General features: G+C 44.2%; 2 protein-coding genes across 3 annotated transcripts in view; both read right to left on the bottom strand.

The window, feature by feature from the left end:
* Nucleotides 1-33572: 33572 nt before the first annotated feature.
* Tgfbr1 (transforming growth factor beta receptor 1) lies at nt 33573-88081 on the bottom strand. 2 transcript variants are annotated; one of them, XM_032904226.1, is made up of 9 exons: nt 87899-88081; nt 57477-57716; nt 54971-55213; nt 53168-53398; nt 45143-45310; nt 44608-44764; nt 42795-42919; nt 41448-41578; nt 33573-37829 (listed from the first exon to the last, which is right to left on the bottom strand). In XM_032904226.1, the coding sequence occupies exons 1-9, from the start codon at nt 87981-87983 to the stop codon at nt 37704-37706; spliced, it is 1506 nt and encodes a 501-aa protein (XP_032760117.1). In that variant the 5' UTR covers nt 87984-88081; the 3' UTR covers nt 33573-37703. The 2 variants fall into 2 exon arrangements, with proteins under 2 accessions (XP_032760117.1, XP_032760125.1); XM_032904234.1 differs by having other exon boundaries at nt 54971-55201.
* Nucleotides 88082-127821: 39740 nt separating this feature from the next.
* Nucleotides 127822-137776, bottom strand: part of Col15a1 (collagen type XV alpha 1 chain) — a 69891-nt gene continuing 59936 nt past the window's right edge. The window contains exons 33-39 of the mRNA XM_032900364.1: nt 137276-137340; nt 134560-134688; nt 134363-134422; nt 133532-133591; nt 130586-130771; nt 130243-130358; nt 127822-128900 (exon numbers count right to left, since the gene is read on the bottom strand). Of these exons, the coding sequence (XP_032756255.1) occupies nt 128687-128900; nt 130243-130358; nt 130586-130771; nt 133532-133591; nt 134363-134422; nt 134560-134688; nt 137276-137340 (830 nt within the window). The 3' untranslated portion in view covers nt 127822-128686. The remainder of the gene's footprint in view (nt 128901-130242; nt 130359-130585; nt 130772-133531; nt 133592-134362; nt 134423-134559; nt 134689-137275; nt 137341-137776) is intronic.

Genomic DNA, 137776 nt, shown 5'->3' with positions numbered 1-137776 from the left:
CCCACCCTGAATGTCCCTACCTCCTCACCCCAAAACTATAGAACCCTTGATTCACCCCAAGTAAAGCCGGTCTGTCTCCCTGAAGCTGGTCCCGGTGTGTCATTATTAGGATTGGCACTCACAAGCTCTCCGAAATCCTGTTCATTGACTTTGCTCCCTTTGTCCTCAGGGGTCAGTGACCAACAACCCTAGAGAGAAGGGAGACCCACAGTTCATCATGAAAGGACGTCAGAGGAGGAACTCACAATGCTAACAGAAGCAGAAGCTGATGCAGAGGCCATAGAGGGGTGCTGCTTATTGGCTTGCTCCTCATGGTTTGCTCAGCCTGCTTTCTTAAAGTACCTGGGACCACCACTCCGGGGTGGCAAGCCCCACAGTGAGCTGAGCCTACACACATTGATCATTAGGCAAAGAAAAGTATCACAGGTTTGCTCAGAGGCCTCCAATGTAGTGGAGGCATCTTCTCAGTTGAGGTTCCCTCTTCCCAAATCACTCTAGCTTATGTCAAGTTGACATAAAACTGTTCAGCACAGACCCCAGTTTCTAGCATTTCTTCTTATCCTACTAAAGAAGACCAGATGGCCTAGGAGCTTAGAGTTGAGAGGAGCATGATTTTCTCACAAAACATGATGTGTTACTTATTTTTATAGTTGCTGTAATGGAAAAAACAAACAAACAAACAAACAAAAGACAAAACAAAACAACCAAAAACCTGACGGGGCAACTTCAGGTAGGAAGGATTGATTTTGGCTCACTGTTTGAGGTACAGGCCACTGTGTAACAGATGAGGTGCAGCTATAGTTGTAGCACCGGGGGGTGTAAAGCAACTGGTCACACTGCATCTGCAGCCAGGAAACAGAGAGAGAAATGAGCAAAGGTGCTAAGCTGACTTTCTTCCTGCCCTCCTTGCCCTACCTCAGGAGAGAGGGCCACCCTGTCCAGAGAGGAGATCAAGTCTTTATCCCTTGGGCTCAGAAGTGGGATGTGCGGTATCCAGGGGAGCAAGCCTCACTTGAGGAACTGCCTCCCTCACAGTGGCCTGTAGGTGAGTCTATGGAGCATTTTCTTGACTAGGGATGGATGTGGGAAGGCCCAGTCCACAGTAGGTAGTGCCATCACTCACAGATGATCCTAGGGTATAAAAGAAAGCAGGCAGAGAGCAAGTCAGTAAGCAGCTGCTCTCCATGCCATAGACCACAGTCTATGGTCTCTGCTTTAGTTCCCGCCTCCATGGTCCTGCTTGGAGTTCCTGCCCTGACTTCCTGTCATAACGGACTGTAACAACAGTAAGCTATTTCAAGACCCTTTCCTCCCTGTGCTGCTTTTGGTCATGGCCTGTTATCATAGCAATAGAAATCAAATTAGGACAACTCCTTATTCGCAACTATTTTGTGGAGCAGCAGGAATGGACCTGCACCTTGCTGACACACTGTTCCCTGAGGGCAGTGTGGGAAAGAGCAGGTGCTACAAATGACTGAAAAGCAAAGCCAACCATGAAGTAACTAAGAGGACTGGAAACCTTGTGCCCTGAGTCCCTTTTTCCCGTTACCTTTTGAGGTCAGATTCACGCTACTTAAATATGAAGGTCATGTGTGGCAGCAGACGGACCAGGGGAGAGCCGGGGTGCTGATGCTGGAGTACCTCTTCTCTCTGGAAGAAAGTGAAAAACTGAGGGGTGTGTGGTGCCCCGGAGAGACCTGGGACTGAGTGGAGGAAAACAGTGGGCAATGGGGTGCTTAGTTTCCAGATTAGTCGGCATCAAGGAAGGCAAAAGGTTGTCCATGGTAGGTGATCTTTAGGTAGAAAGGCCTCAGGGTGAGCTAGATGATACCTCCCAGAGACATCCATAGTCCATTACCCGACACCTGTGAATATGCTAGTTCCCTGGGGAAGAGGCTTTGCACATGTAACTAAGCCGCTCATCATGAGAAGGGAAGGTTCTCTCAGGCTGTCTGGGTGGACCCCGGATGGTCACAGAGTCTCTGTAAGGAAGAAAGACGAGCGGAGAGATGAGAGAATGACCGTAGGAATCACGGGTCCACACGTGTTGGTGTCCTCTATTGCGAATTCACCGCTTGGTGCTAGGTGGAGGACAGCTAAGGTCTGCCCTCAAGTCATTGCCACCATAAACAAGGCTGTCTCCAATTTACCGACACTTCATGTTTACACAGAGGGAGCCCCTGCTGAGTGAGGCTTTGTGTGTCTTTGTGAGTCAGTAACGTTGTGAGTCTCTTATGAAACTCAGGAAGCCCATCTCTTCTGGGAGAATGGAGCTCAGAAGTGGGGAGAAGGAAGGATTAGATGCTCAACTGCTGACCTGTCCCATTTTGATTTTAGCCCCAGGAGACTCATTTTAGACTCACAACATCCACAGCTGTGGGAGAATAGGTCTGTTGTTTTAGGCCACAAAGCCATGCTAACATTGTTATAACAGAGGTGGAAGACAACACCTGTTAGTCCAATAGGGGGCTGTGGTACAGCCACTTGTAAAGGTAGGGGGCGAGGTGAGCCGTGGTGAAGAGCTTGGACTTGTGAGGTGGGGTCTAATTTGGATCCTACCTTTGACCTTGGGAAAATCAAATGCTTTCTCAAATCCTCAGTTTCACCAACTGTAGAATGGGTTTTTCCTTTATACCCAGAATCATAAGAACTTGACTATTCCAGGGACTCAGAAACCACTCACTAAGAATAGCTATACCATTTTTATTTTTCATAGAAAGCACTCTGAAATGACGTACAACCATGTGTCAGTCCTTCACGGTAAGGATGGCTTTACTATTCTGTCCTCGTTCTCTAAACTGTCCTGAGCATTCAAATCATTAAAGAATTCAAAGTACTTAGAGGTTTTTTTAAAAGTTTTTTAACGATTAAAAAAACATTTTCCCTCCATACCTTTGTGAGAAAATCAGATCCCCTGGAACCAGAGTTACAGACATTTATTAGTTGCCATGTACATGGAATCTAACCCAGGTTCCCGGAAAAGCAGCCAGTGCTCTTAACTGCTGAGCCATCTCTCCAGCCCTACGCTTAGCTGTTTGTTTGTTTGTTTGGTTGCTTTGGTTTGGTGTGTGTGTGTGTACGCATGTGTGTATATGTGCATGTGTGCATGTGTGGTGTGCATGTGTGTATATATGTGCATGTGTGTGCATGTGTGGTGTGGGTGTGAATGTGTATGCTTATATATGTATGTGTGTACGTGTGTGCATGTATATGCTTGTATGTGTATGTGTGCATGTGTGTGTGTGGTGTATGTGTGTGTGTGTATATGTATGTGTGTGTTGTGTATGTGTGCGTGTGTGTCACATGTCTACTTCAATGTCAGGCCAAGGACTAGCAGTCCTGGTTCTGTTTGCATCACTCTAGGTTTCACATATTTTCACATATTCTTACATAGCTTTTCCAGCTTAGAACACGTGTTTCTCCCATCAAATTGCTCTTGTCCATGATGCCTACTCCAAGACAGAGGCTCGAAAAGCGAGCAGCAGGCAAGCACACTGGGAAAGGATGTTGAAGGTGCGAGGATCCAGGCTTTCCAGAGGATGAAAGACATCCTCAGGGGCATCTCAGGACAGTGGGCAGCTCGCCTCGCTAGATGCCAAACCCTAAGAAGAAAAGTCAAGGTTAAATCACAGCGATAAGCAGAGAGTGTTTCTCCGTAGAAAGTAGTGCTTTTTCTGTTTTTCTTGCAGGTGTCTTTACTTCCTCACACAGATATCAGTAGGTGGAGAGACTTGATTTTTTTCTTTACTATTAAAATCTGTGGTCAACCTGTGTCTCTAGCTGTGCCAGGCAGGTTAGAGAAAGGCTGTGGAGGGGAGTGGTGGGTGAACGAAGAGAAACCCAAGTACGAGCCACACTTGCCAGTTTTAACGAGCTTTTATTCTCCACCCTCAGGGTTGTCCACATTGTTTTTGTTTGTTTGTTGCTTTTTCTGGAGACTTGGTCTCATTGTAGGCCAGGCTGACCTTGAACTCAGTCCTCTGGCCTCAGGCTCCCAAGTGCTGTGGTTACAGGCACGCACCCCCATGTCCAGCTTAGGCAGTAATCGTCCTCATTCTAGAAGTATTCTGGGATGGGCTCCAGACCCAGGAAGAGCCCGGCCAGTTCTGGTTACACAAGAGCTGGAGGACTGAAAGCAGAAAGCAGGAGAAATGGGAAGGATGTTTTCACACGCAAAGCTGACTCATTCCATGAAGACTCCTCACCTCCCTTCAGGGTGTAAGGCTCAGTAAGGCCCGGAGTGCCAGCATTTCCTCCCGTGTCCCTTCACTGCCCAGACGGCCACTGGTTCTTCATTTTAGTGGTGTAGGAAGAGTGAGGAGCTCCCTCAACGAGCCTCGGAAGAGCACTCCCGTTTCACTCCCTCTAGCCACAAAGCTTGGACTACAACTGCTGATATAAATCCCTACCTTCTCTCATCTTTATTTCAGTCAGTTACTACGGCGCTGTGCACAGAATTCAAATGCAGGGTCAGGAAAGATGAGCTTCTAAGCACTGCCGCCCAGCCCCCTCCCCCCCCCAAGATCCCTTCTTTAAATTCAGATTGTTTCCTGCCCCATCACTTGCCCTCAGAATTTTCGTCATAGGCAGATTTTTACAGGTCAGCCCTAGACCTGGGGTTTATTCGTGCCCATAAACAAAATCCCAATATTAATTGCCAACTATTTCTGATTCTCAGTTAACGTTCTCAAACATCTTGAGTCCCCAGGGACTCTTTGCCCTGTCATATGAAGATGATGTTGCCAGATTTATATTCCCCAAAGAAGCGGGGAGATCATAAAACCTAATGTATTCCGTGGTTCGGAATGCTAATTTCACCAAGAGGTGAGGGAATATTTCCGTGCGGATCGTTACAGCACCGTGTAAGTCGTTCCCCATCCTACTTGCTTTTGAATATGTATCTGCCTCTGCGTATAGAACGGCTCCTACACCCCCTCTGGGGCTGTGCGTGGGCTGTGCAATGGGGACAGACAGCAAGGACAAAGCTGAGGACAGCTTCCTGCCTGGGGTAAGAAGGTCGAGGATGGCGGCAGAAGGTAAGAGGCTGCCGTATACAAAATGACTAGCCAGGCCAGGACACGGAGAGGGTTCTGGCCTAGAGAAGGCGAGCACAGTAGGGTCCAGGATGGACAGTGGATCTATCCACAAAGAGGTCTGTCCTAGGAGATGAAGCATGAACAGGTGTGTCATGCGCAGAGCCCATGAGGCTGTCAACTCTCTAGCACTATAGCAATCTGAGATAACCAACTTGATTTTGGCTCACAGCTCGGAGGTTCTAGCCCCTTCCTTTGGGCCCGAGACAAGCAGCACATCACAGGGGGAACACATGGTGCTACAAAACCACTCCCTCATGACCAGGAAGCACAAGGAAAGGTTGCAGAGCCCAGTGGCCTGCATCTCTCACCGGACTCCAGCTCCTAAAGGTTCCACCATCTCCCGATGGCACCACACTAGGAACCGAGCTTTCAACACATGGACCTTTGGGGCATTCAAAATTCAAATCATAATAATCCAGCCATAAGAGGCTAATGGTAAATGGGGTGAGAGGCATGGCCTCAGTAAAGCTACTAGAATAAGGAGGATTTGATTTAGTCAGAATTTTCTAACTGGTCCTGCCCCTGTTCTGCGCTTGAACCCATTCTAGTAACCAAGACAGCAACACCTGACAAAGTGCCTTACACATAACCAGGGCACCCGGAAAACATGGGAGAAGGAACTGTGAGTTCTACTACTTGAAGGAGGCTCAGTGTGTCTATAAAAGTGACACTAGGCATCTCATTACTTGTCCTGTGAATCAGGGAAGTCCCTGAAAGCAGGGCTTAGATTGTGGTCCCTTGTACCCCTCACTAGGTTACCAAGAGGGTCACTTCTCGGTGCCCAGTTCTATCTATAAATTGAAGGTGATAGTATGACTCCATGTCTCAAGATAGCTATGAAGGCGATTACAGTCTTGGGAGTACATAGCAATAGCCAAGAGCCTGGCACAGGCTTTGAAGCCAGTACACGCTGCTCTAAGGACCCTGATGCCACTCAAGCTTCGTCCACAGGCAAAAAGTAGCCATGATGCCTCTTAGAAAGAGCGTGGCAGGAACCCACTTTACTCTAGAAAGGCACCAGGGCAGGTTGCTAATGCAGGAACTGTGGGGGGAGAGGAGGCGACTGTGCCTTGATGTGAGTACAGCAGCAAAGGCGGGGGACTCATGCACATGTGGGGAGAAGGGGCAGGGGAGAGGGTGAGAGTCCTGGATAGAGCAGGGAGAGAATCACAGGTCCACCAGGGACAGAATGGGGGTGAGCCCCAGACAATAGTCTCACTCTCCAACCGACCGCTGCTTCCTGGATGCCACACTTAAGGATGGAGACAACAGGTCGAACTGTTGATTACAGACACGCCCAGGGACCTTCTTGGCTTCGTTTGTTTTGGAGAAGAAGGACTATGCTGAGAACATAGCTCAGCAGGGGAGGACTCAGTGAGCATGTGCAAGGCCCTGGCTTCTATCCCCAGCAGCCTGGAGAGACAGAGACGTGTGTGTGTGTGTGTGTGTGTGTGTGTGTGTGTGTGTGTGTGTGTGTGTGTGTGAGAGAGAGAGAGAGAGAGAGAGAGGAGAGAGAGAGAGAGAGAGAGAGACATACATACAGACAGACAGATTCTGAATATGATTGACTCTGTTCATCTATATTAAGGAAGGTTTAAATGTGTGGTTAATGAGTATTCCTCTAGACACAGTAAGAGAAAATAAAGACATGAAAATTTGCATCGTTTTATGGTCTTAGATGACTCCTTCCTTTGTCAAGACGCTTAGGTGCTTCTCACTTCGTCTGTCTCACTTTAGCCTCATGATCACTAGGGGTAGGGGTGGGGGAGTCCAACGGCAAGCAGTACCATCCCACTTCATACATGAAGGCCCTAAGGCTGAGAGCATCAGACCAGGCATCTGAATCCAGTTCTGTCCTCATAAACCGAGCACCTGACCACCAAACAAGCTATTCCTACACGTTAAAGGAAGGCTTGAAAGATTCTGAAGGCAGAAGAAGGTCTCAGCAACCCTCCACCATCACCTTCCAGCCCTCACCACTGTAGGGTTGAGCTGGTCCTGGGTTGATGTGTGTGCAGCTTTCGCCCTCTTGTGGCTGATATGCAAAGTGCTCGATGGCGGAAGAACAAAGGCTGCTAGAGTCCTTCCCTCCCCCGGGGTCCAGGAATGGGGGTTGGGGTCCTGGACTTGGCTCTAGCGGCACGATGGACTAATGAGCTGTACATCTGCTCAGGAGGCAGCTGTTGAGTACCTGACGGAAGGGTCGAGCCTGAAGGAATGAAATGAAAATTTGATTTATGTCACTTGCTTTGGCAAGCTTTGGGGAAATGACCAGCCAGCAGCGCTGCCCCAGCACTCATGAGGGGTGAAGGGTGAGCGTGTGTCTCTCTGTCGCTCCACCTCACCCTTCAGCTGTCAACGAAGTCCTCCGTGGGGAACTGACTCTTATGCCCCTCCTTCAGGCAGCTGACTTGCCCCGCTCTTGCGGGAGATGGGGGTCTCTGGTTCATCTCTGCTATGTCTGAATGAGCCGGGTCTCATTACACTTTACTTGTTTAAATATACAAGCAAGTGTCCTCGGCTCTGGGCGTCGGCCAGCTCCAAGTAGTTCAAGAAGTAAGCAAAGGGGTCAAAGGGTGTGTCAGCTGAGAGGACGGCCACGCCCACTACATTTTCAGACCAGCGTCCATCTGTCCATCTCCGGGAGGATCAGGTTCCTTTGAGAAAGGTGGCTCTGTAAACGCCAGGTCTCCTGGTACTGTGTTGCAGGTGTATGGATAAGGCCACGGGTGGGCGGGGCACTGACTCCAGAGCTTGCTTATCCACCTGCCGGTCCAATTTCCTCCTCTCCCAGGAGTATTATGGGAAACACCAATAGCATGTCTTCTCTAGGGCTGGACTTCCTAGAGAATCAGCCCTAGGGAAGCTCCCTGGCAAAGGGCACATCCAGATACAGACACAGCAATACAAGACAATGGTCCCGAGCCAGTGATAGAGTCAGTCTGCCTGAGTGGGGACACTCACTGCTGCCATCCTCACTCCCCACCCCCACTCCCCCACCCCCACCCCCCACTCGCGTCCCTTAGGCACCTCACATATACTTTCTCCGTATTTCATACTGCCCTATAGGAAGAGGGGCTTCATCTAGCAGCCGATGGAAGCAGATGCAAACATCAAATGGAGCTCTGGGAGGTCCTGTGGAGAAGAGTAGGGGATAGGGTTGAGCGAACCAGGAGTGGTCAAGGACACCACAGCTAACCTGGGCCTGTGGGGGAGGGGGGTTCACAGAGACTGAACCACCAACTAAAGAACATGCATGGGTTGGTGCTCATCCGTGTTTCTTCTTTCTCTCCCCCTCCCCCTCTTTCCTTAGATCCACTACACAATTGTAGCGAATGGGCAGCTTGGTCTTCCTGTGGGTCTCCTAACCACTGGGCTGTCTCTGACTCTGTTGCCTGCCATTGGATCCCCTTCCTCTACCCGGACTGCCCAGTTCGGCCTCAGAGAAGGTGTGCTCAGTTCTTCTGGGACTGGATGTCCCAGGGTGGGGTGGTACCCAATGGGGCTTTACTTTTTCCAAGGAGAAAATGAGGGAGTAATGGGGGGGGGAGATTTACAAGGGTGAGACTGGGAGGAGTGGAGTGGAGGGGTTCGATCAGGGCATAAAGTGAATAAATAAATTAATGAAGATTAATTTTAAAAAGAAAGAAAAGACAAGGTAATAGCAGTAACACCCTGCTGGCCCACCTGGTAGAATGGAGTGCTTGGCATAATTAGATTCTGGCCTTCATGGAGGAAAACCTGGGAAGTGTGCTCCAGTCTCTGTAAACCACTTAGGAGGTGGGAGATACTTGAGACAGTCTCACACTGTGACCTAGACCAATCTGGAACTCTCAGCGGTCCTCCTGCCTCAGTTTCCCTAGTGCTAGAATTTCAGATGCGAGTCACCACACCTGGCCAAAGCTGCTTTTTTGCCCACATTCTTCCCATAAATTTCCTCTCCCCGAGGTCATCAAACCATTTAGGAAAGGAAAAACAACATGTCTTCAGGCTAATTTTTTTTCCTTGAGTGTTTATATTGAATGAGTGAACTAATTAATAAGTAGGGATTCTGCATAGATTCCTGTTACTGAAGCAACAGTCCACCACTGAAACGTGCGTAATCTCTCCACCGTCCAGGCAGAGCTGGTGATGATCGAGGGAGTCATTCATCCCCCGAGACCCAGAAGACCTTCCTGCCAAACCAAGGCCATTTAATATTTCCATTAATGGCTTGAAGGATGGAAGGGAGACCCAGCTAATCACATTTCTGCAAGCGCTGAAGCTGGAAGGGATCTTTGCCACTTCGGAGGCCCAGATTAAAATGGGATCCCAGCTTGACGAATTGCAGAGATGGCCCTAAATCAATAAACTGAGCGGCAATAAAGATAAATACCAGCTGTGTGAGCGGGGCTAGGGAAATGCTCAGCGAGTGGTGGGGAGAGAGATGAGTTTTGAGGGGGCTGGGAGGAAGAGCCTGGGTGGAAATTGATCGAGTCATCGTGGTATTGGTAAGATAGAGGCTGGGCTCTGCCACCCACTGGACCCCAAACTTTAGGGAGATAAAAAGTGACTCAGAGAGCTTCGCAACATGCGAACGTCAGAGCTTGGCCTGAGAGGGTGACTCAGCGATTCTGGATCCAGGAGGAGAAGATTCTGGCGTAGGTGGATCATGCAGGATGCTTTTGGGAAAGCAAGATGGCAGAAAGCATTTGACTTATCACGGTCTCGCATGGTTTCCTCCCTGCGGTGCCTACCCTCAGGGATTCTCCGAGTTACAGCATTGCATAAGCTCGGAGATATCTCTTTAGAGGAAAATGAATTCACAAGGCAAGAGAGCATAGTACTGAGCCCAAACTTTGCTGAGATTGAATCAACTTCGTGAGCTTCGTCCAATCCAGAGTTCCCCAACTATTGAGCTGGAGGCCTCCTCCCACGCCCCATTCCCACCCTTTCCTGCTGTGTTCTGCGTGTCTGAACTCCTTTCAGCGCCCGTGGCCCTGGACTCTTTCATTTATTCACACAGGATCACTTAAGGTACCCACTCTTGTTTCCCACAATCCCCCGCGAAGGAATTCTTGGGCTGAGGAAAGCATGTTAAACCTAGCGCTGGACCTTAGCTTCAAGTATCCAGAGGGAAGAGGGCTTTTATTTTACTGATCCAAACCCTCACAGGGGAACAGAACATCCTTCTTTTTAACCTTAGCATCCAGGAGGCTTTAGAGCACTTACACTTAAGCAGGTGAGCGGCTTTTAGTGTGGATTACTCTCCCCTCAGCTCCAAATATCCTTCCCTTTATTTGGTTTCTGATGTAGGTAGAGTTCATTCAGTCTTCTTTATAGGTGGGCCTATTAAGTAGACTGTCCCAGTGCTCAGCAAGGGCATATCTGGCACATCTAGCCGTCTGCGCCACCAACCCGGTGCACCGCAATGTTTTGCCAAGAGATGCTCAATAAAAATATGAACCACGATTTTAAGACGGAGATGTATCTCCGCTCAGTCCCCCGCCACATCTGGATTTCTGACATTTCTTGAAAATCTGTAAGCTGTGGGCCACCATGTTGAGAAAGCTGGACTAGGGCTGTCTCTCAGAGATGGACCCGCTCTTTGCTTCTGCAGGTCTCAGCGCTCCACTCCCTGGTGTTCCCTTCCCTGCCCACCCACACCCTCACTAAATCAGCTTCTTTTATACCCAGGAGCCCCTGATTTGCATAATGCCTAGCGGGATAAAGCAGGGTTCCCACTCAGTCATGGGGCATATTGGAGCCCCAGCCTTTGCCTTGCTGGAGTGGGGATTTGCCTCCTGCTGATTGAATGAATGAATGATTGATGAATGAATGATTGATGAATGAATGAATGATGAATGAATGAATAAATAAATAAATAGACAGATGAATATATACTAACTATGAACAAATTAAATATGAACAGTGCAAATTGTGCTGCTCCTTTAGGAGGTTAGAGCAGGAAGCGAAGCTGAGGTTCTCATCAAGGTTGAGAGGACTCCGGCTCTCTGATAGTCGGCCTATCCTTTGCAAAACAGCTCCCAGATGGCCTCTCCCCTTGGTCATAGAACCACGCTCCTAAAAGCAGAGGAGGCTACTTTCCATACACTTACCTGAGGCTTTAGGCCTTATCTTCCCATCCTGTGGTCAAACTAACCAGATGGTGCTCGATGCTGCCATTGACTGCATGGCTCAGGGACCAGATCCTTAAATGTGATTATAGCAAAATTCATTACACTAAGACCTCCCTGGGGCTAGGGGCTAGGCTCATAAAGGAAACCTCCAGAGGCCCCAGCTTGGGGGATGTGGCTCCTGTGCTACACATCTAGCGATTGGTAATAATTAACCTGAACTAATTCTTGGCAGAGCCCAGGTCAGGACTCCCTCCCACAACTGTTCTTGGGGCTCGAATGTTTGCCTCAGAGCAACACAAAGCACTAGCAGCATCCATATGTCCTCATGTAAGAGAGCGCGAGGAGCCAGGGGCCTGGAGGAAGCCAGATGAGCCAGCGAGGGCTTCCTGGGAGCAGGCAGCTGTGCCTACAAGTTCTCTCCCAGCTTGGAACACTGTCAGGGTTTTAAAGCTAATGAGGCCACCAGTATGAAGATAATGGGGAAAGAAGAACGGTGGATGCATGATATACACCATTAAAGGTGCCATGATTCCAAGCCAGCCAGGGCTACACAGTGAGACCCTGTCTCAGAAACAAACAAATGAAAACGGACACGAGAAACTGAGAACAATAACAGTCCAAAAGACAAATATCAACTAAAAAGTGCTGGGAGCGCACCGTGACAAAAACATAGGTGAGCACGTTTGAGTCCTTCCATAGTATCAGAATTGATTGAATAGCAATAGATCGATTTACAGGGTACAGCTGTTTCGATGGCCGCAATTTCTCAGGTATTTTCACTTTCCTTGAGAGCCAATGACTGAGCGTAGATTTCTTTCTCCCGGTCTTAATTACTAATCTTATCTCTTAGATCACGTGTCACACTTCACAGCATGGAAATGTGTGTGTGTTGGGGTATACGTGTCTGTCGTGTGTGTGTGTGTGTGTGTGTGTGTGTGTGTGTGTGTGTAGGTTGTAGCATGACTGAAAAGGCTTAAGAGGCCACAGCAGAATTCAAAAATGCTTCAAAAGGCCTGAGCCTGAGATGCGGAGAGACACACATCCAGTGAAGACGACCAAATGGTTATAGGAGAAGCTCTTGCTGGTTGTAGAGTCTGGCTGCAGCCTTAGAGGGGAGCTACAGTGGAGAAGTGGAGGATGGGGTGAAGGATAAGATGAATGGACGCAGGTCCGGATGAGTGGGCAGTTGACAGGCAGATGGCAATGACTGGGCAGACAGCAGAGGCAGCCGGGCTGAAGCCCCTGGGATGGTGGGTGTTGTGTACCTGCTGGCCTTCCACACACTCACATACACGCACACACACACGCACACACACACACACACACACACACACACACGCACGCACGCACACACACGCACGCACGCATACACATGCACACGCACACACACGTCCTGGATGGCCAGATGACGGCCCTGTGGTGGCTGCTGCTATCCCAGTGCTAGGCGTCCACCTCATTATGGATCCAGGTGAGGGAGCTGCACCCTTTCCTTGATCTCGTGTGTCTCACAAGTTCCTAGGCCTGGTTTAACTGCTAGAATTTTAATAGCCATGCTCCAGCTCATACCAATGAACTCACGTGGCGGCGCCCTTCCTACCCCCAGGAATAGGTCACTCATTAGTCTATGCCGTGTGGCTGGTCACACAGAGGCGGTGCTGGTCTTGTGTTCGGGTTCAGAATTAGCCTCCACACTCAAAACCGGCTAAAGCTGCATGTCTTTCAGGGCAAGGCTCAGTCTGGAAAACCAGTGCTGTACGCAACATGTAGGAACCTAGAGCACGGCACAACCTGTCCCGACAAAGAAAAACAAGTCATTAAATAGGCAACAACCAATAAAAACAACCCATACTTTTTGCTCTGGTATCATCCCCAGACACAGTAGTGCACAGCCTTCAATCCCAGTACCTAGACAGCAGGAAGCAGGTGATCTGTAATGAGTCTGAGGCTAGCCTGATCTATACAGAGTGAGCTGCAGATCTGGGTGATACACACACACACACACACACACACACACACACACACACACCAGCCCCACTACCCCACTCTAAGCTCTGGGCGTATCCACACAGCCCCGCCCAGGTTCCTGGGATCCGGGTGGGATGAACGATATCACACATTCATTAACCTCACGTATTGGCTCCATTGCTGGGCTCTTCTGAGCCGTCTTCGCCTGTCTCGTTCCCTTCTTTTCACTCCCAGCTCGCACCCTAAATCTGCCCTCAGCTTTAGTTGCTCAGGTACCCTCTCCTTGTTCAGCAACCCCAAAGCCCTCGGCTTAGCTGCATTTCGAATCTCCCGCCTGGGAAAGCAAGCAGCCTGTGGCGGCTCCACCCGACATCGCATATGGCTGGTTACCTTTTCGCTCCCCTCCCCCAACTCCCCCTCCCCAAAGCATGGCTAAAATCTACTTTTCTCTCTGCCTCTGTCTCTCCCTGCCCTTTTCTCTCCCGGCCCGTGGAGACCCAGAAGTTTCGCCTCTTTCCTCCATCTCAGCAATTGGCCCCTGGCATCTTTATTGATCGACCAAGAGCCAATTGAGGAACAGGACTTTAGCATCAGACCCACCCCTACATCACTCTAGTAGTTTAAAAAATCCAACAGTGAGATAACTTATTGTCCAACAGATTATCAGAATGTCTTTTCTGTTGTCGTTTTTAGTTAAGCATGCTTTTAACTGTGGTCTCTTTGTCTCTACTTACAAGTAATTTGTCAAATAAATACTAAAACTTAAAATTCCCTTATTTATTAGTCCTGTGCCTTGAGCTCACTTACCCCTCAAGACAGGGGTTTGGGCTCAAGGGTGATTTTATTTACCTGAAAGTGGGAACGCCGGTGGTCACCATGTTAGGAGGTATGTTGCACAGCATCCTAGTAGGGTCCCAGATGCCAGCTATTAACTGAGCAGTCTTAGCACTGTGGGGCCAAAGCACGGTTGTCATGAATCTAAAGCCCTCTGGGCGACATAGTGAGACCCTGTTTCAAGAAACAAAACCGGGAGAGAGGAGTAGGAAGAGGAAGAGAGGTAATCTAGATGGCTCAGCAGGTAAAGGTTCTTGATGTCATGCTTGACAACCTAAGGTTGCACCCAGGAACGCATATGGCAGAAGGAACTCCTGCTAGTTGTTGTTCTCTAAGAGGCAAGTGTACACACACACACACACACACACACACACACACACAAACATTAAAAAAGGACTTGGGTCATTGGCTTGACACTTCTGCAAGTGGTGCAACCTTCTGGAAGGTGGAGCCAAGTAGGAAGTTGGTAGCTGGGCTCAACAGAGGGCTCATAACCTCTTCTGTCTGTTTCAAGTCCTTGGGTGAAGTGATGGCGCCACCACACACCATGATGTTCTGACTTGCAACAGGCCAAGTAAGTGTGGACAGACATATCTGAAACTGTGAGCAGGAACAACTCCTTCCCAGCTCAGTCCCCAGTTGCAAGGACCAGCTTGGGCTTGGCGGGAGGTTCTGAGAGAAGGGGTGTTTGAGAGCAGTAAAACAAAGGACTGGAAGTCACATCATGAGTTACAGGCCGATGGCCTATGTTCTGCTTGAGACTGCTTTCTCTGTTCTGCTCTCTGGAGATCTCCAGACAGCTCAAGAGATAATTTTCTCTTGCTATTCTGACACCTCATCTCTTGCAGATCAAAAAACTCAGTTTTTTATTTTACACATCAAACCAAAAGTTCCCTTTTGATTATCCCATGAATCAGCATCCCATGACCCCAGCCCCTTGATTCTTAGGAAGAGACAGCAAGCACAAGCACAGACAATGAAGTAGCTGGGTGGGATCCTGCCCTGGAATTATCATTCTGACCATACCTGGACCTAAATTAGCTCTGTTCCAAGCTGACCGTGAACTCAGGGGTCTGCCTGCATTTGTATCTTCTTGTCCTTATATTTCCTGATAAGCTGTCTTATAGTGCAGCTGCCTCTGTTTTTGTAGATCTATGAAATTCCTTATACGAATCATATTGCATCCTTATATTTTGCATTGCTGGAAAATTATATCTTTTCATACTCATGTTTTCAGCATTCTTTCCCACAGCCTTAAGGGCTGCCCTGAAGGTCACAGCATTCTACCATTTTGCTGAGACACAGACATGCCCTCCCTTCTAGACTCATGCTATCTCTGATTATCATGGAGAGATTAATCTTGACAGAGAGATCATTCCTCAAAGGAGGAACACGAAAATATGTACACTATTATACAAACATGCCTTATACCCACAGCAACCATCAACACTGTGGAGGCCCATGCCCTGCTGGCTCTGTTCTAGTGGCAGGAACCATGTTATGCCATCCCTTACCCGTGGCCAAGCAGTACTCAAGCACCCAGTTAGCTCAGATAGTTTGACACAGTGTTGGGAAGTCAGTTAACAAACTAGCTAAGAAGTTGGGCTTTGGGGCAAGACAACTCAGCCTCTGCTCCTCCACTCTGCTCATCTGAGAAATGGGAAGGTCTGAGGTCACCTACCTGTAGATCTGCAGGGGGATTTGCCGAGGACTGCACACAGTAGGCTTAGCCCAGGGCCCTTAGTACAGGACAGTAGGGTTGGCACTCAGTAGGGTTGGCTATTGTGATTGTTTACATAGAAGGCATAGTCAGTAGGTGTCATGGCAGGATGAGAACAAAGCAAAAGCTATGAGAACTGACCACAGAAAGGTGGGATGTGTGAGTGCCATCCTGAACACAGCTAGAGGAGACGCGGACTCCTCCACAGCAAAGGGGCTCTAGCTGAGCTTAGCTGGTTTCAGAGGGCCCCAAGACCCCTGCTGATGTGGGAGCTCTTCCTTAAAGCAGAGGACCCCTCTCCCACCCCACTCACTCTCACACCAGCAGGTGCAGCAGCTAGCAGGAGATAATGAAATGTTTACTGTAAAGATTAGCTTGTCAAGGGGAGCCCAGGCAGATGGCTATTGATCCTATGCCTGGCTGTCATCCCTGTCCCATCTGAGGTAAGGTGTAGGGGAGGGCTGGCTATGACCCTGAGACCCCGCCAACTCAGGTAGGGGTTCAGGCTCCAGGTACATGGCAGTACACAGACTTTCAAAAGGTGGAGGGACTCTCTAGCTTGTACCTGCTCAGACCCATCTCCACTTTGCTCCCTTGTAGACGGATGGAAAGGACATAGGAAATGTGAGATTTGAGTTCAAATCCTGCTTTAATTACTTCATCTATCACTTAAGGACTGGGATTCATTCTAAGAAACCCTTATTAGGTGAGGTCATCACTGTACAACCATTAGAGAGTGCACATCCACAAAGGAAGTTGACCAAATGTCACTGTGCCCTACAACCTAAAGGGAACACTCACATGTGTGTTCTGTCATCCAAGGCAATGTCATTCTTTGGTCCCTATTCATGAACTGGATCCTGTAACGCTCAACTTTTTCTCACCCACAGTAATACCTATCCTACAGTGTTACGAGACGTGATACAGAGCAGATGCTGCCAGGCGGTGGTGGCACATCTTTAATCCCAACACTAGAGAGGTTGAGGCAGGTAGATCTCTGAGTTCACTGTCAGCCTGGTCTACAAAGGGAGAAAGTGAGTTCCAGGACAGCCAGGGCTACACAGAGAGACCGTGTCTTAAAAAGAAAAAGAAACCAGACACCAAAGTCCAGAGAACTGACATCATTGACTGTAAGTTCATTTTATTTGATTTCTTTTTACTTCTAAACTTATGTGTGTATGTATATGTATGTATATATACATACATACATATAATATACATATATATTAAATATGTATATATAAAATTATGTATATATTATATATGTGTATATATCTATATCTATATATCGTCTATGTGGGAGCAGGGAGCTCACGGAGCCCAGAAGAGGGTGTCAGAGGCCGTGGATCTGGAATTATAGAAGGTTGCCAGTCACCCAATGTAGGTGCTGGGAACTGAACTTGGGTTCTCTAAAGCAATGTGCTCTCTTAATCATCTCTGACCCACCTTTCCAGGAACCTTTTTGTTTTCATTTTATTTTACTTTTTTATTTTTACATTTTTCCTTTTATTGGATATTCTTAATTTACATTTTATATGTTATCCCTTTCCCAGTTCCCCCTCCAGAAACCCCCTATCCCATCCCCTCTCCCCCTGCTTCATGAGGGTGCTCCCTCACCCACCCACCCACTCCCTCCCAGCTCCCCATCCTGACATTCCCCTACACTGGGGCATCAAGCCTTCCCAGGACCAAGGGTCCCTCTTCCCATTGATGCCCAACAAGGCCATCCTCTGCTACATATGCTGCTGGAACCATAGGTTCATCCTGTGTATTCTTGGGATAGTGGTTTAGTCCCTGGAAACTCTGGGGAGTCTGGTTGGTTGGCATTGTTGTTCTTATAGGGTTGGAAACCCCTTCAACTCCTTCAGTCCTTTCTCTAACTCCTCCATTGGGGACCCTGTTCTCAGTTCAATGGTTGGCTGTGAGCATCCACCTCTGTATCTGTCATGCTCTGGCAGAGCCTCTCAGGAGACAGCTATATCAGGCTCCTGTCAGCATGCACTTCTTGGCATCTGCAATAGTGACTGGGTTTTATGACTGTATATGGGATGGATCCCCCAAGTGGGTCAGTCTCTGGATGACCTTTCCTTCATCTCTGCTCCACACTCTGTGTTCAAATTTCCTCCTGTATTTTTGTTCCCCCTTCTAAGAAGGTCTGAAGCATCCATACTTTGGACTTCCTCCTTCTTGAGTTTCATGTGGTTTGTGCATTATATCTTGAATATTCTAAGCTTTTGGGCTAATATCCACTTATCAGTGAGTGCATACCATGTATGTTCTTTTGTGATTGGGTTACTTCACTCAGGATGATATTTTCTAGTTCCATTCATTTGCCTAAGAATTTCAGTACTATGTCCAATTTCTCAGGAACCACCAGACTGATTTCCAGAGTGGTTGTACCAGCTTGCACTCCCACCAACAATGGAGGAGTGTTCCTCTTTCTCCTCATCCTTGCCAGCATCTGTTGTCATGAGTTTTTGATCTTAGCCATTCTGATTGGTGTGAGGTGGAATCTCAGAGTTCTTTTGGTTTGAATTTCCCTGATGACTAAGAATGTTGAACATTTCTTAGGTGCTTCATGGCCAGTCAGTATTCTTCAGTTGAGAATTCTTTCTTTAGCTCTGTAGCCCATTTTTCAATAGGGTTATTTGATTCTCTGGAGTCTTAACTTCTCTAGTTCTTTGTATATATTGGATATTAGTCCTCAATCAGATGTAGGATTGGTAAAGATTTTTTCCCAATCTGTTGGTTGCCGTTTTGTCCTAATGACAGTGTCCTTTGCCTTACAGAAGCTTTGCAATTTTATGAGGTCCCATTTGTCAATTCTTGATCTTAGGGTATAAGCCATTGGTGTTCTGTTCAGGAAATTTCCCCCTGTGCCCATGTGTTCAAGGCTCTTCCCCACTTTCTCTTCTACTAGCTTCATTATATCTGGTTCTATGTGGAGGTCTTTGAGCTTTGTACTTGAGCTTTGTATAGGGTGATAAGAATGGAATTACATTTCTTCCACATGCTGACTGCCTGTTGAACCAGAACCATTTGTTAAAAATGCTGTCTTTTCAGTTAAAAACAAGGATATCAGGAAGTTTTTGGATGGCATCTATGTTTCTGAGAAGGGAACTGTGCAGCAGCCTGACGAATGAGACCTCAGTTTCCTAGCTTCAGAAACAAGATCCTGATCACAAGTACAATTTGGGCTCTATGGGAACAATAAAAGATTTATATATTGAAAAAAAAAATGCTGTCTTTTTTCTACTGGGTGATTTTAACTCCTTTAATAAAGATCAGGTGACCATAAGTGTGTGGGTTCGTTTCTGGGTCCTCAATTCTATTCCATTGATTTTTTTAAAAGAGAAAATCAAAATGAAGATTAGCACCCTTGCACCATACAGTAATTTCTCCAGTGCATCACGCTCGCTGGTGATATCGGAGCCTGAAGAACCTGACTAAATGGGGGCTGCCGTGTGAAGCCGTGGGGCTTGTCCTTGTCCCTGTGGAGGTGCTGTACCGACAGAGAGTGCTCATAAGATGTGGGTGTATCAGATGGCTCTGCCTGGGGGGAAGTGAGCCTGGAGCTACTCACAGGTGGTTCGAGTTTGTGCACAGAACTTGAAGCTACCTGGTTGATCGGACTGAGAAATGAAAGATGGAGACACAGCTGAATCTCTCCTTCCCTCACACCCCGGATAAGCCCCGAGGAGAGGAGTTCTGAGAGACCGTAAAGTGCTTGTTTTGAAAGCAGGGGGAGAGGCTTGTAAGACTCCAGGTGACTGGGCATGCATCTTCCGCCAGGGATCACATCCGAACTCAGTGCAGAGACCAGATCATTCTCGATTACCGTCTTGGTGATTTTTGTCAGTCTCCTCCCATTGGTAAAGGAATCCAAAGAGCAGAAGAGACGCCTATGAAGATTGTGATGAGGGCGGACTCAGCCCAGAGAAGAGGCTAGGGCAGGCATAAAGAGATGAGGCGCGCTTCCGGTTCCAGAAGCTGAGGGGAGAGGTGGCGGGAGGAGAAAGGGAGAGAACGGCCAGCTTCAGGAAACGCCACCAGACACTATTATTTAAAGGCTCAAGCTAAAGCCCTGGAATAACCGTCCTTGGATTCTGCGACAAGGATGAGCAGAACTGCCTCTGAGAGGTGGTTCACGCAACAGGTCCTCAGCTGGGATTTGAGGACGGGCGAGGGGCGAGGATGCACAATGAGCACAACAGCTGCTTGGAGCTCAGCCACAGGGAGGAGCAGGGAGGAGAGAGGGCAAGGGGAGGTGTCGAGAAAGCTGGGATGTTGTCTTAGGGGGCTTAGTTGAGCTGAGATCTTATATTGCCCAGGTTGGCCTCAAACTCCTGAATTCAAAAGGGCCTCCCAGTTCAGCTTACCAAGTAAGCGTTAGGACAGGTGCCCCACCACACCTGGCTACCTGGACTGACCCGGATGAGACACAACAGAGTTGTCGGAGACAGACCTACATGCACACTCACACTCACACTCACACTCACACTCACGCACGCACGGCACTCGTGTGCATACACTAGCTTATTCCAGGTAGGGAACTCTGCCCGTTCTCACTAACTGCAGTGCCAGCCCGTCACAGGAGGAGCACAGAGAGCAGCCCCATGTGAGGGCACCGAGGAGGGCAGGTGTCTGAAGCAGGTGGAAAATCGAGTCCGGAAGCTGTATGACCTGCAGTGAATGTTCCAGAGAATTGACTAGAAGAAGCCCAGAGAAACAGTCTTTTTAAAATTTCAAATTTGGGGTGGGCCATAGACCAGGCGCACACAGGCTGCCGACCAGTGACACACGGGCAATGAACCAGGGAAGGCCTTGCTGTGCCTAAGAGTGTGCAAAGAAAATAAAGCCAGACTCAAAGGATGCCAAGAAGAAAGGAGTGGGCAGGACTTGGGCTGACATTAGTGTACAGGAGAAGAGCTGTCCATCAGTCTGTCAGGACGTCCCAGGTTCTATACCTGGGATGAAGGAGCCAGTGAACCCACTTATACACCTTAGGAGGGCAGTCGGGAGCCTGATGGCAGACCTAGAACGTTTCCTTTAGGGATGGTATCCCTTTCGCCCTATTTCTTCCTGTCTCTCCTGTTCTTCACTTCTAGTGTCCCCAAAGCTGGCAAACCTGACTGGGCTGGCAGAGAGCAGAAGGGTCACAGCCTGTCAAGCGGAGACAGGTTTGTGACCCTAGACTCTGGCCCTTCTTGTCCTTTTCCTTGGCCTCAGCCCCCTCCTAGACAGTAAGACTGTCCTGGGGAGATACTCTTCAAAGGGAAATTTACTAATGAGTGGTTGTTGTTTTTTTATCTTCTAGCTGTTAACATGGGGGTCAGAAAGAAAGGTGGGGTGTGGAGTTGAGCTCTAAAACTCAGACAAAGTTAACTGCCGGTCTTCTAAACAAGAGCTAAACAGAAACATTTCCTCCTTAATTAATGGCTGCCTTTGAGGTTATTAAGTTAGACTGGGTAGGTGTGTGGCCTTTCTTTCCACTGCCCTTCCAATTAACAGGCACTCTGCTTGGTAAATGTTAATTTACAGTAATTGGGTGTGCTGATGAGGGGCGGGAGTGAATGCTGCCTGTACTGCAGGTTAATTGCTGGTAAGTGTCGTTCCTGCAGCCCTGGGCCTGGATGATTAATGGCCTCAGAGTACTGGAGAAACCCCTGAGGCCAGCAGAGGCTGCCTAGCTTTAACCCTCCAGTTGGGACCAGAATGGAGAGAGAGAGAGAGAGAGAGAGAGAGAGAGCCAGAATGGAGAGAGAGAGGAGAGAGAGGGGAGAGAGGGAGGAGGAGAGATACAGACTGGGTGACCAGCAGGGACCCTGGAGGTGTGCTACCTTCCGGACATATATTTCCAAAGTTGGTTATCGCCCAAGATAAGCTCAGCCCCAATCACTTCACTCCATAGGTAGAAGGACTAAGCAATTAAATCAGTGATCACCCAGAGATGTTGTTGTTATCTGGAGAAATAAAACACATTTCTAGCCCCTTCCAATACCCAACCCCGAATCTGTGCTGTCACCCCATCTTTCCAACCACAACTCCCTGGAACAGCCAGAGTGACACTCATATGCTGGTCTAGTGTGACATGTTTTGCAGATGGCCCTGATGGCCCTGGTAAGGAAGAGTGTCCCGGATGAGCAGAGTGGGCCTGGCCCGTCTGAGGGAAGGTTTCAGGGGCTGATTTCCTTGTGGAGGAGGTCTTCCCTGTGGGCGTGGCCTCTGACCCCTCCCCAAGTCCCAGCCTTCTTTCCTATGGGTTTCAAAGTTCCTACTGACTCTCCTAGTCAGCCCCGAAACTGCGTAAAGCAATTCCTTGCAGCAGATCTCTTGGAGTATATCTCGTACAGTTAGTTTCTGGTGTTTCAAGCCAGTCCATCAGACAGATTTACGGCCCCAAAGTCACTCAGGACCAGAGGACATCCGCCTGTTGGACTCAGTTCTGACAGCTCGTCTCACAAAGGAGCTGGCTGTCTCCCAGCTCTCAGGCCCACTGGTAAGAAAGTTTCTCTACCTCCCTGCGGTTCCTCTGTCTCCCAAGCCCACTACCTGGTTTATGCACACTCTGCCTTCACTGAGGTAATTCACCCCCTGGAGCTTCCCTCTCAGGAAGAGGTCATAGGATGATACCCCTTTCTCTCAAAGACATAAATTATTGTGGCAGGCAGGAATTGGAGCTATCCTTGCTTTTTTTGTGAAAGAGAAAAATGGATTCTGGGCTGGAGAGATGGCTCAGTGGTTAAGAGCAATGACTGCTCTTCCAGAGGTCATGAGTTCAATTCCCAGCAACCACATGGTGGCTCACAACCATCTGTAATGGGAACCGATGCCCTCTTCTGGTGTGTCTGAAGACAGCTGCAGTGTACTCCTATACATTAATTAAATAAGTAAAATCTTAGAAAAATGGATTCTTTTGTCAATTAAAAACCTCCAGGTCACGATAGGAAGTAATAAAAGCAGAGTATTAGACACCCGTGTACATGAGGAGAAAACACAACTATGTTCCTATCACTAGAGGAGGGGTGGAGAGTGCATAACTAGTGGTGTGGTTGGCAGTGGGGTGGATACAGCAGGGCCGAGGAGTGAGAGCAAGACAGCTCACTGAAAGGCTATCTTGAATTTCTGGTGCATTTTCTATTCAAAAAATAAAAACTATTTAAAGATATTGGCTCTTCAAGTAGGTCCTGAGTGCCCCTGTGATGGGAACAAAGAGATGATTTAGGAACTGTGCGTGCATGCGTGCGTGCGTGCGTGCGTCAGAGAAAAAAGCAGAGGGCCCGGGTGGTGGGGAGACTGAACAGACAGGCTGCAGACAGAGACATTGCGAGCATAGAGCAGCAGGCTGAGATTATGGGCTTTGAGCAAGCAAGGACTGGAGTAAATCAGGGCAACACAAGCTTGACTACACAGGAACCAGCCTGTACATTGGTCTTCAGTTCTAGGGCTGCCCCCGTCCGGGTTCTTCTCTAAAGACCCCCAGGAGACTTCTGGCATCTCTGTCCTTTTAGAAAGGGTAAGATGAGACACTGCCCTGGACCAGCTCAGAACACTGGGTCAGTATGGGAATGTGTTCAGGTGGCGAGAAAAAGAAGCAAGAGGCTTGGAGTCAGTGAGATACCTACCGCTGTAGGCAGTGCCCAAGCTGAGTTAAGGCTGGTTCCACCTGGAGTACCAATTCCTGTCACTCAGAGATTCAAGGTGAGAGAAAAATGAATTTACTGGAACTCCAAGGAGAGGCTGTCCTGGATGGCTAGATATCAATCTCTTTTCTCAGGAGAGTAAAACTGATGAACCCTCCACAGGCACGGGAAATGGTTGTATAGCAGCCGGAAGTGGGGGCTTTAAAGGAGCGGTACACGTTTGGAGGCAGAATTCATCTTGTCAGCAGGAACACAAGATGCCAGGGGCCGTTACCAGCCATTCTCCTCCACAGAGAGAGCAACCGCATCGTTGATGTGGAAACAGAGAGGGCACCATACATCTGTGTGTCGGTTACTTTTCTTTGTGCTGTGACAAGACACGGGACAAAGATCAATTTCTCAAAGGGTTTAAGGCCCATAGATGGGTCAGTAGGTAAAGCACCTGTCTCCAAGCCTGACAACCCGAGTAGGAGGCCCAGAACTCACGGAAAGGTAGAAGAAGAGAACTGACTCCGAAACGTTCTCCTCTGACCTCTACAGGTCACGCACCCTCCTCCCAATAATAATAAATGATAAAAAACGCTTTGAAAGGGTTTATTTGGGCTTGCAGTTTAAACAGAATTCCTCGTGGTGAGAAAAGCCCCGTGGCAGGGGTAAGGCAGCAGGTCATGCTGCATCCGCAGTTTAGAAGCAGAGCATGACTGGGAAGAGGGGCCATGCTATAGAATCTCCAGGCCCATCTCTAGTGACCCACAGCTTTCCAAAACAGTGCAGTGAGCTGGAGACTTCAAACGTGGGGACTTACGTGGGACACTTCACATTCAGATCAGAGTACTGTGGACATAATAGTTTGCGTATGTATGCTTTCCTTTTTTTTCCAGAATATGTATTCATTTATGTATGTATGTATGTATGTATGTATGTATGTATGTATGTATGTATTTATTTATTTATTTATTTATGTGCATGAGTACTCTGTCTGAGCACCTTCAAGACAGAAGAGGGCATCGGATCCCATTACAGATGGTTGTGAGCCACCATGTGGTTGCTGGGAATTGAACTCAGGACCTCTGGAAGAGCAGTCATTGCTCTTAACCGCTGAGCCATGTCTGCAGTCCATAATTGAATTCTTGGCCCCCAGATAGTAGAACTGTTTGAGAAGGACTGGGAGGTGTGGCCTTGTTGGAGGAGGTGTGTCACTGGGCGCTTTGAGGTTTCAGAAGCCCACTCTCTTCCCCAGTTAGTGCCTTCTGCTTCCTGCTTCCTGCTTCCTGCTTGTGGATCAGGATGTGAGCTCTCGGCTACTGCCTCAGCATCGTGCCTGCCTGCTGCCATGCTCCTCACCATAAGGGTCATGGACTGTAACCCTCTGGAACTGGGAGGGTTCAATACTTTCTCTTATAAGTTGCCATGGTTATGGATTTTATCACAGCTATAGAAAAGTAAGTAAAACATTACTTGAATTAAAAAAAAAAAAACTAACCCCAAACTACATTCAACTTGAAGTCATCAACTGGCACTCAATGACTCTCCGCCATGCCATAGGGCCACGGGTATAAAATACAAGGAATTATTAGAGTAAGGGAATCTTTTCAGAGCTAGAAAACAAGAGAGGAAAGAGCAGAGCAGAGAGCCTGAGAGCACACTGGGAACTGAGAAGCAAAAAAGGGCCAGCCGAGGTGAGCTCCAAGCAGAAGGACAGAGGAACTTCCTTCTCAATGGAGCCGCAGAGAAATGCTGACTTCAGAATCAAGGAGAAAGCAAGAGCCCCAGGGCAGCCATAGGAGTCATAGAGTCAAGACCTCTGTTCCCAGACAACCGATTAGACCGCCTCTCTTCACATATCTGTAACCAGAGGCACTCAGCGGTGGGTGGCTTATCCAGGAAAGGATATTAACTATGGATGCTGGAACTCCAGAGTCACAGAACAGGGCTTGAGGTGTATGGCATGGGGTGGGAGTGAGGGTATAAAGACTACTCTACCCAAAGAAGAACCACAGCAGAAAACTCTTTGATCCACTGTTGAAGCCCCTGCTTACCCTGGCACGCGTGGGCAGAAGCCTGCTTGTGATAGGGCCCCACCACTGTGGAAACTGAAGCTAGCCATGCCCTTTAAACCACAGAAGCTGTCCACATGAATGGCTCATACAGCCATGAGCCATCACACCCTCAAGTAGGAACAAGAAGAAGAGAGAAGACCATGATGCAGAAAGTGAGATACAAAAAGAAGAAAGCTCTTTTAAGTCGGAGAGACTTGAGACAGTGGGCAACCTCTGAGGGCACGACTAGCTGTCATCAAAACAAGAAGCAGTTTTTTTGAAATTTTAAATGATGGTCTCCCCTCTCACCCCCCCACCCCCACCATGCAGCAAACACAATAAATAAGAAAATGATACTGGAAATGGCTGAAAGACAGGCCAGGCATCAGGAAGTCTGAGAGCATCGGTAACAGGAAGCAAAGAGTTGACTTTGGACAGAGTTGGACAGAAAAGATGAGATGTCAGTATCCATTGATTCAATAGGAATGAATACACTGGAAAGGGGTTGGCAGGAGAGAGGGAGTCAGACGCATAGGAGAGACCCCTGATGAGCTGGGGAAAAACACGCTCTTTGTTACAAGCCCACCAGGTGCCAATCAGGGTAGATGGAAGTAAAGGCCTATGTGTAGACACTTGGAGTAGCAACTTTGGGGGCCCAGAGGGGAACCCAGAAAGCCTCCAAGCTTCCAGAGAAAAAAATACCCACATAGGAATCCACTAGATTTTCCATCAGAAAAGCTTTAAAACCAGGTCCTTAAAGGTCCAATGGAAAGTGAATTAGGGCCTAATCAGCCATCAGCGATATTTGTAGGACATTTGTGCCTTGCGTAGTCAAATTCAGCATGTACTCCAGGAAGTACAGAAGGAAAACAGAAGGAACCTAAGAGCACAATTTTAAAATGTGAAAACAGAGGCTAGGGGTGTAGCTCTGGGGTAGGAAAGGCACAGGGTTCCATCCCAGGGAGGCAAGGCAACTTCTGACAAATGATAAAGAGGGAAGCTTTGAGCCCGTGGCAAAGGAGAGGCAGGCCTTGGGTAGGTGCAACTTCCCTTCCTATAGAGCAGATCACATTCTGCAGAGATGAGTATGCATACACAACCACACTAGTTTTCTTGGGTTCTGAGCTGGAAAAGACTTGACTGTGTCTACAGAGCGGAATGGAAAGGTTATCACAAACCCTATGCGTGAGGAGCACGGGAGTCATTTGTACTGGTGTGGAACACAAGCTGTACAGAAGCAACTAGAAATTGCAGAGAATGAGGGGCCGGTGTGAGCCTGCACATGCAAATGAGGGTGCGTTCATGAACGCATACATTTATGTATGCATATACATTGTATATGTATGGCAACCAGGAATCTTGTGGTCTTCTTCCTACAGTTCCATGAAAGCTTTTAGGAGTATGTACAATGTTTATAATCTAAAACTGGAAAATAATAAAGTATTAAAGATGTACTTAATTTGTGAAGCCCACTAGTGAAATAAGTTAAACTGTGTAATAAAGAACTCGGTTTAAAGTCTCAGAAATTCTAAGCCAAAAAAAAAAAACAATAACAAAAACAAACAAAACCACCACGAAAAAAATCAAAAATACAAAACCCCCAACCCAATAAACAAAAAACGGAAGAGCAGCACTGCCCCCTGGTGGATTGTGGAGGAGTTTGCAAATGAAGTCTTTTCTCTGAGTTGCTTTTTTAGGGGTGGAGGGTGTTGCATATTATTATCTTTTGAAACTTAGGAGTAGTTGAAAACTGCCCTATCTTCCATTGTAAGCATGCGTAATAGTAATAATCTATGTAAACAACCGGTGTGGGTTGTTTACCTGGGGCGAGGTGCTTACAAAGAGAAGTCCGGGAAGGCATGGGAAAATGTTGAGGACAGGTTTGGCGGGGAGGGGGAGTATTTTGTTTTGGAGATTGGGTCTCACTATATAGCCCTAGCTGGCCTAGAAATGTCTAAGTAGACTAGACTGACCTCAAGCTCACAGAGATGTGCCTGTCCATGCTTCCCCAGTGGTAAAATTAAAAGTGTGCACCACCTCCCTGGCCAGTGGGGAGCCCTATGGGACATAGTGTCAAATCTCAAACTTGGCTTTGCTAGGACAGAGGCCTGACATGGGTTCAGGCAGAACCGACAGGGTAAGATATTTTGGTATACTAGACAGATTTTTAAAATTAGTCTTACTTTCCATAAATAATACTTAATGAAAACCACGAACTCACCCTGGTGACTGCAATTGAGCCTTGCCACCCCATATGTCACAGCAAAGATGTCTGCATGTTGGAGGAGGTTATCCTGCAGGGCCTCTGCTTATACCCATATACTGTCTCACAAGTATTTTCGGTACCTACTCTGTTAGGTTAGTGCAAGGCCCTCAAGTCACAAAGACTGACTTTTGGAATGCTTCCAACAGTCATGACTGCAGACAGTCCAGGAGGAATCAAAATACTTAACATGGTAAGGCTTCGTGAAGCCAGGCCATGGCAAGCCCTGGGCTCCAATCAACTCTTTCAGGCCTGTTCTGAGCCTATCCGTCGGGCAGGTGAGAGGGTTGTGGAAATAAATTAGATATGATCCTTGTTCTTGGGCATTCATTTCTGGTTTACAAGGAAGCCAGGGAGAGTAGAAAGTGGACTGTGGAGCCATTCAGAGACATATTCTCTCTCTCTCTCTCTCTCTCTCTCTCTCTCTCTCTCTCTCTCTCTCTCTTTAAAGATGTATTTATTTATTGTATAGGAGTACACTGCAGCTGTCTTCAGACACCAGAAAAGGGCATCGGATCTCATTACAGATGGTTGTGAGCCACCATGTGGTTGCTGGGAATTGAACTCAGGACCTCTGGAAGAGCAGTCAGTGCTCTTAACCGCTGAGCCATCTCTCCAGCCCTCAGACTCTTTAGAAGCAGTACTGTACTCAAAGAGCCCCCCCAGATATGCAAAGCTCCCTGAGAACCCAAGGGAGCCTTGGGATGACTAAGATGAGTTAAAGCAGAGGGCAAGGGTAAAGTTAAGTGAGGCTCCAGCCTCAAATTGGACAGGAACCAAATCGCAAGAAGCAGCATAAATGAGTGCCATTCAAGATGGTGGCCACATAGAAGCATCCGCAAGAACAATGGCAATTAGAGAGCTTTGTTCTTAGCATGTTATCAAAGAATAAGTTAAACATCATAAAACGTACTCATTGTATGTACACAGTGAATGAGGTGGAGTACATTTACAGAGGTGTGAACTCACCAAAATAGATCTTAGAGCATCCTGGTCATCCCAAAATTCCCTCACACCTATCTACAGTCTTTTTGTTCTGCTTCTTTCATGTATGATGATGGAGAAGAAATCCACAGTTATCATCCTGGCATGGTTAAGTGTTGTCAACTGACAAGACACTAGAATCACCCGGGAGCTAGCCTCTGCCATTGCCTGTGGGGGATTATCTTGCTGGTCCTAACCGAGGTTAGAGCATGCTCATTGTGGGCAGTACAATCCCTGGCTGGGATCCGGGGCTGTGTAAGTGGAGTGGAGAGAGGAGCTGACAGCACCACGCCTTCCTCATTCTCTGCTTCCTGACTGTGCTGTGGCTGCTTTAAGTCCCAGTTGCCTTGACTTTCCTGTCAGGATGGACTGCACCTTAAACTGTGGCTGAAGCTAACCCTTTCCCCACTAAGTCGAACCTACTGTGGTATTTTATCACTGCAGTAGAAAAAGACACCAAGATCCACCCCCAGACACGCTACCAGGGCATGGCGATTGTTTTAATTAAATGAATCCAGTGGAGAGTATGTGCTCAAACCAGCTTTCCTGCCTCCCCCTTGTCTGCTTAAAGTCCAAAGCTACAAGGGAAGATGATTATCTCTCAGCCCTTCCCTGAGCTCTCACGAACTAAATCCAAAATGGAGGAAGACTGAAATCTGTCCACGCCAGTTAGATGTCACACCCCACTGTATTCTATTTCAGTAGAAGTGAATAAACCATCTCTTTTGTTCCTTTGAGGTGACAACTGTCTCTTTCATCAGGGAATGTGATAACACAGAAAATCACTTTGTTATGAATAATGCTGCCAGAGGCATCCACCTGTAAGTCCTTGGTGGGGGTGTTTCCATTTGCTAGACTTAGCAGGTGACAGTACAGGATGGCCAGCTAGATTTCAGTGTCAGATTGAAAAACAACAACAACAACATACACATTCCATTCAATATTAGGATATTCTTATGAAAAACGTTTTTCTGTTTATCTGATATTCAAATTTCATTGAAAACATTGTATCTTATCTGACAAGCCTATGTACTGCATATATATATATATACACACACACACACACACACACACACACACACACACACACATATATATATGGAAATGGACTAGTGTGTCACTAGACAGGCTTACATTAACAAATTAAATTTGACCTCCACATAAAACCAGATACACTGAAACTAATAGAAGAGAAAGTGGGCAAGAACCTCGATCACATGGGCACAGGGGAAAATTTCCTGAACAGAACACCAATGGCTTATGCTCTAAGACCAAGAATGGACAAATGGGACCTCATAAAATGCAAAGCTTCTGTAAGGCAAAGGACACTGTCATTAGGACAAAACGGCAACCAACAGATTGGGAAAAGATCTTTACCAATCCTACATCCGATAAAGGGCTAATATTCAAAGAACTCAAGAAGTTAGACTCCAGAGAATCCAGAAAAATAGAATTATTTTTTAAATAGTTAACATATTTTAAAATTGGGTACAGAACTAAACAAAGAATTCTCATCTGAGGAATATCCAATGGCTGAGAAGCAACTAAAGAAATGTTCAACATCCTTAGTCATCAGGGAAATGCAAATCAAAACAACCCTGAGATTCTACCTCACACCAGTCAGAATGGCTAAGATCAAAAACTCAGGTGACAGCAGATGCTGGCGAGGATGTGGAGAGAGAGGAACACTCCTCCATTGTTGGTGGGATTGCAAGCTGGTACTACCACTCTGGAAACCAGTCTGGAGGTTCCTCAGAAAATTGGACATTGAACTACCTAAGGACCCAGCTATACCACTCCTGGGCATATACCCAAAAGATGCTCCAACATATAACAAGGGCACGTGCTCCACTATGTTTATTACAGCCTTATTTATAATAGCCAGAAGCTGGAAAGAACCCAGATGCCCTTCAACAGAGGAATGGATACAGAAAATGTGGTACATCTACACAATGACTTCATGAAATTCATAGGCAAATGGATGGAACTAGAAAATATTATCCTGAGTGAGGTAACCCAGTCACAAAAGAACACACATGGCATGCACTCATTGATAAGTGGATATTAGCCCAAAAGCTTGGAATATTCAAGATACAATGCACAGACCACATGAAGCTGAGGAAGAAGGACGACCAAAGTGTGGATGCTTTGGACCTTCTTAGAAGGGGGAAAAATACTCACAGGAGAAAATATGGAGACAAAGTGTGGAGCAGAGACTGAAGGAAAGGCCATCCAGAGACTGCCCCACCTGGGGGATCCTTCCCACATACAGTCACCAAACCCAGTCACTATTGAGGATGCCAAGAAGTGCATGCTGACAGGAGCCTGATATAGCTGTCTCCTGAGAGGCTCTGCCAGAGCCTAACAGATACAGAGGCGGATGCTCACAGCCAACCATTGAACTGAGAACGGGGTCCCCAATGGAGGAGTTAGAGAAAGGGCTGAAGGAGTTGAAGGGGTTTGTAACCCCATAAGAACAATACCAACCAACTACACCCTCCAGAGCTCCCAGGGACTAAACCATCATCCCAAGAGAACACAGGGATGGACCTATGGCTCCAGTGGCATATGTAGCAGAGGATGGCCTTGTCGGGTATCAATGGGAGGAGAAGCTCTTGCTCCTGTGAAGGTTCGATGCCCCAGTGTAGGGGAATGTCAGGGTGGGGAGATGGGAGGGAATGGGTGGGTGAGGGAGTACCCTCATGAAAGCAGGGAGAGGGAGGATGAGATAGTGGACTTTTGGAGGGGAAACGAACAAGAGGGCAACATTTAAAATGTAAATTAAAATATCCAATAAAAGAAAAAATTATAAAAATTAGTTTGTTTTTTTAAAAACAGATTTTGCCACTTTGTATCTCAGTAATAAGCAAAGAACTTTTGCCAAGGAAGCTGTTGCCACTTGGTTATACTGTCTTTTGTTTTTGTTTTTCAAAGACAGGGTCTTGCTATGTAGCCCAGGCAGGCCTTGAACTTTGAGTTCTGCTTTGGCCTCCCAACTGTTGAGATTACAAGCGTGTGTCACCACACCTGTCGACATGAATGTGCTTTCTTAGTAAACAGCCTACCAAACTGAGCCATTTTAAGATTGGGTCATTGTATTCGTTTTTATGAGTTCTTCATATATATGCATCAGATGTTCAGAGGGTGTTTGTCCCCAACCTAAACACCCTGAGTTTGATTCCCCACAAGTCTACATGGTGAAACCTAATCCAAGTTGTTCTGTGCACTAACATGCTCAGGCAAACAAGCACGTGCGCTCATACGCTCACACGCAATGTAATTTTAATGTTCTGTATACATCCTGTATTTTCTCAGGCATATAATTTGTAGTTGCTTTCAGTCAGCTTTGTCCTTCTACGCTTAATTGTGCTTTTGTTTGCCCTAAAGATTTTTTAATGTTGACAACATCCAATTTATGAAATGGGTTTTAAGTCTTTCACATGGTTTCTCTTATTTCCTTCTAGAAATTGTATAGCAGAACTGGGAAGTCTGAGGACTTTCTCACCTTCTTGCTGCCATTTTCCTTTTGAAACATGGCCATCTCCAGCAGCATCTGTTGACTGCTATCCTTCTCCCGCTGGGTCATCTTAGTCATGGTACACTTAGAAGATATCCATGTCCACAGCTTCGTATGTCCCCCCTTACACTCCGTAAGAGGGTGTCAGACCCCTTGACGGTGAGAGTTACAGGCAGTTGTGAGGCACCAGAATGGGTGCTGAGAACTGAACTCAGGCATGGTGCCAGTGCTGAGCCATGTCTGCAGCCTCAGGACTCTTACATTTCTTTCCTTTGGTGATCCTGAGGGCCTCATACCTGCCAGGTGAGTACCCTACCACTGAGCTCTGCCCGGCACCTTCCCTAGCATGACAGCTTATCCAGCCTGCTTACTCATTCTAGCTTTACCTTAGGGCCCACTTTATAACAGAGCATTCCCAGCATCTTTATTGTTGATACTATATATTTCTCCCATAATTTCACACCCAAACTATTTACATGGGCATCTAAAGAGTGCCTCTGTGGGCACTTCAATTGATACTCTTTTGACAGTTCTATCGTTAACGGTAATGGCTTTTGGATTTTGTTTAGAGACAGGTGCTATGTAGCTTGAGGCAGGTAGGCTCAGGCTATTCCTAAACTTGGAAATGTTAGACCTCTACCTCCTGCAGGTTGAAATTATTGGTATGCACTGTCATACCCAGCTCACTGAATAAAATTATTGGTTACTTCATGCCTGCCATTTTGCAAATGGCTTTAAAGTCTGGGGCCCTTTGGTTTCTGTTATCTTTTGTTGAATATGTTTACTGTACTGTTCTTTGTTTCACTGTTATTCCAACCCAATTTGAGTGATGCTATGTGGTCGCTCTAGGCTGCAGTAATGTACATGTCAATCACAGTTGTTCCATTACTGTTCTATTTCCTAATCTCCCATGTGCTGCGGTCATATCCTGTACCCATTTAGACCCAACAGTACAGTGTTGTAGGTACTGCTTTATAAACTTAGCACAGAGAAGATTCATACTGCAACGGCCCAGTGTCTCCGCACACTTGCCATCTGGGTGTTTAATCGGGTATGAACCTTGGTGCTAAAGTAGAACAACTGTGATAAAATAGAGATGGGGAGCATCCTAGTTTGCCTCAGGAGACCCAGGAGCAAGGCAGAACAAACAGATGTTAGACGTTAGGTAACATCTAACAGAGGTGAGGAGGGCCGAGGAGATGTGTGCAGGATCTCTGTAGCCGTGGCTGGCTTGGGAAATGGAAAGAGGCTACCAGCCAAGGAGCGTGGGTAGCTAGCTTCTAGACACTCAGGTCTGCAAACTCATGAAACAGTAATTCTATGGCAACCTGACTGAGCTCGAGAACTTATTCAATTTTGCTTTGCTTTCCAGAAAAGTATGTTGCCATTGGCACTGGTGGGAAAAAAGTCATTTATTTGCATTGCTTCTGTTTTCTACTGTAGTGTTAGGATGAAACTTAAGCATCTCCCTAATTTTTATTTACAATTCATCTGGAATATTACTACACATACAATGTACATTTAAAAACTGATGGGGAAACACAGTTTATGTTTTTTCTCTCTTCACAGGCTTCTCAAAACCACTCAACTTAAATGAAAATTTCTATGGACACCTGTACATATCTGAAAGGGCAGAGATCACACCAACAGAGTTAAAAGACTTTTGCACAAATACAATAAAATACAGAAAACCAAGTATAGATGATGTTATTTTGGGTACAAATATAAACAGTACAGTACCATCTGAGTAACTTAGCAACATAATACTCACACTTTATAGAAATAAAACTGCAAACCTGGCGGATGCTGACAAATATTAGACATTATATACACAATGAGGTAAATGTACCTTGGTCTCTTGAGAGGTAATTTAAGTTTAAAGCAAATGACACATTGAAGCATCTCCTTGACATATAAAGAAATATCAAATATTCCATTCCATTGGCACAATGTGAAAAAGGGATTATTAAAACACAGTTCATAATATTAAACTCACAAATCTCATTGAAAATAAAAGCAAATTCACTTTAAGAAAGAGATTGAATGTTATGACAATATTTTTTAAATGTTTGTAAGTAAGAGTCCTGTTAGGATTGAAAGCAATGTGCTGACAGCCCTCAGTTTTCCTCGAGAGGCCCACAAGAGTTTCACATCCAACACATGAAGCTGCACTCATTCCCAAACTATTCTCCAGACTCTCAACGCACTGACTGTCTGCTGGGCTGTGACAGCACATCTGGAATCTCCACAATACGGAGCCAGAACACTCCCACGACCGAGGAACAAAGAATGATTTACAACCATTCCCGTAGTGCATTGAGTGAATCACAATGTCTTCTGGGCAGACCCTGGAGTGCATGTTAAGTAGTAGTTTGCCATTGGTTTTACATGTCTGACAATTTGCAGAGGAAAGAGTCAAACATGTATGGATTACAAAAATGGCCAAATGGCCGTTTAAGTCTGCAGTGAGAACCAAAGTGTGGAACTCTTGATGGCCATGGCCCCAGGCAGGGCCTCAAGGCACTTCTTGAGTACTACTGTAGTAGCAGGATTACAGGCTCAGCTCATCATGCCTTTGCTGTCCTACTAGTAACACAGCTGGCCACTGCTTCTGAGGCCAACTTCCACTGCCACTTGGCTGTCACCCTAATCTTTGCCCAGAGCTGACATCAAAGCAGGGCTACCAGCAGGAGCGTCCCCAACTCCAATTTGCAGATCACTCCCCATGACACTCAGTGACTCAAGGAAGTGGAAAAATGTCACACAGCTTCCATCAACCACTTCATTTTAGGTCTCAAAAGCAGCTCTTAGGTCCAAAGGCTGGAGGTGGGTCAGGGACAATAAGTCTCTGGGCCAGGGGGCAGCAGAAAGGCAGAGTGGGAAAAAGAGAGCTGAAGATACAAGGGACTCAAGTTGTCTAAGCCTCTGTAAGTCATACTTTCTTCACGCTAGCTCAGCCAGGTCCTGACGCGATGATATGTAGTTGTCAGAACTGTCTTAGTCACACTACATCTTGGGGGTGTGCATGTCTCTGATTGGCAACAGAAACAACAGACTGCACTACAAAATGACACAGAAGTATTCCTATAATTAGAATATCTACAGTCATAGCTACATTAGCCATGACCTATCTCAGTTTTTAAGTTATTTTCATGTTTAGTATTGGCCACCTAGAGATTATCAAACTATCCCTACACAAAAAATTAGCTGTAAACATGTAAACTCAATTTAGAACTAAATTCCAACTTTAAAAAATTCCCTGATTCATCAAAGCACATTTCATCCACTTAGGTAAGAAAAACAATGATTCTTCAACCTCAGATGTCATGAGAAGTGTCTTCAGCAAAATCCCATTTCCTTGCAATAAAGTAAGAAACATATTACAACTTTAACTCAGACAACTTTTGGTATAGTCTTAAAATTATATAAAAACAGTTTTAGTGATAAAATGCATTGGTCCCTGGATTTCTATAAAGCAGATCTCGAACGGTTAGAAGTGGGGAAAAAACAAAACAAAACAAAACAGAAAACAAACCAAGTCCCCAAAAGTACCTGATTACAGCACAAGAGCGTATTAAGCAGGTGATAGAACCGTAACAACAAACCCTTACTTACATTGATGAAATCATGAGAATTGCAGAAAGAAACTCAGCTTTGTATTAAAAATACTAATCTCTAAGTACTTTTTCCCATGATGCTTTTAAATGTATGAAACTGACACTAATGCCTAGGTAACATGTCATTCGTTGTACAGTTACTTTGGTTTAAGACCAAATAGTCTTCAATTTATGCTAGGTTTGAGATAAGATGTTAACAGCGCTCAGCTGCTTCAAATCAACAGTCATAATCTCCTCTTGGCTAAACACTAAAGGCTATTGTGACCTTTTTATCTGAGAATCGACATCACTATGTCCAACATTTTGTCTGAAGCAATGACAACATTTCCCCCCAAGAATATGATCACAGTGATAAAAAGGACTTTAAAAGCCATACAAGTCCTGTAGAGACTTGACAGCACTGAAGTAAAAACCCAGGCTTTACCACCTAACTCCAGCACCAGTGAGGAGACCCAATGGGCTGACTGACATTTCATATGACCAAGAATACATGAAGAGAGCCTCTACTCAGAATAGCTATTAGCTGCCGCTTCTCCTAGTATCAAGCCTGCCACTGAATTCAGTGCTACCAGGTAAATCAAGCAGTTGCAAGATCTGCACATATGAGATAAAAAGACTGAATTAAAAGCTGCCCTCCTCAAAGTGTAGTGAGACCTCAAAACTCCACCTAACTCTGCCCTTCCCAAGATAGAATCCACAAATACTTACAGCTACATAGCATGTGAAAGTCACCTACACTTGTTGTATATTCAAATTAGCTAGCTCTGCCTTCCCAGAAAAAGGCCTATTATTTAACATTAACCACATTTGAATTTTAAATGCAATTCCTTTCCAAAAGAGAAAAGACAAAACAAAACACTGTCTTTGATCAGATAAAGAAAAAGAAATGGCTTACAGAATAGCATACAACTTTTCTTCAGCAATAGACTAGCCTCCTCTTTCAGAAAGAGTCAGTATACCGCAATGATTAAATCCGTGAAGCACTGTACATGTCTGGGGTGCCACTTCACTTCTTAAAATACACTCAGGCTAAACATCTCAACTGCAAAGCTCATGAGCTCTGTGTGGGGATGTTCCCACATGAGTTACTGCTTATTAATGCTACAGCATTGCATCAGTGGTTCAAGCACATTTGGGTAGGAGAAAGGCATAAATACTGAATGACATCTACCACAAAAACTCTTAAAAACAAAAACAAACCCAGAAAAGGTTTAGGTTACGCAGAAAAATAAACTTTCTGAATGAAAATGATACAGGACTAACAGACTTTAAGCAGCTCTGTTCGTTTCCATTTAGAAAGACGCAGAAGTGGCACTTACTGGTGTAGCACAACCCTACTCTGAAGGTGTGTTGTGTTCAGAGCATGAAGGAGCAGGAGCTGTACACAATACAGCTGACCACTGTGCCCCACGCCTACAGGAGGTCCTATTTTTTAGACCATAGAGTTTTAAGTGTTAGTTTAAGATCTTGAAAAACTATAGAACAGTACATTCCAAGTGAATCAAGGGAACACCAGTGGTTCGGAGTCCTCTGAGAATGTACCAAGAGTGGGAATCAGAAGTGCTTCCTCGAACTCCCTGCTCCAGCTCCTTCACCCTACAGACCGTCAACAGCACAGCAGCTCCCTAAGGGCTGCCGGTCGTCTTTAAAAACAAGCTTTGTTAATAAAAACAGAAGTAGACTACACAACATTCTGTAACTGTCTGGGAAGAAGTATCCATAGTGCACAGAAAGGATCCCCATGGCTGCCTCTGGGCCCAGAGAAACCCTGGGAAGCTTTCAGTTGACCATATTCCACTGTAGCGAGAGGAGCAGAGCCCTCCGTTCTCTCAGTGAGGTAGAACAACCAGCCTCCAAAACACCCAGGAGCAGATTTGAAGAGAGCAGAGTTCCCACGAAGTTTCAGTTACATTTTGATGCCTTCCTGTTGGCTGAGCTGTGACAATGTTTTTTTAATTCGCAAAGCTGTCAGCCTAGCTGCTCCATTGGCATACCAACATTCTCTCATAATTTTGGCCATCACTCTCAAGGCCTACAAAAAAATATAAGAAAAATAATTAATGCACACATACCACTTGCTATTGATCTGTGACTTTAAAATGATATGTATAAGGTTCCTATTCTAGATTCTTTATTTGTAGTAGCAAATGAGGACTTTAGCCTCCATCCGGATCCTTGTGCCAGCTGCTGGAAAGGCTGTGGACAGGGGAGCTTTTGCAGGAGACCTAAAAAAGCTGCCTTCTGGTCCAGCACTGACAGAATGCACCCACTATGCCAGCCACCGAGACCCTGGGTGGAAACATAACTGCACTTTGAGTACTTTAGAGCAAAGCTTAGGGTAGAAAGCAGGGAGAAGAGCTCAAATGCTGGGATGCGGGTCCTGCCCACTCCAACTTGTCCCAGTTAGGAACCAAGCCACCTCTCCAGCCCAGCAGAAGGCTTAAGGGTTTTGTCCAAGGAAAGAAAGTCCTATCCCTGGTTCCAGAGTAAAAGGGCAGGTATCTTACACTGGAAGCATGCTGGACTCTCTGACTGTAAGCCTTCTCCTAGAACACAGTAGTAGCACCCGTGCACACTCTTCTTGGTGGATTCTGAAGGAATTGCCCCTGGAGATCTGGGCAGTCCAAGAGAATAGGCCTGACAAATTATCAACAGTCACCAGAGAATCAATCAAATAATCCAGAGACATCACCTAAAGTGTAACACGTAAGCTCCAATCACATGCACCTATACCTTCACTAAAAGTGGTGTCTGATCGGACATTTGAAAAAAGTAACATGAAATGAAGAAACCAAAATGAAGCTGGACAGAGAGAGAAAGACAGAGAGAGAGAGAGAGAGAGAGAGAGAGAGAGAGAGAGAGAGCGAGAGAGAGAGAGCGAGAGAGAGAGCCGTATATTGAAGCTCTACTATTAGCAGGCATGGTGTAGTACAGTGTTTGTACAGTACGCATACTGTGTTGAGGCCACAGGAACACCACCACCACCAAACCCCTGGGATTCATCATGGGTTCGTGTGTTTTGTTTTGTTTAAGTTTATTCTCCCTGTGTAGTGTTTATACTCAAAGTTACTTTATTCTTTCCAACGTTCCCTTCAGTATTTTAGACTATAACACTCCTCAAATGTCTAGTGATAGACTAATAAGGTTCTGTCAGAAGTGAGTAGGAGGAACATTCAGAGATAATTATAGATAACTACCTGAGAGAAAGGTCAGGTGGGGAACATGGGAAGGAGGGCAAAGAAGGGAGAATGAGGACATACATGGAAAATGGAATGGCCTACGAAGCTGATAAATCTTCCTAAGTAGAGGGAAGGAGGGCAGGCTTATTATAGTCAGGTAACCAAAGGCGAGAAAAAACAACAAAGGAAATGGGAGACGACCCAAGACTACTTCAGAAGTATTTCTAAGAAAATATGTTTCTGGATTTAAAGACCATGTACCAATGTATACAGTTATTTAAACAACTATTTTTGAAGTCTATTATTTAACAAATATTTCTGTAGGTGTTAGATACAGCAGTGAACAAACTTATGAAATCTCTGTCCTCAAAAAGTTTCCATTCAGAGATAAACCAATTAATAAACTACTGTGAAATACAGACCTTTAAGGTGGTAAATGCCAAGAACAATTTAGAGCTGATAAAGCATGCTAAGGGAAAGCATATTCTCAATAGGAAGGGAAATGTCTAATTTAACAGTCCTGAAAGAGAGGAGCACACAAACAAGATGGAGGAGTAAACAAGGAAGGAGGTGAAGGTCCAGGAAGGACACAGAAGCAAAAGGAATTCCAACAAAGCCACACAGTGGCTCTCAAAGCAACCAGTCCAGACTGTAAACAGCAAAAGGCCCTGGAGGACACATTTATGTATTGATCAGTTTGAGGTTTGTGTGTGCATGTATGCATGTGTTACTGCAGACTGAACCTAGGGCCACACACACACTTGGCAAGCATGCTAGCACTAAGCTATATGTTGAACCATTTAGCATATTTTTCAGTTTTAATCTTAGGTCTCACTACATTCATTACTAAGACTGGTCTTACATTAGAGCTCTACAGTGCAGGCAGGCTTGAGCGTGTGACCTTCCTGCCTCAGCCTCCTGAGCAGCTGGGATCACAGGCCTGGGCTAGCCAGCTTAGCCAGTTCCACACTCATGTGTTTTGACTGAGAGACTTTCAAACCCTAGAAAAGTAGAAGCCTGAAAAACAGTAAGTACACAGAAAGCTAATCTCATCAAATTGAGAAAATAACACGGCAGCAATGGCATTAACCAGCATCCCATAACAGCATCTATGGACTGCACATGTTCTTTCTTAACAGTAACCAACCAACTTCTTCCTGCTTAAAAGACGCCTGTCTCTAAACTGCTTCAGTCACTAAATGTGTGAGAACTTCATATCTATGTGATCAAGCACCCAGAGACATTTTAAAGCACACCATTGTATGTTGAGTTCTATTACATGAACACTCTGGGCACATTGAGTGTCTCCTCTGGGTCTGAACATTGTATTTTGCTTAAGGTGTCATACAATTAAAAAAAAACTTTAAAAAAATTTCTTAAGGAAAAGAAAGATATGCTTTCTTTTTAGGTTTGCTTTTCCCATAGAGTGTCCCACCTGGACTTTTTTTCTAGGAATGAATGTTTGGCACTTTTTCAACAAAGCAGAGTAGGACTTTGTACCAACTGCAAGAGAGACTTCCCTAAAATCAGAAAACACTACCTTAGTACAATTCCTTGGGGCCTCATTAAAAGGTCTAACTTTGTTGTTATTTTGAGATAGGGTCTCTTGGAGCCCAGGTTAGCCAGGAACTGGCTTAAGTTGAGCTTAAACTCCTGAATATCCTGCCTTTATTTTTGGGATACTAGGAGGACAGGCCTGTGTAGCACCACCCTGGCTTAAGTCACAGTTGAGGAGCAATCCCTGGCCTCTGCTATATTAAGCATGTACTCTACAAACTCAGCCACACGCCAGGTAGAGAGCACAGTGATGTCAGAAGTGACACTGAGATGTCTACCTCTTTCTTTCTTTGAAAGTCCACCTAAACTATGAAACTTCCAATCTGGAAGGCAGTCCTTGGAACACTGATATCTAAGAGTAACAGCTGTTAATAAACTTGGTTTTATGACTTCTTTGAATTTACAGTTAAGAATGAGTTCCCACCACATTCTATCAAAGCTAGGGCTGACATGGCCAGTCTGTTGGCGAGCAACCCTCCCTTCTGAGGAGCAGCCCTAGGAGCACAGGTCCCACACCTGAAGCTCCTGCAGTGACCCTGCTCAAGCCCCTCTTCTTACAGAGGGGCTGCTAGTTTCAGGGAACTGGCGCGGCCTGTTCATGTCCAGTCTGAACTGGGAGCCAAGCTAGTGCTGACAGGCCTCCTTACTCCTGCTCGTGTCGGTCATATTATTCTGGGCTGCACAGGATGGATGGAGGCATTCTTTCCAACGGCAGGCATTTTATTTCATTTAGCATACCTAACAATGTTCTGACATGCCACTGCAAATGCTTCATGGTCTTTTTAATACTTTTACTAATACTTGTTAGTTTATGAAAAAGGGGGAAAAAAAACCTTTGCATTTTTCCTTACAGAAAAGTAACAAACTTCCGCCTACTAAGTAGAAAGTTTAGCAAAGAGCCTTGTATCACTTACCTCACAGCTCTGCCATCTGTTGGGAATATTTGGCCTTAACTTCTGTTCACAAACTACTTTTCTCATTTCTTCAACGGATGGATCAGAAGGTACAAGATCATAGTAAGGCAACTGGTAGTCTTCGTGGATTCCTGTATTGGTTTAAAACGTCCAATGTAATCTACTGCTGCCAAGCCACTGGAAGGATTACTTGCGAGGACCACTACAGTGGTTTGTAATTCATCAGGTTGGGGAGTGAGGCTCACAGCTTTCTGTATCTTACCCACACCTGCTGCTGTAATAACCTGAGTCATCACAATCTAGAGTCACCCAGGAGACAGGCCTCTGGACGTCTCTATGAGGAATTTGATTATTTAACTGACACAGGAGGATTCGTTTGACCTTGGGCAAGGAACCCTGGAGTGTATAAAATAGAGAGAGCAAGCCGATCAGCACGCGCTCCCTGGGCTCTGCTCTTGATTACAGATGTGACATGACTAGGTCCCTTAAGCCCCTGCCACTGTGACTTCCCTGTATGACAGACTGTAACTTGGAAGTGTGAGTCACAATAAACCTTTCTCCTTTATACTACTTTTGTCAGAAAACTGTATCACAGAAACAGAAAAAGAAACTAGGACAACTTTGAGCCTCATGTGCTATGAGGACCAGGCTGAGATTTTGACTATAACTCTACTAGGCAGAAGATGAAATCGTACTATGATTGCAGTCTCTCACTGGATGCACGGACATATTCTTATAAGGAGATGTGAATCCCACAAGGTTAGCTTAAGATACAAATCTCTTCCTTCTGATTGTGTTTGTAAATAACACGTTCTATTTGCTATAATACCAAACGTACTCTATCTCTCACTGTCTAAAATCCTAGCCAGGATGCCTAAGCCTAAGAGACAGTGTTTTGAGCACACACTGACAATTAAGTTCTCAGCCTAATATAAAACCAAAAATTAAAACAAACTTAATCTAAAAAGCATGCAATGTTAATGCAATTATCATTATATAGATAATTCAACAATCAAACTGTAGAAAAACAATCATAGGCTTTTTGTAAAAAAAAAAATTTTTTTTAAGTCGTTTTAGCCAAGTTCATACTAGAAACAGCTTCTCAGGTTGCCTTTCACATAGGCAAGATGATAGCAAAAGGCTGGGTTCTGACACTGAGACTAAAACAGCAGCAGGAGGAGCTGGACAAGCTGTGTGTTAACAGGATTGATCTTTTGTCCCCTGTGGCATTCTCAGTGGTTACTTGTCAGACTGCCCACTGTAGAGTTTCAGTCAAAAAAAAAAAAGAAAGAAAATAACTCGACTAACTTCTCATGACAAACTATTGGGGGAAGGACAGTGACTTACCACCAATGGAACAGCGTCGAGCGATTTCCCAGAATACTAAGCCCATTGCATAGATGTCAGCACGTTTGAAGGATTCAAAATGTTTCATATTTATGGAATCATCTAGAACTTCAGGGGCCATATACCTGAAAAAAGAAGTCAACATTGTAGTCAACTATAAAGCACATTGGTTTTGAGCTGTTTCATATACTTTTCCTTCTTGAAAAAACAGATACATAGCCTGTGTCACTATATAGACTAGGCTGGCTTAGAGACCCACCTACCTTTGCCTCATAAGCACCTGGATTAAAGATGTATACTATCAAACACAAGAATGTTTTTCTCTTTTTATTGTAGTTTTGTTGTTTTAAAAATGAATCACAATACCTACAAAAAAATTTCCCAAGTACATAAAGTTAAAAAAAAAAAATCACCCCTTACCATGTCAACACGAGTCAGTCCTTTCAGACATCTCCCTATATGCAGACACACATAAAATATCACATGACTGAGAGCATATCAGTTGCAAGCAAAATATTAAGTATTTAAACTGGTTTGCAAATGAATGATGTTGACTAAATCCCATGAAATGCTGAAATGGCAGTTCTATGCCATCTGTCTTCTGATCATGGTTTATGAAAGACACACATTGAACAGCTGTAGCTGTTACAAATACCCTGATACACACCACCCTCACGGACTATTTAGGGACCACATATTTTAATCTGGAAGCCTTCTCACCAAAACAGTATGAAAAAGGCAAGAGGAAAGGGACAGGGTTCTGAGGTCTCGGTCTCTCTCTCTCTCTCTGTCTCTTTCCTTCTTTCTTTTAGTTTTTTTTTTTTTTTTTTTGAGACAGGATTTCTCTGTGTAACCCTGGCTGCCCTGTTGCTCTGTAGTTCAGGATCTGCCTGCCTCTGCCTTCTAGCACTGGCAGTAAAGCACACAGCACCACTGCCCAGCTGAGATTTGCTACAGTTACTACTACTATAGACCACTACTGAGGCTCACTCAGTCACAAGTTCTTGCAAGTCCCCACACAACCCAGAAACAGTAAGTACAATTTAGACTGACTAAAATTGCTGGCTCTTTCCAAGTTCAAGGCATTAGTTTTGAAGAAATATCGTGACACAATTTTTATACAGTAAGAGTTTTAGTCCATCATCTCAGCTCGCCTGTCACATTACCAAACCTTAAGTGTATTTTTCTCTTCTGAATTAATAGTAATGAATGACATCTATCTATAGAGGTTCTTTTGAGAATGAATGCATGAAACAGATATTTATGAAAGTGGATAAGGCACTTCAATAAGTACTTGGAACACAGGCATTTTAAGCTTCTTGCAAGCCAATGGACCACACAGACCAAGACACACAAAAAGACAGTTAAAATATAATGTGAGGATACAGTTACGGTAAATGACTCAAAGAGTCACTTACTGTGCTGTAATGAGAAGATGTAAGAGTCCTGAGGATCAAAAAAGGCTTCCGTGAGGTACAGAGGGATATTAAGGGAACAGTATGTTAAAGGATGTTATGTTCTACAACAGAAAATATAAAGACAGGCTGGCTATAGTACAGAGCAGGAAGGACTTTGACTACTATTAGATACTACTGTTCTTACAATTAACCCAATTAATGAAAACACTTTCTGGAAGGTTGTCCATCAATAGGCTTGGTTTTAAGTAACTAGGCTGCAGAGTAGCAAAGATCTCAAAGTTTGTGAACAATCCAATAAAGGACCAAGTTTGAGTTTCAGAAGAGATACAGATATGAAATGGGTGGGGGGGGTTTAACATCAGTCACTATCAAATACCATTTACTCCTAAGTGTACCTTTTAGTGCCTACTCTGTGGTTTGGAGCAATATCAATTGTATCTGTGGCAGAATCATGTCTCACAGCAAGTCCCAAGTCTGCAATACAACAGGTTCCATTTTTCTTCACCAAGATATTCTTTGATTTCAAATCTCTATGGGCAATAGCCGGTTTTCCTAGAAAACCAAAAGTTAGACATGACTGCTAAACAAGAGACACCAATCACAATTCGCTTTTATTCCCCAGTCCCAGTGTGAAACCACTAAGTTACCTATAACAACTAGACTATTACTAAACTCAGCAAACCACTGTGTCAAAAGGGATGAAATTGTTTAAATCTTCAGACAATGTATATCTACAAACTAAAAACCAAGGTGAAAAGTTGTTGGTTTGTTTGTTGATCTCTAAATAAACTTTCAGATTTCTTATATTTTCACTGGAAAAAAAATTCAAATTTTAAAAAGCTACATATCTCCAGTTAGGTTTCACATTTTGAATATATATTATACTCACAGGCACATAAGCTTAAATAACAGAACTGTAGAAAGTGTTACCTTGGGTACCAACAATCTCCATGTGAAGATGGGCAAGACCACTTGCCGTGGACAGAGCGAGTTTGATCATTCCTTCCACAGTAACAGTGTATCTATTCAAGTAATCGAAAAGGGATCCATGCTCATGATAATCCGACACCAACCACAGCTGAGTCCATGTACCATTGTCTGCGCATCAGAACAGACACAGTTCAGTTGGGCTGCTGAACACTTGCAGCTTACTCAAGCTGTCAGCACTTTTCACTATCACTCCTCAACACACCTGCAACAGGATGCCACCTCAACTTTGCATCAATTCCTTCCATTATTTTCTCATATTTAGTTTCTCTACACTTTTATGTGCATATATTTCAGATCCTCAGACTGTACCCCCTATTCATGAGATAAAGCAATGATATAACTCCATTTAAGAGAAAAGGAATCATATTCCAACAATGTTCATTTCCTCATCCTACAGAGACAGTAAAAGAGCTGGGACTCCTTAGTGCCTGAGGAGGCACCTGGGCCAGATTAGTTCAAGATCAGTGCTGCTCTGGAGGAAAAAGGGGAGCAGAAAGTGAAGATAAGAAACATCTGGGGAGCCCAGTATGGCCACAATAGCATGTGGTAAAACTGAAGTGAGCTTTGGTGAGAACTGACAAGCTTTAGTGACAGACTGTACAGTTCTCAAAGATGCCAGACAAGATGATCATAATTTCAATGCTGCTATCTCAGAAAAACAAGAACAGCAGTACCTCTGATGCTAACACAGGAACTGAAGTGTTGGAAGAGAAGGCTAAAGAGACTAGGACTGAACCTCATTGTACAAGGTGATTTGGAACCTAAACAGCTTGAAAGGTGGGTGCTAAAGAGATCCTTGGTAAACTGATGCATGTATCTGAAATGTAACATTAAGATCGATAGTTAGGCTCCTAGGCTACACTGGTCCAGTAAATGCTATTTAACTTAGAAGTAGATAGGAAAAATAAGAAACAACACACTTCAGTTAAATATATATACCCTTAAGTCATGTACTGGCTAGTTTTATGTCAGTCTGACACAATCTCAAGTCATTTGAGACCAAGGAAGCTCAACTAAAAAAATGTCCCCACTAAGTTGCCTGTGGACATGTCTGGGGTGCACTTTTTTTGATTAGTACACCATGCGGGGGCACTCACTATGGGGAATGGCACCCCTACACTGGTGGTCCTGGGTGCTAAAATAAAGCAACTTAAGCCAGCCATGGGTGGCAAGCCAGTAAAATAATGTCTCTCAGTGGCCTCTGCTTTAGTTCCTACCTCCAGTTCCTGCTTTGACTTCCTCTCAAGTGAATTGTGATTGTGATAATGTAAGCCAAAATAAATGTTTATGTCCTCAATTTGCTTTTAGTCATGGTGTTTTATCCCAGTAATAGAAAAACATAACTAAAACAAGTTATACTAACCCAGGCAGGAATCCAGTTTCTGTGTGCTATTGATTACATGGCCTCAGACATGTTTCTCAACAGGCCTACTTTGAAGACTCTTAAGACATTTAAAGAGAATACAGAACTAGATTTTTTTTAAAGTAGGTAACACAAGGTTTGCCTTATGAGAATTTAAAATGTGCCCTTCCCTACTAGCTAAAAACAAAAGAAAAAAGGAGGCATAAATAAGATCTATATTTTGTAGGCATGTGCCTTTAATTCCAACACTTGGGAGACACAGGCAGGAGGCCAGCCTATTCTATGGAGTGAGTTACAGGACAGCCAGAGCTACAGAGAAACCCTGTCTTGGAGGAAAAGCAAAAACATAAACCAAAACCAACCTAACAAAAAACAATAGGGTATGTGCATGCGTGTCAAAAATGATAGGGCTTCATGATCTGGAGGAGATTCCTTTCTTTGTTTTTAATTTTATTTTATATTTGAGTGTTTTGCTTGTGTGTATGACTGTTTACTACTTGTATGCCTGATATTCATAGAGGCCAGAAAAGAGCAATGGATCCACTGGAATTGGAGTTACATATAGACAATTGAGAGTCACCATGCAGGGGCTTGGAGTCAGGCTCCCTAGAACATTCAGTGTTCTTAATCATTGAGTCTTCTCTTTAGCCCCATGCAAAGTATTTTTTGCTACTGCCAAAAGAACTCAAAATAGTGATTCTAGTTTTTTTTGTTTTGTTTATTCTTGTTGTTTTTTCCTTTTCTTTTCTCAACTGTTCTTTATGCATTCCGTTAACCATAACTGTGTCCTGAAAGATTAAAAAACACAACAGGGAGAGAACATGACAGGAAAGGGAGATTTCCTGGAGTATCTAACCAGAGAGGAAGACAGAAGAGACTGCTCATACAAAGAGAGCTGCACAATGGGTCTGAAGAAATGACCTGTCACTTAAGAACCAATGTTGGTCTTGAGAAGACCAGAGCTCAGTTCCCAAAACCCGTATCAGGCTCACAACTGCCTATAACACAAGCCCAGGAGAACCTATGCATCTGGCCTCCCTGGGCACCTGTACTCAATCACACATACCTGCACACAGATATCATTAAAAATAAATCTTTTTATTTTCTTTTGTTTAAGGCTGACCTAGGCAAAAGTAGCCAAATCAAGAGGAGGAAGAGAAAGAGAAAGAGAAGTGGGATGGAAAGCCTAGGTTCTGCCCAGTAGGTATACCTGATAAGAAAACAGATGATGGGAGGAAGCCAGTAGGGTCAGTTAGTTCCCATCATGGCCACCAGATGACAGCATCCGCTTGACTGCAGCTTGAAAAACTGACAGGTCAGGGCACAACAGGGTCAGTGGGTTTGTGGAAGTCTGAAAGAGGTTTAAACTTCAACTGCAAATGTGTCACCACCACAGTAGGGTTTGAGATCACATTTGGGCAAGCTCTTTAAGGAAACAATCACTATTTGTAAATCAGAGCCTTCTTACAAATCAATCAGAATAATAAGATTGGGAAAATAAGCAAATAGTAGGAAATAAGAAGCGGCTAGTATAGTGGCACACTGTAATCTCAGCACTGGGGCATGGAGTGAGGAAGAACATGAGTTCAAAGCCAGCTGTGGCCATCTTTTTAAAAAAAGAAACTAAACAAACAAGCACACAAAAACAAAACCAAACAAAAAAAACCAAAACAAGAAAGAAGGAAGGAAGGAAGGAAGGAAGGAAGGAAGGGGAGGGAGGGAGGGAGGGAGGGAAAGAAGGAGGGAAGGAAGGAAGAAAGGAAGGAAGGAAAAATATACAGTAAGAAAAATGTTATTTCAAGAGTTGGAAGCGGGAGCTAAATAGTGTCAAAATAGAAGAATGTTAAGAGTCAATCATACAGACTGTGATTACTGCTTTGCTTATTTTCCAATTAGATACTGAAATGTCAGGAGCCACTGATAATCACTACCTACCATCCATTAGAGTTCCTACCACAATCACATGTACGTGTCCTTATGTGACAGCCTAAGAAGTTCACAACACAGCTAGTGTCTACTTTATGAAACCAACAAGACTGATCAGCCTTAGCCTCTGTAGTGGGTAATCTTAACTGTTAACTTGACTGTAATTTAGGATGCTTCAGAGACAAACCTCTGGTATGACTGTGAGGGTGGTTTCAGAGAAGTTTAAATGAGGTGAGAAGACTCACCCTTAAGATGGGTAGCACTAGTCCATGGCCACATCCCGCCCCTCTTCCTGACTGCAGACACAGTCAGTGTAACTATCCGCCTCAGGCTTCAGTCTGTCACTATGCCTTCTATCAAGATCCCTTCAGACAGGAACCAAAAGAAACCATTCCTTCTCAAAGGTATGTTTGTCACAGTGATGAGATAAGTTAACTAATAGAGCCTCTAAATCTACAAAGAAGCAAAGAGGGGAGGATCCTTAATAGTATACCTGACATTAGAAAAAGTGGGGGACGCACCTATGGTCACTTGATCTTTGACAAAGGAGCTAAAACCACCCAATGGAAGAAAGATAGCATTTTCAGCAAATGGTGCTGGTTCAACTGGAGGTCAGCATGTAGAAGAATGCAGATCGATCCATTCTGCATTCTACATTCTACAAAGCTTAAGTCCAAGTGGATCAAGGACCTCCACATCAAACCAGATACACTCAAACTAATAGAAGAAAAAGTGGGGAAGAACCTCGAACACATGGGCACTGGGGAAAATTTCCTGAACAAAACACCAATGGCTTATGCTCTAAGATCAAGAATCGACAAATGGGACCTCATAAAACTGAAAAGCTTCTGTAAAAGACACTGTCATTAGGACAAAACGGCAACCAACAGATTGGGAAAGTATCTTTACCAATCCTACAACTGATAGAGGGCTAATATCTAAAATATTAGATAGAGGGGCAAAGAACTCAAGAAGTTAAGACTCCAGAGAGTCAAATAACCCTATTAAAAATGGGGTACAGAGCTAAACAAACATTCTCAGCTGAGGAATATCCAATGGCCGAGAAGCAACTAAAGAAATGTTCAACATCCTTAGTCATCAGGGAAATGCAAATCAAAACAACCCTGAGATTCTACCTCACATCAGTCAGAATGGCTAAGATCAAAAACTCAGGTGACAGCAGATGCTGGCGAGGATGTGGAGAAAGAGGAACACTCCTCCATTGTTGATGGGATTGCAAACTGGTACAACCACTCTGGAAACCAGTCTGGAGTTTCCTCAGAAAGTTGGACAAGGTAATATCTGAGGACCTATCTATACCACTCCTGGGCATATACCCATATGTCCTTTGCTCCAACATACAATGAAAACACACATGCTCCACTTTGTTCATAGCATTCTCATTTATAATAGCCAGAGGCTGGAAAGAACCCAGATGCCCTTCAACAGAGGAATGGATTAAAAAACTGTGGTACATCTACACAATGGAGTACTACTCAGCTATCAAAAACACCGACTTCATGAAATTCATAGGCAAATGGAATGAACTAGAAAATATCATCCTGAGTGAGGTTACTCAATCACAGAAAAACACATTTGGTATTCACTCATTGATAAGTGGATATTAGCCCAAAAGCTTGAATTACCCAAGATGCAATCCACAGGCCACAGGAAGCTCAAGAAGAAGGATGACCAAAATGCGGATGCTCCCACTCCTTCTTAAAAGGGGGAAAATGTCCATAGGAGGGGATATGGAAGCAAGGTTTAGAGCAGCAACTCAAGCCTGCCCCACATGTGGCATATATATATATATACAGCCCCCAAAACTAGATAAGATTGATGAAGCTAAAAAAATGCATGCTGAAAGGGACCGGATATAGATCTTTCCTGAGAGACATATCCAGAGCAGGTCCAATACCAAGGTCAATGCTAGCAGCAAACCACCAAACTGAGAATAGGACCCCCTTGGTGGGAATTAGAGAAAAGATTGAAAGAGCTGAAGGGGCTTGCAACCCCATAAAAACAACAATGCCAACCAACCAGAGCTTCCAGGGACTAAATCACTACCAAAAGACTATACATGGACTAACCTAGGGCTCCAACTGCATATGCAGCAGAGAATAGCCTTGTTGGGGCACCAGGGGAAGGGGAAGCCCTTGGTCCTGCCAAGGTTGGACCCCCAGTGGAAGGGAATATGGGGGGGGGCAATAAGGGGGATGTATAGGGGGATGTATAGGGGGAATACCTGTATGGGGGGAAGGAGAGGGGCAAGGGAGGAAGAGGGGAGGGAGTGGGGGTTTATGGACAGGAAATCGGGAACGGGAATAACGTTTGAAATGTAAGTAAGGAAATATATCTAATAAATTTTTAAAAAGAGAACTATAAATTAGGAGAAAAAAAAAGAAAAGAAAAAGTGGGGGGACTCCTCAGTAGTACACCTGACATTAGAAAAAGGGAAGGATGCCTACTGTCTCTCTCACCACAATGGCCACAAATGACAGTTATTGTGAATTTTGTTGCTGGTTTCTTTTAATAGTTTTATGTGCATTGGTGTTTTGCTTGCATGTGTGTCTGTTTGAAGGTGTCAGAACCCTGGTGCTGGAGTTATAAACAGTGGTGAGCTGCCACCTGAGTGCTAGGAACTGGACCCAGGACCTCTGGAAGAACAGCCAGTGCTCTAAACCTCTGAGCCATCTCTTCAGACCCTCGCAATTTGTTTTTAATAGGAAAGCAGGAAATACATTTATCCTGGTTAGGATAACAAAAGTTGGGTCACAATGCAAGCCCCCACAGCTGTCAGAAGAGGAACTGTGGCATTAAGGTATTAAGAGAAACCATGGAGAAGAAGCGGTGTCTAGGGTCACTGCTGGCAGCCACCCTGCAGCTTCCTTTCTTCTTAAGCACGCGCTGCTGTGACCCCATCTCATACTTTCACTGCACTGCAGTGATCATGTGGCTCCGGCAGCAAGGCAATTTAGGAGAAACCACTTCTCAGGTTTACTTGCCCTTCCTTACAGAACTGAGGAAGTGTTTTACTGGCTGGGTCAAAACAGAATACATGCTAACAAGTTATTTTTACTCTTCTCAAAAATAAGGCCATTTGTCATTGATATTCTGTTGTGCTTGCAGACAGAAACCTAGTGTAACTGTCCTCAGAGGCTCCACCCAGCAGCCAATGGAAAGAGATGCAGAGACCAACAGCCAAACATTAGATGCAGCTCAGTGAGTCTTACGGAAGAGTTGGGAGAAGGATTGAAGGACCAGAAGGGGACAGAGACTCCACAGAAAGACCAACAGAGTCAACTAACCTGGGTCGTTGGGGACTCCCAGACACTGAATCACCAACCAAAGAGTGAACATGGGTGGACCAAGGCCCACTGAACATATGTAGCAGAAGAGCAGTTTGGTCCCCAACAATAGAAGAGAGGGCTCTCTGAATATGCTGCCTGCCTGCCTGTGGATCCCTTTCCCCTAAATGGACTGAGTGCCTTGTCTGGCCTCAGTGGAAGAGGATGTGCCTAGTCCTGCAGCAACCTGGTGATGGGGAGGGGAGGGATGTTGTTATCTAGAGGGGAGCTCTCCCTTCTCAAAGGAAAAGGGAGGGAGGAATGGGGACAGGTTCTACATGAGGAGGTACTGGGAGGAGAGAGGGAGCTGATATTGGGACATAAATTAATAAAAAACAAATAAGGCCATTGTGAGTAGAGATACAGTGTAGGTAAAGCACCTGTCTACTATGTACATGGAATCACAGAACAACTGGGGAAGGCTAGTCTGTACTGAGATGTCCTACTAACCTAGCACCAGGCCTATACTGAGATGTCCTACTAACCCCAGTACTGGGGGAGGAAAGGAAGAACTAAACTATGCTGCTAATTTGTCCTGTAAACCAAAGCAGTGGGGGTGTGGAGGGGAGCTGGTCTATACTAAGATGTCTTCCTGGTCTCACCTCAAATTCTGAACAACCAAAGTTTATAGTATTTTCCTTCTATCTTATGATTACACTCAATTAATGGCCAGATTTAAAATAGCAAAAGCATAAAGACATTAGGTCTTTTCTAATTTAAAAATTAATAAAAAAATTTAGAAATCCACTGTCATGGGCCTGCAAGATGGCTCAGTGAGTTAAGATACTTGCTGCCAGTGTAACCCCTGGAAACCACACGATAGAAGGAAGACTCCATAAGTGGTCCTCTGATTTCTGTATGTGCACTGTGCCACACTAAACAATATTTAAAATATTTGTCATGAATAAATCTTAACAGTAACCTATTTCTAAAAGACTGTATTTGACCTAATTGATTTTACATTATTACAAATATCTGTTTTTCACCAAAGTTTTTCCAGACTTTGATATACTCCACTAAGAATGGGGCTGCTAAGATGGCTCACATTTCCAGCATCCATGTAAATCCAGGTGTGGGAGTACACACCTGTAGTCCCAGTGCTGGGCAAGTGGATCCTGATCCTGACTCTAGCAAATCAGTCTAGACAAACAGACGCATTCCAGGTTCAGGGAGAACCTATCTCAAAAATTAGGTGGAGAGTGATTGTAGAAGATACCCAGCATCCCTGCACAAGTACGTGTGTGTGCGCGCGCGCGCACACACACACACACACACACACACACACACACACACACACACACACACACAAAGAAAGAAAACATCACTGACCTTTGTTGTCTGCTGCTATAAACCCCAGGATATTTTCATGGCGTAACATTACAGTCTGATAAATCTCTGCCTCTCGGAACCATGAACGTTCTTCTCTAGAAGAGAATATCTTCACAGCAACTTCTTCTCCCCGCCATTTGCCTCGCCAAACTTCTCCAAACCGACCTTTGCCAATACTTTCTTGTAGCACAATGGTCCTTGCAATTGTTCTTTGAACAAGCAGTGGTAAACCTAAATACAGAAATAAGAACAGCACAAATGATCAACAGTCTGTGTCTCATCTGTGACAACCCACAGTGGAGACCCAGAGGCAGCTGGTACTGCTCCTTAACCTTTGCCTTGTTGGAGAGACAGACTACAAATTTTGGGATTTGCCTTTCCAATCCCAAAAGTGAAAAAAAGAAAAAGAAAAGTAAATACTGAAAAAGAATCCAGAGACACCTGCGTAGAGATTTGGGGACGTAAACTGAATTTTCCTTTAAGGGTCAAGACAAAGGGGAGAGAATGAAGATGATGGCTGTGGAGGAGAGATTCAGCAAAGGCAGATGAAAGAAAGGAACTAGGTATCTTTTGGGTACCAGTCTCATTAATGAGGATATGAATGGCAGTGGAAGAAAAGGTAAGTTGTCACCAGAAGATAAATGTTTCTGAAGACAAAAAGGACAAAAAGACAGAAGTCCAAAGAGGAAATACGGACTGAAAGTCTTAGAGCATGTATCAGAGTCTAGACCTGTTGATTACTAGCCACACATCAAATTCCAAAATTGTTTTTATGATTTATTTATGTATTTTATGCATATGGGCATTTTGTCTATATGCACATCTACACACCAGAAGAGGGTACTGAATCCCAAGACTAGTTACAGACAGTGTGAGCTAACATGTGGGTGTTTCAAACTGAACTCGGAAACTCTGGAAGAGCAGCAGTGTTCTTAACCACTGAGCCATCTCTCCAGTCCCCAAATTATAAAACTTACAGTATTATGCTAAAATCTATCTCAGGATGATCCTAGCAATCAGCCAGTCTATTTCTGTCCACAAAAATCAACAAACAAAACTGAGGAAAGCAAACATCATAGCACATTCACTAATAGGACTACTATTTTTGTTCCTTTGTTTTAGATTTTCCTTTAAATGTAAAAAGGTACTAGAAATGCAAAGTTTAATTTTAAACAATAAACTGGACTGGTCTGATCACTCAGTGGGTGAAGGAGCATGCCATAACCAAGCCTAGTTTGTTTCCCAGGATCCATACAGTGGGAAGAGAGAACTGACTCCTATAAATTGTTCTCTGATTTCCACATGTATACTGTGGTTGGCAGGCATGTGTGTGCAAATGCATGCACGTATGCATGCGCGTGCACACACACACAAATTTTTGTTAAAACAACAATTTCATATCATGTTAAAAAGGCAAATCAGCTTCCAAATTCTAAGAGAACAGTCTTCGAGCTGCAGAATGGTAGCCGCATCTCTATCATGATAAGAATGCTGTCCTACTTTCTACCTCCCGACTCAAGAAAAGCAAATATCATTCTAGAGGGGAGGATGCTTGGAAGTTTATATAACTGTGGAAGTGACTTACTTGCTTCAATGGTGAATCCAAGTTCCAATTTATCTACACTAAAGTATCCAGTCAGATAGACAGCAAGCTCAACAATTTTCATTAGGCCGCAGTCTGGTATAGCATTCATACTCTTCCAAAGTTTTAACAATTTAAGCCAAATGCCCTAACCAACTAATTAAGTAAAATAGCAAAATAGACATATTAAGACTTAAGAAAAAGATAAACAATAACATTACCTGATCCAGACCCTGATGTTGTCATATCATAAATTAAATCTTTTAAGGTGGTGCCCTCTGAAATGAAAGGGCGATCTAGTGAGGGATCCTCTTCATTTGGCACACGGTGGTGAATGACAGTGCGGTTATGGCAGATATAGACCATCAGCATAAGTGCAATGCAGACGAAGCAGACTGGACCAGCAATGACAGCTGCCAGCTCCACAGGACCGAGGCCAGCTGACTGCTTTTCTGAAAAAGGTCCTCAAATGAAATAAACATCAAGAGAAACAAAACACTGTAGGTGGCACTCACATTTCCCAAATCCTCCATATTTTCCCAAGCGTCCACTACTATCACTTAGTCAGAGCCCCGTCACACAGGGCTCAAGGCAGGATCAAACTCCCCTCTGTCTGGCCTCCCTCTCACTCTTCCTGGGCGTCCCTGGACCATCTTCTCATTCCTCGTTGAGTGCATCAGCTGACCACCATCCTAGACCTCCTTCCCTGCTTGTCACTTCAGGTAAACTAGAAATGGAACCAACTATTTGAAACAACTTCCAATAACTCATTTTTTTTTTTATAAATTTTCTTCATATTCCAAGTCTACTGCAGGCTTATAGCAGAGGGAAAATATATAACTATAGTTAATAAGGTTTTACAAAATATCAGCTTCCTTGTGATCCTTCAAAGGCTCATACTTTAGTGTATACATTTCCACCAACTTTTTAAAGCATAAAGACTTCCTCTGTTTACTCTTGTTTTTTACTCTATTTATACATTTTTAAACCTTTCCCTCTCTTATTGTGAGACAGGGTTTTAGCACATAGTTTGTCCAGGCTGGCCTCAAACCTGGGATTCTTCACCCTCTGCCTGACAGCACGGAGATCGTTTTTAAAATAGTTTGTGTATGCATATTCTTTCTAGACTATTTTTTGCCAACTGCATTTTTAATTACATTTATTTTCTTATAATCTCTAAATAAATTAACATTTACCATTTCAAAAACACATTAATATGTTTAAATGTGTCAACAATTAAAGAAAAGAAGGCCAGGAATTTAAAAGAGGAAATGGAGAGGATATATGAAAGGGTTTGGAGGGAGAAATGGAAAGGGAGAACATGATATTATAATCTCAAATATAGTATTTAAAAATTATACTAATAATAATTTTGGCACTTACCAAACTTTACTTAGTTTACTTGGTTCACTGCTCCCTGCCAATTTTTTTTTCATTTTTGACATCATCATTTAGATTAATTTATCATATAAAACTCTCTTTCTAGCAATATTCTTTCAGGAAGAATCTTAAATCCTTAATCCTTATACACTGTAAACTTAATTAGATATCTGAAGACAACTGTTAACCTTTGTATAAGAAAAGTCTTTCTAAAAGGCTTACTTTTTTGGGTGATAACCAATATATAATATTCTACTGCCCTCTGATACTGGAATAAAGTAGAAAATCTGAACACTTTCCTCCTTTTTTGGTAATCAGTCTTAAATGCACTAAGGCTTTTTCCCCATAAAAATTCTACTGGACCAGCAAGACAGCTTGTGGGAAAAGATGCCTGCTACCAAGTCTGATAACCGGACTTCAATCCACAGGAACCAAAGGAGAGTGTATACACACACACACACACACACACACACACACACACACACACACACACACACACACACACACACACACACACTGCAGAAATTACTCACAGTTTTGGCCTGTAAGCAGTATTCATTCTTCCATTAAATCTGCTAGTATTAATATAGGTTTTCTCCCATTTTATATTCCTTTGACTATTAAAATAAGAATTCAAGACTTGAGAGAAAGTGGAAAATTTCCATTTAATTCATTAAGTTTTAAATTACTAGCTATACCAGAACCCTTTATTATTATTTTATGTGTATGGGTATTTTGCCTATATGTATGTTTGTGCACCATATCCATGACTGGTGCTTGAGGTCAGAAGTGGGCATTAGATCCCATGAACTGGAGTCACCACATGAATGCTGGGAATTGAACCTAGGTCCTCTGAAAGAGGATCTTTTTAAAAAAGTATTAAATATTAATTTATACTTACAGATCATAGTGTAACATAATACAAAATGTTAGACTGTTTAGACTGTTTGGTGCACTCGATTTCTGCCCATTAAAAGGCTGTTCATTGGGTTGCCTTAAGATGTAAGTATACCATACGAGAAATGAGAAATTCACTCTGAGAACAAGGCAAGGAAAACCCTAACAACATGTTACCCTATGAGATTCTAGAATTCACTTTGAAGAGGCTACCATTGCAGGCATAGCAGATCTCACTGAGAGTCTCTGGGCACTGCTTTCTCTAACACATACCCAGGAGTCAGGCTCCTGGCTACTCATAAATACAAGGCAACTCTCTGCCTCTACCCTCAACAAGTCAGGCTTGACAATTTCTGTAAACACTTGCAGTTCTAAATTTGTAGGCAGTCTAGAAGCTTTTCTTTTAGCATCTTGGAGGAAGGAAGGAAGGGTGCTAATACAACAACTTACCTGTAGTTGGGAGTTCTATTTTATTGCAGTGATCCTGATTACAGCAATACGTAACTGCCCCTGTTTTTGAAGATGGTGCACAAACAAATGGCCTGTCTCGGGGAATTAGGTCGATTTCAGCTATACACATGCTATTGTGTATAACTTTGTCTGTGGTCTCAGTGACTGAGACAAAGCAGAGACCATCTGTCTCACAGGTAAAATTGTCCTTTGTACAGAGGTGGCAGAAACACTGTAATGCTAGAGAAAGAGAATAAGGTTTTATTAGAAAAAAAGAGTACCAAGGTTAAGTTTAAAAGTTCAATATTCACACCACTACTACGTTTCAATTATTATAACAATTTATGCACTGTTCAAATAACAAACATATTATTCATAGAATGTCCAAGAATTACACATATATACAGGCCAGGGTGATTTGGTGAAATTTTGACGTAGCCTCCCCCACCCACCAAAATTTGCCTCCTAGAAAAATTTTCCACAAAATTTCATCTGCCCTCCCATTTGAAACACAAACAAAGTTATACTTGTTCCTAATACTAAATTATACAAACACACACACACACACACACACACACACACACACACACCCCTCTACACAGCAATGTGTGAATATAGTGTCACAAATTTACTACAGGTTGGAAACACCATTTCAGTGGATTTGTGGTAATGAAATAATAGAAACATTCATATTGAGCCACAGATTTTCTATTCATCCTGTGCAACCCCTAAGACATGTATCTTTCCGCTGGTATAGGGAAGATTATTCCAGCAACAATTTATATATTCTAGCCATATGGAACATGGCTATATGCCCACTGTATCTATTAGATCTTAAGACTCAACTCTAGGAATGACCTCTTTATGGAAGTGTCTGCTGTCACCAACATCTTCTGTCATACTTACCCATACTCTCTAATGGGGTTAAGTGCTTCCCCCAAAAGTATACACAGCTTACCAGAAATGCTGATTTTATTATTTTCTCCCCTAAGAAAATAGAAGCTTTTTGAATTCAGAGACCCATATCCATCCTGGAAATCCACCATATATGGTTCTATACCTATCAGGAGTATTCAAAAGTTCTTGCTGAATAAACAACACAATAGGTAATCCAATTACTCACTGGCAAAGGAAAAAACCAGTTAGGAGGAATGGCCAAAAATGATGAGACCAGGAAGGTTCATTATATCTAGAAAAAGAGTAGTGAGGCAGACAGCAGCCCAGAAGAAAGCAATCTTCCTAAATGGCTAGTGCAAGGAAGTTTACTTTGCAGGCTGAGCTAAACAACCCAGCATATTCACAAGAATAGCATATCTTCAGAACTGTCCTTGACTGGACGTGAGTGCCGAGCCTCAGGGATATGCGCTCTGATAAGAATGTTCCTGTATGTGTAAGGCTTTGGGTCACACAGTCCCAATTTGACCAGATAACAATATGATTCACAGAAAAGATCTATTATTTTTTGTCGGAATGGAGGCAGTTAAGTTCTTACTTAGCTTAGCTGTTATGCAGACTGTAAATCTTTGGATTGTGATAGCCAATCTAGATCAACTTGATCAGGTTGAAAACTACCTAGGAAGTTTGTAAAGCACTCCTTTGAGGCACTTCTGGGGAGGTTTTGGGTGGAGGAAGAGGGACCGGCACTGAATGTGAGTGTTACCATCCTACATTCTAGGAATCTTGATGTGTGTGTGTGTGTGTGTGTGTGAGAGAGAGAGAGAGAGAGAGAGAGAGAGAGAGAGAGAGAGAGAGAGAGAGAGAGAGAGAAACAGAGAAACAGAGAGACAGAGAGACAGAGACACACAGAGAGAGACAAAGAGACCCATTTAAGATGTTCTGCCATGCCCTTCCCAACTTGATAACTGAAACCTCTAAAACTCTGACTAAGCCCTTCCTTAAAGACTAAGGATAACAATCCTTAATTTGCTTCTGTCAGATACTTTGTCACAGCATGAAAAGTCTAACTAATATAATGGCTGGTGACTGATCCTCAGTAAAACCCTGGACACCTACCAAGGCCCAAGTGGGTTTCACTTGTTAGCAGAGCTTTGTACATGCCGCTGCTGAGAGAATGAAGGGTCCTACTCCACTGAGAGAGATCTAGAAAACTGCCCCTGTTCTCTGCCAAACTACAGCCCAGGTACCTTTCAGCTTTGTCAAACTTAAGCTCTATCTTTTCACTGTAGTACCTTGTATCCATGACTGTAACAGCCCTGAGTCCTCTTAGTGGCAAAGGGAAACAGCCTCCACCAAAGGCCTGGAGTTCCTTCCCTTTGGGGAAGGCAAAAAGGAATGGATCTCAAGATGTGCCAGAGTGAATCAAAGGCAGAAAGTTTATTCAGGCAGAAATTCATCTAGGAAAAGAATGGTACACCTCCAAAATTATAAATGTTGAGCCTCTTGAAGCATTTTTACTGTTCATGAGATGCAATCTACCAGGCTTAAAGATTAAGCAAATCTTAAAAATTAAGTTTAAAAAATCAAATATATGAACTAGATTGCATCTTTCTATTAACTTAGGGAACTACCTTTTTGAATTTTTGACCTTATGATGCTTGACAAACACAGTACCACAAAGTACTGAACTACATATCCTGGAGCCTTTTTGCATTTTCAAAACCTTGAGACACAGACTCTGTAAGTGGCCAAGGTAGTCCTCCAAGTGTAGTGGTATTACAGGCCTACCCAACCCTACCACCACCCCACTCCACAGGGAACCATGAAAGCAGGCTAGGAATTCCCTTCTCTAAGTGACATAAGGTGGTTTCATTAGGTTTAGGAAACACCCAAGCTCTAAGTGAGCTGTTTGTTATCTGGAGCACCTTGCTTGAGACGATTTTAGAAAAAAAGTACTCTCTGAGGCAATTCTGAGTTCATCAAATTACGTCTCTGACTTCTTTCCCTTCTCACACCTTTGTGAGTCCTTCTACCAGATCATCACAGCTGAGGGTGTGTGTGTTGTTTGGGAACCCTGAACTCACTTGATGGTTAGACTCTTAACTCAGGAACACAGGTTCTTTTTAAGCTTGAAGAGGTCTCTGCTGCAGTCAGCACACTTGCCTACTACCTTAACAGACTGATACAGTTTTATTGTGACCATTATAAAAATGATATGCACTTGCCACACAACCTGCTGAATGACCTCAATCTCAAAAACTTACATAAGCTGTCTTCTGACCTCCACTATGTTCACTTCCTTACACATAAATCATAATGGTAAATTAAAGGAATATTTATTTCTTCCTAGAGTTCAGTCACTTGACTTAACTCTACCCAAGTATGAAGGGAATTCAAGAAAAATAAAGAGACAGAACATTGTTAAAAAGAGATAAGTATGATGCTGATTTTGGCAAAGAGATTTAGCTCTCTCTGCCTCAAATTCCACCTCTTCAAGATCCTATTCAGACAAAGATCCTTTCCACAAGTGATCTTAGCCCCTCCCCTTCTGATTACTGGGGTTAGTTTCATTTGTTCCCACATACCTCTGCGTACTTTGACGATGAATGCAAATCTGTCTACATAGTTTGTTGTTAGTGTCTCTCCTTACTTTAGGAAGGGCCATGTTTAGCTACTTTGCTTTACTCTGGACCTCTAGATAGTATCAGAAAAATACATTTGCCAAATGGTTGCCCAAACAAGAGGTCACGAACATCAAGGAGAGAAATGCAGTCTATGAGTCACGCACACATTTTCATCCCACAGATAATCTATCAACAATGATAAACACACTGGGTCCTGAGTAACCATCATCTATCTCCACAAGCATCACAAAGCTTTCACTGCTGCTTCTACAGTTACGTGAAAAGCACATCCGGTCAAGTGTCCTTGTGGCACAGTTTACAATATGTATAAAATAAAAACATACAAGTAACACGGAAAGCACAGGAGTACAGCACAATGTAAACCTGGTAGAGTTGAATTAGCCAGTGCCCTGAGTCCATGCAAGCCTTACACAAATCCTTTCTTTGTAGGACACCTTGCAAATGTTCACTAGCAGTATATATAGCTGTGATATTCAACACACTCTTTGTTCTAACCTCCAACAATTGATTTGGAACACTATTAAATGCGAGCCACATTTTCCAGTAAACAAAACACCTCTTTAAAACTGATATCTGAGGACTGCTTGCTAGCAAGTGTTTTGGTTAAGTATGAGATCTCACTATCCTGAACTTCCCAACAAGCCCTGAGGTCATTAATCCTCTCTTGAACGTTACTGATGAGAGCGGCCACTTGCAGCATTTATTATCATAGCAGTTAGAACCGTGAAACAGAAATAAAAATAGAATCAGACCTAAGTTCATCTTATTTCTACAATAAAATAGAAACACCAATTGTCACACCAAACAATTGTATTAATTTGTATTGTTATTTGTAGTTTCCTTTGATGCTAATTTACAGACTTAATTTATAATTGTAAATAAACCCAAAACATTAAGTTTTATGTTTTCTAGTTTCATGTCTACAATTTAAAGAACAGTGTGAAAAATATTTTTTGCACTTTCATTTCAAAGAGGTCTACATATGATGACGTTTTAAAAAAGCCAATGCTGAAGAGCTTCTCTTTCAACAAGAAAGGTCACCGGACAATATAAACATCATATAACACAATGCTTATCCAGGCAAGGCCTTATCTCTTGAGGGAATTTTAAAATTCCATTTTTCCAGTCTAAATCAGATGACTGAATACAGGACTGCTATTATATGACGTACTGGCTGGTTTTGTGTGTCAACTTGACACAAGCTAAAGTCATCACAGAGAAAGGAGCCTCGGTTGAGGAAATGCCTCCATGAGATCAAGCTGTAAGACATTTTCTCAATTAGTGATCAATGGGAGAGTGCCCACCTAGCCCATTGTGGGTAGTGCCATCCCTGGGCTAGTTGTCCTCAGTTCTTTAAGAACAAGCCAGGGGAAGCAAGCCAGTAAGCAGCACTCCTCCAAGGCCTCTGACTCCAGGTTTTAGCCCTGCTTAAGTTTCTGTTCTAACTTTCTCCAATGATGGATTGTGATCTGGAAATGTAAGCTGAATAAACCCTTTACTCCCCAACTTGCATTTTGGCCTTAGTGTTTTGTCTCAGTAATAAAAACCCTGACCGAGACATATGACATAGTAAAATCGTTTATGTAAATTAAAACAGAAACAGATTCTCATGGAAATACGTCTTAATTTTTATTTCTTACAAGTTGAAGTCTGTAAGCTAAGTGTGGTAGTGCATATTTGTAATTCTAGTGCTTAGAATGCAGAGGCAGGAGGATCCAAAATTCCAAAGGAGCCTGAGTTACATACACAGTAAGACTGTGTCTTCAAAAAAAGAAAAATCAAGGGTTAGGGATGTAGTTAGTGGTAATGCAGTTGTGTAGCATGTGCAAGACCTTGGGTTCAAAACCTAGCACTTTACCTCCCCCTAAGATTATAACCAACTTTATTATTACATAGATCCAGGCTATCTCATTCCCCTTTTGAATTTTATTTTTTTTCTTTCCTGTGTATGTTTCAATGTCTGTGTGTGCGTACACTATGTGTATATGGGTGCCTGTGGAGGCCAGAAGAGAGGATTATAGGTTGTTGTGCACACCTGATATGGGTACTGGGAGGAGAACTCAGTCCTCTGAAGGAATAGCAGGTGTTCTTAACCAGTGAGCATCTCTCCAGCCTCTACCTCTCTTCTCTTTTATTAAAATAGGGCTTTGGCCTGGCAACTCCCAAAATTGTCCTTTCACCTCTACTCACACACAGTGATACACATGTACTTATACACCCCCGCAGTACACACAAATAATTTTTTTACATAAAAGTTGGGACTGGCAAAATACTCAATGGCTTTTTGCCACTTTCCACCAAGCCTGGGGACCTGAGTTTGATCACCAGAACCCAAATGGTAGAAAGAAAAAACTGACTTAAGTTGTCCTCTGACTTACACACATGGGCAGAGGTACATTTTTTCTTTTAAGTACCATATCCCAAATAAAAATGTAATTAAAATTTTTTGAATTAGACTAGGTCTTAGTTTCAATCTTTAAATATTTTAAATTAGTATACAAAGTAATGGATGTTACTACATTTTCACACATATGTATCATTACACTATACTGCAATTTGCCCCGTCCTCTCATCACCTTTCCCTTTACAAATAGTCTCTTTTTATGTCTTATGTATTTCATTACATTCTCAAGTAAGATCCTTCCCATCCCGACAGTTTCTGTTCTAGATCTATCACACACACACAGTTAACTCCAGGTCTCATGTGAGAGGAAAAAGCACCTGCCATTCTGTGTCTAGCTTACTCATTTAACATGATTTACAGTTCTATCCATATCCTAAACAGATACTGCTGAACAAAACCCCACGCTACACATGGACTATGTTTTGTGCATTTATCTGCTGATGGACATCTAAGTGGGTTACATTCCCTGGCTGTTATGAACAGTGCAGCTATAAACATGAGTGTTCAAGTATGTAAATGCATTTTTTAAAAGTAGCAGTTTCTCTTTATCCCTGACTAGCTCTCAAATGAATGACACATTATAAAATTTATTTAATTAGCTTTACAACACAATAACCTGTCAGTCATTGATATATTCTAATCCTCTAAACTAATCTAGTTACCTTCCAGCTAAAATCCCTGAGATACTTCCACTTTAGTATTGGTCTGGTTCTGGGTTTTAGGTGATTTTCCATAGTATCTCTCTAGACTTCTTCGTAGTAGCAAGTCCCCCCTCTTCTTAACACTCCCCGGACCCCTTTACCTGGCTGTAAAAGCCCAGACCAATTGTGCAACTATTGGCTGATTTTATTGACAAGTCAGAGAATAAATGGAGAGCAATGTTTATACAAAATTGAAATAGGAGATTCTTTTTTTTTTTGGTTCTTTTTTTCGGAGCTGGGGACCGAACCCAGGGCCTTGCGCTTCCTAGGCAAGCGCTCTACCACTGAGCTAAATCCCCAACCCCGAAATAGGAGATTCTTAGAATAAGCATTACAATGCCATGTCCAGATTGTGACAAGATATGGTAGCAGAGAAACCAGCATTTGAATAATACAAAAATAATTTTACACAGTACACAATAACATTATGCCTACACAAGTATCTCTACTATCCTGCCTAGTTTTATGTCAACGTTTACGTTGACACAAGCTAGAGCCATAGAGAAGAGAGCCTCAACTGAGAAAAAGCCTCTATAAGGCACTGATTCCCACAATGACTGATGTGGGAAGGCTTAGCCCATTGTGGGTGGGGCACCCCTGGGCTGGTGGTTCTAACTTCTAGAAGCAAGCAGGCTGAGCAAGCCACGTGGAGCAAGCCGGTAAGTAGCACTCCTCCACAATCTCCACATTAGCTCCTGCCTCCAGTTTCCTGACCTATTTTGAGTTCCTGTCTGACTTACTTGAATGAACAACGATTTAAAAGCACAGAATTCTTGCACGTGCCCCACCCCCGGCAACTTGCTTTTGGTTGTAGTGTTTTATCACAGCAATAGTAACCCTACCTAAGACAAAAACTGGTACCAGAAGTGGGGTTCTAAAGGAACAGAAGTATTAAGAATGAATATTTTAAGTATCTGAAATAGGCTCAGATACTTAATTTCAGTGACCCAACACAAGTCACTGAAGCTCTCCTGGAGTTCAGAGAGTATTGAAAACCCATGGTATGAACTAGTTTACAAACTTAAACTTGATTATCCTGATTCACCAATTGTGAGAGGTAACAGATTTGGTGACTCTATATAAAATTTTTGACAAACTGTGGAAAAATAAGGAAAATTATGATGTTGGATGGTTGTTCCTAGGATCTCTTGATTAAATTGGCAAAAAAAAAAGAATGAGCCCCTTGATAAAACTAACCAACTTCTAGCATATCAGAATACAGTGAAAGATAGCAATGGACTCTGATAAAATTGATATGTTCCAGATGTGCATAAACAATCTAAATGTTTCTAAGTGTATCCTGGAAGAGAATCTTTTCTCTAGCAGCCCCAGAGCTCAAGTTGCAGAAAATCAAACTGAAATGTTGGCTAAATTACAGAGAAAATTCAAGCCCCAGACTCAGAGGACATCAACAATTAAAGTGCATTAATTGGTAGAAAATAGGATGGGAATGTATGGAAGGACCCTATTCAAGCTGAACTTAACTCTCAGATTCTCGGAGATTTATCTCACCTGAGGAAGCAGTCTCTCGACCCTCAGCAGAAGACATACTCCCATCTCCATCTCCTAAAATATTGCCTTTTTCCACATTTGACTGAGGAAATTAATCCTTCATTGTCTGCTAAACCAGTCGTGACTTTCTCTGAAGGATATACCAGCACATCTGTGCTAAAATACAAAGTCCTTTGTACATTTACCCAGGGATAGTATAGCTGGATCATGCAGCAGTTCTATTTTCATGTTTTGTTTTGTTTTGTTTTTTGAGTTTGTGTTTGTTTGAGGAATTTACACACTGACTCCCATAGTGGTTACACTAACCTACACTTGAAAAGCACTGAATGAGAAGGGTTTCCATTTCTTCACATTCTTGCCACCATTTATTGTTATTTGGTTTCCTGATGGTAGCAGTTCTGACTGGAGTGAGACAGAAACTCAAAAAGCAGTTCCAATGTGCATTTCCTATATCATATAGCTAAAAACGTTGAGTATTGTCTTAAGTATTTATTGGCCTCTTGTATATTTTCTTTTGACAACTATCTGTTCATTCAATAGCCTGCCTATTAGGTGATTTTTTGGGGGGGAGGGGGTTGATTTTTTGAAGCTCTTTGTATATTTTAAATATCAGACTACTGTTTGATACATAGTACCCCCCACTCCCCATTTTGTAGGCTCTGTCTGCTCTACTGATTGTAGCCTTTGCTGTACAGAAGCTTTTAATTTCATGTATTCCCACTTATTAATTCTTGTATTACTTCCTGTGCATGAATCTATCACAGAAAGTTCCTGACTATGTGTGTGTATATGATGGTTAGTACTGACTGTCAACTTGACAGGATCTAGTGTCTCCTATGAGACAAGCCTCTGGGCATGCCTGTGAGGGATTATCTGTAAATGTCTGAAAAGGACTACCTGTACACGCTAATAAGGTGGGAACACCCAGCCTAAGTGTGAATGGCACATGGGGTCCCAAACTGCAACTGAACACAGGCATTCATCACTCTTAACTTGACTCTAGTACAACTTGGCCAACTGCCTCAAGCTCCTGAGGTGCCATGACTTCCCTGACATGATAAACTACACCCTCAAGCTTTCTCCCTTATTTCTGTACAGATATTTTACTACAGCAAGAGAAATGTACCTAATACAATCTGTATCTTGAAGTGTTTTACTGGTTTTCCTCCAACAGTTTCAGGAGTTACAATCTCTAGTCTGAACTGACTTTATAGATGTCATTTGTTAAAGCTTTTCCATATTTGTAAACCTTTATTTACAAATGTTACTATGTATATTTACATCTGTGTCCACTTATTCTACTCCAGGGTCTCATCCCATGATCCTGTGTCAGTACTATACAGCTTCTATTATGGCTATGCAGTATTTTACAGCTGACATTGACTCTCCAGCACTACTCTTTCTGCTAAGGACTGCTTTTGCTATTTGGGAGTCTTCTGTAGTTCTATATGAAAAACTTAAGAAATGGTTATAGCTTTAGAAAATAACATGCCATTGAAGGACTATCACTTGATGGAGATTGTTCTGAAATTGTACATCACTTTTGGTAAAATTGCCATTTTCACAATATTAATACTGTTAATCGGTTAGTGTGGGATGTCTTTCTCCTTTTGTTTATTCTGGGTCTTTAATCTCACTAGTTAGGCTTATTCTTGTGTGGTTTTTGTTTGTTAACGCTATTATGAATGGAACTTCTTGCTGGATTTCTTTCTCAGCATGTTTGTTATAGATATGTAGAAAAGATACTGTCTTGTTTTTGTATGTTAATTTTGCATCCTGTTGCTTGGTTAAGTGTTTATCTGGTCTAAGTTACTTAATGAAGTCTGAAGGATATTTTAAAATAAAAGATCATATGGTATGAAATAAGTTAGTTCCACCTCTTTTCCTACTTATTTCCCTTTATATTGCTCTAGCAGAGAGAGTAGACACTCTTGTCTTGCTCCTGATTTTAGAGGACATGCCTATATATAGATGTATTATATAGCCTTTGTTATATTCTGGTACGTACTTAATTACAGTTTCTTCAAGGCTATTGTCATGAAGGGATACTGAAGTCTGCAGAAGGCCTTTGCTGTATCTATTGAGAAGATCATGTGATTTTTGTTCTCATATCTATGTATTATATTTACAGATTTCCATAGGCTAAACCAATATTGTAATCCTGGAAAAAAGTCAACTTACTCATGGTATACAATCTTAATGTATTCTTAATTTGGGTCTATAAGAATTTATCCAAGTTTTTTTTCATATATCCATCAGAAAAATCTATCAAAGAATGGGTGTTGCAAGGTTCCTTCCATTTCTGTCTTATGGAAAAGTTTGAGAAGCACTGGTATTAGTTCTTCTTTAGAGGTTTGCTAGAATTTGATTGTGACTTTCTAGTCTTGGGCTTCTTTGTTGAGACTTTAGTGTTACTTTGATCTTATTGCTTATTATGGGTCTCTTAAGTTGTTTATATCCTTTTAATTTTGATGGCACTATGTCAATGAACATATATCCATTTCTTCTAGATTTTTAGAGCATATATTTTTCAAAAGTATCCCCTAGAAAGCCTCTGGATTTCACTGGATAATACTCCCTTTTACATCTCTTATTAATTTGGATCACTTCTTTTATTGAGTTTGGCTACAAGTTTATCAATTTTTATTTTTATTTAAAAACCAGCTCTTTGGGCAGGGAACAATGGCTGGAATGTAAATAAATAAAAGAATTAATTAAAAACAAACAAAAAACCCAGCTCTTCAACTGACTATATGCAGTGCTCATTTAATCCTCATTTCATTAACTTCTGCTTTGATATTTATTATTTATTTATTTATTTATTTATTTATTTATTTATTTATTTATTTATTTTTGCTGTCTACTCCTCTAGATTGAACTGTTCTACTGAGACTTTGAGGTATACCATGAAATAGAAAAGATAGGAAGAAAAGCTTTACAAGATATGCAAGTCAGAACTTGGAGAATGTATATAATGTGCTGAACCAGTAAAGATGGGAAAGGCATACTAATGGGTTTTCCTCAGTGGCAGGAGTTCATCTTTAGTTGTTGAATCCCAAATACTCTAAGATAATCAAACTCAAAAATGGTTCAAGAATAACCATAAAGGTTTAACAACAAAATCAACATAATTCCATTTCCAAACTAGCTCATCTCAGTAATATCAAGTCAGACACTGTAGGATAACACATATTAAACTAATTATATAAATATACAGATATATATGAATAAAAACATGCTAAGAGCAACTCCATTTATCAAAACAACAAAATATATTTTCCAAATGATGTGCTTAAATTTATACTTAAGAATCCTAGATTGATACAACTTTATAAAACTCAAAGATTCGGTTCTGTCATTTATAAAGAAATCAAGTTAAGAGATCCATAATGATTAATAGCAATTATTCTACTCAGGTTATACAGATAGATATGAATCCCCTCTGGATAATCATCATGAATATGAATGACTTCCAGTACCCATGTAAAAGTCTGGTATGATGGCACATGCCTGCAATCCTAACACTTGAGGAGGAGGAGCATGAAAATCTCTGGAACTTGTAGGCCAGTCAGTGTTCCCAAATTGGTGCACTTCAAGTTCAATGAGAAACCCTGTCTCAAAAAAAAGGTGAAAAACAATTGAAGAGGATACCCAATACTGACCTCTGGCATGTGCACACACAGACACATACACATGAAAAACTCAACTGTGGCTCAACTGGACAGCTTTCCTTAATCCTGAGATTTTGTTACTGAATGCAAAGATATTAAAAAAAAAAAACTCAATGTTTAGTACCTTCCTACTATACTTTCCAACTTGGCATTTGATCCAATTACAGATGGTTGTGAGCCACCATGTGGTTGCTGGGAATTGAACTCATGACCTCTGGAAAACAGCCAATGCTCTTAACCATTAAGCCATCTCTCCAGCCCCGTCTGGGCTGTTCTTTAAGGTACTAAATCTTCTTCAAATCAACCTCCTTAGGGTGACCCTGCAGCAAGAATGGCAACAAGAAGCTTGGTAAAATGCAGTCATATAATGTGAAATAAAAAAATCTCTGGTCTATAAAATATTTTACCTCCAAATGTAGTTTTAGAATAAAAATCTAGCTTTTTATTCTAGGAAATTGCCATTTACTTCTACCACTTTCAAATAATTTAAGCATTATTTATCATTTTAAATCACATCTCATTACAGAATTCTCAGCCATTTGTTTTTCCATAAGACTTATTTTCTTTAAGGCTCCATGAAATTAGCTAACACAGTATTAATTAATAATAGAGAAAGGGTCACTAAGAACAGGCTATTCAAGTACAAGAGGAGATAATAGAAGGGAGTACGGTCTTCCTTTAAGTTCAAAAGGAGATAAATTATACTAGTACCAGATAAAGATCTACTTATCAGGTTTGGGAAATTTGACAACAGCTCTCAAAGAATGAACTGTATTAATGACAACATATTAGTGTCACTTGAATATAAACTTACAGAATCAAAAAGTTAAAGTAGGAACAGAAAGTTACTCTGGCCATGGAGATAAACCCTCACTCAACAGACAACTTTCTACCAGTGGCATAACCCCCACCACACACACACACTAATAAATTTAAAGGATGAAATAAGTAACATCAGCTTCCAAGGAAAGGACTGGGTGACTAGAAGATGAATAGAAGAAAACTTTAACACATACAATTTGAAAGATGTATTTACTTCCAAAAGATGGAATGTATTATACCTAATGATGTTGAAAAAAAAATAAGAGGCTTCTCTATGTTCCACCCTTTTTTCTATATTTCCTTTACATCTCTATATCAGCTTATTCTCTGTAGAAAGTAGTTTCTTCATTCCAATTTCAAACTTTTGTTCACTCTGGAAAGTAATTTGCACACACACACACACACACACACACACACACACACACACACACACACACACACACACCCCACAGAGCCTTTAAACAGTTATCTTTTAATCCAGGCCATTCTGTAGAATTTAGTCTAAGGAGATGAGAAAAATGTACACACATACATGTCCACCCATAATTATGACTGAGAAACCTGTATGGATGACAATGCAGTGAGAACCTCAAGTATGACACAGGCACAGAAGAGTGATTTTACCAGCATGTTTAAGGACAGGAAACAATCATGTTAAAATAATGTTATTACTGCAGAAAGAGAACAGGAAGTAAAGCTCCATGTGGCATAATTACAGTTCTGCCAAGTTTTCATTAGTTTTGTTTTACACTTCTGAGTCTGGGTATGCATGAAGCAGGCTGGTGTAGCCAGCATGGCATCAGAGTCCAAGAAGAAACAGGAAAGTTCTGTTTCTGAGGTGAGTGATGAAACAATGTATAAATTTCTTATTTTCTCCCAAACACTTTACTGGGCAGATTTCAATTTGATTAGTTGGCATTATAAGAACATAATTGTTGAGCATACGGAAATCAGAAACAAAAGACTTACACTGAATCCTACCTCTACTAGACAGCCACAAAGTAAATCTAAAAAAGTCACTTTATTTTGAGCCTAAATTTTTCGACTTATGCTATGTAACAGTATTAATTACAGAAGTCTGAGAGTTAAATGTAGAGTTGGATGTTAAATATCAGCACAGTGCTCAAAGAACTTAATAATCCAAATTTGTTAAGCAACCATTCAAAAATATTCTTTAGAGCAACTACTTCATGCTGCAACCCATTTTAGAAATTACACAAATAATCAGCTAATCTTTATATAGCTCTAAGAGGCAATATTGACACAGAGCACAATATAAACTGTAGGCCCCAAAACAGTGGACATTCACAAGAGCTATTATCTTGTCGTTTGTGGTATTTTTTAGTAACATCTGAACCAAGCTGGCAAAAGAACTTTACTGTGGAAGCACAGAGGGTATCTACAGGTAATATAGCCTCACTTACAACCCAAATTCACAATAGGTGCTAGGAGTACCTTTATATAAAACACTCACGACTAGTAAGTTCATACTAGAACTTGTTGGCTATGAAAGGTTTACACTGATTCTAGTCTATTATTTTACAGATGACAAAATGGTAAAGTCCTAAGAGCTACATCAACAAATTCATATTTATTTTAGAAAAAAAAATGACAAAACCTAAAGTGTTCTGACTGAACACTGATGCATAAGTTGAAGGGCTCCATGTTTTCTCTCTGGGAAACAAGAACAGCTGCAGGGTCACCATGCCTTAACTGTGTGGGGATGTAATATACTACCCTGGACTACAGGGTAAGAGATATATAATATAATCTTATATAATATAATATATAATATATATATATAATATAATAATATATATATATATAATATAATCTTAATAATATATGTAAGAGATAACTGAAGTTGAAGATGGAAGCAGTAACCACCTTCCAGAACTGTCTTTGACTTAGGAAATAACACCTGGGCCAGCGTGTATAACCCATGCAGAGAGAAAACAGTGCTCAGAGGATGTGGAGAGTAAGACTCTTGCCTTCTAGATTACCACATGGAGAACTAAACACATCATTGGTTAATGCCATGCAAAGTACAGAGAGTGTATAGAGAAGAAAAAGCTCTGAAAAAAGATGCCCACACTGAATATGAAGAAAGTTAAAGAAAGGAAAACCACTTGGGAGAGATGACACAAGAACAGACAGTTTAGACAATGTACACAAACAAAAAACCCAGATAAAACCACATTCATTTTTTTTAAAAGCTATTAGCAAATTTCATAATAAAACAAACTTGGAAGGGTTAAGGATATACCTCAGTGGATAAAGCCTAGCATAAAAGAAGCTCAGGGTTCTGTTCCTAGCATTACATACAGGAGCATGGCAGCTCATCATATATTTCAATGGGAAAGGTAAAACAAGAAACTTCTAAAATCATGGGGGTGGGGGGCAGCAGTCTGTATACAGAAAGATAAATCACATTGATTTAGAATGCACCAACTTCCCTGTACCTCACCTAGGCAGCACAGTAAGACTGGCCCTAGTCCAGGGGGCACAGGTAAGTCAGCCCCCAAGGGTGAGAGCTCAGGAGGGTTGGCCCCCACTCATCTGTCTGTCCTGAGGTTGCATGGGGTAGAGATGATGCCCTCTCTCCTTTTACCCCTCACCACCTGTGACAATCGGAAGAACTGGCCCTGAGGTCATGAGAGAGGTGAGCTGGCCTTGCCCCTAACTGGCCACAGCACTTAAGAGAGAGAGCCCTGCACCTTGTCTTGGCATCACAGGAGAGCTGGCCCTGAGGGAGAGGGTACAGGTAAGCTTTCCCAGAGGGTGAGAATCCAGTTCACAGGCTGCAGCCCTTGAGAGAATGGGCCCCACAGCTGGACTGAGTAGCACAGTGGAGCTGGCTCTAGAAGCTTGGGTGGGGGTGAGTTGGCCCTAAGGGCATAAGCACAAGAGAACTGACCCTGCCTCCTGCTGATGGCAGCATTGGGGTGGCTTCCCTGGAGTGGTGCTGGAGAGCTTGCCCTGGTAGTGTGAATAAGGGAGAGCCATTGGGCTGACCAACTTAGCTACCACTCAGGCCCAGATCTAGGGTTCTGAAATGGGCCACCCTAAAATTTATATCATCTGCAAATGGTTGGGATAAGTTCCAAAGCCTCGAGAGCTATGACCCAGAACAATAAGATAACAGGGAGGAGTTCCAATGAGGACCCAATATTGATGGTATTACAGAAGCCAGAGATATCAAACCAGACCAATGATTCATAACAATGGACATTTGTAAGTGAAGATATGTGGACAGAGGGGTACACCGTGGGATCCACCTAAACACTACAGCTTCCAAGGTGAGATGTTTTCTATACCTTGTTTGTTGTTGTTTTTTGGTGGTAGTGGTGGTGGTGGTGGTAGTGGTGGTGTGTGTGTGTGTGTGTGTGTGTGTGTGTGTGTGTGTGTGTGTGTGTGTGTGTGTGTGTGTGTGTGTGTGTGTGTTATTTGGGGTGTAAATTGCAAGAGTGAAGGGCAGATTAGGGGACAGGGAAATGAATGGGACTGGAGTACATCTACTTACAAAGAATCAATAAAGTTTAAAATAAATAAATAAAATGCACTGACCTTAGAAAGAACTAAAGTTAAAATATATTGGGGACTAGAAAGATTGCCCAATGGTTAAGAGCACTGACTACTCTTCCAGAGGACCTGGGTTCAATTCCCAAAACTTATATGGCGACTCAGAACTGTCTGTGACTCCAAGATCTGACATCCTCACATACAGACATACATACAGGCAAAACACCAATGCACATAAAATAAACATAAATTAACTTTTTTATCTATCTATCTATTCCATTCTCCTTTCTATCCTTTTTAAATCTTTTTTAAAATTTACCAAATATCTATTTTAATGTTTAACAAAAAACAATTTATTAGCTTATGATCAAATCTCTTTTTTCCTGCACTTCTATTTTCTTTGCATTTACCAAAATGTTCTATCTGCAGCCTGATCTTTGAACTTCTTGCCTTCCAATCTTCCTTTAGGCATTACTTTATCAGAACTACCAGCTTTGCTATGGAGGGGACACATTCATTTCTAGACTTCTGTAACTACATTTCCCTTAAGAAAAGGATTATTGAGAAAATATAAAATTTCCAAGTAAACACATTTATCTGGCATTTATTTATTTATTTATTTATTGGTTATTGTTAATTTCTAATCAGAGTATTCTTTGTAGATCTCTGAATGGTAAACTTCCTGGAAAATCCAGAAGTATTCTGAAAGAATGCTATTTATGATTACACAATTGGAATTCATTAATTCTTTATTCTGTAATTTGAATCCTGCTTTTCTTTATCTACAGTTGTTTTATGTCTTATATTTTAACAGTTTTAGTCATATATACATATCTTAGTAGCTATATAAAGAGTAATAAGAGATGCACTTAGGGAATGGTATCTCTTAACATAAAACACCTCTTACCTAAGGCTGTGCAGCTTGACCGTTATTTTGTCTGGCATTAATCTTATTTTAGCTACCTTTTCTTGTTATCAGATTTGCCTTCTACTTATATTCTTTTGATGGCATTTTAAGGATTTTTGGGGGTAGGAGAAGCAGGTAGATTTGCAGTCCTCTTTGTGCATTAATACAATCTAAGAAATTTTTCAAAAAGAAAATAACCTTTCAGATTTATTAAGTATTCACAGGCTTAAATTTGCCCTGTAATTAGATTTTTTAAGGCACATACGTACAATTTATAGTGTTAAGTAATTCTCTATGACTTTTAATAAAAAAAAAAAGCACTCCCAAGTCAACTCTTTGCAGTCCCTGCTCAACTGAAGCAAATTCATTCTACCCTTGATTGATTCTCTCTGTATTTTAGCTTTACTTAACTCCCATTTATTTGCAGAGTGAAAATTTTATTGAACTTAGCAAAAACAGATGGTAGGAATGGTTTAGAAAGCTTAAAAATTCAGTAAATGACAACACAAGCCTGTATATTGTAGCCTTCTCTCATCTGAAATGTTCTACCTCAGCAAACAAAGTATAAAAGCAAGCAGCTACGGTTCTTCCTACAAGAACATAACAAACTAAGCCATGCATCTTAGGGTTTTACTGCTATGAACAGATACCATGACCAGGGCAACTCTTATAAAGACAACAACATTTAATTGGGGCTGGCTTACAGGTTCTATACTCTTTTAGCCACTGAATCATGGACTCTAGTAGGGTAAGGAAGTAACCACCTCATGGAAACTGAACTCCTTTAGGGTTTGCCCCTTAAGCCTAAACTATGTGTATAGCTTCCAACTGCTGCTAACAAGTAGTTACTGAAGAAAGCCCGCAGTAGTGGGAGAAACAAAGACCTGCTAGGGTCAGAGAAATGAAGGCCTTCATATCACTTGGAGGAGTAAAGATACAACACAGAAGATTCTTCTTACAGAATTGTGACAGTTATATACAAGTCAACAATTATTAAGCTCTAGTTATGCTTTAGGATACGTAGATCACATGTGATTACACCCATCTGTTCTGTGAGACTTGTTTTCCCAGTTCCAGGAACTCCAAGCTAAACTAGAAGAAAGCATCCAGCTGCATAGGTAGACTTTTTCCTCAGGGCACTCACTCTATTTGCAAAGCACCCCTAATTCTGATATTTCTGCCTGATGCCTACTCCCTCCCCACCAACCTTTTTCGTTCTTTCCATTTCCCATCACAAAATAAAGGCAAGCTGGATTTGACTCTATCTCAGCACTCAAGAGGCTTAGCCAGGTGGATCTCTGTGAGTTCAAGGCCAGAGTGGTCTATCTAACAAGTTCCAGACTGACTGACTGTCACAAAAAAAGTGAAGTGACAGATGAGATCTAATTAAACCATTTAATTGGCCTTGTTCATTTAGTAAAAAGATACCATGTAAGACACAATGGTGATCACTGAGTGTGAGAGAACAATAAACGATAGACAAGAAGGACCACAAAACAGGACAAAGAAAGCAAAATAATAGGGAGGGATTATTTCTTCATAAGAAAGCAATCCATAAACCAGGCCTGGTGGCTTATAGGTTCCAGCTACTTGAAATAGTAGGACCACAAGTTCAAAGCCAGGCTGGGCAACTGAATAAGACCCTGTTTTTACCAAAATTAAAAAAACAAACAACGACAAAACAGTTTTTAGAAAGGGTTAAGCATAGATACATCTTAGCTGGGGGTGGGGGTGGGGATACCTGAAAAGCAGTGCCAGAGCACTTGCCTATCATGAGCGAAGCACTAGGTTCAATTCACAGTACAGAAAGAAGAAAGAAACTCACCACGCCATGCTTTGTCTTTAGTCATTTGTCAATACCAGGACCTGTTCTGTGAACCTGTGTGAAGCTTTCAGAGTATCTTTCCTCACTGAGGAACACAAGCAAATTTTTTTCCCAAATATAAAATTAGATAAAATAACCAAAACTATTTTAACTTGTTTATTTTGGTAAAAATAATTACATATAATTACTGTTGAAGGAAATCTACAATAGAACATCTTGATGTTTTCTTTAAATCTGTTGCATTCTGAATAACAAAATTAAAATGTCAGTTTCTCAATTGGAGAATACTCAAATCAACAGCCATGTGCTAAACAAAAAGACTCAATTAGAGCACATTACAGTTCAATTTGGAAATGAATAAATCAAGCAAAAACCACACACACACACACACACACACACACACACACACACACACACGAAAAGCCACAGTTGATATTCCTTTGTCTCTATATTCTGAATAGGCCTGGCTATATCTTCCATGTTCAGTGCTCTCAGACATGTCTATTAGTCCTAGCTTCTAATAGAAAGGCTTTTCCTTTTTTGCTTTTGTCACAGGATCTATTTGAATTTCAATACATATTTAAGGATCATATATTGTAGAAATGTAACAGGATGCCTGTACAAGGTGTCCTAGAACTATAAATACACCATTATATAACCAGTGAGGTCCACACCTAAGAAACCTAGATAGAACAGTTAGTTACCCTGAAGCAAGTAATCAAAAATAAGATGAGCTTTGGATTTGTCCTGTTGGTGAAGTCAAGGAAACTCTGACAAGGACTTAAAATAGCCAAGGAAGGGAGGGAGGGAGGGAGGGGGGAGGGGGAGAGGGAGGGAGGGAAAACAGATAAATACGTACATAAAATTTAAAAGGGAACAATATCCTTGTAAGTTGTGAAGAGAAAACCACAGTCGTTCATTTCCAGGACCCTTATATAAAGACAATTCTGCCATGCAGCAGGAAGACTTCAGAATGCATCAAATAGAGAATACTCCTCAAGCTTACGTGCATATCTAAGGGTCACTATAAAACTGGTAAAACAGAAGAACATACTCTGGGTACATGTCACCTCTCCTAAAGTAATCATTCTTAATACCCATTACCCAGAAATCACTTTTCAAACAGGAAACCCAAAGCAAAGACTCTTTCAGCATGTGGCCTAGCTGGACTTGTTAGAAGAAAAGCATGTCTGGTTCTGTTCATCTTTGGTGACCATTCTTTGATGATCTGCCAGATGGATACTGGCCAGTTTAAGAACATTAGGAAAGTGTCTTTATAAGCCAGCCCAAATAGTTTCATGTTGTTCTCTAACCATTATCCTCTAGCCTCTAGCAGAGCTTAAGTCAAATGTCCCAGCTTTACATCAGCTGTTCCACTGGTATTAGGCATTCATGTGTCCACACTTGGATCAGAGCCTTAAACAGGGAAAGATGGTGTCAGTAGGTTCTAAACTGAACCCTAGGAAAGTATGGAAGACTGAACCTCAGAACAAGAAATCAGAAATGCCAAGTCCAGCAATAACTTTATCCCTTGGAAATTCTTTGAGTACTGTAACTTGCTGCTTGGGGTGGAGTGGGATTGAAGGGGGAGGGTTGTTCATGAATTCTTAATAATAGGCAATGAAAGCTTCATCTTCATCTGCCTTTGCTGTTAGAAAATTAAGTGCTAACCACAAGCACATCCTCAGCTACAGCATAGATAACTGTACTGTGTTTGTTTCCTCCTTATCTTTCCCAGTCATTCGGGTCTCATTTTATTTCAAGCTAAATCCCCTTTTGAAGAAGAGCCAGAGTAAAAGGCAATCAATAAGCCAACTATTCTCACACAGTAAGTAACAAGGAGATAGTACTCAAAGAGAGATTATCTCCCTCTGTCTGTCTGTCTGTCTGTCTCTGTGTGTGTGTGTGTGTGTGTGTGTGTGTGTGTGTGTGTGTGTGTGTGTGCAGGCAGGTGCCTTCAGAGGCCAAAGAAGGAATAAGATCCCCTGCAACTAGTTACAGGTGGTAGTGAACCACTTGATGTGGGTGTTGGAACCAAACTCTCAGTCCTCTGAAAATGTAGCAAGCACTCTTAGCTGCTGAGCCATATTTCCAGCCTCATGAAGACAACTGCTCATCTTCAAACTATGAATCCTAGTGGGGTTTAGCTGGTATATTAGCTAAATACAGTAGGCAAGGAAGTTTGGGTTACACCTGAATATACAGAATTTTCCAGGAGAAACAGCACAGACATAATCAATTCCAACTTTCCACATAATGCAAGAAATTTCTTCTGTGGCTTTTCAGCCCTGCCTGCAGATTCTGCCTGCATTCTTTGCAGTGACAGGTATACTGTGACAGCTACTAAGAAAGTTCTTTTGTGTTTTGTGCTGAACTTTGCTTCAATGTATCAAACAATTCTGTTTCTTCAATTACTTAAATATAACATAACTCCCATTCATTGAATACCTACTATGTCAGGCTCATGAGAGGTTCATTACATACACTGTTGTGTTGTGTAACCATCTTCACGATGGCCATGGGAGTCAGCACTTAACCTTTGAAAAATGTTCCCCAATGAAACACACCCATTAAAAGATAATTACAGATAAGTATACCAGGTTTTGTTTATCTATTCTTAGAAACAAAACACTACCAATTTTCTGGGAACCTGCCTTCAGAATTGGAAGGAAAACAAACTTCGGTTAAGAGAAATTCAAATAGAAAATCCAACAGTCTGGAGATACACAGCACCAGTGTTTGATTTATGAAGCAGAAGAGTAGAAGGAAAAACAAACAAACAAACAAAGAACAAAATAATTTAACAGGATAGGGATCAGGGAACTCCAAGAAAGATTTCTGTAATATCAGTGACCTCAGACCAGTGGTGGAAACCTAAGTGCTGAACAGGGAGGAGCTTTCTGCCTTCTATCTCAGCCAGGAACCAAAGTAAATTCTTAAATAGATTGGACACTTTTATTTAGTTCAGTATAACCAAAAGATCACATTCTGAAAGCACATATCTTTTGTGTTAGTCAAGTGGGAAATATACATAGTAAGGCCTTCCAACACAGGAGTGAGGAACACTGAACCGAGCAGGATCCAAATCCAAGCCAGGAGTTCAGGATTACAGCATCTGTTAAGGAGGCTTTTCAGACTACCAGAAACCAAAGAAAAGAGAGCAGGAGGGAAGGAAAACAGTAGAAAGGCATTTTTCTTCATTCCCCACCAAACAACTAACTGCTCTTGGCTACCTTTACCTAATTCAACCTGCTCAAGTCAGAATTCATCTCTCTTCCATCTTCTTCTTTCCAGATTCCTTATAGAAGACATTTTCAGGGGCCTACACCTCAGTCAGTCCTTTTTCATGGAGTCTTTCTTGATTTCTACACTCTACTTTTTACTAAGACCTTCTGCCACTTAATTATTTATCATGCACTTTCTATACAAAAAGATAGCACTTTCAAGTTTACCTCCTAGTTGTAAAGAGGAGGAGAATGAAATGAAAAATATATAGTATCTGCATAAGTTAATAAAATATGTGGGAAGGAAGTATTACAGAAAGAAAAAGTAGAGGAATAAAACAATTTGTAAAACAGGTCAGAACAAGCTTCAGTGAGAAAAAGGGACATCAGAGTGACTTCTGAGAGGTGAGGGAGGAAGCCATTCAGGAACCAGAGAAAGAATAATTCTGATCAGGTTGAAAGGTCAAAGAGCTCCTCTTTCAGTATCATCAAACCAATTCCAAAGTCTCCCTAGACAGCTGTCTGCTCCACTGCCTCTGTGGTAGTTAAACATTCCTTTTCCACAGTAAAACTGCCAGTCTAAGTTTTACAATTTCTCTTAGTCACCTGTCCCCAATATGACAAACATTTACTTCACTTAAAATTCTTAGAACTTTATCATGGTTCTTTCCAGAAGTGCCATCTTCCCTGTCCAGAACCGCTTCTCTCTCAGTCCTCTATGCCCTACTGCCCCAGAGCAGAGTTAAAGCTCTTTCGCCTCTGCTCAACTGTTGTGGCTGCTATAGCGGAGTCTGTGTCACCATTCTCAGCATTGTCATTTCTAAACAAAACCTCCTGTCATCTAGCAACAGAGGAAGACGCCTGACATCTGCAAGTGAACATACAGGCATGCACTCTCAGGAGCACACACACACACACACACACACACACACACACACACACACACACATACACTCTTAAGTGAAAAAAAAGAGTCTTTTTTTAATGTTCAGGGATGCAAAACAACTCTATTTTGTTTACTTTTCTTATCTATAGTCTAAGCTTTCAGTTCTTTTTATTTTTGTACTTATTTTTTAAAGCAGGAGTTTGCTATGGGCTATACAAATTCATATAAATAAAGTGATCAACTATCATTGGGGCTCATAAGTGATTCTCAAATTACCTAAAAATACAACTTTAAGGAAAGATTACACACTGAGTCAATGGCAATTGCAGAACCAAACTGCAATTAAGACAAGCTGAAGCAGCAAGGCATGGTGGTACATGCCTATAATCCTAGCACAGAAGTACCTAAGGCAGAAAGATGGCCTTAAGCCCCAGGAAAGCCTGAGACTACATAGTGGCTAGCACAGGCTCTATAGCAAGACCAAGTTTCAAAACTATTTTAAAAAGGGGCATGGGAGAGTACGAAGAGATGACTCAATAGTTAGGGTAGCTTGATACAAAGAAAAACAGAGAAACAGGGATTGCTGGGGGCTTACTGGCTTCCAGCCTCGTTGAGAAAATATGAGCCCCGAGCTCAGGGAAAGATTCTGCCTCAATAGGCAGAGAGTGATAGAGGTCACCTGATGCACTCTTCTGGTCTCTGCACACACACAGGCACTTATAAACACAGGCACACAATTTACACCCACACTGATACAAATAAATATCTTTTAAAGTAGAAAAATAAAAAGTAAAAGTTTGATTCATATTTTCATGGAAGGAAGGATTTGCTGCTGAAGTAACTCTAACAATATACTCACTGAATATAAAAGTAACACAACGTATAGGCACTTCAAATGCAAGTTTTGTCATTCATTAACAATATGACTTTACTTGACTGTCAATTGGAAACCAGAAGTTCCTCCTCTGTACATCCTCATAAACAAACTGGGTACAATCTAAGCAAACTCCTGTCAGCTCTGTGTACCCAGGCAGAAGGGTTAATAGTGACATTTGCGTCTCGGTATTGGACTATTGATAGTCTATAGCTGTTTTAACTGAAGTAGAGTCTTACTGTTATAAAAGTCTCTGTTACTGAAACATCAAACACAAAACCTGAGTTTCTTTGGTCAATGTTAACGGGCACTGAAATGGATCCATGTCACACAAATCCAGTTCTCTTCTGAGCACTGGTTGTCCAGACCTGGAATAAATGGAGTCCTTCTGCGGGCTCGGGGATTTGCTCAGGACGGAAGGCCTGCCTGGCAAGCTCAGGTCTGGGTCTGATTTGCAGCACTACAGTCTTCTGGAATTAGTCAGCGTGTAAACGAGAACCCGTTCCTTCTGAGTGCTACTAGGTTGTGTGCCACTAGGTGCTACTAGGTTAAATGAGACAGTAAATGCCTGGCACACTCCTGTAAGCTATTCTTTTAATGAATGTTAATGCAGACTATCTGCATAGTCTGGAAGTTATTGGTATTTAAGCTAGAAATTAATTTTGTATGTCTTGCTTTCAGGTTGCCAAATGGGGGAGTAGCTTTATAAAAGACCGTATCAGATCAATAAAATTGGGCTCATATAATTAGCTTAATTGGTATTTAAAAAATGGATGTAAGGAAAAATAAAAAGTTGGTAAGTCAACCAATTACAAATTCACAATAAAGCAATCACTAGAGCAACCTATAGCGTCTGAACTGAAGGCCAACTACACAGTTAAAAAGTGGACCTACTTCAGCAAAAAAATTTTAATTCTTGTGGAAAGTGTTCAGATGTGTCATTAAGAAAAAGTTCAGGGGTTGGGGATTTAGCTCAGTGGTAGAGCTTGCCTAGGGAAGCGCAAGGCCCTGGGTTGATCCCCAGCTCAAAAAAAAAAGAACCAACAAAAAAAAAAAAGTTCAGAGAGGCATTCAGTGCTAGAAATGTGGTTCAGCTGGCTGAGCACTTGCTTAGCATGTTAAAAAAAAACCAAACAACCAACTCTGAGTTCAATCCTAAATACTGCCCAAAAAATAAGTAAATTATCAATCAATCTGTGCAGTACAGGCTTGTTATCCCGGCACTCAGGGAAGTAGAAGCAGTCTGAAGTTCAAAGTCATTCTTAGTTAAACTCAAGACTAGCTTGGCCCTTTCTTTAAAAAACCGGGGTGGGGGTTGTGGGAAGGAAGGTATTCAATGTTGCCCTAAATACCGCAGTTAGGTCAGGTCAAGTTTAGTATACATTTGAGAATGCTCCAAACATCTCTTAGAACCAGTTTCATGAGGAAAAGCAAAAACACCCCTGAGAAACATGCAAGCATCTGCCCTTAATTCCAGAAGCAGAAGTACAAATGTGTCCCAATCACATGATATTAAACCACAGTCCATCTGTTCAGAAAGCATTGCATTATGTAAGCCACAACAAGAGAGCAGCAAAGGGCTCACAGTTTGCTGCAGCTTGAAACATGCTCACCTCACCCCCAGAGTTATAACTAATCCAACTACACCTTATTAACCAAGACGAATCCAAACCTACTGTCAGCCTACTGCTTTCAATCAGTAAGTACTATATACCAAGTCACTTAATCAACGAATTCCTAAAGCGTGACTTTTCCCTAAGAGATTTATCACTCATTACCCTCCCTCCTTCCTGCAAAACTCACTTTTCTTAAATTCTGCTCACCGAGACCAATTTCTCTTAAGGAAACCACCACTAATTCAGTTCCTCCCTCATCTTCAAGTTCTTTACTTTAAGAGTACAGGACATGACATGAAGATCTGAACTTAAGAAATCCAAGTTCCTTCCTTTCTCAGTTTGCCACAGTGGAGCCCAGAGACATTCAGTTACTCTGAGGATTCTCTATGGTAAACAGAAATGATGGCACACCTATGATCTCCACTGAAGAGGCCAGCATTCGTGAGCATCCCACTATCTTATTCCCTTGCTTTACTCACTTACATTACCATTCTGTCTCACAGGCACGTATTACAGTTTTTAGAACTGGGGAAAAGATAATATAAGTTAATACGTATATTATCTAAATAATATACTATATTAAATTTACTTTACTAAAGTAAAGAATCATTTGGCTTGCCATGAGGTTATTGAGAAAATAAAGACAAGAACTTTTAAAAAAAATTATCGAACCGTCCTCTCTGCCTATCAAAGTTCTAGAGACCCTTCAAAATCATTTAGTCAGAATGAGTCCAAAAGCTCTCTCCAGTTACTTCAGTCTGTATTACCACTTCCCATCAAACTCTAATATGCTTCTCCACAAAAGGTGATTATTTAAAACACTTAACAAAAGGCACTATAAGGGCACTAGCCATTCAGAAAAGATGTCTGAACAATCAAAACATAAGCAGCCTAATGGGCAGTGGTTATACACAGTCCTATTCATTGTTAAAAACCAGAATTTCTTCAAATTTAAATACACATACCTTTCTCCTCTAATTTCTAAAATCTCAAGAATTATACAAACCAAGTATCACAAAATAGCTGTTTTGTTGCCACACCATGCAACTTTCTCAAACTATATATATCTATCTGTATGTATGTATGTATGTGTATATATATACACACACACACACAAAACTCTAAATCAACACAGCATAATCCATCCATAAATATAACTATTCACACAGAATTCACTTAACACACATTTATGTAGAACAGAATCTAAGACAAGGTTCTGAAGACATAAAGGCATAATTCGCCCCTGAAAACTCAATACATACTCAAATAGTTAACAATTCAGGATGGTGACAATGGATAACACAAACATTTAATGCTATACAGTTCCAAGAGATGGGAGTTCAAAGAGAGGTACAATGTCAAGTCTGAGGTCTGTCTGTCCTCAAATTCCCATAAAAGAGATAAAATGAAGTATGCAGCAAAGACTGAGGAGTCAGGAACTAGTGGGAAAGCAGCTATCATTAGAAACGGGAGTTTGCAGTCCTGAGACATCTTTCAAGTGGAATAATTCTAATTCCTAACCTCACATGGGAAACCTTCAAACCTCATGGACAGTCCAGGACAGTTTGGCATCTGTTAATACAAAACCCCCCATGACAGAACACATATACTTAGGGATAACTGGCAGCGCTAAGCTGGGAGTTGCTCAGCAGGAGTGGGGAAAGATGTTAGGCATTTTCTCCAAGAAAATCCTGAAATTGCTGGCAGCAAACAGCATTCTAACACATGATGCAATATAAACAGAGTAATATTGTATACTTGTCCAGGGATAAGGAACCAATTTCTCTACAAAGATCTATATTGGAGAAAACAGAAGCTAGCAGAGAAATATAAATAACACTCAGACAGTAAAGAACAACTTCAAGTTTTTTTTTTTGTTTTTTTGGTTCTTTTTTTTCCGGAGCTGGGGACCGAACCCAGGGCCTTGCGCTTCCTAGGCAAGCGCTCTACCACTGAGCTAAATCCCCAACCCACAACTTCAAGTTTTAAGAGAAGCCAAATTATAAAGAAAAGATCTGCACTTCTTCAGAATATATAAAGGGCCACACTGAAACATCAACCTAACTCAGCGAGTCAAGGTGAACTTATCTAGGTCTAGCTTCCTATTTTTGGGGGTGGGGGTGGGGTGGGAGTGGGGTTGAGATAAAGCCTCTATATTCTATAGTTCTGGATGTCCTAGAACTCACTATATAGACCAGAATCTGTCTGCCTCTGCTTCTTGAGTGCTTAGATTAAAGGCATGAGTCACAAGGCCCAGCAGGTCATAGCTTCTTTTTTTTCTTTCCTTTTATTGGATACTTTTTTATTTACATTTCAAATGTTATCCCCTTTCCTGGCTTCCCCTTTGGAAACTCCCTATCCCATCTTCCCTCCCCCTGCTCCCCACCCACCCACTCCCCTCCTGCCTTCCCACCCTGGCATTCCCCTACAACACTGGGGCATCCAGCCTTCACAGGACCAAGAGGCCACAGCTTCTTAAACTGAATTCTAACTCCTTATAGAGGTGCTGGGTCATACAACAATCTGGCAACACTCAAGGACTTCTGAATGTATAACACTCCAAATTAATTCAAAATCAAATGAGTAATGAATCTGAAGTGTTTCTGGCAATGCATGCTTGTGTTGCACGATGCAACTTCACAACACCCTTGGTTCTAAACACACTTGCTGTCGTGTTATGCAGTGCTAACACTTATTTTATAAGTTTTAATGTTTTTTTATTGAATAAAAAGTTTTCTATTCTTCCAGAAACATACATACAGAAAAGACTTTCATCCTTCATGTATATCAAAGTGGTATATTTGTGATCGATTGTAGATCGACTGTATTGTGTTAGAATGTCTGATTTTAAAAACTGCTGTTAAGTTGCTGACTTAAATTTCATTTTAAAAATTATTAAATGAGGTCTGGAGAGACGGCTCAGTGGTTAAGAGCATCGACTGCCCTTCCAGAGATCCTGAGTTCAATTCCCAGCAACCACAAGGTAGCTCACAGCAATCTGTAATAAGATCTGATGCCCTCATCATCTTGTGATTAAGAGAGAATTTTCAACAATGTCTGAAATGGCCCTAAACAATTATATGGAGTCGTTGGCATTGGATGATTTAATTCTTTAAGTAAAAATAAACTCACCCATCTCATTACTATGAAAATGTGCTTGAATCTTTAATAAATAGTAAAATTTTATGTACCAATGAATTGTTTTAAAATAATTTCATTTATGATCTATTATCAGTACATCTGATTTATATACTTGCTTTCTACATTTTGTACTCAAGGTCACGTACAATCTTTTGAGAAAAGAGGATGGCAAACGGGGAAGTTTATGAAGTACTAGTCTAGGTTTTGAGTAATAAAATCCTCCAGGACACGGACCAACCTTCTCAGCATCTAAGTCAATACTGCTAAATGCATGAACGTGTCCTGCTTTGTTTTAGGTAGAAAAGAATTACTTTATTCAAATAATTGTAGAGATATGGCCACTTATAGTTGGTGAATAATTATAACAATTCCCCCACTTTGTCCACCGTTATTCCCTTCCTAAGCCAATGTCAAAAACCCATGGTATCTTCTAATGTTTTGAACTTTGTGAAGGGAATGTTCAAGTACTAGTCTGTTCAAGTTCAAGTAAACTAAGAAACTGATGGCTAAGTTCTAAGTGTCAAATATCAACTGTTCTTTAAGTGGGCTATGCTACGGTATAGCAGGTGCACTGATTTTGAGCCCTGAAAGGCCTAAGTACAAATTAATTTCTGCACTTACTAAGAACGTAATCTCCTGCACCTCAGTTTTCAAGTCAATGTACAGGACAAGTACTGGTAGCCCCGAGGGTTCAGATACTGTGCCTTTTACGTCTGCATTATAATCAACTCCCAATAAACAGTTACTATTAAGTTTAATAACAGCTGGCATCCACAGTCTGGAGAGATTTTTGTTTTGGTATGTTTTGCTTTTTAAAATGTTATCCAATTTCAGCAACAGACATGTATTTTCACTGTATTTTAGTTGCTAATCTGAGCCTCAGTATTTTGCTTTCTCCTATTTTAATCGGTTCCGGACAAAGTTTTTCAATCTTCCCTCCACGGGGTGACAACCGTATCACGGCCGGTTTTAATATTTTGGAAAACTACACATTTTCCCTTCAAAAGCCAGCTACATAGAGGTCTGATTTTAAAACTACTGCTTTAAGGAAACGATACACCCAAAGCAACGATCCCGTCGAGAAAAAGAAATCTTTGATCAATTCTACAGAATCATTCCCATTCAAACGATCCCAAATCTGCAGAGTGAGCAAACGTCCAAGTTTCTACTAGCAAGGCAATCTTCTGGTTACTGAACTCTCAACTCTTCCCAGACGCACGAAGAGAGAACATTCCGCGCATCTTCGCGCCTGCTTCTCACACAAAGCCCCCAGTAGAAGAAAAGTCGCCCTAGGCGGGCGCCGACACCCACGGCAGTGCGGCCCACCCGGGATCTCTGCCCACGGCGCCCCTTACGACCCTCCGAGGAGCCCTCCACGCGCCGATCCCCGGAGCGCCTCCACGCCGGTGCCCGCCCACGCCCTAACAGTCTCAGGCCGGAGAGCACTTAGGCAGTGGAATCAGGGGGCCACGGTCCCCGCCGGCCTCACACCCCCGAGAGCAGCCACAGACCTCAGCAGGCTCGCCAGCCGCTGCCCCCGGGAGCCCAAGAGGGCCGGCCTCCGCTCGGTGTTCGGCCACCCGCGCTCGACACCGCCCCCGCCCCGCCTCTCCTCCCCGCCCCGGCTCGCGTGGCGCCTGCCGGGTCAGGAAAGCTCGGCCGGCCCGGCGCCGCCACCTGCGCCCCCGGCCCCGCGCCATGTTTGAGAAAGAGCTGAAGCGAGCCAGAGGCCGGGCCCGGCTCGCGCGCCCCACAGCCACCCGCCCGCCACTCACCCTTCGCCCCCGGGAGCAGCGTCGCCGCCGCCACCAACACGATGAGAAGCAGGCGGCGACGCAAAGCAGCGGACGCCGCCTCCATGGTCCCGCTGCCACTGTTTGTGGCCCGGCCCGGCCCCGGCCGCAGCTTCTCCTCCACAAGCCTCGCCTCTCCTCGCCCCACCTCCCCGCCGCCGCCGCGGCCTCGCTCCGGCCCTTTGTAACTGCTGGAGGGGCGCACGCCCATTGGCTGCCCGGCTCCCGCCGACCCCGCCTCCCCCGCCGCCCGCGAGCGCCCTAGAGGGACCCAGTGGAGAGCCCCGCCCTCGGGGCCCCTGGGCGGCCAATGAGCGGCCGTGGGCTTCTGCCTCTAACCACGCCTCTGCACTGCTGGGCCTCTGGCCACGCCCCCTCACCGCTGGGCGCCTATACTCCAGCCACAGCAGGGTAGCTCGTGCTCTACGGGCGGGTGGGGGCAGGGTCCAGCCTGCGCGCCCGAGGGAGCCCGCAGTCCCGACTAAGCGCAGGGTGTGCCCGTAAGAGTTGCTCGGGGAGAGACTGTGGCCGTTGCTCGCTCTTTTCTTCTACTCCAACCCCACCCTGACTTTCCCTGCACAGTCCTGCACCGGCAAAGCTCAACTATCGCCACTCGGACCCTCAATACGGTCCGCGGTTCAACTTCTCCTCCCTAGACCCGCTCCTCAATTCCCAGCCTCCCCGGAAAGACAACCCGATTTCTTCCCGCACTCTACGGCCGCCCCAGACCTAGTCTTGCCCTCCTCAAATTCCAGTCCCAAAGTCGGAGCCCAGATTCTGAATCCCGAGGCGGAGCTCAGACACACCCCTGAGTGGCCTGTGTCTCTCCGCAGTATAAACAGACTGTGGGTCCCCGCCGCTCTCCTTCCCTCCCACCTTCCTGACCCCGCGTGGAAGCGGAGAGGCCTACGGGTTTTGAAGGATGGGGGATTCGGGGCGAAGCGGGAGCAGTCATAGGTACTTAGAGCTGTCTCAGACACGCCTGTGTAATAATTTCGAGGTGTCACTAAAAACCCAAATAAACTCAGCTCCGCTTTCATTCTGAATTCCTAATTTACTGTGAGACGCTCCACCCACCTTCCCTCTGGGATGCCAAAATGAGCTCCAGATTTGTAATTCTTCCTGTCAGACTAGTCCTTTCTTCAGACACAAACACAGTCACGGAGGCGGCCGCATGGCACCGACAGCATTTTTCCGCAGAACCTTTTAAGGAGAAAATTTTATTTTCTGTATGATTTGAACTCGGAATTAAATGAAGCTCGGTAGTAGGAACCAGCCGGCCTCTAGTATCTGTTAGTAAATTGTTTTACAGCCACTCTCCAAGAGTTTGATCCTGCTTATGAAAGCAAACCGTGGGGGTTAGAGCTGGGGTCTGAGACTGCTTCTCGGCTCCAGCTAGGACACGCTTGAGCAAGTCCTCAACCTGCCAGAACCTGAACAGGCCTGCTCTCTGGGACTCCAGAACGATCAGTTCCTAGCTCCCCTGCACCGAGGCTACAGAGACTAAATTTGTCTAGCTTCTAAGGCAATCTCTCTGAAAGACTTAAAGGGGCTGTCACACCCGAAATCTCCAGTGCCTATCCCCGCCTCACCCCCACCCCCAGAGCCTTGTACTTCCTCGGCAAGTACTCTACTAATAGCTAGGCAAATACTCTCTACTGATAAGCTACGGCCCCAGTTCTTGTATTTTTTTTAAAGATTGTGTCCAGCTCCTATGTGCACCACGTGCATGTAGTGCTTGTGGAGTCCAGAAGAGGGCGTCCAATTACTTGGAACTGGAGTTGCAGGTGGTTGTGGGCTACCCGACAAGAATGCTAAGAACAGAACCACTTCCTCTGCCAGAGCAGTCTCTTAACTATTCACCCATGGCCCCGGCCCCCAACCCTTGGTTTTTACAGACAGGATCTCAGGCTAGACTGAAACTTGGAATCCTCCTGCCTTAGTCTCCCACCTCCCCTCCCCCAGGGCTGGGGTTACAGCCACATGCCAAGATGCCCCTCCCCTCTTCTTTTTCTGATCTAGTCTGTGCCTTGCATAAGATCTCAAGAGAGTTTTTATTCTATGCATGAATAATTAATCTCATAGGAATTTTTTTCCTCTGGTTATCTTTAATGGGTAGCAAATATTAAAAGCACCCATCCCGCTCATAAATGGGACTAAAACACAAGTCCAGGGTTCCTTGGTGACATAATGTGTCTGGAGCAGTGTCTGGGATGTAGTAAATATTTAGTTAATGCCATTTACTTCGCCCAGCCCTCTTGCATGATGTTAACCTTGAATCTAACCCAATGCTTTGGCATATGAAGCCTGTACCGAGCAGCACGAGGATTCTTTTTTCCTGTGACACACTTCCGAGTCCAGGACATTTTCCATGGAACTAAGTGCGTTCACTAGGGAACCGAGGAACGGGAAGGAGAAACAGACAATTTTTAAATTACATCTTGCTGATATTAGGAGGAAATTTCCACAAGTTACGGATCTGAAAATAAGTTGTGTCAGAATAGAACAAAAACTGTCCGTTTAAAATTGGGGCTCTCTGCAGTTTTTCAGGTGCAGATGCCTGGGTCTGGGACACCTGCTAAAGCCCCTCTAGAGGCAGGCCAAGGATCTGCATTGTTAATAAACTCAGGAGGTTCTCCTGCACAGGGCCACTTCAGAAGACTGCTTAAACACAGGAAAATGAATGAGCCCAAGTGGGTTGAAGGGTTGAGCCTCCAGCCTTGGAGACTTACAGACCCTAGTGATTCTAGCATTTTCTAGATATGGGTATGGGACCTGCCTGATTTCTACTCACTCCCTAACTCCAACACTCATTCACCTCCTGCCACCCCTTCTCCACAGCTACACACACACACACACACACACACACACACACACACACACACACACACACCTCCTGCCCACTCTCCCTGTGGCAAAGTAAGAATTATCTCTCCTCTATACACAGTTTTGTGGCGAGGCCTGAGTGGTTGGTTGCCCATAGGGAGTCAGTCACTAAAGTTCATTCCCATCTTAGTCTCCACAGATTCTCAGAAGGCTCTCAGGGTGCTCACTCTAATGTCTTGATTTAAAGGGGAAGAGAAAGTGTCATCTCTCAGCATGTCAGCTGTGGAGCTCTGCCTGGAGAAGTACTCCAGTACCTCACCCTCTACACAGGAGACCCTCTCAGTCTTTACACTGAGTACGTTGGTTGTTTTCCCTTTGGGTGATTCTCTTAACTAAGCAAAAGGTTCTAGTTATTTCCTCTCTCTCTGTTCCTAGACCTGCTTGGTAACAGAATCCTAACTCCTTCAGGGAAAGCAGTTCACCGGGAGGGAAGGGGTAGGGAGAAAGGGGGGAAGGGTTCAATTTGTTCAGCTCCACACTTCAGTGAGAGTGCAGCAGGGTTCAGTTCAGCAAAGCATGAACTGGAATCTCTCTCCTTCCCAGCTGAGTTTGCTCCCCCTTTGTTTGTGATGACTAATCTCGGCTGTCCACTTGACCCGATTTGGAATCTACTAAAATGCAAGCTGCTGGCCACTTCTGCAAGGGTCTTTCTGGGCAGATTGTTTGCAGTGGGAAGACTCACCCTAAATGGCATTTTCGGGTGGTGGTCCTGAAGCTTTGTCTTGTTTTGTTTGCCTGCTTGCCCTCACTTTCACCAGCAAGTCCACGAACCCCATTACTGTAGCCTTCCTTCGCCAGCCTTAGAAACAGCTTCTGTGAGCACCGGAAGCACACTGAAGACCAGTAGGCCTCCAGGCCTTCAACCGCAGACTAGGACTGCTGGGATACCCAGCTCCACGGGCTGAGAATGGGCTCCTGGAATCTCGGCCTCTCCTGTGTGAGGGAGCAAGTGCTGGACCACCCAGACCACATCCTGTATGGCGCTCTAATAAGCCTACGTATGGATTGTCTCTCAGTTCTGTTCCTTTAGAGAACCCTGACCAACGCACCACTTAAACAAGGGGCAAACACATCATTCTCATTTTCCTTCCTCCTGGAATGTAGTTGCAAGCTCTGGAGACACAGCAGCCTTTTGTAAGCATAATGGTGATAGCTCGTATTATATTAGGTTTAATAGGAAGGAAAATGGGTCCCCGGTAAATTTGGTGATCAACTACATCAGTTCCTATTACATGAAAAAACAAACAAACAAACAAACAAACAAGACAAGCCTTTGAGGTTTTTTTTTTGTTTTTTGGTTTTTTTTTTTTTTTTTTTCGGAGCTGGGGATCGAACCCAGGGCCTTGCGCTTCCTAGGCAAGCGCTCTACCACTGAGCTAAATCCCCAACCCCCAAGCCTTTGTTTTAAACCCTAGAACACTTCGTTTCTGCTCATTCCATCCTAGCCTTTTCTATCTTCTTCTCTAACCTGCAGAATATTATTGATTCATGCCCTTGTCAGATGTTGCCAACTGTTTGTGCTCCTAACTGAATAACAATGTACCTCACGACTTACTGGTTGGGAATCATAGCGGTATATTATTGTCCATGAGACTGTGGGCAGGCACAGTTGGCGTCTCTCGTCTAGACCAATGTGAGCTGGTCTCTGCTATGTTCTGGCATGAGCATGCTGTCGGGGCCAGTCAGACTCTCTAGTGGTTTTTTCATCCTCCAGCAGGCTAGCCTCAACTTGCTACCATGGCAATGCAGAGATCTAAGATAACGAGAGAAAATAAGTAAGATTGCTTGACTCTTAGGTGTAGAGATAGCACATTAGCTCGCTTCCGCCCCCACCCCCACTGGTTTGGACAAAAACTGAGCAGAGACCAAGCTCTAAGCATAGAGGTGAAATTATCACACACACATAGATAGACACACACACGCAAGCACACACACAATTTATGTATAACATATATACAATCCGTGGTTCCTAGCTCCCCTTTATCCTTAAGGTAACTAGAATTTCTCTTCACCGAAGCTGGTCATAGAAATTAATCCCCGCTCCATTTCTATCTTGGAGACACTGGACATAAGGAAACTTACCCATCCTGTTTGACATAATACCTGACTTTAAGAAAGGGTCCTATTCTGTACTCTCCAGGGAAGCAGCAGAATCAGGCTGACAGACTTGCTAAACTGCTCTGCCCAGGCTGAGCACTCTAGAGCGTACCCTCTTGTCCAGTCATGTTTTATATGGTGATCCATGTTTCAACCATGCCTATTCAAGGCTGTGATGGGAGACTTCTGGGTAGCTGAACACATGGAGGATCCTTGAAGGTGATGCTCTGTCCAAGCATGGATGCTTTGGGCCCCTCCCCCACAGCTGGTCCTATGCATCCCTCCATTTGCAGCTTTTGGAAGATCCTTCACAATCAGCTAGGAAGTCTAGGTGTTTCCTTTGGATGTGAGCTGTTCTAGCAATCTAATTTAGTCTGTTGGTCAGAGGCGTACATATAAACAAGCTGGGACTTGAGACTCACATCGGAAGGATGTGGTTTAACTCATTTGAGGCCTGAAGGAAATTTTACAAACATTGACCCCAGGCCCACATATTTGAGATCACAGAGACTCAGAGGCATCAAATTGAATCCACATGATAGCCTGGATTTTATTCAGTTTCTAAATTGAGGTATTTCTGGTCAAACTCAAACTGATTTTTATCTTGCCAATTTCTATGTCATGCTAGAGTTTTTTCAATCTTAAGTTATGTACTTCACGGGGTTGGGGATTTAGCTCAGCGGTAGAGCGCTTGCCTAGGAAGCGCAAGGCCCCGGGTTTGGTCCCCAGCTCCGAAAAAAAGAACCAAAAAAAAAAAAGTTATGTACTTCACACACAAACACACACACACACACACACACATTACTTTACAAGGCTATATTTATTTGTTTTGTTAAAGGAATTATATTATTATTCCATTTATTTTTAACTATTTTTTTTGATTTCATGTTTTGCATTCGTACCATTTTCACTCCTCTTTCTTTTACCTCCAAATACCCAGGTCACCTCCACCTCCCTCTAAACTTCATGACCTCTTCTTCATTAATTGTTATTGTCACACACACACACACACACACACACACACACACACACCAGCATTAGTCCGTTTTTATGCACATATGTTTAGGACTGGCCCCTGGATTGAATAGTCTATCATGGAGCACATCCCTGAAGGAAACGGATTCTCTTTCTCTCAGAAGCTCTTGATCTAAGGGTAGGGCCATATGAAAATCCTCCTATCCCTGTTTGGTATGTGGGACTTGTTTAGGCAACCATATTGTAGAGGTATCATGTCATTGTGGGGCCCTGACTCCCAGGACTCATGAAAGAAGAAGTCAATTAGAAATGCACATGTGCACGGGGAGCTCAGTGGATGGGGCTGGAGAGGCGGCAGGGGTTATGAGTGTGTACTGGACTATTCTCACAGACAAACCCAATTTGGTTCCCAGAAGCCAGTCTCACACAACCACCTGCAACTCTGGCTCCTGTGTCCTAGCCACCTGCACTCACATGCTCATGCTCATACACAGTAAACACATGTAAACATGTTACAGGCACACACATGTAAACATGTCATTAAAAATATCAGAAACCTCTTTTTTTTTAATACCAACGTTTTGAAAAACAAAATAGGAGAAATTGAGCCAGCATTGACTTTGTCCCCTACTCAAATAAACTCCGTCTTTTAAAATAAAAGAGCCCATAAAATCACACTGCAAAGCAAGTCTTCTGATCTTCATTTTTTTTTAATCTTGAATTTCCATTTTTGCATCACCTCCATTCTGCCTAAAATATATTATTTTGGGTCTCCTTGGAGGGAACCATTGGTGAATTCTTTGAGTTAGATGTCACCCAATAGTCTTAGGCATTTAAATTCTTGGTTAACAGAAGGTGGAAATGTCTGGGAAGGTGTGGCCTTGTTGGAGGAGGTGTGGCCTTGTTGGAGAGGTGTGGTCTTGGAGGAGGTGTGGCCTTGTTGGAGGAGGTGTGGTCTTAGGGGTTGGCTTGACTTTTGGAAAGCCTCCTGCTATCCACAGTGTGCTCTCTGTCTGAAATCACTGGCTGGGGATTTCAATTCTCAGCTGTTCCTGCAGCCGTGACTTAGAGCTGCTGCCATTATGGACTCTAATTCTCTGGAACCGGAAGTCCAAAATGAACCCTTTTTTCTATAAAGTGCTTGGCCGTGATTCTTGTCACAGCAATAGAAAGGTAACTAACACACCGTCTTAGCTCTGGTTTGGTACAAATGTTTTTCTTTCCTTGTCAATGTTAGTAATGTTTTCACTGAAAATAGAATACTAGGGTGACTGTTTTCTTTAAGCAACTGGAAGAGTGGAGTGGTTCTTCCTTCCCTTGTTGTTGATGTGAAATCAGACAACAGTCAAATAGTTTCTCCTTTGTAGGAGACCTGGCTTTCTTTTCTGGCTGGTGTTATTGGTTTATTTGTTCAGTTGGTTTCTATGTTTCTTGTTTTTAATGGACTATTTATTTATTGAGACAGAGCCTCATGTAACCCGGCACTGGCCTCAAATTTACTATGTAGCCAAAAATGAATTTGAGTTTAACATTCTTCTGCTTCTAATTTCCAAGTGTTGGGATTACAGACATGTCACCACGCGTGGTTTCTACAGCCCTGGGGATCAAATTTGGGATTCTGTGCAAGCTAAGCAAGCCCTCTACCACCCCAGCAGCATCCCCAACACTTGACTTTACTTTTTGGAGCATAGTTTGGTTTGTAGCCAAACTAACTTGCAGTGACATGGAGTTCCTTCCCATGCATCTCCAGACCCTGCCCACACAGAGGCTATCTCAATACCCATGCCCCACATAGAACGGTACATTTGTTACTAACAGTGAGACTGAATGGAAACATACTCCCTTTGGTTTACATTTGGTTTATGTTATAGAACATGGTCCTCCAAGCAAAACAGTCACTGTTTGCATCAGATCAGCTGTGCCTGCTTGTAAGAGACTGTAGCTGTTGGCCTATTGACTGTGCACATTTCTTCAGAGAAGGAGTTGGGGGAGGTAATTGGGTTTCAGCCATGCCTCCCAGCTCTGTACTCAATTCTACCCCATTAGACATGGCCTCTGGATTCTAAAGTGTATAGACTAGGGAGATTAACTGGAGGGAATTCCGTCTGTATAGCTATGAAGACTCTATCATTCCTTCTGAATGAAAGTTTTACAGTGCGGCTACTCCCCCTTCTCTGTAAGTAATCCCTCACTTATACTCTGTAAGGAAGCCTAAAGTCATTTCCTCAGGGTGCACTTTGTCTTATCATGATGAAGAGTATACATTGTTTACATCTCTCCAAGGAAGAAAGAGTTGCAACCCTTGCACATTCCTTGGGCTTTCACAAGTACAAGCCCATGTATCCCACATTGTAGTTTCCTTCAGAATAGTTCAACTGTCTAAGGCACAGTTACAAAGACATCCTTCTACATAGCATTCTGGATGTTTATAATTTACATTTAAGTCCTTGAACTGTTTTAGATTAATGCATATGTAAAGCGCGAGGAACAATCAAGGTGTTTTTTTATTCCCAGTATGATTTATTGAATATTCTTTTCCACCACTGAACTACAGAGGTGCCTTTGTCAAAAATCACTCACAGGGCTACAGAGATGACTCAGAGGACAAGTACTTGGGACACAAACACAAAGACCAAAGTTCGAATCTCCTGTAATTACACAGGTACAGGATATACCCAAGCCCTCCCATAACTGCAGAGCTCAGTGGGTGGAGACAGGCTGTCAATCTAGAAAGGACTGATAGTTTTTATAGTATTGAATCGGATCCCCCATGATTATGGTATATTTCAGTTCTTTAAATTTTTCTCAACAATGTTTCCGAGTTTCTATTAGCATGAGACTTTTATGACAATGTGCCAAATGTATCCTTAGATACATTACTTAGATAAGTTCTTAACCTAAAAATATTTGAAAGATTTAAATTTCTTTCCTTACAGTTTCCAAGTTGTTTTAATTTTGATTATTCTATATTTTAAACTTAATGCAAGTTCTATGTGGACCTTTTCCAAATATATTTGTTTTTTCCATTGAAATTCCTGGGTATGGTTTTAAACTTGATCATTTTCTACTGTATATTGCTTTTCAGTCACAATTCCCCTGTATCAGGTTTTTGTTTTTTGTTTTGTTTTGTTTTGTTTTTTTATCAAAAACTCTTATTTTCCCTGGGCTTTTGAGATCTGTTACAAAGATCAGCCTTTATATCAAGGCTTCTCTCTCTCTCTCTCTCTCTCTCTCTCTCTCTCTCTCTCTCTCTGTCTTTGATTTTTATGCTACCTAAATAATTGCCAGTCTATGATAAGTGTAAATTAAGATATAGGCCTATTTTTTATTCACTTGTTTGAAATACGCTGATAGTATGGACTTGGGCGTTAACATATGTGAAAGGAAGATTAACGCCTTTAATTTCAGCTCTTAGGAAGCAGAGGCAGGCGCATCTCTGTGTTCTAGGCTAGCTTGGTCCTCATAGTTTATTCTAGGCCAACTTGGCCTACAGAATGAGGAAGGAAGGAAGGAAGGAAGGAAGGAAGGAAGGAAGGAAGGAAGGAAGGAAGGAAGGAAGGAAGGAAGAAAAGAACAAAATTTAAGGGGCTGGAGATATGTCTCAACATGGAAAGGCTTCTGTCGAAAACTTTGGTGACCTGAGTTTAATCCCTGGGACCCAAATGGTGGAAGGAAAGAATTAACTCTGGTGGGCCCTCCTCTCACCTCTGACCTCTACACAATTGCCATTGTAACCTTCATATAGTGGATTTTTCCTACACTATCATGAAGTGTGAACCCTGTTTCCAAAGAATTATGTTTACTCCCCTAGCAGAATGCTTCTACCTGCCTGCTCAAGGAATGTTTCCGGTAAAATATTTCCTCTTCCTTCCTTAGCAATGCAGCTTACCATGCTCAAGGGCACTGTGCAAACAGCCCCCATTGCGACATGAGACCTCCTGTACACTGAGCACATCTGGTTGTAGAGATGAGAAACATTCTGTGTGGTTTTCATTATTTCCCTGTCCCTGCCTTGAAGTCTTCACTATCCAGAACAGAAGCTTCATGGAATACCAGTCAAGGGCTCAGGAGCATCATAGCCTGTGAGCCCCCGGTTCTGTTGATCCTTGAATTCAATGCAATTCCAGGCAACACTCGTTGGAGGGTGGAGATATGCCATAGCATGTGTAGCCCATTTCATATACACATGCAAAAATAAACACGCAAGAACTAAATAATGTTTTTGTTTTTGTTTTTAAAATCTCAAAAACTACACCACTCCATGGCTCCAAATTCTCAGCGATTTCATTATCTTGCCATTTTATCCAGCCCCTTGGTTCTTGAAACTTCCGGGGTTGGTGGGGTTAATAGTTACTCCTGTTTCATCCTTCTACCGGGGGTGTACACATTTTGGGTTTCAGCTCTCAGGGAGGAGGTACCTGGGGGCCTTGGGTAGACCCTGAATTTCATCTCCTTGTCTCTGTGCCCTACGAGAGGAGACCACAAAGCTCAAGGGAGCTTGGTTCAGCCTAGGCCTACGAAGCATCCGCCAGCTGTGCCCTCCAATCCTGTTGATCTCCTTCCTTCCTTTCCTGTTTTAGCCTCAGAAATCCTTTATTCTTTGTCAATTCATAAATGCAGTTGGGAAGATATATTTCCTATGAATGTTCAGTGATTTTTGTTTGGGGCTTGGGGGTTTCTGTTTCACTTTGGGTCTTTTACCTTCTCATGACTGGGTCAATCCAGGAACAAAATCTCTTCTGTGCAACCTCCCCCACCACACAGGCAAATTAAAAATCACTAGCAGTTTTCCTGTTATAGCAGAATACTGTTGGAACGACTCTAGGGATCCAAGAGGATCGAAACAAAAGCTATTTTGCCAATAGAGTACCAGAGAAATTCTGCTTCTGGCGTTGCCTCTCTGCTTCTCTAACATTAGAAATATGCTCACAGGCTGTCTACCCCCACCCCCGGCTTTCAAGCTGGCTCCCCAAATGCTTGGGTTACTTTAGGAAAATGGTTTGTTTTATTTTGTTTTGTATTGTTTTGTTTGCGCTCAGACTTTACTTATGAATGTCTCATTTTAAAATACATTGTTGTTAGAGAATTATGACCAGCCACATTTTTTTTTCATTTAGGCAAGGAATTTCTTTTTGCATTTATGATTTATTTCATAAATGCTCCGTGAATACCTGAAAACAAGAGTGAACTTTGTTTTCTGGGCATGTGAATTTGTGGGTGTAGTTTGTGTGTGTGTGTGTGTGTGTGTGTGTGTGTGTGTGTGTGTGTGTGTGTACGAGTGCATGCGGGCTTGCTTAATACTAGTAGCAAATCCTTGCTTGTTTTTTGACTGTTTGGTCTGCCAAAAATAGAAATGTATTAAGCTAACCCTACTCCCTGCTGCTTTCCCTGTGTCCCTGGAAACAGGCCCTCTGTCTTCACCACTGTCTCTTGGGGACCAACGTGGGACGTGGACCTCTGGGATCTTCTGGGCCAGGGCTTTGTAACTTCTTCATGTCTCGGAGAGCTGCTCGTGAGCAGTGGGCTGTGGCTTTGCTTTCAGAAGCTCCCAGCATTGGCCTGTCCTCAGACTGCTGGACATTCATCTGTTGCAGCCTCTGTCTCAGGACACAGCCCTCAGTGGGCTCATGGGCAAGCCTTGAGTCCATCCCTAAGCTGTTCTTTTCATCTTCTGTAGTGTCAGGCCCTTCCAGTCTGGCCCAGCTTGCCTCTTAGCATTCCTCTTTCCGAGGCAGAAATCCAGCCTAGGATCTGGGTGTGTGCTTCCTGCACACCCACCTCCGTAGTGTCTATCTCTTTCAGCATCTCAAGCACTATGACTGTTCTCAATCCCTGTTCAGATCTCCGAAACTGCCTGCCTGCCTGCTTGTCATCTGCCACCATTGCTTTGTTTATTGCCTCCCGGATTGCATGCCTTGTCTCCCTTCAACACTGGCCTTTTCTCCTTATCATTCTGCCCCATCTGAGTTGTATTGTTCTTGGCAGATCCTGGCTTTTCTCCTGGGCAATCAGGAAGGTATTCCTGTGGTCCAAACAAATGGAAGGTTTTCAATAGAGACTGCCACTATCCCTTTCTGTGGCTCAAATTCCCTTTTAATAACAAGTTCTGGAAGGCACAAAGACAAAGAACAGACCAGAAGGCAGCTAGGTGCATGCCCATGTGGCCTCTTTGTTGGAAACCTGCACAAGTTTAATTTTGCAAGCACACACACTCGGACATGCACACACACACATATACACGTACATGCAGTTCGCATGCATGTTCGAGACTCTACGCTCACACAGTAGTTTTCCACATTTGCTGACAGAATTTGACAGAAGCACAGCAAGATCTGCAGAGACGTGCTGGAAGTGGTGACTTAAGCAACTGCAAGGATAAAGAAGAGTAACTAACTCCCAGAATCCAGTATGAGAACCTGAGGAGCAGAGCCCCTTCTGTTTTCAAGTACTTTTGGGACGTGTACAAAAGGAATCATAAATTAACAACCCCCAAGAAACCCCCCATAGAAGAGGCTAATCCTCTGTCTCTGGTGTGTTTCAAGTTGGGTATGGGTAATGAATGTTTGAAAGGAAACAGCATAGTAAAAAAAAAATCACAGAGCAGGGTACTGCAGTAACTAAATCGTTTGGAGAAATCAGCTTGAAGAGATGAAAGTAAGAGCAATTGAGACAAATGAGAATCAGAATTTCTTTGTATTGTAGCTACCAAATGCTTTTCATGTGAGTCCCTCCCATATCTGTTACAGTTAATGCTGCATTCTGGCAGAGAAACCCACAGTGACTTTGAAGCTTCTCTGTATGATGGAGAGGGGAGAGGGAAGAGGGGGAGGGGGAGAGAGGATGGAAGGAAGGGGAGAGGGGGAGGGGGAAGGGAAGGGGAGGGGGAGGAGGAAGGAAAAGGGATGGGGGAAGAGAAAAAGGAAAGGGGAGGGGGAAGGGGACAGGGAGGGAGTAAGGGGAAGGGAAAAGGGAGAGGGGAGAGGGGAGAGGGAAGACAGAGAGGGGAAGAGAAGATGGGGGAGGGGGAAAGTGGAGGGGGAGGGGAAGGGAAAAGGGGAGGGGGAAGGGGAAAAGGGAGAGGGAAGGGGGAAGGGGAAAGGAGATGGGGAAGAGGAGAGGAGGAGGGGGTAAGAGGAAGGGAAAAGGGGAGGGGAAAGAGGAAAAGGGAATGGGGGGACGGGGACAGGGGAGGGGGGAAGGGAAAGGAAAAGGGGAGGGAGTAAGGAGAAAAGGGAAAGGGGAGGGGGAGCTGGTAGGCTGGGTTATAAACAGTGGGCATTGCAGAAGGGCAGGTACATTCAATAGTTCAATCCTGAAGCTAATTAGAAGTGATCTGTTTCCCCATTTTAACAGCTAAGTCAGGCAAGCCCCAGCCTTGCATGCCTGACAGGAAAGACAAAAGCTCTCCTGTCCATCTAGGTAGAATCTGGCCACAAGGATCCTCTAAGAATGCTGTAAGCTGGAGAGAGATGTCAGCTGCCTCCTGGTGGAAATGGGAGCCCCTACAGAGCAGTAAGACACTTCATCTTGATTGTCACCTTCTTCAGACACCTGGAATCAATAAGCAACACCCTTCTGGGCAGACCCGTGAGGGCGCTCTAGAAAGGATCGATTGAGGGGTGAAGACCCTCCCTCAGAGCTTGCAGCACCTTCTGACAGGTTCCCAGATAAAGGTCTGAACCCGACCCCTCAGCCTGCCCGCCATCACACCTCACTGCTGCATTTAACCTGCTGCCGCCATTCTTCATTCGCGTCAGACTCCACAGCCACAAAGGTGGCTTGAAGACCAATGACTCTCCAGAAACATTCCAGGTCTTCAGCACCAGACTGTGACAACTAAGGCATTGAGTCAACGGATGTCAGCCTGATGTCCGCTGATCTGATTTTGTAGACTGGGCAGCTATCAGGTTCCTGGGTTCTCCAGCACGTAGATAGTCATTGATGGACTTCCCACGCCTTATCACGTAATCCATTCTAGTAAAATCCCCTTTTATTATATACACATACACTGATTATATTCCTCTAGAGAACCCCGCCTGCTTCCTTTATTACCCCATGTGGAAACCTCTGCTAGAAGACGAGCACCTCTCTGCCCTTTCATTCATATCTCTTTGTACTACGATTTCCAGTTGACATCTCAGTCTTTATTTAGGCCAAAGCAATGGAATCTATGTAGCCATGGTGATCCCAGCCAGCTACGTGTTCCCAGAGGACCTGATTTTGACATTCTCCAGAGTGCCAGGTGGGACAGTAAGGATTAGTCACATCTCCACCTGAGTGACAGCAATCTCAGCTTTATCTCACTAAACGGCATGGTACTGAGATCCTACATCTGTCCCTAGTTTGATATGTGACCCTTCCCTGGACTGTTTTCTCTTTTTTAGATACTCAGAAGGGAGAAGTGGGAGGAATAGAGAAAGTTGAAGGCTGCCTTTAAAATATTTATTTTATTGTATGTGTTTACATGAACATAAGCATATGCACCTCGTGTGTGAAGTATCTGTGGGGCCAGAAGAAATCACCCAGAGCCAGAGACGCAGCCAATTGTGAGCTGCCCGATGTAGGTGCTGGGAACCAAGCCTGGGTCCTCTGCAACAGTAGTGTGTGCTCTAACCACTGAGCCATCTCTCCAGCCCCACATTCACACCATCTGCCGCCGGCAGAGGAGGCCCACTGATTTCTGAAGCATCAGTATTTTCAAGATTCTTTGGGTTGCAAGGGTCTTTGGAAATAGACCATGCCAGTTCAAAAGGGCATGTAATTTTTAAAATTGGAAAACTAGTATTGTCAGTCTTGACAAAAATGACAAGGACAGATGGTTTGACTAACACACACACACACACACACACACACACACACACACATACCCCCTTCATGGTTCATCTCAGCCTTTTCTGGGTATCAGCCTTCTTCTCTCCTTCAAGCATCTTCTTGCCTGACTTATGAGGTAGGAGATGGCCAAGCTGTTTCAGAATTGCTCTAGCTGGAGAACCCAAAGGTAGAGAACTTTCTTTCTAAAATTCATTTTAAATTTTTTGTTTATGCTTATTTGTGTGTGTGTGTGTGTGTGTGTGTGTGTGTGTTAAAGTATGCTTATGTGCGTGCTTGAGCCCACAGAGGCCAGAAGAGAATGTTAGATCCTCTGAAACTAGTATATTAAGTATTATTATAATACATCATGTTATATAAATTATATATAATATATATAATAACACGATATATTATTAAATAAACAATAATAAATGTTAACACTATATTAATAATCATATATCATAAATAGTTAGCATATAATGTATTAAATATAAGATACTATTTCAAGCTATCTGATGTGGCTATTGAGAACTCAAGTCCCCTAAAGAGCCTTGAAGCCCTTTTAACCACCAGGAGATCTCTCCAGCCCTTGCCAGATATTTTCAAAATCCCAGGAACAGATGGATCGACCCAGCAAAGACAGGGTATTCATCTTCTGGTATAGGGTGACCCCATGGAGAAGCTAATAATCTTTTGAATAGAGTAGATTACTGCTGGTTGTTGTTTGGTATTTGACACTCCTAGTGCCGGAAACATCTATTACCCTTGTGACAACAGTCACCCATAAATGAAAACAGTCCCCCATTTCTAATGCCCAGTGAGTAGAGCGCCATGCCACTTCACGTTGAAAACCCCCACTGAAGTCAGGGCTTTGAGGCCCTGTGACTGGCTGAGCACAGGTGTCTGCCTTCTCTTGGGTGTTGTGTTTGGTAACTTGCCAGACCCAGTGGCACCAGTGGCTGAGGAGTTAACTGAAGTCATCCCCAAAGGAACTGTCACAGGGTTCCTATTTCAGAAAGGATGCTCTAGAGACAAATGCTGATAGCTCATTGCCGTACTCTGTGGGGTAAGGGAATGCTCCCAAGAGAAAATGACTACTCCTCTCCCCTCCTACCAACCCCCTTCAGCAACTAATCCCTGCATCCTGCTGAAAGCCATCCATTCACTGCAGGCCCCAGCGATCCTCTGACACACATCCCCCCCGTCACACACACACACATGCGCACACACACACACACGCACACCCTCCATGTTCTCCATGCCCTACAATCTCCAAGAGTTTCAAGGTGTTCATTGTATGTGGGACTCAGCCCTTAGACTTAGAACCTTGCTAGACCAAGCTAAAGCTGGAAAGCAATATATATGGGCACGTAATATCTGGGACACATAATCCCCATCAAAACTAGGTCATGTGGATTTCTAGGAAGGAGCCAAGAAGCCAGCAGCCTAGCCATCTTTGGATTCTGGGGGGGAAAAAAGGAGGAAGGTAAGATTTCTGTTGAAGGGGTTGGGGATTTAGCTCAGTGGTAGAGCACTTGCCTAGCAAGCACAAGGCCCTGGGTTCGGTCCTCAGCTCCGGAAAAAAATAAAAAAAGATTTCTGTTGAAGAGCATACTAAGAGTAGTAGCCCCACAGCCATAGAGCAAATGCCAAGGTTGGGCGGGATACTTTCCTGGGATAGATTTCAGAGCAGCTCAATGAGAGATAACCATACTGCTGGGGGTGGGGGGAGCAGCTCATATCAGCACCCCTAACCCCACTCTCAGTCAACCCCAAAGAACAGTTTGTTTCCTCTCCCTCAAGCCAGAATGTAGCCAACCCTAGCCCTTCCTCATTCGCAGTACCGTAGTCGAGACGGTTAGTTTAGGTACTTCCCAGAGGACTTTGGTCCTGAAGCTAAAGGAAATAGAAGAAACAACCAGAGATCCACCAACCTTACAGGACGAGTGGCTGGACTCCTAGAATGTTCTGCTCTGCATCCTGTCTTAGAGTTCCATTTATTTATCTCTCTTAGATGAATTCTTACCTCTTGCTTTAAAAAAAAAAAAGCCAGTGGAGGAAGCTGTCTCTCTTTTCTCTCTTCCTCGGTCTTTAAGAGCACAGGAGAAGGGAAGGCAATAGCCCTGCAGAGAGAGGACCAAATAACCCAAAGAACTCATCTCTCCCTCCTTTCCTCCTTTCTCCCTCCAGCATTCACAGGTCTCCCTTTTAGCCCATCTCTCTTTTTCAAGTGAGGCAGATGGCTGCATACAATTCATCACTTGTCCCACCATTGTAACTCCAACCTGGCTAGCCACACCCTTTGCTCACTCATTAAAGAATGACAGTCTCACTCAGTCCAAGTACTAAAGTCCGTTAAGTTGATGAAGACAAAAAATTTTAGTGGTTCCAGAAGAGTTTATATGTAAGCTTTCTCTCCAGGAGTGGTCTAGGTCAGTTCTTTCCCTTTCTTTTAAGGGAGGGCTCTAGTGTAAATAAAGTATTGTGCTTAGCTTTCTCCTTCTACCTCCCCACGGCCCAGGGCTCCATTGTGAAAGCTCTGGGAGTCAGGCAGATGAGTGGAGACCATCTTGGCACGACATCAGAGAAGAGCAGGTGAGGAGACTTCTCTGTTGTGTCTACCATGAAACAAGAGTTCAGATGTAGTAATCTTTGACTATTCTTCCCTCTTCCCACCTCCAAGCACTGTTGCTTCTCATAAATGTGTTCTAGACCATCCTTCTTCGTCTTATACCTCTTCTTGACCAATCAAGTGCTTCCCTGCTTTCTACCAGCATGGGCACTCTGACGATTCCCAAGTCTCTGACTCTCTCTGTAGGAACTCAGCCTCCTACATATGTAAGACTTTCCAATATATGAACTAATTTTTTATGGGACTAGATTCTGAGGGAGATCCATGGACACTGACAAAGCTTGCTTGCTTGTTTGCTCTCTCTCTCTCTCTCTCTCTCTCTCTCTCTCTCTCTCTCTTCTTTCTTCCCTTCTTTCTTCCTTTCTTCTTTCTCTCTCTTTTTTCCTTCATTCTTTCTTTAATGTAATTTATTCTTTTCTAAGTATACTTGCCCTAAGATTTTTGTTTTCTCTGTGTAGCCCTGACTGTCTTGTAATTCTCTCTGTAGACCATGCTGACCATGAACTCAGAGATCCTCCTGCCTCTGTCTTCCAAGTGCTGGGATTAAAGGCACGTGCCACCATGCCTAGCTGATAAAGCAAAATTACGACTTCATAAGTGGGTTTCTGATGATGCCACTTAGAAGTCACTTTGTGCCATGCTTGTTACTGTTCTTGTCGCTTCTCTCATAGACTCTGCTTTCACGTAGAAGTTGAGGAAATAGTGAACAGCCTTTCTGTGTCTCTGATCAGACAGGGCTTCTCTAATAAGATTCACAGTCCCACGAAAGGATTTCCATGACTTCCCCCAGAAGATGAATATCTAGATTAATTGGTCATATACATTTTCCACCGTGGACAGGAATGGCCTGGCCTAATTGGTCTAGATGAGGTTACTGTCCATTCCAGAGACAATCATGACCACTGAGTTAAGAATATCGTTGCTGGTTTAGGTCATCCATGGCTGCTCTTGGGGGCCATCCAAGCCACAGACCATGCTACCATGGTGGAGAGAGGGTAAAGGTGAGTAAGCAGCCATTGTCCTTGCAAGGTTCCTCTCGAGCAGTGGCTTGTGAAGATGTTCTGAACATAGTCCACAGAAACAGAAACATTTTACATCGTGACTTAGTATGGGGACACATACACACACCTAATACAAAGTTTTCACAAAATATTACTTGCCACCTGCTGTTGGGAACACATTCTGATGTTTTTGTAGTCTTGGCTGTTGCAGAAAGTGATGCCCTTTTAAAGAATTCTATTCTAGACTCCATAACCCACTAATAGATCATGACCCACAATCTGAATATACCTCCCTCTCATCCCATGTAGCTCTGATCGAGCCAAGGGCACTGCACGTACTGGGCAAGGTGGCCTCTCCCCTAACACCATTCTTTACCTTTGCAAAAGTCTTTTGCTGTTGAAATTGTTGTAAAAATGTAGCACATACTCCAGGAACTTGGAAGACAAGTGTGTGAAGATGCTGAAGTTGGGTTAAAGGACAGGAGTGGGCAACACTGGAAGCTCAGAAGGAAGGCCTTGCAACAGAGGACATTTAAATTCCTCACCAGGACTTTAGAGCAATAGAAAAAAATTTCACTAGAACCTTCTTCTTGCTTAGACCAGATATGTGCTGTGAAGGACTCCTCTGTGGTGTCAGACTGGGCATGCAACACCACTGAGCGTTCAAAGATGTTTTGTCACTCTGACAAGACACTTTCAGTTGGAAGTGACAGTGAGCAAGGCAGTCCAGGACCCTGTTAGACAACACTGCGTCTATGGAAGGCACGAGAGCCAAGGAGAATGAATGAGCCTTGTACCCATTCATGTACAGTCCAGGGACTCACACAAACAAATGCTATATTAACAGCGTTTCATGGGATAAAGGCAAAATTCACAACAGTGGTTGGGAGTGTCAGAGGGATTAAAAGCAAAAGATATAAATGAGGCTAAAAGAGTCTTAAAGGAAAACTTTTATATCCTGATCTAAGAGGTGGGCCAAAGGGTTTAGTTTATTGTACATAGCCACTCACAATACCTGGCATACATAGACCTGAACATTGGTGTATATGGCAAAATCAACAACAACAAAATCCACAGACTCTGTGTTTAATGAGCTCACAGACAGAAGCAGACAGACACCATGACATACTGTATTCCACAGTGAGACCATAAGGTTTACCCAGAGAAACTCGTTCTGCCTGCTTACATGACCTTGGATAAGTAATTTTCTTTCTTAAGCCCTACTCTTGAGATACATTATGCATAGCATACATATATATGTATATGTGTATATCATTTACATAGATGCATATATAATACACACATACACACATATATAGTAGGTTTATTATGAGAATCAACTAATATACATAATGCATGAGAAAATGTCTGACAAACTGTGAAACACTGTAAAAAAATGTGAGATAATATTATCACTCCGGGTAGCTTTGCAGCTAACTGTCTATTTCTTCTGTGAAACTGCTATCCACACAGTTTTATACTCAAGTGGCAGTCGGAAGGAAGCAGGTTGTAAGTGACTATAAATTATTCTCAATCTAACATATTTTGTGTCTAGCACGATGAGGGATGGAAATAAAGACCGTGGCTATTGCTGAATAGCTTGTCATTGTCGAAATGGGGCTTGCTGCTTAAGAGAACATGGGACAGCTAGATGAGAGGAGGTGAGTTTGAACTGGTAGATTATGGGGGAGAGGACTATAATTCACCTTGTTGAGAGCCCTTCAATCCTGGTAGCGGCCCTTCACCATTATCGCCTGCATTCTTCATGCCTGGGCCTAACCACACACCATTCTTTATATTGCTGTTGCTTTTGCTTTGAGACAGAGTCTCTTGTAGTCTGGGTCTGCCTCAAATTCACCAAAGAGCCAAGGAGGACATTGAACTCCCAGCCTTCCTGCCTCCACTTCCCAAGTTCTGGACGTGTATCAATACCACACCACACCACACCATACCACACCACACCACACCACACCACATCACACCACACCACACCACACCACACCACACCACACCACACCACACCACACCACACCACACCACACCACACCACACCACACCACACCACACCACACCACACCACCCCACCACACCACACCACACCACACCACACCACATCATATCACACAACACCACACCCACCATACCCATCATATCACACCACACCATACCCACCACACCATACCACACCACACCATACCACATCATATCACACCACACCACACCACACACACGCACCCACAAGACCAAGACTTGCAAGACCGCACTGCACTTGGACTGCACCACACCACACCACACCACCACACCACACATACATTTTCCCCGGGTCTCTCCACCCAAGGAGAAAGTAATCTACATCTGATGCCAACAGGGCAGACATTCCTTTCACAGGCCCAGACTCAGTGTGCTCCTCTGCTGCGAGGGCCACCTGATGCTGACTCAGACAGCATCTGATGTCCTGGTCTTTGGCCATAACCATGCAAAGGTTCCATCTCAGTTCTTAGAGGATCCTCCTTATGAGTAAGATAGGAACTTGTGATGAAGATGGAGGAGTCCATGCGCAAGGGTCCTAAAGTCACTGTGACTCTTTAAAGTGGTCTCTAGAGAGTCTTTCTCTCTGGGTTGACTGTGTCCCCGAGACTGGGGACAATGCTCTAGGTTGGAGCAAGAGACAGCTGAACAGATGGCAGGTAATTTGAGGTAAGTTTAATAAAGGGGTTGTTTGAAAAAGGAATGGTAGGGTGAGAAGAAGCCACAGGGGAGACCACAGAAGCCCAAAGGGAACATCAAAGCACTAGCATCAGCAGGTCTTACCCCTCCACCCCCTTCCCCAGTGCCTGGACAGGGGAGAGAAGGGAAAGTTGCTGTGATTTTGGGGACTGAGCTCTGGGCAAGGTGAAGCTGTACTTCTCAAGCCATTCCCTGAAGATCCCACAGACAGATAACTGGAAAATATGTATTCCGAACTCATTCCTTCTCCCTGCCACCTCTAGGCAGTTAACTGGACTGAGTGACATGGGAGTCAATGGACTAAGTAACCTTCTGTTACATTGGGGGAGGGGGGTCAACTTGAAGAGACAAAGCTAATTGCACTCTGACTCACGGTTAAGGGATGGGGAAGTTGCAAGGGTCAGGCTTGAGTATCCTAGCACATCAGACAAGATGGAGAGAGTAGGGGGCAAATCAGAGACTGTAGAAAACACAGGAAGTCTCCCTGTCCAGACAACTTTAGACCTCAGACATTTAGGAACTGAAAACACCAGTGGAAACAAGGTTACTTTGAGCAAAGCCATGACCTTGATGGCTAAGTTCAAGGGCTCCATGTTTAAATCCAAACAACATCTGTATACTGCTGCTTCTTTGTAAGAATATTTTTGGCATGTAAGAATTGAATTCCCATAAACATTTCACTTGTAGTTGAAATTTTCCATCCATGTTTTCAAGGACGTTTTGAAGCAAATTCACAGCAAACTCTCCATTATTTACTTAGCCAGCATCACTGGCTGACAAGATGGACGGACGCACAGTGGTGCAGCAATCCGAAAGACTTCCGAGTTAGCCTCTTCTCTACCTCTAGGTCACTGATCCTTTAAATCACCACAGTCTCGTATCTGGCGTTCAGTTCTTTCTCTGGAGGATTGGTCTTGAGGTTCCTTCTGATTCTAGCATGCTGGGACTCTAATAAACCCCACGATCAGAACAAGTCATGACATTTAGCCCATCCAACTGGGCAGTGCGTGGGTCCGTTTTGTTCAGGCAATATCACTTCTTTAAAAATCTCTCTTTAAAAGTGCTTCCTTGCTGCGGCAGAGATGCAAGGGGAAAGGAACTGCTTTCCAGTGGACTCGTGCCCATCAAAACAACCCCAAGTGGACCGCTGCTAAAATGGGCCCGTCTGCTGCACTTCCTATTTGCTTGGCTTTGGAGAACTGGGCAGAGCAGGACCGAGGAAGGCGTGGCATGCCAAGCTGAGTCACTACCTGAAGAAGATTCCTTCTCAGAGAGCCTCCGTGCTGGGTGACAAAGGCGGGGCCTGGCCCCTCTTCCTGCAGCTCCCCTCAAAGAAAGGGGTCTGCAGTCCTCATCACCAACTTGATCTCTTTAAGTTAGAGAAGAAAACAAAAATTTGCTCACTCATTCCCAAACATCATGTTCTATCTGACTAGTTCTGCTGCCTGCCTGCACTGCCTTTCCGTCTCTTCCTGGGAAGACAGGCATCCTTACCTTCTTCCGGTACATAGCCCCGCCCCCTCCTCAAGTGGGGTGGGGGTGGGTGGGGTGAGAGATGGAGGGTGGGGGAGTGGGGGGGGTGGGGGAGTTGGGGGTGGGATCGAGGGGAGGGGTGAGGAGGGGAAGAGAGAGGTACAGTGGCCAATTACGGAATTATTGATTCTGGATACCAGGCTACAAAGATAATAACCGGTTCTGCTCTGTAGAACTGGTAGGAGACACACCAAAGGCTCACACTCAGCTTCTTCTACTGTGTGCTTACCACGAGGATCATTCTGTGAGCCCAGAAGGTATGGGATTTCTCCCAATCAGAAAGCCAGCAATGAACTGTTCAGCAGATCCTTCAACTGGTGTCCTCCGATTCAATTGCTCTGAGACTATCTATCTGAAAATAGCACTACATCTCATGGTTGAAGGATGGTTCACAAACTGGCACCCCAACCTCTCCTTCAGACAGTAGCTGCACTCTCTAAGCAACTGGTGTTTCTCTTCCCACTCCTGGAAACCGGAGTCTCCATCGCTACCTACTCAGCTTTGATTGGTTTGCTCGAGAGTCTCTCAAAACTCAAGGAAACACTTGGGCTTATTATAAAGACGATTCCAGAGGCCGAAGGTGAAAGACATGAAGGATTTTGGCACCAGATGCATGTGAAGGAGCTTAGAGGGGAGAATAGTGGAGACCTCAGGAGAGCCAATAGCAAGAGACTGAAAATAGAGCGTAGTGAGAGATTGAGAGAGGATAGCAAGGGGCAGGGATAGCAAAAGAGAAGGGCAAGGGGGCAGAGGGGGGGGAGGGGGGAGAGAGAGGAGAGAGAGAGAGAGAGAGAGAGAGAGAGAGAGAGGGGCACAGCCATCTGATTATCAGAATGATTGTAGCTGGAGGGAGGGAAGCCATGAGCTGAGGGGAGGGCAAAGGGGGATTGGAAAAGGGCAAGGATGACAAGGTAGACTTTAAAATGTGTACCAAGTCCTTGCGATGCTGAGGACACCTGGAGGACAGCATGGGCTTTGATATGCTAATAGCTACCACAGGTATAAGTCCATAGGAGAATCACATAGCCCTCCCGCCAGAGGTAAAGGAAATGACTCCTTTGAGGGAATAGAAAAAAAAAGCCTGTTTCACAAGTTCCTGGGGAATGCTGGCTTTTAGCTTAACCACCAGAAAGCCCTCTGTAGTCCAGCTTGAGTTAATTTCTGGATATACGGACTGCTTGTGTGACCTAAATATGAGATGCCCAAGGCTTGAAATGGGAGAGGGATGCAGAGTTTCCATGGCCCCAGCCTGGGGTAGCACCGCCCTCTGGGATTCTTCGTCTTCTTTAGCCATCTGGGAGCTCTTTGAACTCGGTCCTGTTGGGTTTTCTTGGAGACTTTATTGCGTGGGAACTGGTGAAGCAGAGAAAACTGTGCAAAAGCAAATCCGGATATAAAGGGCGTGTTCTGGTATGACTAGCCTGGGCGGGGCAGTTCAGGAGGCGGCCTGTCCAACTCCAGTGCATCTCTGGCTCAAGGGTATGAAGTAGGACCCATTCTCCAGTCCAGGTCTTAGCATCTGCTGTCAGGGGAAAGAGTTCCTTTCACATATCCACTCCTCACATCCTGGAATTCGGGATCCTCCTGCTTCCACTGCTGAAGGGCAGGCCTCATGGGTATGGACCAGCAGGCTCAGAGGACGATGGGGGCATATGGTTTACTTTGAGGAAGAGAGATCCTAGTTTCCATAACCTGTCTCAAGGAGAGGATTATGAGCCAGGAACCATAGTCAAAACCCAAACACAGCACCGCACCCAGGCACCAAGATTGGATGAGGACTCTGATCAAAGCTAGGCTGTTTGAAAGCCGGAGGGAACTGTCGGTAGATACAGAGGTTCCTCCCTGCAGCAAGAGTCTGAGTGCAGGACACTGCTGATCTGTTTTCTTCACGACTGCTGTTCTGGGATGGGAAAGCAATGTTTCTAGGGAGTAAAGAAGGAGTGTTTTGTTTTAAGGTGGCATTGGCAGGGCCACAGCCTGGGTCACTGGGAGCTCTGAAACACCGGAAGCCAGGAAGCCAAGCTGATGGGAAATGGGCCCTCCTCTGGAGCTATAGGGGAAAGCAGGAGTTACACTAAGATGTAGGTCACTTTTTGGTTGTTCAGTGGATTCTCCCAGTGTACCCAGGGGCGGGGCAGACTGGCAGACAGGAAGAGCTTTCTCTCCCACAAGCGAAAAAGTGGGTCTTGCTGCTCTTGTTCAAAAGGCCTGGAGAGTGGTTCTCAGTTACAACAGCTGAAGTTAAGCCCCCCACCCCGCCCTTCAAGTGGACTTGGCAAACACAGGGAGTGCTTCAACATGGCCCGGTCAAGGTATATGCCCAGCAGACTACGTCCTGATCAGATGACTTCTCGGTTACTCAGTGTCTATTTATTGAGCAACTAACTGGCAGGCACCGTTCCAGACCCTGGGGGCAGGATATAAACAAAACAAACAGACGTATGAGCAAATTTCACCCTCGCAGAGTCACTCCCATACCAGGAAATAACATCACGACTCAGGCAGCTAGCCAGGCCCAAAGCCCAGGGCTGTCGTACCGTCACCAAGACTTTACAGCAAGTTTTCTTTTCCGATTGAACCCGAGTCTATTTCTGCCACCCCCTCCGCTTCGTCCTAGTCTAAAACATCATTATAAGCTCTCGGGGGCATTACTGCAATCACCAAGCGGTTGTCCCATGTCTCCCCCACGGTCCCAGCAGCACGCAGAAGTAACACTGGTCACCCCAAACACACAGCAGTTGGTGTCCTACTAAACCCAACGGATCTGCTAAGATCTCACAGCCAGATCAGCATATCTGTCTGACAAATAGGATCCATGTTACTCAAGGTGTGCGGCTTGTGAGACAGTCTCCGGGCGTAAGAGCACCAAGGATAGGTTTGTTTTGTTTTTCTCACAATAGAAAATGTCATGGGGAGCTCGGCGTGGTGGTGTGGGTTTGTCATCACAGCACCTGTTAGTCAAGGCAGGAAGAGCAGGGGCAGGAGTTCAGGGCTATCTTGGGCTACAGGAGACCCTGGAGAGAGAAGGTGCTAGAAAGTTTAATGTCAACCTGATGTAAGGTAAAGTAGTTGGAGTGGAGGAAACCTCAATAATAAAAAAAAAAAGCCTCCGTAAGTTGGGGCTATAGGCAAGTCTGTAAGGCATTTACTTAGTGACTGACTGGAAGGGCCCAGTGCATTATGGGTAGTATCATCCCTGGCCTGTTGGTCCTGGGTGCTATAAGAAAGCAGGATGAGCAAGCCATGAGGAGCAACCCAGTAAGCAGCACCCGTCTTTGGCCTCTACACTGGTTCCTGCCTCCAGCTTTCTGCCCTGTTTCAGTTCCTGTCCTGACTTCCTTCAGTGATGGACTGAGATATGGAAGCATACGCCAAATAAACCCTTTCCTCCGCAACTTGCTTTTTGGTCATGGTGTTTCCTCATAAAAATAGTAACCCTGACTAGGACAGAGCCACAGATAAACTTAAATAAATAAAGCAAAGCCATCCTGGTGATATATTCCTATTATCCTAGTGCCTTGAGAGGCTGAGGCAAAGGTTTCATGGGCTCAGGACTGCTTGGACTATATATCGAGTTCAAGGGTAGTCTGGGTAAATTAGGAAAGCCCTGTTTCAAATTAAATTTAAAAGGGGGGGAGGACTGGGGATATATCCCAGTGGTAGAGTGCGTTTCTAGTATCCATCAGGCCCGAGTTTAATGCTTAACACTTCAAACCAATCAGGAGCTAGAGAGAGGGCTCAGTGTTAACCATGCTGTTCCTCCAAAAACAAAAAAAACAAAAAAACAAAAAAAAAAAAAAAAACCCTACTATAGTTACCAGCACCTAATCAGACCACTGGCAACGTCTGTAACTCTGACTTGGGGATCTGGAGTTTTCTTCCAGCCTCTGTAGGTACCTGGGCACAGCCCTACACACACACACACACACACACACACACACACACACACACACACACACACACACACACACTGCTCCCACACACTTAAAAGAGCAAGTTCAATTGTAAAAGCTATCAACAGTACTTCTTAGAGCAACTATTGTGAACCCTGTCTTCTCCATTGTTCGAAAGCAGGGATGTTCCACAGTACTTTTCCTCTTTTCCTGTTGTCTGGAAATCCCATCTAAAGCTCAGACCAAAAAAAAAAAAAAAAGGCTGTCAGTAAAAAAAGAGTAAAAAGAGGTATCTATTGCCCTGGTTAGATCTGAAATGCCCCCCCCCACAGGCTCATGTGTTTGAAAGATGCTCACGAATGGTGAACCAATGGTCATGCTGTTTGGGGAGGGTGTGGAACCTCTGGGTCCTCTAGCCTAGCTATCAGGAATGGGTTACTAAGGTAGGCTCTGAAGGCAATATGTGCCTTCTGCTTCTCGCTATGGCTTCCTGCTTCCTGATGTGGCAAGGCAAGGCGTGAAGAGCTGCCTCCCTGTGCTCCCACCACTACAGTGGAATCCCTAAACCTTTGCACTTTCAACACCAAGATAGACTTTATGCCCTGAAGCCATGAGCCCGAGTAATTTTCTCCTCCTTCAGCTTGTTCCTCTTGGGTATTTGTTCACACCAACAAGAAACAGTTGTGAGAAAAATAACGACTATACCTGCCCACCACAATACCCACTACAGCTCCCTGGGCTCACTGCTTAATCTTCATGAGAAACCTGGGACAGTTTGAGAGGGAGAGATAGAGTCATGGTCATCTGCCTTGAGAAATACTCCAGGACTCCAGATAAGTGCAAACCTTCGTCATGACATCAATTCTCGGTAAGCTCCTGTCTCGGTGACTTTTCTATTGCCGTGAAGAGACACCATAGCCTTTATAAGGCAATTTATAAAGAAAAATTTAAAGGGGTTGCTGACAGTTTCAGAGGGTTAGCGTCCATGACTATCATGGTGGCAGGCAGGCAAGCATAGCCCTGGAGCAGTAGCTGAGAGCTTACATCTTATCCACAAGTTGGAGGCAGAGAGAGGGATAGATAACTGGAATGGCGAGGACTTTTGAAACCTCAGAGATCATCCCTGGTGGCACATCAACAAGGCCGGTCACACTTCCTAATCTTTACCAAATCGTTCTACCAACCAGGGACCAAGTATTCAAACATATGCACTATCTTAGTTTGGGTTACCTACCATTGCTTTGAACAGACACCATGACCAAGGCAACTCTTGTAAGGGACAACATTCAATTGAAACTGGCTTACGGTTTCAGAGGTTCAGTCCATCATCATCATGGCAGGAAGCATGGCGGCATCCAGGCAGACCTGGGCCTAGAAAAGGAGCTGAGCACCGGGTAGAGCTAGAGAACTAGAAACCCTCAAAATCCACCCCCATAGTGGCACATTTTCTCTAAATGTCCCATTCTAACAAGGACATACCTGCTAATGATGTCACTCACTGTGGGTCAAGCATTCAAAACCATGAGTCTACGGGGGCCTTACCCATTTAAATCACTATATGTACCTATCTGGACCATTCATTCAAGCCACCATAGAGTCCCCAAAATCTGGCGTGTAGAGGGGCAGTCCTGGGCAGAAAAGATGTTCTCAAATTGATGCCATATTCTATTTGTCTTTGAGCTGAGGTAAGAAATAACTGGCTTTATGTCAAGGTGAAGATGGGGGTTGGGGGGAGAAGATAGCTAACTGGAGGAGAGTCTGGCTAGACATAGTGGATCAGGCAGGAAGTGGTTAGGCCTGAGCCTATAAGCTGTTTCTCCCACCATTTGAAGACCTATCACAGTGAAGGCATTGGTGGCCTGAACTAGTCAGAGAAGCAGCAACTGCCAACCCAGAAAAGACTGGCGTTGTAGCCAGAGGAGTAGAGACACTAGTCTTGTTTTCTTCCCTTTCTGGCCACCTCAGACACGAGAGGAACTGGGCACAAAGAAGGAAGGGAAGGGGATTTTTCAGGCCCAGGTCACACACCTCTATCTTCCTTCCTAAAAGGATGTTAGCTCAAGAGAGCTGTGTGAGGGCGGGGCAAGGGAGAAACCCTGCAAGGGGATGTTAAGGTTGGCTCTTACAGGAGATAGACACTTTGTAACTGGGAAGTTACACAATCTTCCTGTGTCATCCCGAGTCTCTGGCCCCTCTCCTTCTTCACCCATACTCTTTAAGGAGGGATGGGACCACTTTCCTACAAGCTGAAGTTTCCAAGATGCTAGGCCAGCTGATGGGTGCTTGATGTAGAAGAGTCCTGTGAAGAAGGACCCAGCAGCCTCCCATTTCCAGCAACACATTTGCTATGGACTTTCTCTCCCTTATGACTCCAGGCCTAGCACAAGCCAATTTTTGTATTCTGGTCCTAGCCTCCGAGCTGTTAAACACATCCTTCTCCATTTGCTGGTCTTTTTATAATGTCCGGACAGACATTACTGCCCTCTATTCATGCCGTGTCTTTTCTACGATCCATATAATTAACTGTTCACATCAAATCCCCTTGGTTCAATTATTTAAAGTGCAGTTTGTCTCTTGGATGGACTTAACTAATGCACTTTCCCAGGGGTCTTTAAAGTCTATGCTGTAGAAGACTGTGTTGCAGAGACGGAGGAACCTTGAGAAGTCACTTCATATTTACACCTAAATCAGGACACCCCATCTTGACTGGGATGTCACCTTTCACACCAGTGAGGAGGGCAAACCCCACTTCCCAACCCCTCTCAGCCCTGTTACCTTATCTTGTCACAGTTTTCAGGACTGTCTGAATCACCACATCAATGTACTTGCTTACATGCGAATTCTACATACTCCACGGGAACATAAACCCTCGGGGGAAGTTGCTCTTTTTTTCTGCCCTTCCCAGTAATTAATTAATCACAACCTGATCAGCCCCTGATTAAGAGGAATGGACCTCACCACAGACCCCAGAAGTTCAACTGGACTAGATAGCACGTCACTTTGGCTGGCGATCCTTAGGAAGGCAGCGAGTGTGTTTTACTGAGTTAGAACACTCTTGAAATTGTTAGTGAGGCAGTGTGTAGTGAGTGTGCCTGTATGTGTAGTGTTTAGCACAAGGAGTAGGATGCAGTGGGCAGCTTTTTGTTTGTCCTGAGCAGAGTCTTATGTAGTCCAGGCTGGCCACAAGCTTGCTATGTAGCCCAAGATATCCTTGAGCTATCTCCCAACTTCTGGGATTGCAGGCCTCTGCTGTGACTCCTGGTTGAGTGGTGCTAGAGACTGAAGCTGGGTCTTTGTGACTAGTAAGCAAGCATTTTACCAACAAAACGACATCCCCAGCCTTAGCGGACTACATTGTCACCTGCCCCGTCATTTTTCTCTGCCCCAATACTACTCATAAATACATATGCCGAATGTGGAAAGCCAAGCAGATTTTCTAAGATATTCCTTCAGATTGTACCTGTGACGTTTTCATAGCATGTTATCCATTGTATCTGCATCTTAAAATCCAAAGTTCTAAATTATATATGGGGTCTCCTATAGTTTTATTCTTTGAGGAGCTCACGTGTATATAACTTATCTTAATCACACCTGCCTCTGACTCTCCCTTAGAGTCTCTTAGTCTACAGTGGCTTCTAGGTCAGTGGTTTATATTCTCACCATAACTCATGCTTGCCAGACTTGCATGAGGTATTCGGTGCTCTGGGCCACTAACTTAAACGTTGGTAGATGTTTTCGCAGCCACTCTAATACTGGGCTGGCTGTTAAATGACCAATGGGAGTGCCCTACTTTTTACTTCTTTGCTGTACTGAAATAATCTTGACGAGAGCAGCTTTAAGGAAGAAAGTGTTTACTTGACTCACCCTTCTAGTTTACGGTGTCGTTGCAGGGGGGTGGGTTGGGGGAAATCAAGGAGACTTGAGGCAACTAGTCACATGTACAGTCAACAGCCAGGAGGAAATTTGTGCATGCTTACCTCACCTTCTCCACTCATACAGTTCAGGGTTCAGCTCATGAAAAGGTGCAGCCCACATTCAGGGCAGGGCTTCTGATCCCTGCTAACCCAACTAAGGAAATGGGGCTGCAGAGATGGCCTAGCAGTTAAAGGCACTTGTATTTGTAGAGTTCAGTTCCTAGCATCCACACAGTGACCCACAAGCATCTATGACTCCAGTTTCAGGGACCTGACAACCTCTTCTGACCTCCAAGTACACACTTATATACACAGGAAAGACACTTACTTACATACATTATAGATAGGTATAGATATCTAGGTATATACATATATAGGAAATATGTGTATATATACATATATATATATACAAATTCATAAAGGAGATAGATAGATGATAGATATGATAGATAGATAGATAGATAGATAGATAGATAGATAGATAGATAGATAGATAGATGTTCCCACAGACATGCCTATAACAGGCCAATCTGGTCTAGACAGGTCCTCACCAATTCTATTCTCCAATGATCCTAGAATGTGTCAAGTTGACTGTTTAAAGCAACCAGCACGGGAAGGATAGCTCTGGTGTGTAGAATGATGCACAGTGCAAAAACTATGACTACTTTAGACTAGCACTTTCTATGTAATATTTCTGAGTGGTGGGTGACCATGGACAATGGAAACTGCAGAAAACAAGACCCATAGATAAAAAGGACTTACTGGATAGAACAAAATGGCGCCTGGAGCCCTGATGCCAAGGTTGGGCATGGCCTACTGAGAGGTTGCAGTAAAAGCTGCCTATGTCAGCCTTGGCCCCCTTAGCCCAGCTGCAGCCACCTCTGTGACACAAGGCTCTACTTAACTCCTGCGGCTAGGATTCTACCTCAAGACACACCTGCTTGCATGTTTTCTGTGCCAAGAAGCAGAAGCACAAATTTAGTCATTTACCATGCCAATGATATACCACATGCATCCTAACCATATACATTCTAACAACATGGACCCTAATAACACACACGCTAACATCATACAGCCTGTGTCATTAGTTGTCTAAGATCTTTCCTTCAACAAACACGCTGTAAGTTTTTCATGTATCCATTTTAGTTTCATGTTAAATGGAAATAAGTGTGAAATTATGAATTGGGTATCTACTGACACTTTTCTAGCATGTCAGAATAACAATGTAAAAGCCACCTCAGTGCAGATGGCGTACACACAGTATACATTAGAAACCACCAGTTGGAGCATAACTGTAACTTATAGTGTGACTTTTTCCTCATTGGATTTCTATTATGGTTCCTGTTCTCTTCTGTGTGAGATCTCAATTTTCTATCGATTTCTACTTGGTTATAATTTTCCAAAAGATTTTTCCACAGGTTGAGTACCTAGATACTGTAATTTTGAAACACACCCTCCCTGTGTATGTATGTGCATGTGTGTGTATGTACGTGTGTATATCTGTGTGCATGTGTGTCTGTGTCTACATGTGTATCTCTGTGTGTATGCATGTTCCATGTGTGTATGCATATGCATGCATGTTTGTGTGCCTGTGTCTACATGTGTGTCTCTCTGTATGTGTATGTGTGTATATCTGTGTCTACATGTGTGTTGTATGTATGCATATTCTGTGTATGTATGTGTATGCATGTATACATGTGTATCTCTCTGTGTTTGTGTGTTTGTGTGTGTGTGTGTGTGTGTGTGTGTGTGTGTGTGTGTGTGTGTAGGTCAGGGGACAACTTTCTAGAGTTGGAACACCAGGCTAAGCTGTTCCAGAATAATAGACCAATTCTAATAGGTTCCTGAAAAGTGGGAGGTCAGGGCACCGTGTCAAACTCCAGCAGGCCAGAGTTCCTTTCCTTCTACCGTGGATCTGGGATGAGCCTCAGGTGATCAGGCTAGCTCAGTCACATTTTTACCCACCGAGCCATCTCACTGGCACCTTATTTTATCTCCAAGGACTGTTTCTGATCCTCCTAAATTTATCTAATTTATTATCCTCTAAAATTTCACTGAGAATACAAATTTGAATTTACAAAGTTGTCTCCTTTTTGTTATAATCATTCTTTTTAAATAGAAGCCATTGGTTCTGACCCATCTGCTAGTTCCCGCTCGAGAGCTGCCGGGACGCCTCAGATGACTGACAGGATTGTTGCTGCTGATGCTCATGAATATGAAAAGCTAGAGATAAGCCTCAGCAGATCTGCTCGGGCTGTGGTCTGTGGCACAGGTGTCTGGTGGCCCCCACCTCTTCCTCAGCACCTCTCTGACTCCAGCCCTGCTTGCATGGACCAGCAGTCCACGAACAAGTGGGGCCAGGCCTGCCCTTTGCTGTGGTTTTCAGCCGTCCAGCCATGTCAGGTTTGTGCTTCTCAGCGAGCAGTCACAGTTCCGGCTCGTGGTGTGCTTCCCTTTCTACCAGTGACTTGCAGGTTGTCACCTCCTCCTCCTTCTCCTCCCCCTCCTTCCTCTCTCCGTCCTCCTCTTCTTCCTCTTCTACCTCCTCCTTACCACATCTCCCTCCTCCCTTGCTCCTTCCACTCCTCCCTCTTCTCCTCCTTTTCTTCTTCCTCCTCTTCCTCCTCCTGGACCACAGTTCCCTCCTCTTTCTCCTCCTTCTCCTCCTCCTTTTCTTCCTCCTCCTCCTCTACCATCTCTTTCTCCCCTACAGTCTTCTCATCTCGATGCGGCTCTAAATTCAAGTTATTATCTTGAAATCAAACCTGAGTGGTTTCCTCCACAAACTCAACGTGATACCATAAGCCCTTATGCACCACCTATAAACCTTTGAATTCCTGTAACGGTGCTTCTTGCCCTGAGAGCTTACTCCACCCATCAGAGCCCACTCTGCTTCTGTGCGGCCCACTGGAGTTTGACACGGTGCCCTGGCCTCACCCCCTGCCCACCCACTTTTCAGGAACCTGTTAGAATTGGTCTATTATTCTGCAACAGCTTAGCCTGGTGTTCCAAGACTAGTCCCAGTGTGCCCTGAGACTGAGGGAAGAGGGGCAAACAGATGAAGGATCAAACAAAAAGAAAAATTTATTAACCATTATGTTAATGATGGAAATATGGTCCTCACAGGCAGGATGAACAGTCGGGTCAGAAGGAGGGTAGATTTGTGGGTGAGAACAAAGTCGACTTCATCCGGGATGGAACGGGATGTGCCTGGGTTTTCTTAAGATCTGTGGATGAGTCAGGAGCATCTCTGGAAACACAGTTCAGTTGTAAAGCTCCACGTAAGATTGGGGTGGAGCCATTCATTATCATTTGCTGCAAAGCTATGCAGGACCCCTCCCTACTCCAACTAGCATTACTGGGGCAGCCATGGTGGCTAAGACTCAAGATGGTGGCAGTCATTTAAAGCTGAATCCACAAGTATATAAATATCACAACACTCTAATTCTGGTGGAAAATCTGAGGTTCTGGAAGACAGGTCCTAGAGGTCCTGAGAGGAGAGTGGGAGCCAGCTACCCACTGTACTAGCTAGCTGTACTTCATGCTCTGCCATTTTTCCCTGTCCAGTTCTGTAAAGGGTTGGGGAAGCGCTTCTTCTCCTTTATAAGATGCTTACAAATGAATCCCCTCAGACTGATGAAGTGTAGCAGGATTTTGGGTAAAGTGTCTCCTCCATTATGAAGAATGGGCTAGGAGAGAAACTAAAGTCCAGGAAGAGATGATTTGGAGAGAAGAGCAGCCAACATGGCTGCCGAGAGTTAGAGGGGACAAGCACAGTAGGCACTCAAGGGAAGACAAGTACATGCATCAAACCCAGAAAGCCCCAGGAACTTAAACCCGTAAAAGTCTACAGCGGGGCTGGAGAAATGGCTCTCGGCTTAAAAATGCTTGGTGATTTTTCAGAGGGCTAGAGTTTAGATCCCAGCACCCACAATGGGAAGCTCTTAACTTCCTGTAATTACAGCTCCAGAGTGTCCAACACTCTTCTGGCCTTTATGGGTGTTTGCATAACACATGTCCTTCGCCCTGCTTCTCCCCTGCAGTGCCCAGGACATCGCTGGCATGCTACCGGAGAAGACAGAACAAAGTCTGAAACAAGTGGCCCACATTCTGAGTTTTCCTTGGCAGAACTAGGAGTCTGGGATGAATGCTGTGGTTTCTGTCTCCTGTGTTCCCCGGGTGAACCGCTGGGAGTCAGGAACTAGTCTTTCCATCCCTGCCCCCGTCCACATTTCTCTCAGGGCATTCGTTTATCAAGCAGGAAGAAGAAGACAAAGCCTGGGACCAGAGAGCAGAACCAGTCTGATTCCCAACGAGCTCAGAGTACAGAGGAGCTTAGAGGGGAAGGCCTTCCCTGGTAGATTTAGGCGTGGCTCTTTAAGGTGAAGGCCTTCCCATCTAGTTCCTCGATTAAGAGACTGTCTTTGCTTGTTTAAACTGCTTTGTTAGATGATGAGTGCGAATGCATACGTTTAACTCAGGGTGAACCAGGGATGAAAGAATGCTCATTGGCTGAATGCTTGGGGGCGGAGGATAGATACCACGTTAGTATGGAGAACTCTAGGTGTTTATGCTATATGACTGATTGCATTGGCCCTCTCCATGGGGTGTCATGGTTATGTGTTCTAGAGCAGGAGCAGGAATGGATAGGGAGTGGCTCGACTCTTGCTGATCTCAAGTCTCACTCAACCTTACTGGTTCTTCTGTCTGGTGGCACAACCCACTTGCCCTACACCCACATACAGAGAGATAAATGCACATGTACAGAATTAAAATTAAATAAACCATTTTTTAAAAAATCCAGATGGCGGTCATTTAAGTAGCTACACTTTGTTCGGTCTCCTTGTCATTTTTCCTGTTGCAGAAATGGAACGTCTGCCTTCCTCTCCCTCCCCCGAAGAAGGAAGGTTTATTTTGGCTCATGCTCTCAGAGAGTTTCAGCCCCTTGTGGTGCAGAAGCCTGGTGGTTAGAAATGCTCCATCTGTGGCAGCGGGAGCTTGAGGCAGAGGCTGTTCATATGACTCATGGGCAGACATAACCTGCAAACCCTCCAGTGACCTACGTCCACCAGCCAGGCCCCGCCTCCTAAAGATTCCCTCCCACCAGCCAGGCCCCGCCTCCTAAAGATTCCCTCCCACCAGCCAGGCCCCGCCTCCTAAAGATTCCACAACCTTCATACTAGTGCCTCAGGCTGGGGACCCAGCGTTTAGATCTTGAGTCTGTGGGGGAACATTTTCGACTTCAACCATAAATAACATTGATGCTCCAAGCATTTAGTGTTTCTTGATGTCATAACTACTAGTGGGACATTCAATCAATAGTTTGCTGAACAAAATAGACTTTTGAATGTTTGCAACACAAGGAAATAATAAGTATCTGAGGAGATGTGAATGTCAGTCAGTCTGATCTGACCCTCACTCTATTCATGTCACACACACTATAAACACATCCTATGCATGTACAATTTTTTTTGCACCGAGTAAAAAACACTACAAGTATTTTTTGAATACTTGAGTAATGAGTAAATAAACAGCCCTCCAGGCCCTGTGGGATGGTGGTGTCATTCACTGAGTGGAAGAACAAGTATAAAAGGGGGGAAAAAAAGAGGAAGTTTCTTCATACCAGAGTTCTGGATCCTTCTTAGAACTCAGCAGAGTGGGCAGGCTCATGCAGGAGATGGGAAGTCTACCTAACAACGTGTCCCTACTAACCCAAGTGGATCTAGCCCTAGTCTCGGGACTGAGATCCAGAGCCCTGACTAAGCAAGATGATAAAAGCATTTTAGTTGCTAGTGGAGAGCAAGGCAGCCGGAGTGTTTGGAGTAAGCGGATCTCACCAATAGCAGTCAGGGTTGAACCAGGGAGGATATGGTAAATCAGCCCTGGGCTTGAAGATGGCCAGAAAGGCTGGGTGGAGTGGAGATACCATTTAGCCCAGCACGGGAAAGAAAGCTCAGCTCCTCCTGGAGACACCTGGCCAAGCCAAGGATGGCAGGCACACTGAAGTGCTTGCTTGGGCTAAAACATCACTCCCAACACTACGAGTAAATGCATCCAACGAAGGGTCCTTTCTGCGGCTCCGTGTTTGTCAAAGGAAAACACTGAGTTGCAGGGAAGGAGTAAGTGCAGAGGTTATGTTCACTTTGACTTGGAGGAGAACTTGCCAGTGGTGATGTGGGCAGCAAGTGGCAGAGCCAACATTCAGATTCAGGCAAAGACCTCTCAGTGTTTGACAGCCGTGTGAATTAGAGGACCAGATGGACAAGTCAAGATGGGGAAACCTATTGCTGGCTATGAAAGGTTTTGATGAGATTCAGTGGTTCCCTGATGACTAGAGCTCAGAAGTAGCCAGAAAAGCCCCCCCCCCTCTCTAGCTGCTAGGTTAAGGAAGACAGGGACATCCATCTGTCCTGACTGCAGAGTTTCCCAGGGCTGAGGACTGTGTAGTCAGTTAGAAATGGCTTGGTCAGGTTGTATTTATATATTTATTTATGCGCAGGAAAACAATAAAAAGGAGGAGGCCAGGAATTTGAAGGGGGTCATGAAAGGAGCTGGAGGAAGGAAATTTAAAAATAATTTTTAAAGAAATGGAAGGGGTTGGTAGACTTGAAAAACAGAGCCACCGTTTTTGTTTCCACCTCCACAGTGAAACATGATCACGAGTAAAAAGATGATTATCCCAGATACTTCTGAGTGGATGAGCAAACTAACCAACAGGGAGCCGGCCCCAGCGCTCCCCTTTTCAGGTTTTCCCCATGTGCCATGCCCATTCATTGTGAGCTGCTTTATTGGAGAACTCGAGGCTGACGTGATCTCACCTTCGCCTGCCTGCCCAGGCCATGCCATTCCTCTTATGGGCAGGATGCATCTGTACATGTGTTCAATCTTTTCAATGTTCTGGCCATTTCAGAATCTTGGGCATTTCAGAGGGAGGAAGTAGTTTTGTTTTTTTCTGGCATTTCTCCTCTCCGGTGAGGCTGCCCATCACAGCCCTGGACACACAACTCAAGTGAGGCCAGCAGTGGTCATTTTTAGGAACTGACGTAACCTCACGGGGAGAGGAAGCCTCTTCTTCCCTCTGTGGGTGTGCTCTGGTTAACGGAGGGCAACACAGGCCTGCCTGAAGCTGTCTGCACCCTGCCCCGTGACAGCAGTCTTGGTTGGAAGGAAGGAGACATATACAGAGAAAAGCAGAAGCCAGCCAGACAGCCAGTCAGCTAGACAGCCAGCCAGACAGATGGGAAGATGACCTTAACCCAAGTGGGACACCGTCACATCAAGTCTGCACTCCTTCCCACTTCTTGGTCTCATGGACAAACTCATTCCTCTTCTTACTTTTACTTTTTATTTTTCTGAACCTTGACTACTACATACTGAGCTATGATACTAGGCTGTTGACAGTTCCCACAAGTCTGCCTCTGTTCCATGCATGTTTAGGAGACATAGCTCACAGCCAAGGGATCCAAAGGACCCTAGGAACCTGAGAATGGTTCCCGTGACTCAGTTTCTTCATCTTACCAGGTCTGTTTCAGGCCACACCATGGAGTCACATCAGACTCTCCAGACCTTCTTGGTGCTGGCCACACCACCACCACCACCACCACCACCATCACCACTAACACTACCAACATCCCCCCCATCCCCCCAGTACCACTATCACCACCTCCACCCCTCACCTCCATACCCACCCCCTTACCACCACCAGAGTTGCTCAGCTCTTTTGCTGCTCTGTTCTTCCCAAGCCACTGTCCTCATAAATCTGCCCCCTTCCCTACATGGGTTGGCAGCCTTTTCGTCGCTCTGGCTCTATTTCTGGATGGAAGATCCAGGAAGCCTGAAGCCATAGGCTTAAGACCTGAAGGTCCTCGATACAGGCAGAGCATGCCAAAGCCCTCCAGCTCATAGAGCTTATGGGCATACACACTCAGTGTTCCTCCTGTGTTTGGCTTGAGTGAGAGTTAGCTTAAGAGCCTTTTAGTGCCTCCAAGACTTCCAGGCAAATGGGTAGTGAAGGCTTGGACACCCTTCAGCCACTGTATTTTAGCCCTCTGAGTGATACATTTCAGATGTGAAGCACACCAGGTATCCGGTGAGAGGGGTATGACACCAGGTAGGTCGGTCTAGGGGATGTCACAGCATCGTGGTGGGAAGGCAAGGGAAGGGACACTTAATGCTTAATGCTTTGCTAAGATGATACAGGGCTTGACAACATGGCCCATCAGAAGAGTCTATGTGGTTTGCCTAAGAGACCATGAGAAAGACAGGATAAGTAGACTATGGCACGGGACAGAAAAGATTAGGTGGAGGCAAACGTTCAGTGAAGACTCTTGAATGTCAGACAGGACTGTGATGGTTACTCAGAGTGTATGTAGCTACAGTTGACTCTGTCTGTGAGGATAGGTCCTTCAGTGCATGCAGAGGGGGAAAGCCTCTCTGCCCTCTCCCAGGGTCAGGAGAAGTGGGCGTCTCTCTTCCTGGCTTCTCTTAGCTCCCCTCCACCACGTCCTTTCTGTGGTCTTGGGTCTTGCAGGCTCTGACTGCTGTGGGTGGCATCTATACTTCCTGACTCAGGACCCTCCTGTCTTCTTCCTCCTGCAATCGAGCCATACCAAAGCACTCCCCACCTGTAACTCAGCATTGGATTCATCCCCAACCATCCACCCCGCCCCCGCCCCCTCCCCACGCCCCATCCCCGGGCATTCCCCTGTAGCCTTTTCTGTTCGTGACTCATTAGAAAGATTCTACCGCTCTTCCTGCCGTGGATTCTGAAGTGGAGGTTCTGGGTTGTTTGTTTTGTTTTATTTTGTTTTATTTTTGTCCTGAATTTCCTTCCTACTTCAAGGACTTAGGAGGACATAGTCACTATGATGACTTTCTGAGCCAGCCCCACTGAATGGGAGGAAATATCCCAGCACGCTTCTTGCCTACTAATTATATTTCCAGAATCATGGGCTTGGGGTGGAGAGGGAACCAGCCGGCAGCCATATCCAGTGGTGCCTTGAAAGGACCTTGGGCCTGAGTCTGACGCCAGTCCTGCACATGACAGCCATATGACTGGACCCAGGAAGGACCAGAGCCTCCACTTCCATTTTTTCTTCATTTGTAAAGTGGAGGTTGAAACGTACCCACTTTGCAGAGCTGGGGGAGGGGACCTTATTTACCGATGATTAACTTTGACTGAGTGAAGCTGACGCTGTGCGTGTCCGTCCCATTCTTCCTGAGAGAGACAGAGGAGCCCACAGCCAGTACTGAGACCCCGGTACAGCCACAGCAGAGCCCGCCTCCCACTCAGAGTCATCCCCACCTCACCCCGACCCCTCTCTAACTCTTGGATGAATCGTCCCCAGTGCTGGTGACAATATTAGCACACACACCAGGCCTCAGCGGCAAGGAAGGAAGGAAGGACCCAGGGGAAAGACATCAAACAGAAGAAAGCACCCAGAAAAGATGTCTTTATGTTCTTGCATGGAAAAGGATATCGGAGTCTATAGCGCGATGATACAGACTTTTCAGAAAATTCATCTCAACCAATCTGTTTCAGCTGCAGTCACAATTCAAGACTTGTCAAATGGAAATCTTAAGATGGGCGCGGGGGATGGGAAGGGGGAGCATTGGGGGAGGGTAAGGATTCTGTGCTGCTTCTTCCCTAGATTTTAACTTCCCAGCAAGTCAGACTCACATCAACAGATGCTGCGCTCAACTACGACTGGGTAGACAGGCAGAACCCTACAGCATGAAGGCAATAATATTTTAGGGGACCATATTAAATCCCGATATCGGAGGAAACATGAGCAGGATCTTTGGAGCAGCTCTCTTTCTCTGGCTGCTCGGAACTGTGCGTGGAATCGCCAAGCGCTTGGTTCACGCATTACTTAGGGAGGGAGCTATGTCTCACATATCTAAAAGGTGATGCTGTTAGCAAACACAAAGGACATCTTACCCTCAACAGCCACGGTTGGAAGGAAGGAATGACGTTCTGAAGAACGCACGGGGCAACCACGCCAGCCCCTGTTTTCAGACTGCCCTACTCTGTGTCAGGGATGTGTTCACACACTGCAAGGGGAGGGGGGTGTGTCTTCCCGCAGAATCTAGCACCAATGTGTGGACTGGATTTGACTTGGGTCTGAGTCCCTTCGGTCTTTCCTTTTGAGTATACTGAGGTATGTTTTCTTTGGTTTCTCTTTGGACAGATGTGTAATATAAAAAAAAAAACTTGCAATATTTACAACATTTTAGACTTCAGTGTCAACTCTTCACATAAGAAATATTAGAATACTCTTTTAAGAACCATGGGGGGGTTATCACTTCCTAGCGTCTGTCATGAAACTGTTTTCGATGCACAGAACGATTAACCTATTAGCACAGCTATACGCTTTCTGGTCCAGAATCTTCCCTGTGCTCAGTGGGGAGGCAAATCCCGTTACTGCCATGTCCGTGGTTCGCCAGGCTTCACAGTACTTGTCCACAAGGCGGACACCGTGGGGGTTGGAGCCGTGCCAAACAACCTTCTGGGGCCTAGAAGGGAATTTTATAGTGTTACTTTTAAAATGGCAGTTTTAATAATATGAAGTTCTTTATTTCTTTTTATTTTATTTTATAGTTTGTGCACACATGCGTGTGTGTGTGTGTGTATGTGTGTGTGTGTATGTGTGTGTGTGTGTGTGTGTGTGTGTGTGTGCGCACGCGCGTGCACACAAGTGTGTGTTTCAGAGCTCAACACTGGATATCTTCCTCAATCAGTCCCTACCTTATTTTTGAGGCATGGTCTCTCACTGAACCTAGAGCTTGCTAATTTAGTCGGATTTGAATGCCCCAAACCCCAAGGACCAATTTCTCCCACTCAGAGCTGGAGTTACAGATGTGTGCTGCCCCACCTGGCTATTCGATGAAGGATGGAGATCTGAGCTCGGATTGCTATGCTTGTGTGCAGCAAGCACTTGGCCCGCTGAGCCATCACCCTAGTTCCTAAACAGCACTTCTTTGTCGTTTGTCTTGGTGAGGAAGTTAGCAGAAGTGTAGCAAACAGAGACATGCTCCTCCTCACCCATAGTTCAACGCCAAACCCTTTCTTTAGCCTTGAGGCTGTTACCTGCTTTCCAGACATACTCTGTCTGCAGCCATACCCACTCACAGTAATCTCCCAATGACATCCTTAGGTTTCACAAATCTGGGCCATGGCTCCCTGAGGTCACTTGTTAGGTAGCCTCATTCTTGGTTAGACTTGTAACTCCTTCACAGTAGGGGTCCCTCCTGCAGGACTCAACTTTTGATTCTCACCCTTAAAAAATGAAGATGTCCTCTCTGCTCCTATTATCAGCTTTCTATTTTAAAACTACAAAATTGTCCACATTTATATGTAGTCTGTTATTTATTGCTCCTTGACACTGGGAGACCTTAAAGTATATGGCTGTGTGGGTGTGCAATTTGCCTTCCAGACCTGGGTTCACGTGTGTTGTAGCATAGGCACTGAGGATTCTGAACAACACACACTGTCTTCAAAGACTGAGAGTGCTATTCACAGGACAATGCTGGGATCACATCACTGTCTACTGCCTACTGTGTTTTCTCACCCACGGCCATGTGTGCAACTGTCCTATGTTGCATAAGTCCAACTTATGACTGTGCTCATCTGACAGGCAAGGCCGCTGAGTCTCATGGAGTGAAGTGCTTTGCCCAGGTCTTATCATGAGCTATTAGACTTGGCTTCAAGGCCCTGGCTTTCCCATGACTCAGCTGCCTTACTGTGGCTTCACACTGGCGGTGTTCCAGGAGGGTAGCTGATAAAAGGATCTCGCTGATAGAAAACATCCAAGAAATACCTATCGTGCTATGTCACAGGGCCCAAGCCTGCACTTACCAGGAAGGATCAGTCATCACGTCCCGACCATCAAAGGAGTATATCGGAATGTGTGTATTGAATTGACCTCCATCACCAGAAAATATTGAGTCCCAGTTGTTAAAAAGCACTTGGCCCTACAAAGACAAATGATTCATTAGAATTTTTATGCCACTAGCCTACAATTAGGGTTTGGCTCCTTCTTCCTGGTTCAGAAGCCACTTCTGGAGTCCCCAGCTCAGAGAGGAAAGTGATTTGAAAAGGAAGAAAGTATGGCTTGGAGCTATGGTTGATTGCATGGAGTGTTCAATGCTTGGGCCACTTGGGGATCGGCAAGCCTGAAGGCAGTGACAACAGGGTTTACCTTGAGGTTCACAATTGGAAGACCGAATCTCTCTGCCTTCCGCACAACTGTGGAGAGATCCTGCAAGTGTGATGACAGAAACGCTCGGAAGGTGGAGAGTAGTCCTGCAGCCCTGGCCTGCTGGAAACACTGGAAATCTGCTCGGATGTCCCCAGCCACCGGCATGTTGAGAGCAACCAGGTGCAGCTGAAAAGAGTAAGAGAGACGTCAGCAGTCCCACCCACCGTCAGCAGTCCCACCAGCCGTCAGCAGTCCCACCCACCGTCAGCAGTCCCACCCACAGTCAGCGGTCCCACCCACCGTCAGCGGTCCCACCCACCGTCAGCGGTCCCACCCACCGTCAGCGGCCCCACCCACTGTCAGTAGTCCCACCCACCATCAGCGGTCCCACCCACCTCCTCCTGTTCTAAGAAAGACGCCCGCTTCTAGTGGCCCAGGTGCCAGGTGCGACTGTCTACCCTCAGAGAAGATAGCCTTAGCACTCCAGCCCCTTCCAGCTCCGTGAACAGACGTTGGGGTGAGAATGCCTTTCTTAGATTTAATAAAGATGCAGAGTTCTTCTCGGACTGAGTAAAGCCCTTTGGAGACCTGGTTCGGGTGTGCAGGCCGTGCCTTAACCCCCTGGGTAGCTTCCAGCCTAGTCACCAGCATGGCTTCTAAGACCACTTTGTCTTGGCTCCCATTCCTGACACCGTGTCCATCAGCCCCAACCAAAGCCATTCGGGAGTTTGGTTTGGTTTGTACATTGGCATCCATTTCCTCCCTCCATTCCTTTCGGCTGACATTCTATATGACATAGAATCAGTCCGTGGCCTGAGGATGCTCAATCTCCCACTCTCTAGCTGCATCTAAGGAGTGACAGGTTGGCATTGACCTCCAAATGAACCCCTACACACACACACACATACACACACACACACACACACACACACACACACACACTCACACACACACACCACACAAACACACCACACCCACACACTCCCACAACACCACACCACACACAAATACACACACACTCACACACAAACACACACTACACACCCCACCACACATACACAGAGTCACACATCTTACACGCAAATAGAACATTTAAAAAGCAAAAACCAATGCACTGCTTTACCCCATTGGTCACCCAACTAACTTCTTGGGCTCATTGAATTTACTTCTCTCTCCCCTGAGCATTTTCTCCTCAGCTTTCTAGAATCATTTTGGCTTCATAAACACTTTGTTCTCTCTTATAAATCTGCCTTTCAGTCATTTTTGTCCCCCCTGACTCCCGAGGACTTGGTTTGGCCCTCTTTCTTCGTCTCAGGAGGACAGAACTTCTCATTTGTCCCTTGGGTTCTTCCATCAGCCTTCTTTGGTTCTGTCCCACATAGGTCCTCTTTGGACACCTCCATTCCCATTACAATGGCCAAGGCACTGCTGAAGGTCTCCAGGCGGGTTTCAGACATTTCTAGTCCCCTCTTTCTCTCTCACTCCCACTTTCACTTGACCACTTCCTGGGACCACTTCAGATTTGCTCTGCTAAACCCAAGGTCTTCTCTGGACATGTTCGCATTGCAGAAAGCACATTTCTGTGCTGTGTGGCTTACACCTTGCTCTCTGAAGGCCTTAGGCCTTTGACCGTATCTCCCAGCTGCTCTTCATTGGAGTGGAAGTGAATAGTTGATCTAAGAGCACGGGGAGTGCTTCTCCCAAGATTAGGCGGATTGGGCTCTTACAGCCTTAAGGTGAGAGAGTGAGGGGATGAGATAGCGCTGTGGCAACCCCATTCTGTGTGTAAGTTCCTGTGTACCATGCCTGCATGGGTAAGGGGTAGATGGGGACAGGAAGAGAAACTCTTATACAACAGGGTCTGTGGAAATAGCAAAATGACTGAGAGCAGAAAAGAGAGTTCCCAGGCTGGCTGAACTGCGTGTGATTAAGTCCTATGAAGTCCCTGGAGTGACAGGGAGATGATCTTTATTACATGGGGCTACAACTCCTTCATGTCAGATGATGCCTGTGACCACTGGATCACCCCGCTGAGAATTTGGACTCACCTCTGTCTCATTCATTCCCATCGCAGCCAGAGCCAAGCTGGCTTCTCCTGTCTCTTCATGTCTCTCTGGCCAGCCCTCTTCTGAAGCTTACTGCTTTGTGCCCCTGCTTCTGCCCCTTCCAATCCTCTTACACGCTCAAACCAAAGTCATTTCAAAGCACCAACCTCATTGCATACCCCTGTTCAGCTTTCCACATATAGGCAGCTCCCAGTGCGTGCAGGAAAGGGGCAAAGCTCTGGTCCTTTGTTTACTTCGACAACCTAATCGTCTACCTTTGCTGTGACGTCTACTCCTCTAGCCACTTTGAAATGTAACACAGGAAGGACCAGCACGCACACATGTCCCACCCTTCCACGATCCATCTTCCCTGCTGCCCGGAATTCCTGCTTTTGTTTTTCCCTGCTTCACTCACTCCTGGACTCCAGTGTTCTTTAGGTCTGAATCTAGAGGTCACCTCCTTCAGAGTGACTTCCTTCGTCTTTCTGGTAACCCCAGCATCTTGGGTTTGTCTCACTCAAATAGCTTAGCACACAGTGATACAACTGTCTAGTTGGGGAGTGCGCCCTCCTGGCTAGTTTGTAAGCAGTTGGATGGTAAGAACCATTTATCAGTTAAGAGCACTGGTTACTCTAGCAAAGGACCGGGGCTGGATTCCCGGCACTCACATGGTGGTTCACAGTTGTTTATAACCCCAGTTAGAAGACATAATTGCCTCTGCTGACCGCCACAGGCATCAGAGACACACGCATGGTGCCATACAACCATGTAGGCAAAAACACTCATATACGTAAAATAAACAAAACAAAACAAAATGAAAAAACTAGATGCCAAACACAGGGCCTAGCACTTACGGGTACACAGTCATTATCTGCAAAGGAAACGTATGAATTGTACTTACAACAGGTCTCTCGTAATTGGCACTTAAAATGGGGTTCAGTGGAGGCTGTGGCTGGTACGGCTGTGACAAGGAAGGGAAAGGTTAAAGTAAGAAAACACATTCAGTCTCTTCTCCAGAGTACAGTGAGGCACGGGCGTGATGCTTGAAATATTTGGGCTCTGCCTCTAACTGTGACTCTTACATGGAGGACTTTTACAGCCAAACAAAAAGCCACCATGAAAGGGGGAAGTGTCCTCAAGATCTGTCAGGTCCCCTGTACTGGGGAAGTAGGGGACCTCAGCTTAAAAGCCAACATGTCTTCCTCTTCAAAGGCTCAGTTTTGCAATCTGAAAAATGGGGTGATGGTAGTAGCCTCAAAGGGTTGCAATAGAATCCAACAGCAGATCACACCAGTTGCCTGTGCCCCTTTATAGTAGTGAGTAAAGTTCAGGGTTAAGGGTGGCGGCATCCAGGAGGCAGAGGCAGGGGAATCCAGGCTGGCCAGAACAACTAGTGAGATCTTGTCTCAAAATAAGTGAAGGAGGAAGAGAGGGAAAGAGGAAAGGAGGGAGGAGGGAGAAGAGGAGGGAGGGAAGGAGAGGGATGGGGAGGGAGAGAAAAGAAGGGAGGGAAAGAGGGAGAAAAGGAAGGACTCTTCTAGATGGCTTGTGGATAAATTGTGAATGGGTCTCCAGCATCCAGCTCTCTCTCCACTCTGTGGTGATAAAGTCCTATTTAAAAACTACTGGGTTTCCACCAAGTACTAAGTCACACAGAACAGACTTAGAGAGCTTGATGCAGGGCCTTCTAAAGGGGCAGGGAGCTCAGGGAGTGGGAAGGGGAGCTACTTACATTGCTGGAAAGTGCTGGTGGTGGGGGGCTGTCAGCAGGAATGGGGATCAGTTCTCCCAACTGCAAGAGAAGGAGGATGTTGTCAATGAAACAACTCCGAGAAAGTGCTCCCAAGAACTGGCACTAATGGGTGGGGGTACTTCTTTATGTTGGAGGGTGTTTGGAGGGGAGAGGGATGTAGGAAGGTTAAGAATTACCTGCAACTTTTTCCAACCATCTCGGACACGAAGGAAAAACTCCCCACTTTCCCTCAGGTAGATGAACGTCCCTTCTATGACCAAGTGAGCTTTCTGTAGCATGTCACCCATGTCACTGAGCGCTGTGACCTGTCAGACCGTTTTAATTCAAAACTGTTACAAAGCAGTGGCAAAATGTGACACACTCACCCTTCTATAAATAACCCCTCACTCAAGAAAAGGGTTTGTTGCATTGGACAATGATACTTTACTAATAACTAAAGTTTGTTTTAGTATTTTGGCTCAGACCCAGACCCTGGCTGTTCTTCCTCTCTCTCTCTCTCTCTCTCTCTCTCTCTCTCTCTCTCTCTCTCTCTCTCTCTCGGTGTGTATGTGTGAGTGTGTGTGTATGTCTGTATGTATGTGTGAGTGTTTATGTATGTGTGTGTGAGAGTATGCATGTGTAAGTATATGAATGAGTGTATATGTGTGAGTGTGTGTATGAATGTATGAGTGTTTATGTGTGCACGTATGTGTAAGAGTGAGTGTGTGTGTATGAGTGTGTGAATGTGTATGTACATGTGAGTATGTGTGTTTATGTATGTGTGAGACTGAGTGTGTGTGTGTGTGTGTGTGTGTGTGTGTGTGTGTGTAGGGAGGTGCTGGGGGTAGACATGGGGAAATCTTCCATTATCACTTGCTCTTACCTTACCGTGTGAAACAGGGTCATTCATGGAACCCAGCACTGACCGACTGGCGACACTGTCCAGCCAGTCAGCTCTGGTGACCCTCCTGCCTCTGTTCCCACTCCTCTAGCACTACAGTTACAGATATGTGCAGTTATGGATATATCCATAGCTTTTGATGTTTTAAAGTAGACACTGGGGTCTGCACTGGGATTTCCACGCCTGTGTGCAGGCGCTTTACCCACTGATCTGTCTCCTTAGCCCCTGGGTTTTTGAGACAAGTTTTCCCTATGTAGCCAGGACATGTCTTGAACTCATCATCCGTCTACCTCAGCCTGCCTCGTGCTGAGATTTCAGGACTGTGCCATCATGCTTGCCTAAGGGAGTTCTTTTCCATGAAACGAAAACATGCATGGCTTTGAACTACAAATCTAGACTATAAAAAAATGAATAAAAACACAAATGATAATTTCCTGTGAAGATAAAGATGTAGCAACAGAGTCGTCTTTGCCGGGTTTTAGTTTTAGCAAATCATCAATACGCTGCTTTCTTTTGCCACTCGCGTTGATTTTAAACACAGCTCTGCAGCAGCGTCTACACTGGCTAATGGCGTCAGCTCACACTCCTCAGTGACTTTCAAATTCATTTTCATTTGGGATAAGAAATGCAAGCAAGTGGGCAATTATACTTAGCACTTAGTCTTTAGTCTAGCTGGGTGGTTGCAATATTAAATATGTGTTTAAAAAAACGGGGGCTTGCAGCGTCTCTGTCTCAAAAAGTTGCCTAAAATAAGAATGGCAGCCGGTTAGCATATCTAGAAGCAGATTCAGGAAGCTGAAGCTGCAAAAAAAAAAAAAATTCTGAATAGCACCAGTCTCAAGAAACTACCAGTCGAGAGTCTCATTGTGACTGAGAAAAAACACACACACAAAAAAGAAAAAAAATCTCAGCTCAATAATAATAACAATATTCATCAAAATGGTATAGAAATTCCCCCAAAGTAGCCAAATAACCAAATTTTGTCATCTGCTGGACAGTTCTGTCCTTTGAAAGTCAGTCTTTTAAAGAATGAAACCCAGGAACCCCCAAAGAGGCTCCTAGGACTGCTGATGTTTGGTCTAGGTCTGCTGGGAGTTTGTCTGTCTGTCTGAGCATTGCTAACAGTCCGGGCAAAGTCATACCCACAGCACCAAACTGCACTGTGGGACAGCGACTGCTCCTGAGCTGTGCTCCAGTTGGACAACCCAAGGCAAGTATGCTGGGCAGAGCACCCGTGCACACTGCTTACACACGTGCATGCTGTTCTTAAAAATAGAGCACGGGGGGTTGGGGATTTAGCTCAGTGGTAGAGCACTTGCCTAGGAAGCGCAAGGCCCTGGGTTCGGTCCCCAGCTCCGAAAAAAAAAAAAAATAGAGCACGGTTGAGTTTTAGCCAATTAAAGGCTCACAGGCTACAACTTCAAGGAGTCATTTTGTTTCCTGTAGCTCTTTATTGAACAAGTCATCTGAATAGGAAGTAAACAACTGCTATTGGTGGAACGGCACATTTTGTTGTCATGGAACTTTATTTATTTAGACATAGGGTCTCCAACTTTTATGTTCTGAGGACAACCTTGAATTTCTGATCCAACTGCCTCCACCTCCCAAGTGTTGGGGCAACAGGCATGAGCCGCCATGCCTGGTTTCATGTGATGCTAGAGACCAAACCTAGGGCTTCCTGCATGTTAGGAAAAGTCTACCAGCTACAGTACATCCCAACCCCTGGCAGAGTTCTAATTCGAAAATAAAAGGGATTCCAACCCAGCCCCCCTCCCCCTCCCCCTCCCTCCCCTTCCCTCTTCCCCTCCCTCCCCCCCTCCCTCCCTCCCTCCTCCCTCTTCTCCCTTCTTCCCTCCCTCCCTCCTCCCTCCCCCATCCCCTCCCTCCTCTCCCTCCCACTCCCCCTTCCTTTCCCTTCCTCCTCCTCCCTCCCTCCCCCCTCCCTTTCCTCCCCCCCCTCCAGTAGCTGTGAATCTATCCAGTGTCGAGTTGCTATTACACGAGATGCTGACCAAGTTTCTGGATCCGGGGAGTCCTGGCTGTCCTGGAGGGCCAGGTGGGCCAGGAAGGGGCACAGCTGGGACAAGACAAAAGAAAGACGTGAAATAAAGGACAGCCTCTGGTACAGGGGTCTCTGTGAGATAGAGGGGTGCTCACGGTTCATTCCATGCTATGGCTATCCACTGTGCAGACCAAAGCCGTACTGACTGGCTCAGGAGGAAGAGCTGAAACTGTTCACTATCTCCCTGGATGAGCTGTGCCCAGCATTTGTCAGGATTGTAAGTAAAACCCATTAGTGGTTAATTGTAAAAGCCAGGTTGAGTTAAATTTTCTGTCACCTCCTTGAAAATGCCCTGACTCATATAACTTTTTCAAGAGACAAAGCATATGACCACCATTTAGAGGAAGTGGGCTTCGAAGAGGAAGAGAAAGGGCTTTGCTGTGGGGAGAGACCAGTTTGGTGGAGACAGGAGCACTGGTCTTGGGGCCAGGAGAAGACCAGGTTGCTAATC

This window comes from Rattus rattus, chromosome 1, assembly GCF_011064425.1.
Source record: "Rattus rattus isolate New Zealand chromosome 1, Rrattus_CSIRO_v1, whole genome shotgun sequence".
NCBI lineage: Eukaryota > Metazoa > Chordata > Mammalia > Rodentia > Muridae > Rattus > Rattus rattus.
Note: the sequence above shows the minus strand (reverse complement) of the source record. Positions and strands in the feature narration are given on the sequence as shown.

Bases quoted from the DNA above. Each gene is read 5' to 3' on its own strand.
- Tgfbr1 (XM_032904226.1), bottom strand. From the start codon at position 87,983: ATGGAGGCGGCGTCCGCTGCTTTGCGTCGCCGCCTGCTTCTCATCGTG. The intron at 57,717-87,898 runs GTGAGTGGCGGG...CTCTTTCTCTAG, and splicing joins GCTGCTCCCGGGGGCGAAGG to CATTACAGTGTTTCTGCCAC. The intron at 55,214-57,476 runs GTAAGTTGTTGT...ATTTCATTTGAG, and splicing joins AATAGAACTCCCAACTACAG to GACCTTTTTCAGAAAAGCAG.